The sequence below is a fragment of the Myripristis murdjan genome, chromosome 19 (genome assembly GCF_902150065.1).
Source record: "Myripristis murdjan chromosome 19, fMyrMur1.1, whole genome shotgun sequence".
In the NCBI taxonomy this organism is placed as follows: Eukaryota; Metazoa; Chordata; class Actinopteri; order Holocentriformes; family Holocentridae; genus Myripristis; species Myripristis murdjan.
Genome location: NC_043998.1, coordinates 4,190,508 through 4,334,686, shown reverse-complemented (window position 1 = coordinate 4,334,686; position 144,179 = coordinate 4,190,508). Strand labels below are relative to the sequence as shown.

Here is a 144,179-nt window from a genome sequence, read left to right as displayed (position 1 = left end):
AGTGGCCATAAACAAAGCTGGCTGATGCTCTTAGCGGTTTCATTTGATGTTCCTTTATGCAGGGCAACTTTTAGTCTGATTATGGACACGACTCGGCCGTCGTGACTGATTTACAAGAACACAAAATGATTTAACTTTATTGTAGCTCCCAAAATTGCACATTATTTTGACAAGAGAAAGAATATATCTTAAATTCAGTGGCAAATAATGACTGAAATTGTCATCTTGACAGCACAAAGATGAATAATTCTTACCAACAAAACACAAATTGCGATGTTCATTTTTTTTTTTTTTTCAAAATATAATAAAAAATAATTATTTCATTTATATTCTTAAAAGTTGCACTTATTCATCATGGTGGTCCCAGAAGGCATGTGTATCATCACAAGCAGCCCTCTTCTCTGTCCATACTAATCTAATCTAATTTAATCCATCCTACATGAGGAGCTGCGAGTAAGCCTATTTATTGATGCTCACAGCTGTCATTGTGTGTACAGTACATGTTCAGTGGTGTTCTGCATTATGCCGTTACACCACCTCAGGGCAAAATATATTGCAAACACTGTTTACACATGAATATTCCACAGCCAACATGTGCTGAGGACAGCGCGCATGAATACAATTTCTTTTTCTGTTAATCGCAATTTCATAGTCCGCATAATATGAGTTTCACACTTTCCTCAGATGTTTATTTTTGCATTAGTATCTTAAAAACCTTAGCCATAGCATTTAGCTAAATATCCATGCACATCTCATCAGTTTAAATGTCAGATAGCCTAATACTTTCACCTGCACAAAAACTCAAAAAAAGTCATTTTGTGGTTCTGATTCACACTGACAAACACCAAACTAAACTGAATGGTTGCACTTTTCAGCGAACAATGAATTAACTGTAATAGGTTTTAATGAACCTTGGAATTCTGCATATGAATAACCTTTTTATAAATATATCAACTTGGATATTAATAATAGGAACATGTGCTCATTTACTTTGAAATGGAGTGCATGATGCACTTCAGACTCAGAGGATAACACCCAGTATTAATGTGCAATATCCGGGCAATGCAATATCTTTGATTCATTGGTTGTGGCGTTTGCTGTAATATTTTATTCCCACACCATATCCTAAGATTTAGAATAAAACACCATTCTATAACAAATGAAAATCCCAACATGGAGTGAGGGAATAAATGCTTGAGCCAATGGAATCCATCTGTGTTGATATAATGAGCAAGCGGTGGATATGAATCATTTCTGCCATTGCAGGTATTACAGTTCTGTGCCGTAGGCAGCGTGCTATGATTGATAACTCAAATGATTACACTTTGCCAATGGGAAAAGGTGGGAGAGAGGGAGGGATGAGGAGAGGAAGTGAGCAGGGGAAGGGGAGATAATGACACTAATGGTAATTAGAGAATTGCTAATACCTGAATCTTAAAGGAGGCAGTTATGCCCTCAGTCGTAGACATTGAAAGAAGCACCCGCTAATTCTGTTATAATATTATCAAAGACTTTCGGACAATATATGACTTCAGTCAAAAGTTAGCCTAATGGTATAAGGACGCCATTGAGGCTAAGGGTGCAATCAGTCCTACAGTTCATTTTCTCGGGTCTGAATAAGAGCGGAATTTATATTTTTTGCTTAAGTTCGCACTTTCCTAAGTAGAAGTGGACCAGGGCTTGCAAACAAAAGTCACATGGGCTCAAAAGTATTCTCACATCTCATTTCACAAAGTTAGAGCCAGCTGGGAGTCAAAACCAATCTGATTCTAGTCCCTTTAACTTCAGCTACATGTGATGTCTTGTAATCATTTACCTTTTCCCTTAAAGCGCAAAAGGAAACATCAGAGTATGTGCAGTCCAGATTGAAGTTTGTTCTAGAATCAGACACCCCTTTTTATTGGGTTGGAAAGTGACAGAGTAAATGATAGGTGACTTCATTTTCCTGGTAAAAACAGAACAAGAACTGTGTTGATTTTGTGTTTGAAAGGGTTGATCCACTTTGACCGACTTCAGGTGTGCATTTCACTGTGGTATTTGCTGCCATCTGAGGTCAAGTAACGTTCTCACCTGCCAAAATAAACTCAGCTAAAGGCTTAAACACTCCAGATTTTGAGTAATTCGTCCTGAACATGCTCAGCGTGAACATGCCCTTGATCTCCATACCAGGTTACTGAGAGGAGTCTTGGTTCAGAAGTTTCAAGTCAACCTTCATTAGAAACAGACATTAGCCTCTCGTGTGCACAGCAGGTGTGTGTGTGTGTGTGTGTGTATGTGTGAATTTATGTGGGGCTTTAATCTATGTATTGCATCTCTAGAGGTGAGCACATATGGGCACATATGTACGCGACACTGTATGTCACACACAGCATGTGGCCATGAATTTATGGATGAAATCATTTTAACGATGACAGCCCTTTCATCACCTATATTTGGACCTGTGTGTGTGTGTGTGTGTGTGTGTGTGTGTGTGTGTTCTCTCTCTGGACTGAACAGATGTGACATAGTTCTTCCAAATGCAAGCAGACCCCACAGTGTGGACTTCATTGAAAGCTGGAGTTACTAAAATTAATCTTATCATAATACAGTAGAACTGATGGGAAATGAACACCAGCCACCAGCCAGTACTGCTCAGCTGCTGTGGTTTGGTATACAGTTACAATTATATATGCTATACAGTTTGTATAGAGTCAAAGCAGGATACTGCGTGGTCTTGGTGAAATTCAGTTTGGCTGGTGGTCGTAAACTGCATCCAACTTCTGTGATAGTCTGCATTTTACAGCTGATTCTGTTTATCAAATTCTGCGATTCAGGCTACAACGGAGAGTTACTGTACAGAGGGAAAAAATTACACAGCAGGGGGAGGTGGTATTATTCCATGAAAAAAAAAACTCAGAATTTTCAAGATTAAAGTGGTACATTTATAAGAAAACATTCACATATTTATACATATGCATATTTACATATTTACATATATATATATTTATACTTATCTCTCTTGTAATCACACTTATAAAGGAACCACATGACTTCACTTTGCAAGGTTGGATCAGCCACACACTGCAGGCGCTGCTGCTTGCTGTGCATCACGTCTGCAGTCAACCTCATCCGATTATGCCATCAGTGTGTTGTTTTATTCTGAAGTTACGTTAATGTCTCCGGATGCTTATGATAATTATGTGATTCTGGGCTAAGATCAAGAGTATTTCCTTGTTACTTGTAAGAGTAAGTCCAACAGTATAGGAAAAAAAATAATTTTCAGTTTTTTTCTTGTAAATTTGTGACTTTTTTTAAAAAAATAAATTTGTGAATTTTTTTCTCTTTAATCTCAGAATTTCTGACTTTTTTCTCACAAATTTGTAACTTTATAATGTCAGAATTTTTGAGTTTTTGTCACATTTTTTTCTCATAAATTTACCACTTTAATCTCAGAGAATATCCAAGTTTTTGTCTCAAAATTTTGAGTTTTTTTTCTCAGCTGCATTATTTTTTTTTCTCCCTATAGTGACCCTGGTACACCATCATATCCATCTGTGTTTTCTTCATTGTAGAAATCAAAGAGCCCTAAAGGCGTTTTGACCTCCCTTTCATGATTAAAGTTGCCCCTTTTCCTGTAATCAATTTATTTTCATCTCTAAACAAAGCAATGAGTTCTTTTTTTAATGGCAAGTAATTAACTTGTTACATTTTAAACTTTTTAAATTTGTTAAACCACTGAACAAAAGCAGCATCCCATTTTAAGAGAGTTGTTTTCTCTGAATTTTCCAGCATCAGGTTGGCAACCTGTCCCGACAGTTGGCCCTCATAGCAGCTTGCTAATTACCTGACTGGGGCTGCACCTCCCCAGAACAGACCTGACAGCATTCAGAGGCAGACCCCTGAGCTCCCAACAGCTGAATGAGGGATACAGAGCCGGTGAAAACTCCTCACACTCTGAAACTAAAAGCAACATGGTTTGTCTGTCATGTGTCTGTTGCCCCTTGTGGCTGTTGTCAACTTGTTCTCTAAAGGTTAAAGCTACTCACCCTCAATAAAGCAGGTTCATGGGAAAATATTTACTTTCTGCCTGGCTGGACGTGGACAGAGCAAGCTGAACAGAGCAGAATATTGCATCTGTGAGAGTGTGTGTGTGTGTGTGTGTGTGTGTGTGTGTGTGTGTGTGTGTGTGTGTGTTATTTTTGTGCATATATGTATGCCTTGTGAATATTTTTCATGTTAAATGTCTTGGTGTGAACATGTGTGTGTAAATATATGCATGTGTGTGTGTGAGAGTGTATACATTTGTACTAAGTCATGTGTGTACTATTGTTTGTTTTCAGTGGAGAGGAATTCAGGCCCTATTCATTACAGTGGAACAATGTGCAATCCATTGGTGGTCCTCCTGTAAGCCCCGTAACCTAAACCACACCCCCAGTTTGGTAGAGAACTGCGACTGGACGGCGATTACGTTCTGTTTTGCTCGATTGCTGCATTGTTTTGATTGAAATGCCATAAAGACTACACTGCTGCATTTGGAGAAATCCAGAAATGTTGCTTAACATTTATAGTTCTGTCCTGTTTTTAAAGTGGAACGCAATACAGTGGAGTGGATTGCATTTCAACATGGCTTGCATCCAATTCTGACAGGATTTGGTTCTTTACAGGGAAATCCCCACATGTTGTTTTCCACGATGGAGACGAAGTGACAAGTGAAACAATATAATGAAGACGCAGCTTTTCATTTTCGCACCTTTTTCGCTCGTCACGGACAAACAGTAATGACGTGCGTGCATTGCATTTTCCTTTGTTGTACTGTGCTTTATGTGTTTCAAGTAAGCATCACTCACGTGCATGATGTTTTTGTACAACTTTTTTTTTTTACTAAATATGCGTCTATGCATGTGTGTGCGCACTTTCATTGTGTGTGTGTGTGTGTGTGTGTGTGTGTGCATGAGAACCAGTGTGTGAATGACTCATTGCTGCCTGATGAGCAAGTCCGTCAGTCACACCCCGACAGTGACAGGCTGATAATCACCTCCCAATTAGTCAGTCTGGGGCCAGACAACTTAACTCACACACAAACACACACACACACACACACACATGCTATATTAAAGATCATTCCAACAGCTCACGTTTAAAGAAAAAAAAAAAAAAAAAAAAAAAAAAAGCTTATCTCAGCACTCCTGCAACTCACCTCTAGCACCTTTGGTCCTCGGCCCTTCATACATAAATCTACCTAAGGGTCAAACCAGCGCATGGAGCGGGGTGGAGAGTGTGGTGAAGACAGTTTAAGTCCTCAGCTATGTAATTTAGCACAAATGGGCTTGCCTGACACCCACCACCATCCTCCTACTCAGTAAGATAAACCAATAAAAATACTCGGATAATCCGCCCACCTGCTTTAGAGAGGAAGGGAGAGGGATAGAGGGAGTTTCCGAGAGCTAGAAGGAGGGATTTAAAGCAGGAATAAAATATAACCTGGAAAATTTCACCAGTCAAAAATAGATTCAATTTTCAGAAGGGTCTCTGGGGGAAAAAATAGCGAACTGACAGTCTCATCCACCGAGGGCGAGGGTGAGGATAACTGTCCTCTGTGAGAGAAGGGGCATGGAGGATGAGCTGAAGAGAAGAGGAGAGAAGAGAAGAGAAAACAGTACAAACAGAAAGGAATAAATGAACAGAGGCAGAGGAGGATAAGTGGTAAAAGACCAAAGAAAAAAAAAGAAGCTGACTACAGACAGGGCTGGAGAGGAACAAGTTTGTGTATGTGCCAGTGTGTGCCAGAGTTACTCCGACCGGTCCCCCTGTTTTGGCTGGCAGATGGGTCCTGTCGTGGCGCCGCCTGAAGGATGGCGTGCCATGCAGCCGCCTTCACAACACACACACCCCCCAGTAGCCGCGCACATACATACACACGCAAATACATAGCCATGCGCGCGCTCGCTTGCAATTTCACTTCCTCTCTTGCCGGCATGGCTGCGGCGCTGACAGATTGAGAGCAGACAGGCAGACAGGCAATCAGCTCAGACACCTGAGAGCACCCCGAGGACCCCGCTCTCGCCGGCAGGCTGGAGGCACTGCTGGCTATGCTGCAAAATGCTGATTAGGTGCTCAAAAGAAAAAAAAGAAAGCTCCATTAAAAGACCAATTAAAGAGCCATTACAGAATAATGAGAGGAGTGTTACCTGTTAGGTCTAAACCAACCTGTGCTAACAGACATACGGCAGACTCAACACCTGAGCAATATCACAGCAGGTCTATTGGACCGTCAGACATCATGTCGAGCTGCTGAGGTTGTACAGATGACGAAGCTCTGATGACACGACACAGGGCCAGGCTCAAGTCATCCAATGGCAGCTGACCCATAATGTCATGTTCATTTATAGTAGTCCCTTTTTGCAGTGGACGGAAAGTGAATGTGACAAGCCAATGAAGCGGAAATGCCCCAAAATAATTTTTAAAAAAGCAACTTTTTTTTTTTTTTTCCAACCGGCCATTTCGATATAAAACGGACCTCATTTGCATTGGAGCACAAAGGGAACGGCAAGGGATTGTTTCCTGCGGGGCGGTGATGAAGAGGCCTGCCACTGAATTCCCCTCTCTGTCGTTAAAAGCCACGACGAACTTTACAAGGGCAAGATGCGCAGCGGTTTATGGACTGGAGATTGAATTTGTGCTTTAATCACTAAACTGTGTGATTACAATCTATTTGTAACGGCTAATACTGACACCTGAAGACACCAGTGAGGAGGGGCTACTGCATCTGTCCTGCATCATTTTAAAACGTGTTTGTGTGTGTCTATTCATGCATGCATGTGAGCATGAGCAAGGGTCTGCGTGTGAGAGAGATGAGGAGTAACAGAGTGTGTGTGTGTGTGTGTGTGTGTGTGTGTGTGTGTGTGGGACAGACAGAGACAAGTGTCCTTGTGGTTGATATCTCAGCCTCCATCAGGACCAATCAATACAAAGCCTCCAAATTAGTGTCAAAAGAATGGATTACCACACTATACACACACACACACATGTGCACAAACACACACACACACACACACACAGGCAAACTTGCTTGCCATACATGCTTCCATGTGCACACGCGACACACAACGTGCAATTGACGGGATTTGGTGCGAGGGCAAGCAACACGTACAAACACTTTGTAGTCCGCTCTGCTGTTTGACACGGTAAAGCGAATGACAAAAAGAGACAGAGGAGGAAGACAAGGCTCATTAAGCATGAGGCAGAATGAATGGATGAAATTCTCGCCTCTGTCAAGGAAGGACTGATCACTTGATACGATTGGATAACAATCTAATACTCGATAGCCGGTTCTTGTGGGGAAAAAGATTTGAAGATTATTATTATTTGCCTTTACTGAGATGCAGAGTCTCTCTCTCTCTCTCTCTCTCTCTCTCTCTCTCTCTCTCTCTCTCTCTCTCTCTCTCTCTCTCTCTCGCTCTCTCTCTCTGTGTCTGTTTGAGAGGGGATGTATCCTTGTTACATGCTGGCAGATTGACTTTGGCTGGAAAATAGATATCATGTATCCTTAGGGTCACATTTGTCTTAATAGATATTGTGGAGGGACATAGAGCAAGAGAGCGAGACAGAGAGCGAGAGAAAGAGAGGGAGAGAGGAAGAGAGAGGAGGAGACATGGTCAATAAGTAAGAAATAGACAGAACAACAAGACCGAGAGAGAGTGAAGGACACAGACACAAAGAAACAGACGGAAAAACGGGGACACAGGAAGGACGACAGAGAAAGGGAAGGAATGAGAAAACAGTGGCCGGAGAGATAAAAAGAATTGATCTTCTTCTGCATATTGTCTGGCTTTTCTGGGCATCTGGGAGGGGGGGGACGACAGGGAGGAAAGGAGGTCCTGTGAGGACTCCAGGTGTTGGGAATTAATCAGTCTTCATGCAACTGGATTTCAGATTTTCTGTCAGATAGGAAGCAGGTGGTTAAGGTGGGTAACATGTCCTTTAGGCCTGTGGCCCTCAACACTGGGGCCCCTCAGGGTTGTGCACTGAAACAAGATGTTTGATACTATTTTCACAGCTACATCCAGTGGTTAGGTTGCATTTCATGCTAGCTTAGCATAAACACTTGAAGTGTATGGGAGTCGTTAGCCTGGCCCCATCAAAATGAAAAAAACAAACCTTAAAACTCTGAAGCTGTCCTATTTGTTCTAATCCAAATCCATAACATGTATCCAAGAATGTATAAATGTGTTAACTGTTTTTACTGTACGAGTTTTATCTACTTTATCTACTTATTGTAGGGGAGAGTGGGGTAATTTGTGCCAAGGGGCAAGTAGTGCCACCTCTGTTATCTAGAAAACCATAGAAGAAGTTGGTCATGTGACCACATATTTTTGAAGAGCCATCCATTTCACTCATCCTGCAAAGAAGGGAGACACATGGCTTGAGAGGTAAGCACATTTCAGTTAAAAAAAACATTGTTTTGCCCTCCAAAGTAAAATTTCTATGATCAAGGTTTTTTGATTGCTGTGTTTGAACAATTATAGAAAACTTTGAAAACAGGTTCACACAGGTTTTAGTACTTTAGTAAGCTACACCATGACTCTATACGGTTAGCATGATGTTAGCTCAAAACAGTTGGGGGATGCATTTTTTTTTTTCTTTTTTTCAGAATGGTGGCCTTGGGGTAATTTGTGCCAGTGGCACAACTTGTGATTATATACTATATATTACTTTATTGTATTTTATTGTTATTGTACATTATCTTCTTACCTTTGATCACTAAAACTATTCAGATTCAGATGAAGATGATTTGCAGGTGCTCATTTTGGAAGTTTTATTTTGTTCTGGGTATGTGTTCATGTGGCGCTAGGCCTTGTTATAGAAAAGTGGCCTGTGATCTTGTTAAAATAATAAATAAATGTTAAATAAATAATTTTATATTGAATTTGTTTTGCTTTTATATAGCATTATCATTTGTGAGATTAAAATGATCTGTTTTACTTCAGTTATCAATGGCACAATTTACCCCAGTGTATTCTCTCTAATGGCACAATTTACCCCACATCGGGGGCAAGTTGTGCCACAAAACCACTTTTTTTCGAAAGCTATATTTCTCAAACAGTTTATATAAGATCCAAAGTGATTGTTCCCAGGGATGCACAACATCCTAAACTATATGTCCATATTTTAGTTGGAGGCATTACTGTAATCCCCTCGCTTTAAAGGCACTTTAAGTAAAAATTGGCACTACTTACCCCACTCTCCCCTACTGTATGTGGTGTTGTCTGTATTTAAGAACTCCACTGAGTCAAATTCCTATCGGCTGTGCTGACATGGCAGTAAAGTACTGCACTGAACTGAATTAATTGAAAAATGGCCAAACAAAACACAGATGTAAATTTCAAACAACTGCAACAAAAATGAACCACAAATTGCCCGAGCTGTCTGTCTGCTCATTTGTCAGCAGGACTACTCAAAACTGGCTGAACAGATTTGCATGAAGTTTTGTGGAACTGGGCTGTAGTTTCCAAAGGCATTCACGCGTCATCACAAAACCTGGTGGGGATGCTGGTCATGGGTCAAGGTAATGTCATGAGATGACAGCCGCTCAAAGGGAACAGCTGGCTTTATGCATGCATTGTTTTTGTGGATTAGGCTTGCGTTGTGTTATGCTGTTTTCTTGTGTGTTTCCCATGAGGGTGCAGTGCTATAGTTTCTCTTTAGTAAACAGACACGCCAATATTGAAACTGCCGGGAGAGGACTGGCCCATACAGAGATGTGGAACAACCCCTCGCAGAAATGCAGGTAACTTAATTGAATCTACCTGGCAATTGTGCTCTCACTATTTAAGGGACATTGAGGAGGAAGAAGGTACACTGGACGGTGCATGGTGGATGGTGGCGACTCCTGATCAATACCAGAAAAAGAGAGAGAGGGGGAGCGAGAGAGGGAAACCTGAGGCTGTGCACTGCTGGAACTGCACTGCGCTGGAGGAAAAAGGAAAGCGATCTTGTTCTCTCTACCTCCGATGTGCTTATACTCATTATCAGGATGCATGGACTGGATTGTGTAGCCCCAGATGATGGCTGAAACCCTCCCTGACTGGAATTAGGAATCACATCTGGAACTGCCTGAGTGTGGACTTTTTCAAGGGACAGAGGTGTTTTTCTTGCCTGTTTTTAGGATAATGATTTGTGAGCTGGGAGAGATGGGAGTGTTGTGACTATTAGGACTTGTTTTGAAGGACTAAACTGAGGTGAAGGATCTATGCCGGAGAGCAAGAGTGGAGTGGTGCCCCCTCCAGGACTGCCTGTATTTGTTAAATCTTGGACTTGGGGCTTCTCTCAGTCTGGGTGGATTTTGGTTTGGTGGCCATAACCATCTGTGTTATAGGGAGGCTGTTTTGGGCACATATATAAAGTTAGCTGACTCTTACCCTTACCATCCCCCCTGGTTACAATCTGCACCCCCCTCCCTCATGGCGCTGCTAGAGACCAGCTCAAGACTTTTCATATTTTTATCCATTAATATACCCTCAGTTTGATCCAGACAGAAAGAGAACGTTTATTTCCGTCAGACAAGACAGAACAGTAAAGAAAGGGGTTTTGGTTTAACATATATGGCGTTGGATGTTCAAATGAGTAAAAACCGAATATTTTATAATAGTGAAATCTGAATTTAGATGCTGCCGTAGCCATTTCAGTTAACTTTTTTAGACTGAGCAGCAGCACGCAAAGCATCTTGGGATACGGGAGCCCGAGAAGGATAGTCACGGTGCATCCTCCGAATCGGCTACCAACGGCTGAAAAGGAGGACGCATCTGAAGTGCAAATTTGAAGGATCCTTTGACTTTGGATGAATTGGGACAAGCCTTCGCGCAGTGTTGTGACGTAACTGGCCTTCAAATGCCGACTTCGAAGAATTCAGACCCTGAATTGGGACACAGCTAGTATCGCTGAAAAATGGGTGTGGCTTAGCACAAACAGGACTTCTAGCTGTTGCCTTGGCAGAGGTCTGCACTCTACTGTTCATGTGTCACCTTGTGATTTCGTATCCATGTTATCCATTATATCTACTATATCCACGTCCAGCAGGCGCTGTTGTTAGCTAGCTTGATTAACAACAGTAAATGGACTGGACTTGGGGAGTCCAGTTAGTTATTCATCAGCCACTGGCCACTGAAGCTCACATGAGGTGACTTTACTTCATTACCAGTGACTCTAGTGCATCATCACTCATCATCGTTTAGCACATCCAACACACTGCCCTCGACACTATGGGAATGCACAGAATACATTATAGCTCAGCAACACACACACACACACACACACACACTGACACACACAAACCTTGTGGTCTGTGAGTACACACAGCAAGGTCACTCTGTGTGTCTGTGTGAGCAGCGGTGTTAAATGTTTGGACTGGAGGCCTCACTTGACTGCGCTCCAAACAGCTCATACACACCAAACCGCCATCATCTGTGTTCGCTGGCTTTGCTGTAATTTTTATTCATCGCCTCCCTCACTTGTTGTCAGAAGGGCAGCCGCCAGTCGCTGAGCACAAACTGGAGTATTGACCAACAGTGTATCACACAGCCTCTGTTTACTAGAGGATATTGAAACAAGACTCTGACAGAGGAGATAGAGAGGAGAGACACATAAATCAACTGAGAGTCAGACAGCCAACAGGAAAAGAAAGGGGAAGAGAAGAGAAGAGAAGAGAAGAGAAGAGAAGAGAAGAGAAGAGAAGAGAAGAGAAGAGAAGAGAAGAGAAGAGAGAAAGGAAGAGGGAACAAGAAGAGAAGACAAGAGGAGAGAAGAGGGCAAAAGAGAAGATTAGAAGAAGAGGACAGAAGAGGAGAGAAGAGGTGAAGAGAAGCGACGATGAAAAACTGCAGCATTTTGGTGAAAAAGAGTAAACACTGAAAGAAAGCACTGTATCTATATACAAATCTGCTGCTCCATATAATTCAGTGTAACAGCATGCCACTGCTTGGCCAACACACACACACACACACACACACACACACACACACACACACAGCATAAAGAAACAGTATAGTCGGCAAAATCAATTCAGAATCACTTCTTCACTGGAAAACCTGAAAATGTTACTGACTCATCAAAACACACCGACATATTTCCTGATTGTATCTTTTTATTCTTGGGCTCTGACCATAGTGCTTAGCTGTGATCTCTTGCTCTCTATAAATATTTTATTAGTGGCATATAAATACAAATATAAATAGAAACAATTATCAGTGGAAAACACATGTAGCGATGCATGGAGATTGTAATATGTTATGTGTTTGTATGTGTGTGTATTCTATCTGCCTTTTTCATCTTATCTCCACCTGCCAGTTGTACAAGCAGCAACATGAGAGTATAGAAGGGTGTGTGTGTGAGTGTGTGTGCGTGTGTGTGTAAGTGGTGAGGGGTGTAGTGTAGATGTAGAAGCTTGGGAAATGAAAGAATGAAGGGAAGGCTGGGGAGGGGAGAAATGAGGGAAAGGGCAAAAGAGAAAATGAGGATAAACACAGCCATATGGCGTGTAGATACACACACACACACACACACACACACACTTTTCATACACTTACATGGACACCCACGCAAGGAAAACACACACACACACACACACGCACACACAAACAAGCCTATCCCCTCCTTTTAGTTGACCATCAATCATCGCTGACATGTTATTAACCATGATAGTTCTGGTGGCTGTATCTATATCCAGAATGGCTCTGTGTTTATTTACACACACACTTACACACACACACACTCGCACATGCTTATGCACGCACACACACACACACACACACACACACACACACACACACACACACACACACACACACAACGACCCTTATACACATCTGTTTTTCAAGTGCCGTGCAGCTATCTGTCATGCTGTGAGGGAAAAATACATTTATAACTTCATATCACAGCCTAAATGGAAGCAAACATACTATTATTACTGCTGGCAAACTCCACCCGACTAATCCCACCGCCTGGACATGAGCAGCATCACCTACAGACACAACACTGTGGGGAAACCTATTTTTATCTAGCAGGTCGTCTCAGCCAAGAAGTCTGATTTGTCAAAGACAGAATGTGGATAATTCCCATAAAGCACAGCGAGACACAGACGTGGTGACTTACAAATCTCATATGTGGTGGACAGGAACAAAGTACATTTACTTGAGTACTTAAGTATATTTTTCAAATATCTGTATTTCACTTGATTTGTTTTTTTTTTTTTTGGAAAATTATGAATTTTACATTTCAAAGACAAATACTGTATTTTTGACTCTGCTACACTTCTATGAAGGTTGTCGTTACTCGATACTTTTATGCTTAACTTTAAAGTCGGCTGTTCACTTTTTCTTTTTTCTTTTCTAAAAATGTGATGCGCCACACGCTGTGATCCTTACAGGCGAAAAACCAATCACAGCGCCCGCTCTTAACTTGGTTTGATGTAAAAGCAGATGAATCATCAAGCTTAATTGCAAACAAGACATCCACTTTCAGAGTAAAAGACATCCGTTCCATTTTCACAGCACAAGTGAAAAGTTGGTCAGTGCATTCATTAGTTGCTTTCAGAGAGCTACCAGGCTCTGTATATGCACTGTGAAAACATAACATATTAAAAATAAAATATACTTTTGAAGACTTAAGTATCTTTGAAAGCATTTCCTCCAGTACTGTAACTCAAGTGAATATTTGCTTGAACAGCTGTCACTTGTAGTGGAGTAAACCAGTAGTATCACCACTGGGTAATTCTTGTATGAAAGCCATAAAACCTTACAATGATGAAAAAAAAAAAAAAAAAAACAACCCTAAAATAATTTAGTCTCATACTGATTCTTAAAATCTTGTTTTTCTTAGAACAAATTACAAAATCTGCCAGTGAGGTAATCCCAGCTGATTGACGCTTAATTCAAGAAAATTCTGGAAACAAGCTGATCAGCACTGGAAATAAGTGGGATTCTCATCTCATCCCACTGGCAAAAATTTTCCATTTGTTATAAGAAAAACAAGATTTTAACACTGAATATATTTTATTTTTTGTCAGTGAATGCCGTTCTTTTCAGAGCTGATGCCACTAGGTAGAGATACAGCTTCGTCATACTCATGATCACACTACAGAAATATTATTGTTGTGAAAATATCTACGAGGTGATTTTCAGTGTTTGCACGTCAGAGCGAGGCAAACTTATTACACAGAGCAAGACCTTTTCTGTCGCCTCTCTGCACTGATCTTTCATCTGTAATCCTGTCAAAAAACTCCGTGGCTGATGGGAAACTTTCAGACTCCACAAAGCAACAGGCAAATCTTGTCTCCGCCAGTCATCTCAGTGTGTCGATGTGTTTTGCTCCTCTCTGTCGGTCCTTCCCTTCAGATTTTTCATTCTTTGGTGTTGGAGTGTGTTAGAGTCCCCAGTCTTGTTCTGAGCTTGTTTTTATCTTTATTCTTTATTTTTTTTATTTTTTTATTATTATTATTTTTTTGGCTTTGGCTTTTTACCTCTTGGCTCAGTTTGGCTGTTATTAAGGCCAGCTGCCTTCAAAGCTGAGAAAACAAGCTTTCTTTTGCCCTTGGTTAATGCTAGGCATGGATTCATTACCTGCTGCTGCTATTTAACCTTTAAAGTCACTCACAATGGACTGAAAAATGAACAGAATATTTACCCATTTAACAATATCTGCCAATAAAAATACATTTCTTTGGCATATTTGTATCAAAATTCCAGTATTTTGCCATCTTCTTCAGTGTCTTCAGTTGTGATGTCATCACAAAAAATTCAGCCAATAAAAACATCTTTTTTTTTTTTTTTTTTTGGAAGAATCACACACCTCCTATCAAATGAAATCGCCTCTCTCTCCCTAACTGATCACCTATTGGTTTGCACTTTCGAATGATGCCAACAACCTGTTTCAACAGGAAGGAGGCAGAATGCTCTTGAAATGCATTTATTTATTTATTTATTTATTTATTGACTGAAAGATTTTATATTTTTGTTTGTTTGTTTTATTCAATAGTGGCAGCTGAGAGAGACAGGAAAGGTGGGGGAGAGAGGGGATGATGTGCAGCAAAAGGCCCGAACTTGAATTGAACCCAAGTTAGACCACTAAATTACAATTACAGTTGCAACTGGGATGCCTCAACATTATAATTAATATCCACATCTGCTGGAATGTTATTTCATCATTTATGTATCACTGGAAATCCTGGAATACCTGAGTTATGAGCACAGTTTAGGGTCAAACTGAGCAGGAGCTATGTCAACACCTGATCAGAGTAGAAATACACTCTCGCCACCATCAAGGTCAAACCTCATCCTGACCATTAAAATTCACTTTATAACCACCGGTGTGATAATGATGTTAATGACCACATGAGATGAGAGGCTCCTTAATCACCAGGCTGAGACACTTCCCTTCTACCAGGAGACAAGGAGCCTCTCCTGATTTGCAGGGTGACGGCGGTGTTGCAGGGGGTGTCCCTGCCGACCGAGGTGACGGAGGAGGAGAGGCGACGGAGTGACTGACGACTCGGTGAAAGTCCGTCTGTCAGAGAGAGTGATGACTGGGAGACACGCGCTGACAGATCAGACGAGACGAGAAGAAACAAGAGGAGGGGGAGGAGGAGGAGAGACAGAGGGAAGCCTGGCAGCTTTGTCTTTCAATCTTCGGAGAGATGGAAGATGGGGACAGCAGGGAGAAAAAAAAATCTCAAAAGCCCTCAAGAGGCAGTTGAGTTGCTTTGGAGGATTAGGGAGTGCATATACTTGTTGAGGATGTTTGTTCGAGTCTGCAGCGGGAGGAAAAGACAGAAAATGTGCTCCATTAAGCTCCATTAGCCTCGTATCCAAGCAGCGTCCTTTGATGATACCCAGGAACCTCTTCAGCCAGTGTGAAGCTCTCACCTTGAGCAGATCTAATGAACTGCCTAATCAGACAAGTGTGTAATCAACCAAGTATCTTAATTAGCCTTGGGAGGGATGCTGAAGAAGAGTGTGCACGGCCTCAATCACTCAAACCTCAACCAGTTTCATTTTGGCCTGAAGTGAAAGGTGATATTGATAATACACGCTTGAGGACATGTATCAGTTGTCAGTTATTTGATTCCCATTTGTTAGGATGTTGTTTTTCGATGTTATTATTATTTTTCATGAAATAAACTCATAGTGGTACGGCTCACTGAGTTACAGGTGTAAAAATTTAAATGATAAAGCGAAGAACTCTGAATAAAATAGATGTTGTTAATGACCCCTGGGCAAATGTAATGGCAAACGTCCTATAGGTCAAACCTGTGAATAATAATACCACCACCAATAAACTACTACTACTTCTGCTACTACTATGAAGAAGAAGACGAATTTTATTATTTAGCATGACTGGCCTGTCTGTCTATGTCCTTTACCTTGCCTATTTTTTTTTTTTTATTTTTTTTTTTTTAGATTTTTCCACAGAGTTAATTGCCCAATTTGGCCCAAAATAAACTTGAACCTTTGACCAGGGAAAAGGTAAACCCTCTTAAATAAATTTGCATGCACTTTGCCGGAGAGCAGTCAATCAGCTCAGTGGCAGAGCGAGTGCTTCTCCAGGGGTCATGCATGTCTGCTTTCCTGTCTCAGGTGTGCGTCCTCCAGGCAGAGGATATCCAGGACAGGGAGCAGCACATTAGCATAAACTCTCCTCCCTGTGTGTGTGTGTGTGTGTGTGTCTCCCTTTGTCTGCCTGCCCCTCTCACGCTTTCCTTGACATGTGTTTCCTCCACATTGAAACTAATTGGCCCGCTGCAGGACTGAGCTGTTGCATTGCTTTGTTTTCGCCTGCTATTACACCTCGATGATGTTTCCCTTCCCTGTTTGGGCTCAAGGCAGTTCAGCCGTAGGTTTGAGCAGCATTTGTATTCGGCCCCATTCTCATGAAAGATCCTTCAGTTTAAATGAAATGGAGGGAGACAGTTTATTGTGTGTTTAAGAGCCGCTGGCCTGAGCTCGAGGCTCCCGTTGAGTCATTGGCATCAGCGAGGCCTTGATACTTCCACAAAGTGTGAGATATGCCTCAGCTCAGGTGCGCACCGCCCGCCATGGGCTCTACTTCTTCTCCCTGACAGAGTGTGTTTGTGTGTGTGTGTGTGCATGTTTGTTTGTTTGCACATATATATGCATGCCACACACGCAACCAGTTACTGTATGCACATGTCTGCATGCATATTAATGTGTTTTTTTTTTTTTTTTTTCACAGTGTTTTCGCTGAAGTTGTACACTGGGGTCCAGAGGGAGAGGAAGTTGTCCAAAGCATTGCCTGTCAGAAGAGCTGTAGTCATTTTGAGAGGGAAGTGCTGGCCCTGCTTACTAACACTGTCATCACTATTCAACAGGACGACGGCAACACAGAGACCCACAGGCTGGGAGAAGCAGCAAGCTGACACAACTACTGCGACGGGCACAGAATGGAGGACAATGAGATGAGACAGAAAAAAAGCGCAAATTGACACAAAACAGGAGAGGTTGAAAAAGACAATTCAAGGACCATTTTGATTTTCCCTGTCAGCCTTCCTGTCCGTGTGTGTGTGTCTATCTGCTGGTATTTCTATCTTCTCTGACTTTTTCCCCTTTATTGCTTCATGTGTGATTCTCACTGTATATCCACCCTCTTCCTCCATCTCCCTGGAACTGTCTGCCTACCTTCAAAGCTCCCTCTTTTTGCCCCACCTCCCCCACCCCTGCCCCCCTGCAAACACACACATCTCTTCCTTCCTGTCATGTGTTGTCATTGATTAAAATAATGTCTCAGAAGTCTCAGTCATAATCAGCCCTTAAAAGTGCTCATTAAATCTGCAGCAAAGCTCGCAGAACTCCCTGCACACCTTGACAGGTTGCCCATCATAGAGTGTATATGTAGGGCACCAATGCACACATATGTATACGTATTCACATACACACAGGCAGACTGACAACATGTACTGTGGAGATGGGAAGGTTGCTCTTTGCATACTTTTTTTTTTTCAACTTTTGCAACATTTCCTCAGAAACTGGAGAGTATAAAAGTCTCAGCGAAGCAAAATTACAACACGGAATTTGAAATACCGTAATGTCACTTTTCTTGTGCACAATAACCCAAAAAGCAATTTCATTGCAGCTGCCCATGATTTAGTTATCCCCTTTTTTGTATTCATGAAAGAGCATGCGTTTTTTCTCATTGTTTCCGCCAATAACCAGTGCTGTCCCCACAATCTGAAGATTTACAGCTGAAAACTACGGGAAGTGGAGTCTGAAGTACACAAAGATTTTTGATTGGTCTTCTCTCTGTCTGCGCGTCACTGTCCCCTCCCCTAATTGGCTTCCTGGTGTTTCCTCCCACGGAGATAATCTCCAATCAACCATCTGCCATGTCATCGTGGAGCGCCACCACCCTGCCCTTCCCTCCGCTCCGCCACCATGTTCTCGCTTTCCCCTGCTGGTAATGTCAAGATGCAATATTCCCTCGAAACAGCCATCAAACAAAACGCCATGCGTGCAAACAAAGCCCCGATTAATGGTGCACAGTCTCTTCTGACACCATCTATACTCCACATCAAAGAGGGTGTGTGAGCAAACTGTGGGGCTATGTGTGTGTGTGTGTGTGCGCGTGTGTATGTGTGTGTGTGTGTATGGAAAGGCCCTCCTGTGATGGACGTAATAGGGCAGGACAGATGGCCCAAGCAAAGGTGGCCCACTATCCACCTGCCCCACAGACATGCACACACACACTCACACACACATTCACTCTCTCTCTCACACATGCCTGAAGCACAGCCTCAGTGTTTAGTCTCGGTTGTTGTTGCCTGTTCCAGTACTAGCCTTATTCTGTCGCTCAGAGCAGCAGGAGAGAGCTACATCTGTGCCATGTTTGCTTGTGATGTTGGTACAGAAATAGAAGTGAAGAAGTCAGTGTTTGAACCGACCATTCAGCTCGCTGACATCACTGGGTAAAAATAACCTGTCTGGGACATGGCTGCCTCTTTGGTGTTTGGTGTTGAGTTTAACATCTGCTTGTCATAACCTGGTACAGCGTCGCAGTGTGACGGGACAACCACAGGTGTGTGAGCATTCGGCTAAGACCTGAAGAATCATCATCTGCCAGCCCCGTTATCATCATCATTATCATGTCGCTCTCTTTGTTTTTTGAACATCTTGAGTTTCCTCCACCTCTGGTCCCTCTCCCTCTTCATCATTGCGCAAGTCATGCACTGTTGGCCTCTGAGCTGGTGCACTTTGTGGATAAAGGAAAAATCCAAACTGAAACATCTCAGTCCTGTTAGCACTACTGGCAATGCATCTTGCATTTCGTGCATCATGTTGTCAGGTGGTGTATTTTGTTATTCCTGCTGACCACGGCTGACATGATGTCATTTTGATGTATTAACAGAAGCAGGAAAAAACAGGATCTTAAACTGAAAGTGAGGTTTTGGTGTCAGTCCCTCTTTCTAAGCTTCTCTCTTAAGTCGCTATTTTGCACCAACATTCATTACACAGGGAGAGGCAGCAATACCAAATGCTCCTCTTATGTTAGTGCCAGTGGTCCCGAATGCAACGCACAACCAGAATGGGTGGGGAACTTTTATTGACTGGAAAAACTCTGCTATTGCTATCTGAATGCAGGCTCATGCCCATTCTCAGATGACTGTTGAAAAGCAGTCTGGACCCCTGTTCATTTTAGGGCTTAATCTGGTCAAGTTGACACACACAATGTCTTAATGAGACTGACAACTGGCAGTAATGAGTCCTACTCCAAAAAGTGGCAACGCAAGTTGACTCTAGTTACTATGCAAATGAGCCCGGCTGTGTGTGTATAGATGGTAATGAGACTTCACAAATGATGATGCCAAGTGCTTTAAGTGCAAACACAGGAGTGAGTCCTATTACTCGTTCATACACGCAAGCAAGTGATCTCAGGCTTCTAATTATGTGTTTGTGTATGGACACAGAACATGAGCCACTCCAGTTGATAACATGGGTTGTCGAGCCCCAAGATGCTGCGAAAGGGGCTGAAAGAGCAGTTCACCAAAAAAAAAAAAAGAGAGATTTTCCCACTAGTGCAATCTATCTCCCCAGATAGTCTCTGTGTAATTTTGTGGCTTTTCCCCTCTCCCTCCTTTCACCCCAATACTCTGGGGCTGGATGATTATTATTTTGTGGAGCTTTGTAAAATGTGAAAAACTATACATGTTAAAAATGCCGGATACTTGACATAATCCACAGCTGTCAGGGTGGAGAAAAGTTTAGCTGGGAACTCTTTTCTACTAATGAACACCAGCAACCTGTGTCTATTTACTTCGAATTTGCACTCCTTGAGGGTGGATAGATACAGTTCGGCAGTGTTCTAATTATTTTGGGTGAACTGTTCCTTGAAGAATATCTGAGGATGGATTTTACCTCTGCGTGCCTTGCTCAAAGGCATATCAAGAGTGATTGCTGAGTGAGGGGACTGTCATTCACTCAGCTTTGGGACGTGAATTCGTAACCGTCTGTCTCACAAGCTTTTACTTCCCCTCCCTCTGGACTTCCACTGCCTCCGCTATCGATGTGAATGGCACACACTGCTCGAAAACTCAGAAAACTCACTCGCATTTAGCAGATGCATTGATTGATAGAGCTAATCCTTTGTCTCCGCTGACGCGAGTTGACAAAGAGCTGTCACAGGGGTGCATATGGGAGAGCTCAGGCTGCTGCAAAGACAGCGGGGCGTTAGAGAGGCAGCCAGTCAGGGGGCCATCATCGCATCTCTCTGACAATCAAACCTGTTATATTTAGAGACAAGAAGCAAAACCCCTGAGGAAGGATCCATCAGCGTGATTACTTTAACTGTCCAGAGCACTGACACCTTCCTGATATGTTCTGTTTGTGTGTGTGTGTGTGTGTGTGTGTGTGTGTGTTGTGGAAAGTCAACAAGCTGGGTCTGTTTTGTTTTTTTTTTTGTTTTGTTTTTTGTGTTTCTTTGTGCAACCCTGAAGAAGCTACAGGCTGAGACTAACTATAAAGCCACATTAGAAAAATGACGAAAACAGCAATTAGAATCACTGCACCACATCCTCCAAATGCAATTACATGGCGTTGTTTCTGCAGAAGGCAACAAGTTTTAAATTTAAATGAGTTTCAGTGACTCCTAAGTAATAAAAAAACAGTCTTCAGCCATGTGTCATCTGGGTTTGGGAACATGTAATACAGAGATCATCATGCATTATTGATAAGTCTAATATTAAAAGTAATATACGCACAATAGCTGTGTCTCATATTACCCTGCAGAAGGGGAGCAATTGATTTTACACACCACATGCATCTAAGAATCATGGTTGTTGCATGGAGTGATGCATGCTACGCCTGTGCATGTGTGTGTATGACTGTGTGTTTGTGTGTGTGTGTGTGTGTGTGTGTGTGTGTGTGTGTGTGTGTGCGTGTGTGAGTGTGTGTGTCAGTTATCTCACAAAATGCTGCAGCATCCAAGTGTGTTAATCACTTCTACATAAAAAGAACAGAGTCTATTTTGTGGATAAGCTTGTTTCTTTTAATGTTGACTGTAAATACCTCTTTGTGGTTTCAAAAGTCTTATCAAGAACATGTCGACTGTCTTTTTTTTTTGTTGTTGTTGTTTGTTTGTTGGCAATGCTGCTGCTCATAACACATATTAAAAAAAGCGCTGAGGAGACTTGATACCTCAGGAAGGGAGAAAGTAGGGCTGGCAGCTGATAAAATCCTCTCTGACCCAAGCTATTAGCTCCGTTTTACCAAGTTCGAGCTCCTCACCTCTGGGTGCTGGTTAGGAGTCCTGACTCACAGGAATAACCTGACCGGACCAGATGCTTTTTCATCCCTGCAGGTCATCGCTCCCCAAGACAAATCGCTATCTTTTCGAGCCAAAAGGTCCGGTCTGATTTCACCAGGCAGTTCTGCAGTGATTATCAGCCATGGCGACAATGTGTTGGCGGCTGTCGGTGTGTCTATAAAGCTGTATTGTTATGTTCTTTGGGTATACATGCTTTGAACAACAAATTTTCCACAAGGGGACAATCAAATTCGAAAGTAAATGCATGTGCCCCTCTATCTACCTGTAAATAATTCCAAAGCCTCATCTCTATCACATCAAATATTTAAGTGGCTCCCAGAGTAATAAAGTTGGGATTGATTAGAAGACGTGCCCCTGCGTTTGGACGCCTGGAGCGGGATGGAACCAATAAGAGGGGTAATTAGAGTAAGAGAGATGGGGAAAAGATTGAGAGGGAGGAGGAGAGATGCATTTCTGTCTATCTTTTGTTGGCGTTCACACGGAGTGTCATTATAGTCAAAGGGCAATGGCTCAATTCGACTTTATACACTATCACAATTACACAACCACACTGTTGTAACGGCACTGTAAAGGAGACCTATTAAATCTGGGTAAATATTTGAGAAATATCACTGACATGTGCAGTCAGGCAGCGCTTCCTCATGATTTAATAAGTCTGTGAACACACACGTGCATGGTCACAAATTGGTTCACAAATTTCATTTCATACGAAGCCCTGTTTACTTGTTTTAGATGGCACATGCACGCCATCTGGTGTTTTCCTCTGGTAATTGAATTGATTTAGAGAGGCAGCCCTCCACTGCTGCACTGGAAAGCCTCAAACACAGTGAGAGAGAGCAAAGTAATGTTTCATAGACAGAGAAGAGGGGGTATTTTTTATATATATATATATACTTTATTTTAATTTTGCACCCATTTAGCATTTATAAATGATATGTAAACAGTTAACAAATGCTTCATAATGATAAGCACATGTAAGGATAGGACAGGACAGGAGAGGAGAACAGCCACCAGAACTGACTACAGGTGAAGGAAGAAGGTTCATTTAAACAAAAAGAGACAGATGTGCTTATGTGCTTATTTCATGTGTGTTTTTTCTAAATGGCCCTCACTTAAATTGACTCTTTGCAATTTTGATTATTGCAGTTTTATTAATGACATCATTAAATATGCTAACCACTGTGTTAGAAAGCACTTGTTAACTGTTTATACACTATTCATAAATGCTTCACTGCAGGAGATTAAAGTGTTACTGCATTTTTTTGGTTCATTTGGCTGTTGGTATCTATCTATCTATCTATCTATCTATCTATCTATCTATGTGTGTGTGTTCACCCTATTTGTGGGACTTTCTCTCTACCTTGCCATCCCATTAACAGAAAGAGAGCGATGAAGAAAGGTGTGATTGTGTTTGAGCCTGAGTCCATCCATTCCTCCTCAGATTATACCTACTGAAACATCCCTCACAAGTATCTGGATCTCCCTAGGCGCCAGCTCTTGCTCACAGACTCTCTCCAAGAACATCTGCCAGCTGATTACAGCCTAGATCTCCATATCCCTCAGCTTCTCCACCAGCTTAGCAAACACATTGTCTGAGACCAGAGAAGGCCTGGGTTTAAATGGCTCCCTGCACACACGAATGCACTCCATATAGCAGCAGCATCCAAACAGATGTACAATCTAATGCTACATCTGACTTCAGCGCTATAGCACTCAGACATCCACTTCAGCAACGAAACACAGTAACAAGCCAGATATTGGCCTGAGCTGACAGCAGCAGGAAGTTATTTAAACCCTGCAGACACAAACTCATGTGTCACAGCATGAGGGTTTCTGTGCCTGTGCTGCCCAGAAAGCTTGGTTTATGAAAAAAAAAAAAAAAAATAGAATTGGTGGGAGGTTGTTTCATGCTGAGACGGACTGAACTATAGCTCATGAAAAGGAAGCAGCCAGACTGTAATTTGCCCAAATGCCTTTCCTTTCTAAATCCAATCTGTTCATTGTGAGTTCTCTTTGTTCCGAGTGCTGACATACTGTACTGCACTGTGTCCACTCCCTGCAGGCTGTACAAAATCAAAGCAGTAATTTGGTCTGATGCAAGGCATGGATGACCCTGTGTAAACAACAGTGAGAGACTAACACGCAAACATGCATGCATGCACACGCACAGGGAGCTAGACAAAATAAATGAAACACCACATAAATTAAGGACTAAGTGAATCACAATTACAAAAGCAACACCACAGGCATATTAAGGAGACTGCAAATTAGCATGTCAGATCAGACAGTTATCACTTTTAACTGTTGTTTTTTCAAAGTAACATGAGGCAACTAGCAGAGATACCAAGAGGCAAAAGTGGTTGGTGCCTGAGCTGTAAGTGCACCAGTCGAAAAAGTACGGTGCAATTTAATGTGACAACCAGCAAGGGGAACAGACTTGAAAATCAGGACAGGACAGGACAAACACAGCCAATTCTTCACTTGCAAAGAAGAACAGCAACTGCAAGTCAAAGCTCATGACACACATAGAGAGCATAGTTACTAAAACCCACAAAACAACCACTTCAAAAATTACCAGAGCAAAGAGTCAACATCATTATGACACACTCTGTCACTAAAACTATGTTTTGTAAACTTCACAACGCTGGTATTTATGGTAAGGCTGCCATTTGATAAATCACCTGTAAGTACAAGTACAAAGACAAGTGTATCCAGCTGTTAAATGAACTAAATCTAAAGACTAATCATGCAGGAAACCATGTGGTAGGAGTCATTACCATTAACTTTTCCTTCTTGAAGAAAGCCTAAATACCAGAACACACAGCTGACTGATTCTGGAGCCAACAGCATGGTCATACTCTTTAAAACATACTCGATATTCACACATTGTGAGGCATTTTCCTTACTTTATTCACCCCCCTGTATAAAAAACGTTTTACATTGACAAAGTCCACTTTTTATGTCCAAGGTGTCCAAATGCAAAAATGTATGTTGTCATCAACTCTGCCATAATCAAAAACAAAAACAATACAGTACTGACTTACACTGAAAAAAAAAAAAAAAAGATTGATATTACTGCCTTGAGTAGAAATTAATGATTTCTGTATACAGTGAACCAGCACTTGTGCATGAGTAGCTGAGCATCACATATTGCCACTAATAATTTTATTGTACCATTCCTTCCTTTTTGTCCTTTTTTCAGGCTTTCTGGTTTTCAGAATCAAAATTCTCATTCATTTTTAGTCGGATATTAGTGACCACATCTCTGATTCAACAAATCCAAGAGCTATGATGTGACCTGTCAATGAAAACCCATCAATAGCTGCTCATAATTTCACTTGGATGTATAAACTGCATTCTTATAATTGGCATGATCCAGTCTGACATTTGATTTGACAGGAGAGCTGTATCAGCATGCTTGGATCAGGCAGATTAATATATTGTTGAATGTGTCCTCCTCACCCATGGTTCTCAGGTTGGGCCCTGAAACCATGTCTTGGTCTCTGCAGGGAGTCTCAGAGTTTGCAAACTCCAAACAACCTCATCCAAAGAGAGTTGTGTCATCTCTGGGTTGTAGTCGAGGTAGGCCACCATGTTTGCAGCCTTTGAGCTGTTAAAGGAGAGTATGGAACACCCGAGTCTTCAGACTTCGTTTCCGAGGAACATTTCTTGCAGAGTACTTGATGAGTTTGTATAGATTGGAGCAGCCGCCGAGGCCGGACAGCGGGAACCAACCAGCAGCCCGTTTGTTGGCATGACAGTTCCAGAAAGAGGACGAGCAGCGCTGGAAGACCTCAATGCTGACGGCGTACTGGCCTGGCGCCCACTGGGACACACGGACCAGGGTCACCGAGGAGCTGAAGCCACACGTCTGAGGAGAGACGCCGTGGAAGACCATCTCCTCTGGTCGTACAGACACACCCCTCTCCCAGATCATCCCCGCCTCCTCCGCCTCGCCCATGTCGCTGAGGTTACACAGCGCCAGCAGGCACACCTCCTCCAGGGCCTCGTTGTTGGGAAAACGCAGCAGGACGGCAATGAGGCGAGGCACCGCGCCTTGTCGTAGGAGCTGCTCCTGCTGCTTTACTGAGAGAAACAGCAAGGCAGAGAAATTAATCCTAACAGGTTGCATATTTCAGAACATATCTGTCAAATTAATTCTGATAGCTTGGTATAATTACTGAGACCATGGTCAAGATGACTGGGGATCTTTATGTTATGTCAGTGGCTTTGCTAATTAAGACCACATCTCCAATAAAAGTCATTGATTCCTGTCACAAAAAAGATGTTGCTACTTCTGCCTACTTGCCCTCCTTGGTGTTGCATTTTTTCTTTACTGCACAGGACAGATGGACTGATTTTTTTAAACAATGCCCTTTCACTTGCTCCACCTTTTTCATTTGCGAGAAACTCTGAAAAGTTTCTCAAAAGCATTCACCTAGAACAACCCTTTGCTTTTGTGTGTGGTAAAGCAATCTTTCTTTGTGCCATAAAGCATTCCTGGATGCACATGATGTGAAATTCAGTAGAGGCCGGTGGAGGCTCACAAAACTCTCAGTAACTGCCTTTTAATTATACTAAAAAATGAATGTGATGATAAATTGCTACAGAGAGGCCCTTCACAAGACTTGAGCTGCAACATGACATGGGCCGGGAGAGCAGGAAGTCCATTTGCACCCCTTCTCAGAGGATAGTTGTGTTGGTGCGCTTCACTTACAGCTGTTATAGGACATGCGAGAGATGGCCCGTGCTGCGTGAAAGAGCAACTCTTGGTCTGCGCCGGTCAGCACAAACAGCAGGGCAGACACCAAGCCGGCTTCAGCAAACCCTTTACGGACCACAGCTATCGAGACACAAAAAGTCAGTGAGCAGAGAAGCACAGCAATGAAGAATCAACGTGTCAGCAGGGGTTTAAATTGGAGGAGAGCCAACAGGAAATTAACTCTTGAAGCAGCGCAGAGAGCCAAAAGCCCGGGGCAACCGAACTGGGCAGATATCATTGATCTCATACACTCTGATAACAACTGTTAGCAGGTTTCCAATATCTCCAGCAGGTAAAGCTTGAGTCCAGTTATGATCTGAAGCCTTTTTTCCCATCTTTTCAGCTCATACTGATTGACCAAAATCTTATCAATTACTTCACCTACATCAATTATTTCTAGGTGTGCAGCTATACAGTCCTGCAGGGCTCATGGAGAACTTCGGTATTTCATTTTATGTAGCAGAGTACTCAGTCTGTAATGAGGTATGTGCTGTTACACATTCAATTTTCAGTTTATCTATAGCCTGACAGATTTTGCCATTTATTTTAAATAAGTGAGACTAAGAGTAAGAGTAAACACAAAAGTGGTACAGTGGTGACCTAAAAACTGTAAGAGAAAATCATGACTTTGGAAATGTTTCATGTATATATTTTTTATCATCAGTGTCTCATGACAGAATGAGCAATCAGGGTGTTGAAAAAGATTTGCTTTAAGTGCTTTTAGGGGCTGATTTTGCAGTGCCTGTAATCAGAATCGATCATTGTGGTGGAGAAAGATGGGAAATGGGAATGTACTCATACATTTTCTGAATTACACATTGAATGAATTTGTTTATTTGTTTATGGTTCAACTTACACTCCTTGGCGAGCTCAGACACTAGTTTTGCGGTCACCAGGGTGAGAGCCCCTTTGCTCCTCAGACACAGGGCCAGAATTGGCAGAATCCCACTGATGGCCACCTGCTCAGCAGCGCCTTTCTCTGGACACAGATGGGATTACACATATGAACACTCCACATACACTCTGGCACTTGTAACCATTATGCACACAAAAGCACAGTGGATAAAAATGTTATTTGAGCATATCATATCATAAATAAACTACTTATAATGAGTAATATGCAAATACTGGGATGGATACACATTTTTCCAGTGATGAGCAGTAAACACCTTTGTGAGTGTCTTACCAAGTCAAAACCGGGAAAAAAATATATAAACCTAAAGAAAATATTTTGCAATATACCGCAGTTTGTAGCAGCGCAGTTTCATTTGTTCAGCCCTGTAATATTTGTGTACTCCAACACATTTTTGAATATTTTAAGCTTTGCTCTCTACCTGATCTCTCTGACCCCCTACCACCACCCCTCTACCTCCGCTGCCTCTCTCTCCCTCTGTTACTCTTACAAGCAGACACAAATACGGCTTAGTGTCTAACAAGGACTTAGAATTGTCACACACCTGATCCCTTACCTACTTCTCAACCCCCGGCATCCCATCCATCACTTGTTATTTTGCTGCTGCTTTTACTCATGTCAGGATTATGAGAGAGAGGAAGACGCTGTTATCATATCGCTGCCACTAGGGGTTAGAGGGATGCTGTCTGAATAAACTGCAAATACATAAATTGCGTCTTGCAGCAGATATTTCAATGGAAATTAGATTAAATAGAGTATTTTGAATGCCAGTCACACTGTAATGAATACAAAACATAAAAATGAAATGTCACTGTGCTGTATTTTTTATACTGCACAACTGGTAGGGCGTAAAAATCAAAGACTGAAGAATATCTTAGCCTCAAGCCACACAGCATGAGTGTGTATTTGTGTACCCCTGCACATATAAACTCACTCTTCTCCTTTATGGTGGTCAGCACTGTATTCAGATGTGGCCTGAGTTCATCTTCAATCAGTTCAATGCCAAGGACTCTGATGGCCCCTAATGCGTTGCTCACATTGTCTGTGGAGAGATGAATGATCAATTAATCATTAAAAAAGGCACAGATAAACAGCAGCCAGGTAAAAAAAAAAAAAGGTGCTGTACGGACGATTTGAAGTCATGACGATCACCACAGTCTGGTGGGGCACAAGCACAGATGCTCATAAAATATGTATGTGATGAAAGCATATTTAAGGAGAGAAAATGCTGGAGGTGTAAGCAGGAGAACTGGGACACTCTAGTGGAAATCTGTGGAACTAATGTGTCTAAAACAACTGACTTCCACAAGGCATTGTAGGAGGTTTTAGGACAGTAGAAATTCTGATTGCTTTTGCACAAAGATACTTCTCCTTCCAGTCCTGCTTGCAACAGGACAGGGGGGTGTGGGTGGGGGTGTGTGGGTGAGGTTGTTAGTCTATGTAATGGACTGGGAATAACTCCCATCCAGCAGGCTGCCCTGGTTAGGTGTCTGCACCATTCACTGTCATGTGCATAACATATATATGACTCAGTGATTATGCTAATAAGGCCATGTATAGCCATTATATAACATGGAATAGAAGCTGAGAACATATTTAAATCTTATTAACACAGGCAGCCCAGGGAACAGTTGCAACAGGAGGGAGGGCTGCATGCACTGTTAACTGTAACATAATGTGAGCCACCAATCAGCTTCATCCATGCCACTGGGGGGGAAGGCCTAGTTTTTTTTTTTTTTTTTTGCTATGTTTCTTTCATTGCCTTCCATACAACTGCATATTTCAGAGCAGTTTGTCACATGTTTTTATACTTACTTGCTTACAAGTTAAAATCATAAATAACAAAAAAATAAAATAATAAAACATGAAATATACTCATACACACAAATACATAAAAACAGAACACAGATTCAACAAAACAAAAGGGGAAAGTGGGCAGAAGTGGGAGAGTTGGGATTGGGATGGGCATGGTGTGACTGTTTATTGTACATTTTAAGCTAAACTGAAACAATTCATTATTTTATAGAGTCTATCTGATTTAAATCTTATTCCATTTTTTATGGCATCTCTCATTATAAAAGTTATTTTTTCTATGTTCAAAATTTTGTTCTATTCTTGATGAATGATGAATGTTGGTGAATGTTATTTTTGGCTGTTTCCATGTCTTTCTCACCTGCATCATGGCCGTCACATGCAATAAGTTAAAGAAATACAAATCAGCCCAAGATGTTTTCTAATTTAAGAAGTTCTTTCAAATAAAAGGTATACTATGCCTTGCCCAAGGGCACTTCAACAGCACATGGCACTTCCCTGCTCAGTTTCACAGCTGGTCCACATAAACAAGTAAACTACTAACAGCAATAAATGTTTGTAGTTTGATGGTAGTTTGGTCTTTGCACTCACTTCCCTCAGCAAACACCAGACAACCACCTGACAGCACATTAAGAGGAGGCATGGGGAGCTGCTGGGTGCAGAGGTGTGAGAAGTGGGCTTGTGCCTGGAGGGTTGCTGGTTTGAATCTGTGGACCAGCTGGGAAAATGTGGGTGGATAAAGTAACACTCGTCACCTCCTTCAACACATCTCGTCCACCTGTAGCTGCACTGAGCTGCTCCCAGGTGTGAAGGTGTGTAACCGCATGAATGGGAAACAGGATGATGCTAAAAGAGCATGCTCGCTCAGTCAACCCTCCATGGATGAATAAAGGTATAACAAGCATAGTCATTTTTTTTGTATATAATCTATAAAACCAGTCAATCTACACCACCGTTTTAACACAGTACCAGTCAGGATACTGTTCCACTCACCATTTGGTGCAGACTTCTGCAGCCGGCTGGATCTGCGTTTGTCCATGTGTGAACGTGTGTATGTGTATGTGAGTGGCATACTGGGGTGTCCCATCCTGCTCCGTCCTGTCTGTGGACTGTGTCTGGCAAAACCACCTCAAGTTGACATCTTCATGCAGCACAGGCACCACTTCTCACTGATGTTTTAGCCACCGTTGTTCTCCTTCTGCTTTTTCTCTTGCCAGATTTCTGTCCTGCGCTGCCAGTCTTCGCAACCATGAGCCGAGCTGGCTGGAGGCAGCCTGCTGCTCCCTGTCCCTTCCTGTTTGCCCTACATTGCATCTCACCTTTTCTCCACAGGAACGCGCCGCCACACGCCCAACTAATCTTAAAACAACTGTCTTTTTTTTGTGAAAAACAGAATTGCTCTCCCACTATCTCTATTTTTGGTACACGTCAGTCTAGTCTGTTTTCCTTGTACTCCAGCTGGCTCTGTCCCCTCGCTGGGTTAATACAGAGCAAATCCTTTGTAAAGCTGTTCTCTCCCCCCCTCCCTCTCTTTCTCTATCTCTCTGTGTGTTAACAGGTAGGGAATTAGCACTTGGCTGACTCTACTGAGTGTTTTCCTGCAGCCCTAAAATCCCCCACAGTGCCTTTCAGCTTGTAGAATATCCCTGCCAAAACAACAGGGACAGGTGGGTGTCTACTTTTGACATGTGTGCTGACTTTTCAATTACTCTGCTGTAAAATCAAGGTTACACTAAAAACACATTAACACTTTAGAAACTGAAGACCGTAGGAAGGCCACTAAACAAATTATAGGCTTTCAACAAATTTAACATTTCAAAATGGACTGCAATTACTTGGATAGTGTGCAGGTTGTAACCATGTAATATAAGATTTCCTATTATTTATTTAAGATTATCTGCCACATTGTATATGAAATGGCAGTGAGACTACAGCTAGCATAACATATGGAGTCGTGTATCAGGATTGGATGTCATTTTTTCAGACTTTGTTTCTGGAAATTATCAGATTAAAATTTCCAGCCTTCCAAGATCTGGAGGAACCCGGTGCTTAAAAACCCTGCAGTGACTGGGAGAGATCTGTCAAAGTCACTTAGCCATTCAAAACCAATAAATAAAGGAATCAACGTGGTTATGAAAATTAAATCTTTATATTCAGTCCAACTCTCCAGGTTTCAGTAAAAACAATTATTTTCAATACTGCAACACAGAACTGGCTGTTTAACTGTAAATCTAAACAATAAATACAACAAACAGAGAGAGATAAAGGACATCGTACCATCGTCTGAAAATAAAATCCATATCTCAATGTCCATGAACATGTTTCCTCAGTGTTAACCATGAATACATATACATAGATATATATAAAAACAGGTAGGGACTCATCTGTTCACTGAAAACTGCGTAGGGTGAAAAAATAATAATAATATATTAATTGACCGGCTTTATTTAGACATCAGAGTAAGTATGAAACAGTTTCTAGCAAATAAGCAGTGGTGAGGTCCAAGATGTGACATCGTACACTGATGCTGATGCTGAGCTCACCACAGCTGTGATCTCCTTCACAGGTCGGTTCTGGATCTGGATAACCCAGCTCACTTGCAGAGTCTGCGTCACATCCCTGAGTTTCCCTTTCAGTGGAGCTATATAAGGGCCGCTTCTAAAGGACTCTAGATTTACCGGGCTAATCCTGAGCATGATCTAATATCACACAGTTTCTACAGCGCTCCGTCAGACCGGCCCGGTTGCGTTGAGGCCACTGGAGATGGTCTCGTATCCGACAGAAACCAGGGTGAGGACGTTGCTCTCCACCTCATCTGGCTTGCACTGCTCTGCCTGCGTTTCCATGGTAGCAGCTGCTCCCATTTCCGGTCGCAGCTTCTTCCTGCCTCTGCCCTGCCCCTTGGCCTTGGACAGGACCTTGCCGTGGCCTTTGACCCCTCCAGGCACCTTGTGAGGCTTCTCCTTGTCAGTGGAGTGGGGCTTGCGGTGGCGCCTGCGGATGCGCCTCATTGGTGGGCCGGACTCGGGTGGGTCCGATGCTGCGGCGCCAGACAGGATGCGAATCTGACGGTCAATCACCATGGTGATCATGTCCAGCGCAACATCCAACATTCCTAGACCGAGGCCGTGAGTGACGTTGTCGAACGCACCGCTGTTGACTGGGTCTTTGAAACATTTCCTCATATCCTCAAGGTGGTTCCTAAATCAAAAATCAAATACAGATTGAGAGATCATCAGTGTGAGTACTCTGTTCATCCTAAATTCTTTCTCTTGACCTTTAAGTTAAAGGAACAGTTCACCCAAAATACAAAAAAGGTATTTTCCAAATGCAATCTATCCATCAAGATAGTTTCTGGGTGATTTATATCTATCGGCCCCCATCAAATTATTATATATCGGATAGATATAAACTGGTGTTCTTCAGCAGGAAATAGTTCCCAATGAAAATCTTCACTCTTGAGGGTTGTGGAGTAAGCCGGGTATCTGTGTCATTGTTTCTCGAAAGACCTGTTGCTGCTGTCTTTCACATGGAAATTTTGACTGTGTGACCTCCACAAAACAACACCTATCCAGCCCAGTTGAAATGAAGTGAAGCAGACCGGGAAGCTTGCCAAATCAAAGGAAAACTACTTGGAGGGATAGACTGCATAAGTAGGTAAGTGGGAAGACATTCACATATATTTTTCTGCATTTTGAATTCACTTTTCCTTTAACATGATCAATTTGCTGTAATTACCATAGACCTATAACAGAACAGGCTTGAAGGCCATGTAGCAGGATACTAAAAGACAACACCCACCCCAGCCACAGCCTGTTCACCCTGCTGCCGTCAGGCAAAAGATACAGAAGTATTTGCTGCCGTACCACCAGACTACAGAGCAGCTTCTTCCCTCAGGCTGTGAGACTACTAAATGCACCATCTACACTCCTCCATGTTTAATAATTTTATTTTCTATACAATCAATTAATCAATCAAGAGGGAACCACATTTTAATTTCATTACACAACCTGTTGTATAATGACCAATAAACTTCCTTGTATCCTTGTATACATACTTTGTTTCAATAATCTTGGACCAGTGTTGCACTGTGTTTGTTTCGGGGATGAGCTGTTTAGCCATGTTGCCGTAGTCCACGTAGTCGTGGGCAAAGTCCTTCATGTCCGCACACAAAGCTTTGGTGTCTCCTAGAGAAAGACACACCAGATCATTTATGTAACACTGCTGTGTCATTTCCATTTTGTTAACATTGTTTTCTAGGCGGTCAGTCATGCATGCACACACACATCTCTCACCTTCAGTGAGTTTGGAGAAGGAGGAGGACACAGACGTGGTTGTGCTGGGTGTGAGGCCAAGTACATTGAGCGACTCCAGCAGCGTTTTCTTGCTGGCCGGGCCCCTGCTGACCCGAGTGTAGGCTGCCAGTGAGCGCAGGGACATCTTCTCAGGGGCCTGTAGTCGACGTTTGATTTCCTCATATGAGATGAGATATTTCCCTAAAATTACATCAGAACAGCGTGAATGCTCCAACTCATCAAGTTGCATTTAAGTTCAAAGGTCTTATCTTCAAATGACTGGCCACTTACGAGCCTTGGATCCTTTCATGTTGGGATCCAGGAGTGATGACACCTCTGCAAACGGCATCTGTGTCACGGATTCTGAATTTGGGTTTGGCGGCGGGTCCTGATTCTGCAAGGCGTCTTCGGCCAGGGCTGGAGCAGGGGCCTGCATCTGGGCCTGGATATGAGGCTGTAGGCTGGGCATTACCACCTCGCTCTGCCCGAGTGGAGCCTGGCCCGGTCCTTGAGAGAGGACCATGGTGTTTTCAGGTAAACCCTGTAGCCCCACGCCGCCCTGCCCGACGCTGTTGGCCTGTTCAGACGTTACTTGAAAGATGCCCATCACTGGCTTCACCACCCTGAACAGCATGTTGCCCTGGGCGTCTAGGCCCACCACACTAGTGGATGGGTCCATCACTAAGTTCACCCTAAACTTTGACTTATCAAGGTGACAGAGGAGAAGGATCCAATACAAAGATATAGCCGCTTCTACTATAAAGTTACAGCATACTCGAAATGCTCTTATATTGTTATGATTAGTATTGACATAATAAAAGGAGAGGGTACACTATCTCTGTGAGTTAAAACCTAAAGTGCTGAGGTTGTTGCGATCCCGCAAAATCTAAAAGGAAAAAAAAAAAACATGGTGCAAGTTAGAACCAATGATATAAACTGCATTCACTGTGTTCATCTTTATCCTCAGTTCACATCCACGTGATTTGTATTTTTTCCCATTCAAAAAGGCCTGTGTGTAGACCAAACAAAAACAAGACACTGACTGGGTGCCTGAACAGTATTTAACCCAAATGCTGCAAAGTTATTGTTAGTGGAAAACTCAATTTAACCAGTGAATTGGAAGTTAGGACGTACAAATATATCCTATTTCACCTCCCATCCATTCAAAACCTCCTGAAATAATAATAATTAAAAAAAAAAACTATTGAGAATTCATGCAAAACAATTTTATTCTATTTACACTACATAATATGCTCAGCAACAAACATGTGAAACCTGTTACATTTTGTTTGCAGCAGCTTTATGAAGGATAACTGCAGAAATTATCTAGACAAGGGATGTTTTGGTCAGTATAACAGCCAATCACGCATATATGTTATAATTTCATTCATGTGGAGGTAAATAAACAACAGCAGGTTTTTTTGCGTCACTGCTGCTAATCTCCCGTCTGTGCAAGTGGAGTAACGTCGCAAACTAATAACTTTGGAAAGTAAGAGTCAACAGCAGCTTCATTTTGTTCATATTCCTGCTGAGAAAAATATGGAATTGAAATGGCATCACTCTAAAGTAGCGGGAAAAACCCAATACCGTCTTGCAACGCAAATAACATCAACAGTGCACATTTATTGAGACTGACAATCGTCATGGCTGCCAGGCCGATGCGGGGGGTTGACCGACAGCAGGCCCGCAACGGTACACCAAAATGCACGGAGGACGGTGCTGGTTCTGGACGGGACACGCTGAATTTCAGCGCTACCCTCCTGTGCAACTGGTGACGGCTGTCCCACTCACCGATTTGCCGTCTGATTTCTCCTAAAAGGACACTGATCCTAGAACGGTCCGTGTCGACGCCAGCGACATTTTCCCCCTCTCTGTGGCGTTGCTTCGGCGGGTTGCAAATCAGCTGTACGTGCACTACCGCCGGAGCCGCGTAATCCCGACGTTCATTGGCCGCCTCGCAAATCAATCACTCCCCAGGCGGCCGCTTATTGGATGAAGACGCTGTCGGTCGAGATCAGGAGGCGGGATTTCCGTTTGGACCGTCAATTGTCACACAAAAAAGAAGTGTAACTCCTATAGCTTTTATTCAGTCTGAAAAATAATCATCTGTCGCATTAAAAAAATTATTGGTCTCATTGATTTATTGCAAATAAACTCAACATTCAAGAAGTAAACTAAGTAGACTGAATAGAGGTTAATTTAAACACAACATAAAGCAGCCACATACATGCTATCAACTGGACCACATGATGGGAGCTACGGTTTCAACAATATGAATATTTTTTTTTTTTTGCTGCTAATAAAACTGAGTAATAAAAAACAGTGAGAAATAGTGAGGAATGAACCTGCTAACACGCTCATTCCATGTTTTTCAGTGTAAAGTTGTTTATATTCCTACATATAAAATAATTTTCCGAAGGTCAGCTCATTCTCAGATTGATTAATAAGAGCTCAGTCAAGGGACGCTTCCCTGCTACTTTGTTAACTATATTTATTCCCCACGACAAACACAAACTGAGCTGCTTGGTGAGAGCCCAGTCCTGCAGACATGGCTGAAGTGCTCCATCTAGTGGACACATCCCGGTATAGCATAGATAAACAGTGAAGCTTATATAAATCCCTTGTATAAAAATCAGAATTTCATATAATATAATATTTTATAATGGACCTCGTAAACATTTGGAGCTGAGTGAAGGTGCTTGATATATTTATGTCTGATATGTATTCAACACCTCTCCAACTTACTTATCTCCAGCAGTTCTTTGTGGTGGTGAAAATGTACTGGTAACTTTCTACATACTGTGGCCACTGTGGTTAAAAAGTTACCTGGTTAGTCAGACTAACCAGCTTATAAATTATACATACAAGAGCCTGTTGGAGGGAGGAAGGGGAAAAGTATTCTTCTTAATTCTTTAGCCGGTGTTACGCCCCTCTGCACAACCATTGGCTCTGCAGAGCAAGAGTCTTGGGTGGTGGCTGGGCTAAATTGGCTTAATTGTGCACACCTGAGGAGGAGTGGATAAAAGGCAGGGAAACTGCCTCCTGAATGAAGCTGCAGACTCACCACAAAATGTTTTGTGTTTTGCATTTTGTACTGCTCCCCTAGATTTTAACTTAAAATATTTATTGAAATAAAATTATGTCTGATCTGACGTCTGTCTTAGGCTTATCCTCTATGGAAGATAAGCCTAATATTGAAGAGTTTGATAGGGCAACTCTGCAAATGTCTAATCTTACAGTTTCTTTTGGAAGGATGTCAGAGAGATGCTGTATAATGCTTTCTTAGAAGGTATTCATGCAAGAAATCTTTCCTCCAAATATGAGGCAGAGTCTTATTACTGTAATCCCAAAATCAACAAGGATAAACTTTCACTGGACAACAATTTTATTATGTAAGAACCACAAACTACTGGCACATGTTTATGCAAATGGTTGAAGGGAGGGTTTAATGCAAATTGTCGACCAATGTCAATAAGTCCGTATGAGAGGTGGAAGTGCTTGATGTGCATGATCATTGTAATTTTATTGATGCTGATATTATTTTTTATATTTTTATAAGGCCTGTGATGCCATTGAGCACTCTTTTTTTGTTGGAAACATTACACTTTTTGGGGGTTTTGGAGAAGATTTCTGTAATATAATTGAGATGTTCATACTGACAAATATAGCTGTATGTCCCTGAGTTTCTCCGAAATTATTCATTTTAACCACTCAGTTACTGCAATGCTTATTATTTGTAACCACCCTGAAATACAGTAAATGGATAACAGTAAATATACAGTTGTCTGAAAGATAAATATATTCTTTGTACTGTCTTATGTTCAGGTCTTTGTCAATAGTTTCCAACGTCTCTCCGAGTTTTTTCTTCAGTTTTCCTCTTTCTCCAGGACATCATGGATCACGGCAGTGTTTCAGTCCAGCTGCTGAATCAGCATCAACGAACTAACAGTATTATCAGCATTAAACTGATGAACGGTTATTGTAGTGTGTGAACGCCAGCACAGAATAACATCACTGTAACTTTTGAGTCTGTTTGGTGAATTACCGCTCTACTACCGCCAGTGACTAAGACATGTTGGTGTGCACATTTTTATTGTTTATTTCTCAAAATAGCAAGTAACTTTATGGATTCAGATTTTAGCTTTGATTGGCTGCCATCAGTGCAGCCTGGGCTTCCATAATACTGTGAAGAGGGTCAGCATTTCTGTATTATAAATCCCTTTATTGATTGTGTGACAATTTAATATTTCGAGATATTGGATTTTTGATTTTCATGAACTGTAAGCCATAGTCATCAAAACTGAAACAAAAAATGTGTCACTTTATGTGTAATGAATCTAAAATATATGAACATTTCGCTTTTTGAATTAAAGTATGGAAAAATGAACTTTTCCATGATACTCTAATTTTTTGAGATGCACCTGTAAATAATAGACTCTGCAGAAGAAAAAACAAGCGTCCACTTATTTCATCAGAATTTATTTGGGTCCAAATAAAAAAATGTACAAAATAAAGCATAGAAAGTAGTAATTATGAAAACAATGTCAACGATAACAATTTGGTAACCCATAAAAGAAAAGGCAACAGTTAAATAATTCATTAAAAATACAGCCAACTAATTCGGGAAAGCGTCCTGTAGTGCTATATGTTCAGTGCTAGAGATCAGTACATCTAACACAAAAGCATGACTTGTAACAGTCATGTCTGGGTGAGAAAAAGGCATAGACCTGGGGCATATGAGAATATCAACATCGAGTACAGAAGTGCACAACAATCCAGGTGATCAAGCTTCAACACTGCCATTGTGTAATTTTCTTGAGACCAAACCTCACAATAACAAACACTGACTGATGCAGAAGCACTTTGACAGACGTCTAACATCCTTGTTGCAATCTTCTGATGCCTTGTCCAGTAAGGCCAGTCCTCCTCCAAAAACCTAAAGTTCTAGTTAGAGCCCTGACATTACTGACCTATGAGAGTTAAAACACCTAGAAATCCACCCACTAGCTTGTTGTAATGTTTTTTTTTCTCCTTCATATCAAGCAGTGACTTCTATCAAACCAAATATAGTCCTAATGCACAAACATTAGTACAGCGTTGCATTCATAATGAGCTCGGCACCATCTGACTTGACGGTGACACGAGCGGTCCAGCAGGAGCAAGCTAAAGCCGAAACATTTAACAGAACAGAGCATGGCCACTGTCAGAGACGCCTTTGGCATCTGTGGGCTGCACATGTCAGAGCGTCTCAGTGCCACGGTGGGTGCCACTCAGTGTTCAGAAGAAAGCACAAAGGAGACCTGCGTGGAGTTTTAGCTAAGGTTTAGTTAGTCTCTACCGGACTGCCTCACAATCTTGCTTTATGTGTGAAACTGAGGGGTTAAAGTGTCTTTTTTTGTGGAACTGGGGAAAGGTTTGGGCACTCTAAGCTCTCCAGTTAGGAGAGCCCACTGAGCTCAGCTGGTAATTGTATTAGTGCTGGTGTTGGATGGGCAAAATAGGGTTGCTCCTCAGTGCCTGCGTGTGCGCTGAGGCCCGGAGTTTGTGTTGGAGACGAGGAGGAGGGGGTGGGGCTGCCGCAGCTGGGGTCCTCGTTTCAGGTTATTCAGGTTGGCTGTGGAGGACTCAGTGGTCGAGCCTGGTGTGGGATAGGACAGGTTAAATAGAACAGAAATCTCAAAGCAAAGTTCACCTGTATCAGGTGATACAGGTGAACTCTGGTTAGGTAGGTAATTCTGGTTAGTATGAGGGTTTACCTATTTGCTGGATGGTGTGGGGTGCCCTGACTTTGGTGGGAGGAAGGATCCCTCTGTGCTGGAGGCGGAGCAGGGGGGCCTGGGGCTGGCCGTTGATGTGGAGGTGAGGATCTGATGTGCTGTCCAGTGGGCGGAACCTCTGGGCCGTGGTCGCCTTGGTCTGAGGCAGCTGTGAGGAGCAGAGTGGTAAGTATGGGTTCACTCGGTTAGAAGACCAACAAGAATTAAATTAAAATGCTTTGATCCGGTGGTTTACAAGTTAACGACATGTTGGATTCAAATGATGATTTTCTGTTAAACCTTCACTTGAGCAGAACACTTTTAATACATTACCAATTGAAGGCTTGTAAGCTGCAGCAGAATATGGCCTATTTCTGTAGTCTTGCCCATAGTACAGTATAATAACTATTAACATAACAGCAATACAGTACAGCAAATGGAGAGTACTCACTGCCTGACCAGTGACCTCAAAGGAACGGGATCGCCTCTTCCGGCGGCGTGCCTCGAAGTCGAGCTCGCGAGGGGTTTGGTTCTTGGTGGTGAGCTGGCGGTTGCGCGGCCGTGTCCAGGTGCCGTGCAGGCCGGGCCCCTCCCCAGTGCTGCTGGACAGGTTGTCGTCAGAGGTGGCGTGCCTGAGCTCGGGGCTGGGCTGCCTGCCGCGCCGTATCGCCACACTTCTGGGGGGCGCTTCGCTCAGAGAGAGGCTACTCTTCTGCTTCTTGGGCTCCAGGGGAGAGGGGGGAGGGTGCAGCCGCAAGGCGTCCACCTCCAGGGCTTTGGAGCGTCGACGGGCCGCCTTCACTGCTATGTTTTGGACCCCCTTTAGGATCTGCTGCCTCTCTGTGGGGGCAAAAGGACAGATTTGTTTTGTCCACTGATTCATTCTGTTTTTTTTTTTGTTTTTTTTTTTTTATTAACTTAATTATCCATATTCAGGGTCCTGAAGGGCTGGAGCCTAGCTGATCATGGACAGCTCTAACCCTGGGACCAGTAGGACATCTTACCCTTGCGTGAGATTGGGACATCAGCACCCGCTTCGCTGCTCTCGGGAGACGAGTCCAGGTGGCTGCTGACACTGTGGCTGAGATGGCTGTAGCTCAGACAGCTCTCTGGAATCAGTGGCTGCAGCTGGAGACGACACAATCACACATTCACTGAAATACTTTGCAGTGCTGCTTTCATTTGAATTTACAGCTGTAATTTCCCTCTATTGTGTGTCCGTTTATTTTTTGGTAGGGCATTTGTGCTCTAGCATATGCAGCTCCTTCTACTGTCATCTTGTCTCTAAATCACACTTCTGACACATTTGCAAGAAAACAGAAGTAGAACAAGGTTATATTTCATGCTGTGGCACAAAATCACTCTCACACTTGAGGAAGTCATTGTCCCCATTTGCAATTTTTGATGTGGAGAACTAGGGGAAAATCCTGAATGCTGGAAATGAGAGTGTTCAGGCCAGCTATAATGCTGGAGGTGCGTGGGCGGAAATGAAAATGTTACACCAGAGTGAAGTATCACACCAACTTTAATTCAGCTGGAGACCCAATTCGCTGTGGGTACAAAGCAACACCTCTGTGCATGGTGCTATTTAAAGCATGTGACGCTCTAGCATGCGGCTACTGAACTGAAGGCAACAAAGGAAGATCCACAGTGCCTGTTACGAGTTCTTACCTCTCGATTACCCTGCCCGTTGATGTGGATGGGCGGCGGGGTCATGACAACCGAGTTTTTCATCTGCCTGGCATGGGGGCTGCTCTTAAAAACTCTGTTGTTGTCCCTGTCCCCGAGGAAGAGAAAGCACAACAAAGAGAACAAAGTTATCCTTCAGACATGTTTTTCAGTGATGCTCCTTTTTCTTTGTATACTTTTAGTCATGTTCTTAATTAGTTACGTCATGTGAACTGTTAGGAGGGTGTAATGTTGTTTTTCTTACCCCTCAGGCTCAGGCAGAATTGGGGGCAGGGTGTGTCTGCGCACTTTAGCCTGGCCTGGTCTGTTGTCGGAGCCCATGTTGCGCACACTCTCCTGGTCTGAGTCCACATCCTGCAAAGGGTCCCGACCCCGGCTGGGCAGAGTGATCTTGGGTAGTGAGCCCTCCTGGAGACACCAATTGCAAAGAGCAAGACTAGCTTAAATATTAGATTTGTCCAGGTGATGGGTGTGAACAAAAAGCATGAATGAATCAATCTCAAATCCTAATAATAAATATTTTAATTTTAGTTTCGTATTGTATGATTACTGTGTGTATCGGGGTATACTGTACGTCTTTGTATCAGTATTTATGCAGGATGCCTTATTAAGAAGTTAGCACAATTTTTTGTATATATTATACACAATGGCATGGCTATAAATAAGAGTTTTCATGCAGGGGTTACCTTGATGGTGCGTCTGATGGTCACCTTATCCAGGGCCATGGCTCTGTCCAGGTTCCTCTCATCCAGCTCCCTCATGTAGATATCATACAGCTCCTGGAGGTGGGGTGGCACTAGCAGACTGTGGTCTGAAACACACACACAAACACACACACACACAGTTCAGCTAACCGGAATATAATTGTACCTAAAGAAAAAATAAAAATGTTGAAACTATCTTTTTACAATAATTGAGCTTAATAATGAATATAATGAAGACCAAAACAATCTAAATGCTGCACACACCATCTATGAACTGCTTCTGCTGCTGAATGATTTCATCACACAGGTGCCTATGCTGCTCAAAGCGCTGCACCACAAAGTTCTTCTGCCGGATGACGTTGTCCTTGAGCAGGGCGTGGGACTGCATCTCGGCGTTCTCGATCTCCAGCTCATGGACCTTGCAGAGCAGGCCCAGGACCTCGCGCTGCTCATCTGAGCTCACCCGGCGCGGCAGCAGCTCCTCCAGGCGCCGAGCCCGCTCCCGCAGCTCCAAAAACCTGTGCTCCAGCAACGCCTGGAGGGTAGAAGGGGTGGCGAACAGGGACTCGTAAGGTTTTGAAGTTTGAGGCTTGCAGATGTGTTTGGAGGTTTTTGCATGGTTCCCTGTAGAGCTACCTATAAAATCCTACCTTCTGCTTGCAAATCTTTTTCTGTTCGGCCGCGAGTGTGGCCAGATTTTCTCGGGCCAAGATCACTTCCTGGGTCTCCATACTGTCCGGGGGAGACTCTGGTGAGTCCGAGTCCTTCTCGCTCTCATCCTTATTCATACTTTCCTTCCTCCTTTCTGCACGCCACTTCCTCCTGCGCCGACTCCGCTCCTGCTCCCAGCTACAAGAACACACAAAAAACAAGTTAAAAAACATGTTAATAGTCATCTTGCATAGCTATGTGTATTTATTATTCCTATTTAAGCTTATTTTATTTGTTAATTGCTTTTTTGATGTATAGGTATTCAAGGAAATATCTTTCATTACTACATTCCCTGGTTCTTACCTTAACTTGACTTGATTATGCTTTACCTATCACACATAATTATAATTCTTATCTACCACAGGTGCACTTCAAAGCATACATTGTAATATGCTGTGATATAGCATAGAAACTGAGGATTGGTTCTCATGGATCAGTATGAATCTGAGTGACTTGAATAACACAACCATCAGATTCCAACCTTACTCAATCCTTTTCAAATAGCATTTTTTTCTCTAACTGATAACAAAGCACAGCAGCTACAATTCTCCAGATTTCCAGGTCTTTCAAATATAATTTCTATGTGAAAATTGTCCTTTGACGCTTCACAAGCTTGTTAAGTGGGGTTTGTGGGTGTGGAAACCAACACACTAGAAATTGCGAGCTGTCAGAGGAAGAATTAAGGATATAGAGCTTAAACACTGACTCTGTAATGGTTAACAGGTGTTTGGAGGTATCAATCTGGATCTCCATGTTGCTGTTTTCCAGGTCCATCAGAGTCTTCCTGATCTCCATCTGCTGGCGGAAAGCATCGAGGAGCTGCTCCCTCAGCTGGTCCATCTCAGCCCGGCTCTGTTGGCTGGAGTGGGCCTGGACCTCCGCTATCAGAGGGGAAAGAAGAGAGGAGAGGAGAAGAAAGGAGAGGAAAAAGAAAGATCATTAGTAAGGTCGACTGTGTGAAATGTGTGATCTTAATGAAATTGAGAATGAATCTCATTTTTTGCTATATTGCTCCTGTTATGATGATTTAAGAACACCATGGTTCCATCGTATTCTATTAAAAAACCCTGAAGTATTCTGGTATTCGGACTACATTAAACTAGAGTGGCTGTTCACCTATGATCCTTTTGGCTGTGCTACCTATGTGTCAAGGGCTTGGAGGAGAAGACAGGATGCTTTGTTTAATCGATAATCTTCTGTTTATCCTAAGTATATTGTCTTGATGGTCTTGATTGTTTGACCTCCTTTTAGTTATTCTTTTCCTTTTTTTTTTTGTTGTGTGTTCATCACCTGACCGGGAAAATTTGAATAACACCAGTTATGGTGTCCTGTAAGCCCATGTGGGCTGGGCTATGTTTATTAGCATGACACCAAAATAAAAATAAATTCATTCATTCATTTATTCAGTAATACAGAAGATGTGGCATACATCCGTACATACCATTTATCCACTCAAAATGACAGGGACACACAAAAGTTAGAAAACAGCTTCACCTAGTTTTTGGAGGTAGAAGGCTGATTTTATATCTCTAATGCTCCATTTCACTCTGATAAGCAGGCTTGAGCACATGTGAGAATCATTGCCTGACATACTGGGCCAAACTGGGGGATTATGGCGAGGGAAGACTTTATCTCAGGGAGAACTAGGGCATTGCTGAAACAGGGCACTGTTCTTTGACCGACAAATTGGGCCAAAATGAGGGATTATAAGGACGAGTGTGCAGGAGGAGGCAGCACAATGCTTTACCCTGGACGTGGCGGATGTCAGCCTTGTCTGAGTTGGCCTGGCGTCCTGCCTGATCTGCAATCTTCTTCTTGAGCCGCTGGATCTCACAGCGCAGGTCTGAGATGATGTTGGTGTACTGAGCAATGTGGTACGACACATTGATCAAGTTCTTCTTAACCTGGAGCACACGGCGATGAGAGAGACACAGAAAGCAAGAAGTTTGCAAACTTTATTAGGCTTTGGACCCTTCGAATATGACCCTGAAAGTATGACTGGCTAGTTACTGTGTTATTGCTGATGCAACAGTAAGCAACACTGTAAATGTGTTGGAAACATGATTAAACTGGGGTTCCAAAACAGAAACAGAAGAGAGGCACTGACTAGATGTCTGTATCTGAAATGACCTCTTAATGATCATTACTGAATACACTATGAGCTGAAAGACATTTCAAGAATATCAAATACTCACCTGTTTGATGTTGTTTTTTAGCCTTGTTTCAGGTCAAACAACAAAGACAGGTGAGGTGTTAAATGATGCAATATAACGTGTTGTGGGCTCACCCGTGTGCGGATGCTTTTGGCACGGTCTGCGTACGTCAGTGTGTTGCGAGATTCCTCAAAAGCCAGGGAGGCGGGGCTAATGTGAGCTATCATGACCGTACGGCTGTTCCCGCCCAGCGAGTCCTGTCAGTCAGAGACGTCAAAAGAAGACTGATCAGTAAATAAAACTGCTACATATATTGTGCAGTGGGGGAAGTTAATTAAGTGTCATACCTTCAGCAGGCGGGTCAGCTTGCTGTCTCGGTAGTTGACATACTTATTGCCATTTTTGTCGCTAAGGGCGTTGATACAATTGCCCAAAGCCAGGAGGGACCGATTGATGTGAGCCCCCTCTTTGAGCCTCTGACCCCTGTTCTGAGTCTGAGAGAGAGAGAGAGAGGGAGAGTGGCAAGCAAAGAAAGAAAAAAGTAAATAAGATAGTAAGAAATCTTGCACTTGTATTTCTCCCTACTTGTTGCTGGTTATATCTTTCAGAGCAGATGGCAAGCCTCCAACCTAAAGAGGCGCTTCCACTCTTGACCAGCAGATGGCAGTATGCCACTTTCATCGTGTACAGAATTCATCAGTCAACGGCCCCTTTCAATAAGAGAAAAACACCTTTCACCAACTGCATGCATTCCTCCTCTTAAAAGACAGCGGAAATGTCCCCTGCGGCCTCAAGTGATAAACCCCTCTCTGTTCTGTTCTTTTCAAAATGGAGGCCATATGCGGTATACATCAATAGAAGCGTATGGCTGGTTAACCTTTCAAAGAGTCTCCATGGAAAGTAAGCGCTCTCTCCCACTGACCGTCTGAATGTTGTTTTCATGGTGCGCTGCACAAGACAGTGTTAACATGGATGATAATTATAAGCCGTTCATCATGACAGCTGCACAAAGACAAAGTAAACTGTCAGCATCCTCACTTGGCTGTTTAAAAGAAGAGGACAAACAACAAAAAAGCAAACAGGCTTTTACAGCATATTCCCTGGCTGAGAGATACTGCTGTCACACTGTTTGATGATAGAGCCTCTCTCGTGTCCACACAAGTGGCTTTGCACAGCACTGGCTTGACTCCAGAGATAGTATTCTTGATGGTTGACTGACATCATGTGTTGAAAAATGAAACTGGGCCAGTAATCACATCCATTTGGGAATCATACGACTGAAAAATTACACAGAAGAGGTTGAACGCTTGGGGTGGCAGCCTCCTTCAAAAGCTTTCACCGAAAACAACAGTGTGGATGATTATGTTTTGGCAAGTAAGCCTTTTCATTTAAAAAAAAAAAACAGCAGTTTCATGTCTATATGTTCGTTATTGCTTTCCAGATGATGTAAGGCTTATTATTGGAAAGTAAGATGACAAAAAGTTGGCAAGTTTTTCTTAAAATGTCAACAAATTGCATATTGGACACCTTTTTGGCCATAATGTCAGACAGAAAGATGGGTTTATTAAAGCCTCCTGATGTTTATAGGATCTTCAGTGCTCTTATGGCCTGTTGTAAAACATGACTGCCAAGCATCCCTAGTGAGCAGACTACAGTGGAGAGGCAACACTGAGTGTAGAAAGGAGAGGAGAGGAGGAAACAACTCTCCACCCATGCATCCATATAAATAAATGACCAACAAAAAAAAATGCAGAACAAAACTCACATCCTACAAACACATTTCAATCCACCTACCAACTGATTACACACACACACACACACACACACACACGCACCTGTGCTGCTCGTTCAGAGCCAGCGAGGTCGATCATGAAGAGGCGTGCAAAGCGGACCTCCTGCAGGACGTCTCGGCAGCGGCTCTGCTGCTTGACGGCCACCTGCAGCACAGCATGGGAGCGAGAGGACGTCTGATTGGCTGCCGTGGGCTCCTGGGTGCGCTGCTTGTTGCCCTTCATCAGCAATTCCATGATCTGACAACGCACAGGAAGAATATTGTGCTGTTACCATGCACGATGAGTTTGTTTAGGAGAGTGAGGGCTGATGTTATCCTAAATTGGTCTTGGTCTCTAAGATGTGAAAAATGGACTTTTGGATAAAAACAACAGACTTTTCAGTAAAAATAAAGGTCTGATGGCTGGTTGACTTCGCTTGGATAGCGTGTGTGTGTCTCACCTCTCGGGCATTGATGGTAGACACCTCAGTGATGCCGGCAACCTGAATCACTCCCTTAGAGTCCTCTCTCAGGTCTAGGAAACCCGAGGAGGGATTCAGCAGGTCACGGATCATCTCATTGTAGATCTAAGGAGACAAAGATAGGAATGGAAAAATCATTAGTTCTAGGCAGCATCCCATTCTAGCTGTGGTGAGGAAGTACCAAGACACAATCTAAATAAAAGTCGGAATACAACACGCCTTATTCACCTGCCCTTTAAGTTCTCAAAGGTAAACACATCCAGACCTGGTCTGAAAACATCAAGGGCTATTTTTTTCAGTGACGTCTCACTCAGGAACCGCGGCTCGCTGGGCAACATGCTGTCGTCAGCCAATGTCAGCGCTGCTCTTTCAGAAAATCAAAACTGAGCTGACTTTTCAGGAAGGACTGACAGCGACGTTGAGGTGAAAGCCCTCATTTCCACATAAAAGTCCAGCACAGGATGTGACATTTCGGAAAGTGGCCTCAATATGAGCGACAGGGAACCGAGCACTGGCAGGCTGGAGCTCTGTGGAGGATTCTTATTTGTGAAGCAGACCCAGGCCACAGCCTCTAAAACAAGGACGGTTTTATTTACACTGACAGTAGGGCATTTATTGAGTTATTTTTTCCACCCCTACTCTTTCATTGCAGGTGAAGGCTGAAAAAGGCGTCTCCTCCCACTAAAGTGCCTGAGTGTGAGACGAGCATTGGTTAAAACCAGAATAAACATAAAAGCGCAGACGTGAAAGGATGTAACGAGTGCATGCAAATGGTAAAAGCTCCACTGACTGTGTATGTGCGTTTGCTTATTCGTACGATGTATATTTGTCTTGGCTGTATGTGTGTTTCAGAGAATGCACACGTGAGATTTAAAAGAGAAAAGGAGCAGATGGGCGCGTCGTTCAGTGAAGCTGTAAAACAGCATTTAACCTCTTTGTGGTGGGACGGCAGGGGCAGCAGATTGCTCCCTGGAAACGGCAAACACACACACGTCACACACCCAGCCTTGTGCCTGGATTCAAATTGAAGAGTTCCGCTCAAGTAAGAGAACATGCAGGCTCTTTGCTTGGCATATTAATTTTAAAATTTCCACATCCGCCCACAGAGTGGTACCATCAAGCAAAAGCCTGAATAACACTGTCAGTCATCCAGCATAATCACAGTGTTTGGCATTGAAAATACAGAATGTTATTTCACTGTCTAATTGAAACCCTCCACTCAACAAGCAAACTCATTCTGTTGTGCACAGAAGTATTTAAATTGTGCCACTTTGCTTGCTGAAGGTTTCGTGTGTTGAAGGCTGAATGTTCTTTTCATGTTTTATTCTTGAATGAAGTCCTATCCATCATCTTTCTCTCTCGCTCTGTCTTCCTCTCTGTTATTTCCTGTTCAATACACAAATCTCTCACAGACTTTCGATGAATCATGTGGGCAGAACATGCAGTGCCAGCAGAGTGCAAGGTATTGAGGGCAAATAAAAGAAACTTAACTCTTAAAACCAATTTTGAATAGTTGGCTTGAAAATATTTCTGAATGGATAACTCAGTTTGGAAATGTTCGTGACTATTTAGCATTGTAGCGAGTACTGAGTAAACAATATAATTAATAATCTCATTGCAAGCCTGATGTAACCTCACTTTGACTCTTTTTTCACAGACTAATTGACTCATTTTCACTAAGGTCTTTGTCACTAAACACAGCTTGGAGAGTAGCTGTGTGTCAGTAATGAAGATTGGCACCCAGTCTGCACATGCACTTACACAGAGAATGCATCATCAGCCTCCTTTTTTTTTTATCAGTTGTTCATTATCCAGTGATGAGGCTGTTAAGATAATCACTCTGGCAACATGACCAGATCACTCCTCACCAGCAACTATTATGAGTTTGTGTACAGCAAAAACAACCCCCATTCATCACTTACTGTGGTGCTTTAAAATGGCTGCAGATCTTGTCCAACACAGAGAAGGCATTCAGGCAATAGATAATATGTGACTACAATAATGCTTTTTCTTATCTTTCTCTGAAGCAAGCGGTCATATTTTAGAATTGCGATATCATGTTTCCTACCTTTTACCCAGACATTGGTTTCCATTTATTCCACTGTGATGTGAAAATGAACTCTGAGAGACTTCAATGAACTTCAGACTGACTTCTGGCAGTGTAACAACGTCTCTCTGCCAGTAAATAGTTCCTGGGGAAACGTTTGCTTTCCACATCCAATTACCACTTCTGTGGTTTATGAATGACGACAACTTTGTTAGCTGCAGAGCAGAACATTATAAGGAGGCTGTTTCAACCAAAAATTCTAATTTGAAAATCAAGGGATTTTGATTTTATGTTGTGAAATCATAAGTACCCCCAAACGAGTTGCAAAATGACCCCGTTGAGATGTACATTGTAGGTAAATTGTTGTAAATGGGCCAAACATTCAAAATCCCTGGTATGGTCATTTAGATAAACAATTTTAGAGATGTAATGTGGCAAAATCATAATTGTTGGTGATCTTTGGTGAGCTGCGGCTATTAGTACAATGAATGTACAAGGGAGCCAAGATTATGTCGATTTGCTACAGGCTGTATATCACCACTATTAAGATGTTCCATCAGGTAAGCAACAAAAGTGTCTATGCCCCATAAGGCTCAGGATGTATTCAGTCCCACTCCGTGATACTATCTCATGGTATGTTGTTTCATTGAGCTGCTGGACTGCAATGCATTACATGGTGTGTTGTTGCATGAATGCACTTTGTTAATAGAAAGTCTTTTTTCTTTGTATGTATGCATAATCCACTGTCTGCTTAAATTAGCTGCAGATATATCACACCAGGAAGTTCGCTGTAGATTTACTGCATATAGTGAGTAATGATTCATATTTCAAACCTGGTTTCAAGACCAAGTATGTCCACTAATTTTTGCCAGGTGAGTCCAAAAGCCCGAAAAGAGTGTTCTCACCTCGAGATAGGACATGGAGACACTGTACAGCATGTCATCGCTGGTCTCCTCAATGGCACGGAACAGGTCGTTCAGCGTCCGGACGTAGATGCCCGGTTCCTTGTCTGTCCCCAACATGGTGTATGTCTTCCCACAACCTGAAAACAGAACACATGGCCTGATGGTGGCGCTAGGGGAAAGGTCATGGGCTCACCAAAATCCATGGGGCTCTTCCTCATTGGGGTCATGAATGTGAAGAGCAAATTTGAAAAAGTTGAGTTATGGAGTTCACAGCTAGGATCTGAGGCAGCAGACGCAGCAACAGTAAATAAGAACCCATGATATTCCCAACACCATCATTTTTGGGATATAATAATAGAATACACTGTTTTATGATGGTACAGACTGCTGCAACGGTCCATACCTCAATTTTAGCTCTCAAGGAATACTTTGAGCATAAGTAAGTCTTCAATGTGTCATCCGTATAGAGTATGAAATACATTTTATTCCAGTAGATAACAGAATAGAATAAATGAAATTAAGCAAAAGCTGAAATAAGATAAAGTTACTTATAATTTAAACAAAGTCAAGTACACTTATCAAGACTGGTAAAGGTAGTGACAAATTATGCAATGGGTTATACTAACTTGCCATAGCCAAGTGTTAGATTATGCCTCTATGACTCATTCATTCACTCATGACCCATAAGCTAATTATTATGCGTGATAATTAATCCCATCCAAGAATCCAAATACAGAATGAGCTGTTTGACATGTGGTATGGTTTCCTACAGCAGTTTCCGAGAGCAGTTTTCAGCGCCACCTTAAGTCAGGACAGAGGGCTTAACCTTGGCCTTCCCCGAAATCTTACCTCAGGATGTACTGTCTTAACTCTTCTCAGCCTGGAGCCCCATGTGCACGCACGCACACACACACACACGCACACACAAGCCAAAATCCCAGTGTTTAATTCCCCATGAGAGGAGATAAGGAGCAGCGAATCTCTCGGACAGGCAATCACAGAGAGGAAATGGGTAGTGAGAGAGAACGCCAGATGGATAACTTAGAGAGAAAGAAAAATGGTTTTAGATTTGGGGCGCTCTAAACACTGCATGACTATTCTCTGATAATCTGCCACTACCCACTGAAACAGTGGGAGGCAGAGCATGACTCATCTTTCCAATCAGACTCATGCTGAGCATAAAAACAATACAGATGAAATATTCAAAAACAAGAAAAAAATCAGACTTGGCCATTGGCTTATTTTTTGTGAAAAAAAAAAAAAGAAAAAAAAAATCTCCTGAGGGTTTTCTGACTAACTGAGGGTGAAGCAGACCATAGCTAAGGGCCACAGAGATAATATTCTTGGGTAACGGTTTAACTGAAGTCCATTTAGACAGCATGCTTTGAGCCTCCCTATGGGAATAAACTCGATACTGGAGGCAACTGTGGAATTAAAGGAAAATAAGAGCTTCACATGTGACCACGCAGACACACAAATACACACACCTGTGGGTCCGTAGGCAAACACAGTGGCATTGTAGCCCGATATGAGGCCTTCAATCAGCTCTTTGGTTGTAGCTCGGTACACCTCCTCCTACACGGGGAGAGGAAAATACACTTTGAGAGTCCAGATGGTGCATCAAACAAGGAGAAATGTAGAGACAAATAAGAACACAGATGCCATCCCACATTTTATACGTCTTATTTATCTTTATTTGTCTTTTATTTATCATTTTAATGTGTTCAATCAATGCATTTTGTTTCATGGTGACTAACCTGATTGGCAGTGTAGTCGAATGCCACGTCAAACATGTAGGTCTTTTCCCTGGAGCGATTGGCACGCAGGATGTCATCTGGGTCCTCCATGGGGTCCATTAGAACCACCATCTAGTGAGAGAGAGAGAGAGAGAGAGAGAGAGAGAGAGAGAGAGAGAGAGAGAGATGGGACAGAATGAGAGTGAAAGAAAGAGAGGCACAAAAGCAAAAAAAACACTTCAGTGATGAACTTTTTTTTTAACCACCCAGTCAATACTGATCTTTGTGACAAAACTGGATTGCATGGACATGTCACTGGAAGCTGTCCCCTCTTATCTTCAAGAGGTTTGTGACAAGAGCAGACCCTGTGCAGCAGAAGAACACACTCAATAAATAAAAGCCATGCATGTATGCATGTACGCAAATGGAAATCCACTCAAACCATCTGCCATTCTCTGAATCCTGCCTACACAACATGGCCCAGCAACCAGCCTACATGTCAAGGTTATTCATAGCTCGGGGAGGGCTTGGCTCACTGAGGTGTATTGAGTCAAGGTTTGGGGATGGAGCTGGACAAATGTGATTGCTAAGAATGTGTGTGTGTGTGTGTGTTTCTGTGTCTGTGCATGTGAGTATTTGTATACCCCTACTCCTGTCCCCTCACGCATGAAAGTAGCGTGCAATGGCTACAGATTTGTCTTATTGTCCCAGACGTGTCACTTCACAAAGCCTAACAACGCTACCCCTCCATCACTAACATCACTAAATCACAGCTTTCCAAAGGTCCATTCAAAGCCCAGCTCGACAACAAAATGGCGCAATGCCAGAACAGGATAATAACTGTAATATTGTTGAAAAATAATTGAGTCAGAGTGAATGCGATGGGCTACACAAGGTTTTTTGGCAGCTGAGGGAAAATGATTTCACCTCACACAAAGTGGGAGAGTTGAACCTCCCGCTATGCCATTGGCAGAAAAGTTAGTGAAGGAGTCTTAGCAGTAGTAATCAGTTGCTTGAGTGCACTCCAAGGTCCATGGGCCACTGGGGCTCAGGGGATAACTGGTCGTTTGGGTTACAGTGTTCAGCTCCGTTCACCACTGGAGCTGGAGTGTTCTCCGAGGGCTGAAACACAGCAGCACCCGGCTTGTTTGATGACCCCCTCAACCACTGAGCCGCTCACTTTGAAGCCTCTCAATTGAAATTCAAGAGGAGGGATCTGACTTTTAATAAACTAACAAGTATAGATTGAGGTGGGATGGGGTTGGGGGCCGGGCTGCAATCAGCCGACAGAGGACAAGAAAGGGGGATGAAGTGCACAAGAGAGGAGGAAGAGGAGTTGGAGAGAGCCAAGGGAGGGAAGGCTGAAGCTACACTCTTCCATCTTGTCCTTCTTGTTTATATATTCTTGTTTTATGAATGGGAATCATAGATTCTGACACTGGGATATGGCATTTTAAACATAAACCTGATTGTTACCCCTGAACTTCATGTTCAGTACCTTGGACACTGCTGAGTCAAATATGATGAGCCACCAATAGGCTAGCCAAGCTTGAAGTATTTAAATAGCAATGTCTGTAACGGATGACCTGCTTTTGATGCATTTTTGCTGCAGATTTCCCTCCACTTCATTCTCTTCAATGCCAAAGATGATGCACTTGGAGAAGAGGAGGCGTCATTGTGCTTGAAAGAGCAGTCGAGCACAACAGGAGAAGACTGGACAAAACTACAACTGTTGACGCTACACAAGCAACTCTCTCATCCTTCCTCCTCCTCATCTTAACTTCCTCCCTCACCTCTAAGTTTTCCTTGCACACAGTCAGCAATGACGCTCAAGTTCTGATCACATTTCACAGGAAAGATATCTCGAACAAGCAAGCACTTCTCTTGGTATCCAAGGTCAGAGAAACTTAAGTCATTCAGTGTCCCAGCTGGACTGATGCCCAGGAGAACCAACGTGACTAAGTGATCTGAGGTCCTGAGTCACTGTTCAGTCTGTCAGAAAACGCAAAAGACACAGATGAACAGATGGACAGAACGACAGACAGACACAAGTACCAAAAACGTGTCCTTAATGTACCTCAAGACGTCTGTCATGTTGTGGGAGGCGAGGGCAGGGGCACCGTGCTTGTCTGCATGGTGTATGTTTGTGGGTGTGCTTACTCCAGTGCTCCTTGGGAAATGTGAGAAGCGTGCAAGCGTGCTCTCACATGATTGCATGTACAGTAGATATCTCTTAGTGCATGCATGTGTACATGTGTGCACGGTTTTGTCTGTGTGCACACGTGGGAAACCAATTAAAGGCCAGAGGTGTTGATAACACGTCTCATACCATCTGTCACCTGTGTTCCTTAAGTTACAGCGCCCACCACACCCTGGTCCTAAACACCCACACAACAGCTGCTGCTTGGGCAGATTCCGTGCAACTAATTTTCTTAAGTCTTTGTATAGAGGTGGAGTAAGATGATGGCACACTCAGAGGCAACATAAGACTGAACGTCTGGGTGCACACCTGGGCAGACATAAAGTAAATGGATGCCGGTAATGTAATATCAGTAGTAGGCCTATAGGCTACCCCCCTGGGTTTTAGAGAGTTTTGGCAACGGAGGTGTTTTTCGCAGAAGGCTCTCCTCCAAGTTCAGTTAGGGAGCTTCTGAGAGACAAGAGAGTCTGAGTTGAAGTCGGGGTCAGTATCAGTCAGCTGGTTAGCCTTGAGGTGGAGGAGCTCTATTTGGAAACATGGAAACATAGCAGACTCCCACATATTCTCTCTCTCTGCCTCTCTCTCTTCCCTCAGTGTCTCTCTTGAAACATGTACACATAAACACACAGCAACTGAACAAGCAGCAAGACTTATCAGCTGTGACCAGCAAGTCAGGGCACGCTGGTGGGCAGAGGCATGACTGACCACAGGAGTAGAGGCCTGTGCACTCCCACGCTGTGTTTGTGTGTTTATGCGTTTATGCGTTTATGTGAATGTGTGTGTATATGTTGTGTGTTTATGCATGTGTGGTCCACCGTTTCTGCACTAAAAACATTAATCCATGGGAAATTCTCTTGACCATCGAACTAAAGATAGTACAAGATAACAAAAAGCCTTTCAGACCAACATGTCTTAGTATTTACAAGCTCTAATCAATTGTCCAATAATCATAACAAATGTTCTAAACAGCATTTGATCACTTTTTCAAAGTCCATCTGGAGTTTTTTTTAAACACATCTGCTACCAGAGGCAATAGATGACACAGGGATCAAGAACATACACCACTATTTACTTGCTATGGTTGTATAAAACCTGTTTTGCTTATGCATGGATAAACAAACTACTGCCATGCAGCCAAATAGAAATCAGCTCTAGGAAACCTGATCAATGCATCCCTTATATTCATTTCCAATGAATTCAGCAACAACAGCGTCAAAAGTGAGGATCAATCAAACTTAACAATTTCTCTGGTTTGTGAGGGAGAGAGCAGCTGCACAGCAACCACTCTACAAACACAACTGGCACAATACAGCAAACACATGGAACCTGATAAGATAAATCCAAATGTCAGACTGGTTCTAACGTTGCATCTAATGAATACGGCTGACACAGCAACAGGCAAGCTCTGCAACTACGAAACTGGTAATGAACTACTGGAAGATAAGCTGTGACTCTAATATAAAGACTCAGAGGGCATAAGAGTGTGATTGTTTCCTTGCCTGCCTGTGTTTATTTATCTCTCTAACCTTCCACTGCCTCCTATTTTCCCTTCTAATGTTGAAAACACAGCCATCATGCAGGAAAGCTATTGTAGAACTGAACCGAAGCTCCTTAGCATCAGTTTGGGGAATTGGCTTTACCTCCACTTTGATCAAAGATAGCTTGACAGTTGAATATCAGAGCTATCGCTGACAACTTCATAAGAACAGTTCCCTCATAAATTCCATATTTGTCAGTGTGTTCGTTCTCATCCACTGTATCTGCCTGTTTGTGTGGCATTTTAAGTATTTTATCGTGCTATTTAGTATTTAGTTTGCCCATTTAATTATCTATCTCTTTGGCCTTCTGAACACCATTTCTATTTGTCTATCCTGCTGCCTGACCAGTGGACACTGTTATCAGCCCTTCCAAGAGGGAGCAAATAACTTGACTGACTTACACTCAGTGACTGAGCCAGCTCCTTTACTGTGACTTGTCATTGAGCAGGCAAGAAGAGAATATTTGGCAAACTAGTGGCTCACCCATTGTCAAATTCAATAACAGATTATAGGGTGATGTCAGATTTTCCACAGGGGAATAGATTGGCTTCTGCTGCTCTGTCTAGTGGTACCAAGCACCTCTCTTTCGTTGACTAATTCATGGCTCCGAATGAAAGAGACATCAACTTTGACACAAAGCAGGCCACTGGCCTGATGGATCCAAGCGCTGCATGAGGGGAAATGGAAAACAATTTCCTGGTCGACAGCCTCGGTAAACAGGGTGTCATTTTTAGCAGTTCTAATCATGCTGTCGTCCATCACAATGCATGTCATATGCTAGAGCCACTTCTCATTTGGATGCAAGGCTCAACTCAATTCAACTCGACCCCGAGGGCTGACAAAACAAATGGCCAGAGCGTGAATTTACACACTGTGGCTATGAAAAAAAGAGGCTATTAAAATATTAATAACCTCACAAGGATCAGCCAAAGTCAAAACAACAGCTTGCTTATGCAGCGACATGAAACCAATTAGCTGGATGGTGTTATCTAAACGCTATAAAAAGCAGCAGGGTGCGATGGAGCACCATTGCCCAGCCCCTGTCTTGGCTGATAGGTTTTCTAATCAACAGGACCTGCTTCTCCACTCATTAAAGCAGCAGGCTTGACTTGGTTGGCCATCTTGCTGATTACAGCACAGCTAGCTCCCACCATAGATCCATAATTCAAAGCCTGGATGTGGTGTGGTTTCACTTGCCTGCCTGCTTTGGCTGCTGCTATCCCAGCTCCCTGACTCGCTGCACTACCATGTGCCAAAAGACAAATGCAGCCAACGTTGGCAACAAAAGTCAGCAGTCATGTCAACATCAACCCCCTTTATAGGCACTGGTTTCATTACACCTAAATGATGGGGTGGATCAATGATGGATCACTGATAGAATGACAAAAGAGCACTTGGAAATCTCAATCATATGAAAAGCCTCAAGAGAATTGACCAGATAGACTGTAATTTTAAGCAGGGTTCAATTGGAGATTGTTTGATATAAATTGTTAAAGCCTGGGTAACTTTACATTTCAATGGAAATGTGATGGACAGCAGAAATGTACTTAAGAAGACAGGGCATGAGAAACTGCCTGTGATACAGGAGTATCACAGGCAGTTTCATCAACAAGAAATTTCTCTCTCTGTCTCTCTCTCTCTGCCTCTCTCTCTGGCCTCACTAGGTTTCAATTCCTTTGTCTTCTTAAATGTTTTTTTTTTTTTTTTTGGCCATTTTGGAAGCTCTACACCCTTCTCCACACCCCATGGCAATTTAAATTGTCACCAACACTCGGTGTTAAAGTTGATCACAGGCAGTTGAACTTGAAAGATGATCATAGTTACTGGTGGACCTCCAAGACACAAAAGCAAAGCACAACCTCTCTTATTTATTAGAGAGAGACTAGGAGAGAGGGGTGAGAAATGGATGATAAAAATAGTCACACAGGCAAGATAAACAGATAGCCTACAGTATCCATAAAGAGATGCACAGACTGAGACATAAAAAGAGGGAGGAGGGCAGAAGTATCAGACATCTAAAGGGGAACAATACAACAGATAGTTAAGGACAGCTTGGGTTTTTGTTTTTACCTAGACTGCTCTGGTTTGGTGAGATGGAGAGGGAAATTTCTAATAAAAAAGGCACAGAGGGGTCTGAGTGAGAGCGATAGGGAAAAAAACGTCAAATTATCTCTTTGCATTAATGTCATGTTTTATTGCTCAGGTTTGTCTTGAGTTTATTGTGTAGTTTTGTAAGGTCATAAGGTTAAGTGCTTGTCTTTGCAAGCTTATAGGCCTGACCTTGCATGTATCAGAGAGATAAAGGGAGTCGCGTTGGTGTGTGCGTATTTGTGTGCACATGTGTGCACAATTATGCCCAGAGTGCCTGTCCATCTATGCATCTTGTTTTTCCCCAGAGATCCCTTCCTCTTCTAATCCTCATCCCCCAGCAACACTGTGGTTACCACGGAAGCAGGGATGTGGGCACACCCCTCCCGTTTCTCAGACACCTGTTGCCATTATACTAAAGCGGAGGAAATAGAAGCTGCACTGCAAAAAATAAAATATATCTTAACAAGTCATGTGTCTGGTACTCAATATTAAAATCTGACTGTTCTTCAAACAAGTCAACCTGAAGAAACGGGGTGAGATGATGGTGTTTATGCTGGATGCAAATCAACTTGCTTTCTTGAGTCAAGACACATTAGCTTGACAGTACAGGAGTGATCTGACTTATTTCAAGACAATGCCATTTGTTTAAAAAAATTCTCTAAAGTTGAATTTTGTTGAAAAATTATGCTAAATCACACATTATGATGGAACGTTTTGCAGGGTGTGTGCTAACGCTGCTGTTGTGAACATTTACTACCTGCTGCTTTGGTGCTTTTCCATTTTCATCTCTTATGCATGTCATCGGAAAGTTTCCCATTCATCTCCTCTGTAATAAAGATATATTCTACTGTGGAACGTGTTCACAACCAAGTGTATAAATGTGCTCCTCAGTCTGTAAAACAAGTTGCTTGGAAATGTTTCTTTTTTTTTTTTTGGAGATAGGTTTTCAACTGCCTGGGGGGGCCATCTGGGTCCCTGGCTGGGGTCCCTTCAAAAGAAAGGGGACAGAGGCAGTAACTCACACCAGGGAGGGCCGCCAAGCAGCTGTCCTGCCATGTATTTGGCTACAAGATGGGCTGATCACACACACACACACACACACACACACGCCCACACAGGGGTCCATGGACAAAGACATACACAAGCTGGCATAGCTGTATAAGCCTGCCACCTATGTATACATACACATGGATGTGCCAACCTTATAGCTTAACATTTGCCTACGTGGAAGCACACACACACACACAACCACACACACAAAGAAACATACAGCATCAAAACAGTCCACATTAACATTAACACATTAACTGTGAATTTTTCTGAAACAAATGACTATCCGGAAATAATGTGGCTCACCCACCTCGTATCAACAAAACAAGGCAAGAAAATTAATCTGAAATGAATTTAATTATGTAAACCAGATGGCAGATTTTTTTCACTACTATTTCAAAAGGTAGATATTTAAAAGTCAGTCCTAGACGGAATGACTTGTGAAGGCGGACATTTTTTGCAGCTGGTAAAGCACTTGATATGAGCTATCAATATCTGCACAGCACACGGAGGAAGCTGAGTAGCACTCTCACTTTGATCGGGATGCTCTCATGTTGATGAGGATGTTCCTCTCTGGTGTAATGACTTGCCTCACAGCATCCATCATGAAATCAAAGATGTGTATGTGCGTGCGTGTGTGTGTGTGTGTTTGTGGAGGACTGTGGCTCTCTCTGCATGCATGTCACCATATCCACTTTCCTTCTCTGCCAATTACACTATGACATAACAGCAACAGAGTCACTGCACGACGGCGTCTGTGCGCCATGTTAACAATGAGGCAAAGAACAAAGGATCAAGCAGGGGGGAAAAAAAGACGCAATCAGGTCTCGGCTATGACCTTTAGCAGGCCACCTTTCAAGTTGCTCTTTCAGAAAGGCAATCAAAGCTTTGGAAAATCCAATCGGTACAAAGTAGCTAGTTATCTGATAGAGAGCCTCAGAGCCGTTCTCCCTGCACCCCAACAATACTGTATCCCATTTCAGGGGCTCTCCATGATCGGAGGAGCGTGGCGGATCAAAGTGTACCTGATACAGGGTGCTTAGTTGCATGCTGAAGCTCAAGGTCTGTTCATCCTCTGAGTTTACATAAGATGTCTGGCTGTGGTGGCTGGTCTCAGTCTCTGTCTGTGGCAAACGGCTGTAAGGTCAATGAAGCCTGACGAGGGCCGTTGTAGTTCAGACTCAGACACACATACATACAGAGACGCACACACACACACCTGCAACAGGATTCCTGGCCACTTACGTAACGAGAGGTCTTGAGAGATCAAGAGGTGGCTGAGCCCAGGAGCTCAGTGCCGTGTCTGTTTGTTTCTTCCTTCACTACAAAACATGTTTATCCTCACAAGTCGTTTAGTCCCATATTCAGTCTTAAAAACTTGCTTTTCTTAAAACAAGTGAACAAATATGCCAGTGACATGATATGTTTCCACTTGTTTCCAATGCAGTTTCAAGTGTTTAAGGATTTTTTTTTTTTCTGTGAACCAGAATAAATGAATTGAAATAAGGCAGATCAGCTCATTATGATGAAGAAAATTACAGTTGATTAAAGAAAATTCTGGAAAGCAGCTTCTTTATTTCTTGCTTTCCTTGCTCCTCATTACCAATCCTTCTGTGGCCATGCTCATTTCGAGGGCATAGATGGTGCACAGATGTATTATTGGGAAGCACAAGCACAGATGGTTATAATGGACAAGAGGAACAATACAGCAATTTGTCATCCATGAGAGCAATTTGTTAAACAACTGAATCACAATTAAGTGATTCAAAGGTTGCCTACAATGTCGCCATTAACATAAAAGACATCTTAGATCATGACAGCTGCTGACACAGATAATTAGAAGGAAGACTGCATTATCCATGGCCTGTCCCCGTGGTGCCTTCAAAAACAACAAACATCCTCGATTACGCTGAATCTCGGGGAAGTTAAGTAGCTGCGTATTAGAAACTGGGGCAGCGGACTGCTTAAGGCAGATGGCTGCTGGCTACTAAAGGTCAGAGGTAGCCTTGAGGTCAGTGGCTGGAGGTCAGCCATGAAACACAAACTGGGACAATCACCAATTACCCAGACAACAACACACATTAGAGTGGACCAGGGAAAGAGCCAAAACAAATACACGCACGCGCACACACACACACACACACACACACACACACACACACAGACACACACAGATGGACACACAGACTACACACAAAATCAAAGTACGGCTCTGTAGTCTTTGTGGGTCAAAGACTTGCCACAGGCTGTCCATTTGAATGCCAGGGGGACAACTTAAAAGTAGAGAGGAACACAGCTGCTCCTTTGGCATAATGGAAGGAGGTCAAAGTGTCAAAGCAAGAAACCTATGGATTACAATCAAATCAAGTGAGCAAACTGGTGAGAGAGGCCTGCCAATTCCCCACATTTGCCCACTTTTTCAAAATATGGCAAAATAACACGGAAAAGAAAAAAAAAGGTAAATCAGGGTAAATATCATGCCAATCATTTTTTATCCTGCAGAAGTGATAGGACCGATGATGAAAATGCTCAGAGTGCTCAAGAATAAGGGGGCATGCAAATTCAAATACTGGCAGAAAAGGGACAATGAGTGCCTTTTGGGTTATTTTGGAACATGTAACATATCAGCAATGGTGATATGTGAAATGCTCTCTGTTTTGTTTTAGTTGTAATACAAATTTAAAGGAAAATTTCAACCTGATTTTGATTAACAGCCTGTTGACCGTTGTCCAAAAGTAGTTTACAATACTGCTAATAGTATAAAGTAGTATAATGGTACTAAAATGGTTGTATAAATATACCATTGATTAAACTAGGTTGAATTTAAGTGCTGTCTCCACTAACAACAATGACAAAAATAAATAAATAAATAAAAAATATCATAGTTGTGACAATAATATCTAAGGCAACGTAGCAGAGAGGGACTATTTTCTGGCAGACTCCTATGCTGCGGTCACACTTGAGTACAAGAATGCTACACAAAAAATATATACATTTTTTGACAAATAATTTAGGCAGTATGTTAATGTTTTTAGTATGGTGTGTTACATTAAATGAACATGAAAGGCAGTGGATGGCTTCCATAGGAGAAGATGGATGTCTGGCATCTAGAACTACAGAAGACATAATGGAGACTACAGAAATTAAAGTGTTAAGTGAAAAGATGAGCAAAAACCTAAAACAATCCTGGCATTGTCCTTTAACTCATACAATAAAGAAACTGCACCCACTATGGTGATCTTTTCTAAATTCTAACTAATATATGTCATCTTCTGTTCCAATATTTTCAACTGTTCTGTCCATCATAAAAAGTACAAATCTTTTAGATGCAGACTTTTATCACCCATGCCCAAGGGACAGACACTGTTCATTTAACAATAACTGAAAATGGACAAATACCTTTCCCAGCACAAGGACCTTTAAAACTGTGTGTTTTATCCTAGTATGTCCTGCATTGTGTGTCTTCATTTTGTCCCACTTTGTTTCCCCAAGTTGCCACAGCCCTCAACACTCACTGTGATGATGATATGTAATCATTATTGTCACGATGACCCATAATTACATGGCTTTCATCTGTCAGGTTTAACAGATGAGAGGCACAAAAAACATGGCTGGAAAATTCAGAGTGGCCTATGCTCAGTAATGACCGCTGGAGTGGCTGCTGAGAAGGAGGCAGGACCCCAGCTGTGCAGGGATCCATTTAGAGCAGTGTCAAGTCAACTCCACATCCATGTCCACACATAATGACAACAGTAATGGCAGAATATTGCTCAACAGCATGCTATTTTCAGGCAATGTCCATTATCATCCACTTTGCTTCCATCAAAGGTGACAAAAAGTGGGACACACACAAAAAAAACAACTATTAATGTTTTTTTCCCCAAGTATTTCGGTGTCTTGTATAGAGTCAGCAATGAATGACCTTTCCATAAGATTTTGAAAATGCACTGTATTCTGTGTTGGAGTCAAAAAATCAGGTCTCTTACGTAAAAGCAAAAAGTAAAAAGCAAAAAGCAAAAAGCAAAAAGCCAAAAAAAAAAAAAAAAAAAAAAATCAGGTCTCTTACGTAAAAGCAAAAAGCAAAAAAAAAAAAAAAGTAAGTAGAAGCAAACAAAGTTTTCTTCCTTTACAAGGGAGAGAACTTTAATCACATATGGCCAAGAACATAAAATATTATATTGTCTCTAATCTACATCTTTATTATCCATATTCTGCTGAGTATTTCCCAAATGGTAAAAACAAAGGTGGAACCCTTATGATTCCAAGCTCACAATATGTTAACTTCCCACCTAGCTATGAAATAGTGGAACTCCTTATTTTGTTTTCAGTTAGATTTTAGGTAAATCACACAAGTGATTCACATTTCCTTGATTTAAGAATTTTAAAATTGATTATTTCAGTGTGAAAGGGCTTATTTTGGACTTGAAACTAGCAATGCTGCTTTTTGAAATATAACATTTTCGTATAGGCTAGGTTACCAGGCAAACAACATGTTGTGACTGGTAAGAAAGCTACAGGGACTTGCTCCCTCTAGTTCCTCGACTCCCAGGACATATGGGAGGTGTTTTCTCCTGCGTCTGCATTCTGCAACTCGCCTGCAACTGCCAGCTGTGCCACCCTGCATCACTTCTCTCTGTCTTTACCAGCCCCCCTCTTCTCTTCTTTTCTCTAACCTTATCCTTGTCTTCTCTATCCTCCATTTCTTTTCATTATCTAGCATCATATCACAATATCAGCATTGCTATATTGCCCAGCCCAATTTGAGAAATCCCACCTGCGACCCTCTATTAACCAGTAGCTATGTGCTGATGGACCAATCCCTGGCTGTCTTTTGAGCCTGCGGTCCAATGAGAGCCGAGCGACTGTGGCCCTGCAGCTGGCCCGTTCCCCCTGCTTGTGTAAGAGGTATTAAGTAGCCATAGAATCAGGGACATTCTGCTCCTGATTCTATTACACAGGGTGGCGAGGTGAACAGGAGAGAGTAGACACACGTGCATATATGTGCACATTCAATGTTCACAGCATGCACACAAACGTACACGCATAAGCTTAACAACTTTGGACCTCATAATAGTAAAGTTCCAAACATGCATACACAAAACTAGGATTCATTCAATTTGAGTTTTTTGTTAAGGTTGTGACAATGAATAATGACTGATAGCCAACAGCTGATATTATATGCCAATATGCGATATTTCAATTTTAAAATTACCATGGAAAAACCTGATTAAATCTCACTTTAATCAAATGTTTGAATAAACAAATTGAATACAGAGAATACTGCAAATGCAAAATGAAAAGATAACGGAGATACTGTTTAACAATATTAGAAATTCTTTAGAGTAAAACAGCTGGAGAATAGCCTCTGTCATAAAAGAGAGGGATGACATGGACAAGGCAATATCCAATATTCAATTAAGGGTCCAATATGTTGATAAACCAATAAATTGGTGTGACCCTCCACGAAACCTGCATATTGATGTATATTTTTTCACAAGTTTTTCTTTCCTCTAAGATCAATAAAGTTCTATATTCATGAAATGTTGCAGTGGGACATAATTAGTTGAAGAGGCTACATTAAACGTCCTCTGGGCAGTTCCTTCCTTGCCATCAACCCCTTAGGACTGGAGGATGACTCAGAGGATGTGTAAGACACCAACACTGGTGTCAAGTCATACATACGGTGTTGAGTATTACGTAACACTTGGTTGTATAATGCCCCTGAGTTGTGCAATTGACTCATTGAGATGCACGATTGTCTTCTGGCCACGCCCATCCTTGAGAGGCTAGCAGTGGGCAATAAGTGAGGTGTTTACTGGAGTACTGAAAGGTTTTGAGAAGGGCCTGCAGCAGGGCCACTCCAGTGGCTATTTGTCTTCAACAGCCGCTTATGGTTTGTTGGCACACCCTGCCCTCTCATCAGATTAGGAGTGGAAGAGCAGGGAGGGGATTGAGAGGGATAAGACAAGGTGGCGTGAGCTGAACACAGACACACACACACACGTCCACATGCACAGGGGCCCTTGCTTTAAACCAGTAAGGGTGTTTTCCTGTGTGTATGTATTTGTTTAAGTCTGTGGAGATGTGGGGGCAGGGTGAAAGAGATAACGAGAAGGAGACCAAGAAGGAGGAGTGGGGTCAGAGAGAAGGCGAGGTTGGGTGCGAGTTTATCCACTTAAAGTGGGCCTGGCTGCATGTCCACCTACACTTTCTGGGGTCAGACAGTCTATTAGTGTCAACATGTTACCCTGGCTAAGCAAATAATAGGACTCTCTCATGCCTCCATGTGACCCGAAACGACTTTCAACTAGTTGTTGCTCATTTGTGCCTCTCTCCAGTGTGCTACTGTTGCCAGGTAGGCTCCGGTCTCGTTCCTGGCTCTGTCGCTGTGTGTGGAGGTTAAATCTTCAGCTGCTAAAAAGGACATGGCTGTTTGTAGTTCCTTTGCCCTCTCTTGTCCAACCCTGAAGCTATTCAAACACTCTGCCTCATAAAAAAAGACTCTGTCTTTCTGCATTGAACAAAGTCTTCCTTATTATGAGGATGGACTGTTGTCAAGAAAACATCTCCAGCAAAAAGTGGGTATACAGGCAGAGAGTGGATGAAAGGCAAGTGGGGTAAATTTTATTCTGCTAATGCAAATTGCCCTGCATATGAACATCTCTGATTCAATTTAATTACCACCCACACCCTGCTTCCCTTTCTCTCTCTCCCTCTTTCCCTCTCAGTTTTCGCCTTCTAATTGAGTATTTTATCCAGGGTGAGCTGTTTTGCTGAATCAGGCTAGCTATTGTACAACCTCTAAGGTGCAGGCAAATTGAGTCTCCTTTCATTGAGATGTCTGTGTGGAGAGCAGCAGAAACTGTACACTGAGCACTGGAGGTGAGGTGCTTTGTGGTCCACAAAGGCAGAAAATTTGCCAATTCATGGGCTACTGTTATCAAGTAGACTCTTGCTTGGACAAGGATGAATACAGCTCATTGTTTTAGAGGCCTCGATCTTTACACAGGAACCGAGAGGCAAAATGGAATGTTTTTGTTTGCCTGTTGGCTGACTTTCTCTCTCTCTCTCTGTCTCTCTCTCTCTGTCTTTCTCTCCCTCTCTGAGATCAGAATGAGCCACCTGTCCCTGAAGAGCATTTTGCAGGTAAACACATGGACAAATGCACGGTGGGAAAGTCTCTGCTCCCTTCTCATAGGTATAGTGAAGCACTTTCAAGGCCCTACATTATCTGCAGACAAACAGAACTCCCGGTCTGAAAAGCTGACCATGAAAAGAAACCATCATTACTTTGTGTGATATACTGCTGTGACACTTACAATCCACCCCAGGCTGCACTGAAAAGCCTCCTGCCACCAATCAAGTCAAACAAATGTCCCACTAAAGAACATCTTTACGGCATTCATTATAGCCAATGGGAGATCTGCACCCATAAAAAAAACATCCCATAGTTGTTTGAACCTGCTTCCCCTGCTGTCTTCCACGGCTCATACTCCCCTACGGAAGACTATACTACTGAGGAAGAGAAAAAAATAAAACAAACAATGGCCCTGACCTTGTCTAGGTGTCTCCATGGAGACGAGGCCTCACTATAAAGCATTTCCCACTGTGTGCTGCTGACAGGGCTGCCCTGCCGACGAGATGTTTAACGAGTCCTAAAGCAAGAGAGATGCATCCAGAACAGCACAAACACATTCGCGTTTGCACACAGCAAGATATACAGTGCATGCCTATGTAAAAGTAAACTCTTCCAGTCACACAAACTCAGAAACTACGCTTTATCACTTAGTCACAGGCAAGGTACTATATTAAAGACTCATGCAAAGACATAAAGACAAAGCATGGTTATTTGTGGAGTTTTCCTAATCGTATAGATTTTGTACACTGCTTAGATGGGCTTTAAGCAGCACAAGGTGGGTCAAAAAAGAAGCCTTGATACAGACTATCCAAACATGTATGTGTGCTGTATGCTGCTGTATGGCTCTGATGTAGTAAAGTAAGTATTTTCTAAGGGTTTTAACTACAATCTGCAACTTTTCGCCTTTAGGCAAAAGTGTGTTGTTAGACTAAACCCCCCCATACACGTCCTACATTTGGATGAGCTACACTGAAATTGCATCTACCCATCTTTTTTTTTTTTTTTTTTTTAACTGTCAGCAATCTCCAATTTTAAAAAAAGGGGAAAAAACTGCTTTCTGATGTTGTTGTTGCTGCTATGACTTCCCTGTGTTTCACAGCCACACCCCGGCTCACAGTACCAGTACAACTCCCAAAACAAATGGTATATACCCCAAAACACCTCATAATTTACAAGCCAAATTCAGGCACACACAGGTTTTAGGCATATACACATAATATAGCTTCAATATATATAAAACATACAATATAACGCTGTTGTTTTTTATGCCAAAAAGTTGCTTGCGATAGCTCTGTATACCACCTACAGACTGGCATACCTAGTTTAATCCTTGACACATTTGCTTGTTGTTTTAGTCTGCTGGATATTAGTGGAGGATTAGAAAAAGCCACAGCTACTTTGGATCCCAGTCTTGATTACCATTCATAAATACTCCACTGACATCACACCATGTGGCGTACAAGTCCACAACAGTCTGATGTAAGTTGAGTGAAATCGGTAGTGAGATCAAAACGTCTCAGCTGTCTAGGTCGCGGGGTCGAGCAACCATTTTTATCCCCCAGGGCTAAACATAACCTAACTGTTATCCACTTATGGACGGACAACATCACCTGCCTGACTCCTTTTACTCCATGGTGGGATTGGACATACAGACCAGGGCTGTAGTCAATCTGCTCTCAAGCACAATGAGCTCATACTATAAATACAAACAGTAAATTGTGACAGATCATTCATTCCCAATATGAGGGTGGATGTGGCATTCATTCAAAGTTGTGAATGTGAATATTGGAGAAAATTCATCTCTGAAATGGAGTATCAAGGGTAAACTGGGCCCAGTCCTGGTGTGAAGAATATGACTCCCAGAAATGGAGAGCGTGGGAATGAATGGCACAATAAATAGAGTGTATAAACTAAACAAGTGGACATGTTACCCGGCCGCCATAAACCGAAATAGCATCATTAATCATTTAATTTTGATGATTCTGGTTTTGTTTCTGCATACTGAATGATGATTCTCCTCTTATTTTATTATATTTTCTTTGTGCTTGTATTGCTCTGTTGTATCTCATTCAGTTCTGAAGACACCGTTTCCAAACAATGTCTGGTCTCCCTGGGTGTTGCTTTGTCCTGTAACAAGGTAAGGTGTGCAGTTTTCATGCTCCATAGAGTCCCAGGCAGCACTGGTTGGGCTGGTCTGTTAATTACCTCATCATTAATGCCCACACAACACACACTCAGGCCCATGAAGCTGGTCAGAGCACTTCTGCCCTGATGGAGGTTCAGAAAGGATTGCAATTTGCTTCATTTTGAATTTGACTCTAAATGAGGCTGTGAGTTAAAATTCTTTTGTAAGCATATCTTAGCACTTAAATAGAAAAGTGTTCTAAATCAATAGAGAAAGGCACCACTCCAAAAATGAATGATAACTCAGGTCTTCATTCTTTAATATAATAAGTTTAAACACTGTGGTAGCCGACACTTGCTGGTACATTTTGACTATCAGCCTTCATCATGGCAGGAAATAGAAATGTGTATCATGTATGAATTTTAAGTAAAGTACACCTCCCCAGGTAGGTGATATTCAATATTTTATGATTAGGGTCAAATAAATAGTGTGATCCATACCCTTCTAATACCTCATTCATAAAACCAGCTCACCACAATCTCACTTACTCGCTACTCTCAAGGACATGACAAGTCAATTGAGGGTAACGCACAACAGGCTGTCCATAACAGGCAAAAGCTCCAGCCCTAAGGCTATGTGACTGACGACAAGAGACAGAGAGATAGGGAGAAAGACAGAGAAAAAGGGAGAAAGATGGAGAGAGAGAGCAGGTGGCAGCAAGCTTAACCTCAGCTAAAACCCCCATGAGTGAGCTCATCCCCCTAGGCTTAGCCAGCCTTGTGTCATCTGCTTCCTGCCAGGAAGCCCAGGACCTGGGCTCCCCCACTCAGACGCCCAAGTCAGCTACCAGCACCCTGCTAATCTGCTTCAGCGCTACAGTACCTGCAGCAACGTGCTGCCATATGGTGACTGCCTGCCTGTTGCACAAATTCAGGAGGGGCACTTGTACATCAACACACACAATCCTGTGTATCTGAACAGGTGTGTTATTTTATATATCTGTGTGTATCTCTGTCTTCATTGTTTTGTGTGTGGTTTATGTCTGGGGCAAGGGTGACTGATACAGATAAACAGGTTTGGTAGCAGATCCGGTGGTGTGTGTATTAACCTTCACATGCATCGTAATCTCTCAGTATCCAAATGTTGTTATGGTCTACCACTGTATCCTCTCCATTCATGTCAGGGCAGCGCAGGTAAGCCTGCCTCAAGGCCCAGATTGTCACAATCCCACGACCTCCAGAACAGGTGTGTATTGTAATCTCTATAATCCTTTGCTGTGAGCACAACTAAAAAGACCTGAGATAACCCCACAGTGACCGCACAGGGTATTTGTTTGGAATTAGACATATTTACTATGGTGAAATCAACAGTGCTAAATGTTTTCTGTTTCAAATAAAGTCAGTGGCTTAATAACCCACTACAAGAAATAATCATTTGAAATGTATCCTAATTAAATAATCTCTTCATACATAAATATTACCACAACAGACTTAACAACAGAATTTAACCTGAACAAGCCGAGGTATTTTCGAGCCGGAGACCATAGAGAAGCCTTGTTGTGGTGGCTGTGTCAGCAGCATCCCTACTTGCCTTCTGTGTGCTCTAATCCACCGGGTCTGAGCCTATTTTAATGATGTCATGGCAGACAGAAGCACTGCTGTTGTACTTAAATGTAATTGATTTGCTACTGAGAAGGCAGATAAACAGCAAGTCGGGTCTCAGCACCATGGATTATCTGTGTTTTCCAGAAGTGTCCTCGAGGAAAAGCCTTCACCAGCATGAGCAGCCGGCATGAATAATCCACACACAAATAGTTTGCCTAGCTTCAGTATTTGTCAATGTATGCTATATGGCGGATCAGCTACTTTGTCTTAGCTAATTAATAAGAGTCGCCCACCCATACTACTTCTACTACTATGTCCACTAATGCCTCAATCAGCTTATCCCTAGTGGGAAGACAGCTCAGCAAGTTCCCAGTTACAATGCTCATCATCATTTGCACCACCTTCATCATCATCACACAACAGCAGTGGTGTTGCTAAGTGGTCTCCTTGAGGGACACATTGGCTATACAAACCTATAGTTGGCTGCCAGTAAATAGAGTCCTGGGGGAGCTCCTACGGATGTATGGCTCATAAATACATACATATAGCTCTCTTAAAGCAGGTCACATGTTAACAACACGACATACTGTGTGAGACCAGTTGTGATATGTTTCATTGATGGATTTAATCTATGCAGACGAGAAACTGTCTCAACATTTAGGCTATGTTTCTGGTGTGAGCTTTGACATGTATTGCCCATGTATTGTATTTTACATGACTAGAGCCCATGATAACCCATGCGAGAGCCCATGATGTGATCTAAAACCTGCCTCCACGTCATTCTCAAAAGCTTTTTAAGACTGAGACATTGAGTAATTCAGAGCAGGAATTTGATTGTGCCATTAACTGATAGATTAAATAATATCTGTGTACTACAATAAGGACAGATGGCGTGTCTAGAACAAACCTGATACGGCAACAGTATAGTGGAATCACTCACTACTATGGTTCTTTAGTCTATCAATAAAAAAGATATTCTCTAATTCTGGTGGACTCTAAATTACTCAGACTTTTTGACTTTGATTCTTCCTACATCCAAAGAAGTAGCACCACTATGTGCAGGGTACTTTCAGGTGTTGGCCCAGAAACACTGTCTTCACAAGGTTTCCATCTCAAAGCAACAAAACGTAGCTTCTAAGATGCTCTCTGAACTGCTGAAACAACCAAATAGTATAAATCCCCTCCAGAGATCCGATGAACTCCAACAAATCCTACAGCATGATGTAACATGGCTGTAACTCTTTGTTCTTATTAAAGTCTAATAGCCACTCTGAGATACTGGAGCTAGCCTCTACGGTCTAACATGAGTAGAGTTTATGTTTGCATACGTTCCCTGTGTTCGCTACTCAGACGTTTTCAGCTGCTGCCTTATGAAGGAGCCTGAAGCCTCCCATCAGTCATTATTAGAAAGGTCACTCTCTGAGCTACAATACTCTGAGTCATCCACAACATGGCATCAGAGCACACTTTCAAATGAAATGGAATCATCAGCCTGCCTGCCTACCTGCTTCTTGTGACATGTGAGCAATACAAACACACTGCGATGCTTTTTTTAAAAACCTGTCAGTTATACTGAGGCCCCTGCAGATACATTACCCATGAAGGCCGGAAGAGACGTCTGAAACAGAGACAACAGCCTACCCTAACCCATCACTCACACACATGCATGCATACTGTATGTGCACTGACGCAAACAGGACAGTGACATATCCACACACACACATACACACAACACAGTGAGCCAGAGTAGCCATCTCACCTGGTCGTCTACTCTGTGGGCCACAATCGTAGCCGCCTCCTCCTGCTCAGCATCGCTGAGGGGTCGGATCCTCAAGGCAACCTGGAGGACACAGAGAGTGATCTCAGCTCCTTTTCAATCCAATATTTCCTGAAATGACTGACTTGAAAATGGTTTGAAAAAGAGGAACATTATCAACGGCATGTAACTACAGTACTAATTCATTCCTTCCCAACAAAGATTTTTGGACTCTGTGGATATTAATGCAAATATGTCTGAAGTTATGATTCAGCCTGAGTCTCTAGATTTCTTGAGTGGGGATATTAATGGGCTTGTTCTGATTTGAAGTATGTTGCTGAGAAGAGAGGAAATGGTTTGACAGTTACACTATCTGGATGATTCCTCAAGATTTGATTAACTGTTTAGCTCTGGATGCAAGACATTTTCCATTGAACCTGACGTTTTATGGCAGTCTTTCATCAATAAATGAAAGTCATTTTTACTGCCGAAGGACTGAAACAAACTGGATTGAAGGCATTTTCTTATGATAAGCACCACTATCTTACATGAAGACATGTACATCTAATGTGATTATTTTTCAAGGCTACATTAGAATCCTCCTATTGATGTGGTTTAGGTGTTGAGGGTGGAATAACAAAAAACATTAGCAACAGGTAAGAGAGTGAAACATTGTATAACATTTTCATTTCTCTACCTGCATAATTTCTTCCAATGAAAACAGTTATATAGAGAAAGATTCAACTGGGTCCTTTCACTATATAATGTAACCTTGAGCCTGCACGTGACAGTCATATCCCCAAAACAGAAACGGTGAAAACATATACTCAACATAATAACAAACGCATTGCCAAGTTTGGGTTCTGTGTTGTTTGCTCTAAAAACCTAAAAGTAACCCTTTCATTGCCCACAAAGCACCAGTGGGATTAATAAAGCATATTCAGTCAGCACTCTGTGAACAGTGTATTACACACTGGACAAGAGAAGCCAGGGAACTGAAACAGCCGTTTCAATTATTCAGATATGGGCCAGAGGACACTGTAGGTACCAGTGTAGAGCTGAGGAATAGATGTGCTGATGGAGAAATAGGTCTTTATTATTAATAACAAAAACCCAAACCAAACCAAACCAAACAAACAAAAAACAAACAAACAATCAAAAAAAAAAAAAAAAAAAAAAACAGAGTGCCGCTGATAACAGCTTGTTTGGATGAAAAGTTCACTTGCTTAAATAAAAAAACTGCATAAGATCAGAAATGCTTTCCAAACATACAGTTATGTTTGAGATTGAAAAGCAGCAAGAATATAGGATATAGTTTCAACTCACAGTTAGTTGGTGGTCCTTTGATTCCCCCGTGTCCTTCATGGTCACTTTCAGGTGAGAGGGTAAGATAGTGAGCGTCAACAGTAAACGGGACAGCAGGCAACCATCCTGCGCACTGACGGTACCTGCATGTCACCTTCTCTAAACCACCTGCAGCTCAATGAGCCGGGCGTCCAGTGTCCAACTTGCTAGTGGACTCTGTCTAGTTAGCTAACGCAATCTCTCACCAGGGTTACTACAGTCCTATCAAGCCCAACAGCCTCCCGCTGTTCTCTGCACTTCACGACTTCTGCTTCACTGTCGCCTGAGTCACGGGCTGGTCTCTCCTCTCTCTCCCCCTGCGTCCCTCCGGAGTGCGTCAACGATCTGTCTCTCCTGTGTCTTTCCCTTCAGCAGAATGGACTACAAACAGCATTAAACTGGAGGCAGGACAGAGTCAGGTATATTTCTAAAGCTGCGAAGCTGCAAGCATTTCCCTGTCTCTCTCGCTCCTCTCGTCGCCGCTCGCTCCTGTGTTTATATGGGTGTACTGTGTGTGTGTGTGTGTGTGTGTGTGTGTGTGAGCGCGCGCGCGCGCGTGTGGATGCGTGCATGAGTGTGTTTGTTTGTATGTGCGTGTGTTGTCACTGGAGATCAGCGAAACAACCTGTGTCAAAAGAACAAGAGTGTTTAATAATTTCCGGCCGGAACTTTCAAAATAGTAATAATAAAAATAAATAGTAATAATAAAATGAGATAAACATGGCATATTCCTAATTTTGAAAATATGACGAACATTATCCTAATGATGAAGTGGCTGAAAAATATACAAAGTCTGAATCACGACTTGTCAGTAGGTCTATTATCGCTGAAAAGATCATCTGTAGCCCATCTAAACCCAGCAGTTTTAAAACGCCATGACTTTTATTTTGAAGGGGAAATCTTCCATTTTCCTTTCTTTTTCTAGATGACTGTAGCAGACTTGGCACTGCCTGACTTGGTCCATATCCGCAGGCATCAGAGCTCCCCTAGCCTGCAGCATGTTGTCTCTGCGGCGCTCTGCTGACATCTGCTGGAATAAAAATTAATCAACGACTGAAAAAATTACACCTTACAGGCTACCCGACTGTGCTGTACTGATTGCGTAGGTACTATCTTTGAAACTATCACCTATTTTTACAAACCTCTAAACACTAACAACAGAACCTTACACCAAACCAGCAAAACATCATAAATCTCTAGCAAAAGCAAACTTTCTTTCTGCTCAAAACTCCTCACTCTTTTCATTTTTTTTTGGCGTCAGTACATGACTCACACACACACACCATCATTCGATTAAGCACACAAAGCACCTACTACACACTGATAGAAGTGAAAAACAATTGCAACTTTTGCTTTTCCTCTAAGCAGGGCAGCAGTTTGCAATAAAGTTTTGTCATACATGTTGCACACACACACACACACACACACACACACACACACACACACACACAGGTATCCTATTCAGCTGACTGTGGACTCTAATTGCTTATTATATTAAGACATGTTTGCTGGTGCAATATACTGCCTTTATGTAACCTCTCATTCATCAAGTTTTAAGTTATAATATGATATTGTGACGGACAACCTCAAAATCTGTGGAGGATATGATTCACTAGTCTGAGACATTGTAATGGACTTAGGCCTGTGTATTTCTAACATATTTATTTTGCAGCAATTCTACAGTAAGGACAAAAGAAACAGTGGCAGTAAACATCAAGAGCATTTCTAACATCTGAACAGATTGTTAAGACATTGGTTCATTTGGTTTCCTGCTGCTGGAATATACATGAACATCTATTAATACACTAATGTACATATACTAATAATCTATACAGCTTAAAACATAGCCTAATTTATCACAAGCTTAATATTAGTCAGATTTTTCAATATTTGATAACTTGCACACTTAAATATCTGAAGGGTAATTGTGTGCTGAGCCTCTTCTTCTCCTCCTCTCTTATTTTATTTTGACATCAAATCCAAATCATGAAAAAATTCATCCTCTGTCCGTCTTCCTCCATGTGTCGTCATTTTTGCTCTGCTGGGAGTAGCCTAGCTCTTTAAGGTCCCTCTGCTTTTAACATTCCTTGGATGCGCTTCTCTCGTCTGGTCTCACGCTCAAACATCTGACCACAACAAGAACAGTCACTCTTACCCTCTAAATCACTGTGGTCATTCAATCAGGAAAGAAACTACACTCTAAAATACAACATGAATATTAATCAAACATAAGTCAAAGGTGGTAAAGGCGTTAAGACTGAATCCACAGAGCCGACTTCCAGACTTGAGTTTTACAGTAATACGAATAAATGTCAGTGTCGCTTATGGTTTGTTACTCACTAAGGGGCATAATCTTACTTACAATAACAGATGTAGCACTGAATGTGAAAAATAAAGTGGATAACAAAATTTTAGGTTTTAGGGTCTTACAGAAGCAACCAGGCTCTTCTCGTTCCTCTGCAGGGTACAGAGACCTTGTGAGATCTCCAACAGTGTGACCAAACCACTGTGGGAGCCACATGCCAGGAAGCGCCCATTATCCTGCACCCGTAAGCTGTACAGAGCGTCACTGCACACCTGAGAGCAACAACAATAATGGTTTAATTTTATTTCAAGTGTTAAAGTTATGGCACATGACATTGACTTAATGAAATTTTTTTGTGCAGTAGGAGCAAAGGGAGCAGACTTGGCGGCGGAGCATTGGCTCATTCTGCTTGGAAAGGATGTCCCACACATCTAGCATTCCATCCATCTTGACGGTGAAGAACACAGACGGTCTAACTGGACTCCAGCAGGCGTCCATCAGGTATGTCATTTCAGGTCTATAAAAAGTGCAAATTATTTGATGTTTTGAAATCCACTTAAACCTTGGTAAAATGACAGTTAAGATCTACATATGTGATGGAAAAAAGGGGAGGATTAAATTTATCTTGTCTTGCAGGTACTTATGCAGTTCTGCTCAGTGTTTTGCATGGTTAGGACAGCTTCTCATAAATGCTGCTCACTTCATCAGTATGATTGAAGACTCCTTAATGTCTTCAGACCAAATGCGTGTTGTCCAGTCTCCCACAGTGAGAAAGTTTTTGGGGAAGAAGGGGTTTCTTTGTATGGCGTACACTGGGCCGTAATGGCCACTGAATGTACACTCAATACTCTCTGCTGGAGTCTTGGCCTTTGAATTGCAGTAGAGCACCAGACCTTTTTCTGTCCCTACCAGGAACTTAGTGGGCTAAAGAAACAGAAAAAAACAAATAACATATTCTGTACAGTTTCTTGGCACATAAATAGAAACAGAGGGGAGGCACAGGACCAGAAATGAGGGGAAGGTAGATACCATATAAGGACTTCATATTGCTGATAGTGTTCTAACTTATAGTCTGTCTTGTCTGACTGCATCTGTTAGCAATTCTCCCGTTTTCTGACAATAAACAGGACATCTTTGTCCTGTCATCTGTCACATATTTTGTTGTTTTTGAGAAACAAATGCATGACCACTAAAATCAACTTGTCTTAAACCACTACAATGCTGCTTCTATTCCCCCTGCTTTCTGGTTAGACATCCAATCTATTCCTGTGTGGCAGTGATGTATAGCCCCTTCTGAATATGTGAAAAGGGCGTGGGCTGAAAAATTGCCTCTAAGGTGTAGAGATTCTTAATTTAAGTACAAATTTCACAATACTTGAACCTTTGGTTCCTTTTTTAATAAAATACTGCTCAAAAAAGCCAGACATAACTACACATGAGAACATAAATTATTCTTATATGCAGCAGAGCAAACCATGATAAATTTAAACTTAATTCCTCAGTTCACCTTACTTTTCTTCTAGGTGACCATGGTGATAATGCCATGAAAAAAATCATAATCAAGTTTGACTTCAAAAACTGACATCTATGTTTATGCTACCAATCTACTCATCTGAATGAATACCAACACAAAGAAGACGCAGTTAGTTTCCATTGAAAAACTATGATGCTTTGGAGTGGCTCACCATAGTAGCTTCAAATTCTAGTGAAACGGCTCCTATGGCTTTATCCAGGTTGCCCTCTTTGCTGAGGTCCAGCACCATCCTCTCTGTGGGCTTAGCCATGTTACGGATGTCCCACCACAGCACCTTATGGACACAGAGAGCATTGAGCCACTTAAACACAGTTTCTTTAATTATTGTTACATAATCTTCATGCTACTGGGAAACGGCTGGGAGAGGTCAGGGAAAGTGCAGTCTGACAAAAGGTATCAGACTTCATTGCCCATGAGTGGCTGAGGGTTTTTTGCCACCCTGGCCCTATTGTGTCCAGCCTGGCTTAAGAGAGGGATAAGGTGACAGGGGCTTTGTGAAGCCATAGAGGTTTGGCTAACCTGACCATCAGTGGACGCAGAGAAGATATCAGTTCCTATGTTTGACTGCAACCAGATGACTTTGTAGACGGGATCCTGATGGCTATGCTCTAACTTGGACATTTCCACTGGCTGGGTGCCTTTCCGAGTATCCCAGTAGGCTATTCAGAGATCCACACAGACACAAATCATAACCATCATAACATCATGCAATCATATACATACATGCACGCACGCACAAGTAAGTCTGCCCCAACATCATTCTAGTCACATGACATTTACAAAGGGAAAATGCTCTTGTAAACAACTTTTCTTGTGCCAATAGTAGTACCAAAGAAGTCTGAGATTGACTGCATTAGCCCAGGTGGCTAATGCAGTCAATCTATTGCAATTTACAGCAAGTTGTGTCACTGACTCCAATATGGTGTCATAGTGGATTTTAGACTTAAAAACCCCACCAATCCGTCCATTGTAGCTGCCCCCGGCCAGGATATGTGAGTCTTTGGGGTTGTACTCCAGACAGATGAGAGGAGATACAGGCTTCAGAATCATGTCTGGCTTGCTGGAGCTCTCTGGGAACACATGGTATATGTGCCATTAGTCTTAACATAGTGACTTCATACTCATAACAGATGAGAATGGAACCAGAGCATATAGCTAAGATGTAGCTGCTAAAACTTTCAGTGGATGCGTTTTCAGAGGTGGTAGTCTCAGGTGCAGCTCCCTGATTTTTGACACCTCATGACAGCAAATTCAGAAACAGTGTCACATTATAGCACCCAACATTTCAAAGTCCTAGTGGCAGCAGAAGCAAAATAGCACCCAACATATAATCTTACTACACTCAATCCATGGCTCTGACACCTACCAAAGTCCCATATGTAGGAGTCAAAGCTCATTTCCTCAGTGGCTCTCTGAAACTCCAGGCAAGAATAGGCCACTGCCATCTTAGGGCTGCCAGTGGGATGCCAGGAAAGACTTGTGGCAGTGCGTTTGACTTCATTAGGGTCTCTAAAAATGGACATAGTCAAATCAGAATGAATTCAAAGATGGTGACAGGATCCAGATTTAAGTCACTGTGTTAAAATCATATTATATAAAGGTACTGTAATGATGTGGCGGTATATTGCTGCATTTTCAGTTGATAATAAACTGAATATGCAAGTACAGGTATCACTGTGAAGTGGATTTTCAATCACTTTGAGCGGATTTTGGTTTTACTGCTGAAAAATACTTGTGCAGACATACAATTCACCTCTAATAGTATTACAAGAAAAACAATATATAGTTAATCAGTGTAGGCCTATATGCTCGAGATATGTAGCTGATGTACTTGCTTCTGTTTTGTATTTGCCTTTTTTCTTTTTTAAAAAGGCAATAGTTTTGATCTACTGTCCTGCACTGAAAAACCTTATGGGAGAAAATGTTGGGTGAAGGTACCTGAAAAAAGTGATAGCCCTTGCTGATGGCTGGTCTGGAGTCTCCTCCACCATCTCATCATCCTCATAGTATAGATGATATATGTCACCGGCATTGTTTTGTTGGACATTGTGCACCGTGCTCTGCGTGAGGGAGGAACATAACTCAATGAGTAGGAGAAGGGAGCAGTAATTACTTACTCCTACTCCTCTTTCACACATGCCGCATGCCATTAAGCTCTATCACACCGACACAGCTGAAGAAGTGGCTTTGGGGCTTGCAAAGCTCACTAATTGGATTTAGGCTAGATAGGCTATTTTTACATAAAGTATGCAGAAATATGGACATACTTCACTATATGTGAGGACTGTAAGTGGAGAAGCCGTGCTGCCATAAATTGAAAAAATGGTGGAATAAATATACTTACTTGATTGATGAATACTATGATTCCATCAAATGGGGACACTGCCCTGTTCAAGGCACTATATATTTCAGAGAATTGTGGAACCAAACTCCAGCCTGGGTAGTTTATATGGTGACCAGCGAACAGGACTTTTAAACACTTACGCTGATCAGGGACCTCATAGAGTTGACGCAGTGCTCATCTTTTAGCGCTTTCTTCTTGTGGCGATCAGTCTCATCAATGTTTAGAGGATCAATATTTTTGGGCCAGCCACCCTCCACATGGTTAATACTACTGGTTAGTGACTCAACACACACTGTATTTACCTAGAAAAGGTGACAGCACAGTAACACAAGTTGTGCCATGGCTGAAGACTATATAGTGTCTTTTGATAAACAACCTTGAAACAAAATGAAATCAGGTAAATGTCACCACTGTTATCAGTTTCTTTTTTCATCTTATGCAGATAAGGTCTGGTGTAAATGAAGACATACTGGAGTGCATTTGTGTAAACTGCTTTACTTATTAACTTGTCTGGGAAGTTCAATGAAACCTAGCGTACTGTGTAATACACAATGACTGTGTGTTTGTAATACATGACTGTGACATGTAAAACTTGACAGCAGGCCATGTAACAGGATTTTATCCCTGCTTACCTCATGCACAGACATATCTTGAGAACACTGTATGGCGAAATCACGAATGTCTCTCTCTATAAAGTTAGCAGCCAGAGTTGGATCTGGAGAGATGTCAACAATCAATTCCACAGGCTGATCAGAAAATTGACAAGGTCGGCCAAACTCACTGCGTATCTTGGTGTAGACGTAGGTTATCTCCATTTTGTGATCTATCAGATATCAAGAGAGATGAGGAAAACACACAAGATGACTGATATTTCCATAGCCATGGTGTAACAGTCCATGAAGGATTTGTGGTTTTGCAAAAAGGTTGCTCATCCAGTACAGTTAACCATGATAGGCCTTCAGCTACACCAGGCTAGTAAAGAGCTTACATAAAAAGACAGTAAAAACTGCATTTAAAAAAAGAAACAATGCAATTGTTCAACTAGATCTTTTGTTTTCATTTGGTAATACATTAAACAACAATAGTCCAGTGTTGGGACACACATAGGACACACATTTTTGTGGCGATCCAATTTTTTTTCAGTAACATAATACACTGAATCGGTAAAATCAATCAGTAAAACGGTGTCAATTAAAGATTGTATTTAAAATGAGAGAATTTTAATATCAAGCATTTAAAATGAAACGGGGCTACAAGAGTGTTGAGTTTAAGCAGGCCATACAGTGCAAATCATTCCAGGCTTTGGGAGCAGACTATTGAAAGGCAGTTTTTTCTCGTTCACATTTGACTCTTAGGGACCTGGAGCACAACAAAGTCATGCAGTCGTGTATTTAAAGTACAACACAGTGTACTACAGCAGCAGTGTATGTGCCTTATGGTATCGGTATCCAATGATCCAAGGAGTACCATAAGGCTTAGAGTAGTCATGGCTGCATTCATGTAAATGACACCACCATAATCAAGAACTGAGAGGAAAAGTACATCTCTTTCTAATGAACAGAATAAAACAAACAGACTTTCTATAGCGATTATCAATGTGAACTCTGAAAGTTCATTTTTCATCCATCCAGATGCCCAAATATGTACACTGAGTTACCTTTTCAACAGAAATATTGAATGAAGTGGTGCACAGTTAATGGCAACCTTAATTATATTCCATCTTGTGCCTTGAAAATCTAATAAAAAGCTGTATGAGATGCAGGCTGTGCACTTAACGTAGGGCCTCTTATTTATTTATTTATTATTTATACCCACTTACCTTTTACATATTCTTCATAAATTAATAACTGTGAACTTAAATGGTTCCGTTTCATACAATATTAAATCCATTCCCAAATTAATGTGTTTATAGTGGATACTTTTTAAATTTTTGCCTTATTCTTGTCTCTGACTGAAGTAACGTTAGCTAGCTTACTACTACTACTTGCGTTAACGAACATGATTAGTATCATAATATTTTTTCTTGGCAATTACAATACAAGTTTATATGGAGAGCAAATTAACTACAATACAACACTTCCTACCTATTTGTTCTTTCGGTCAGGGTGACAACTAAATGTACTTAGAGTTGTAATTTGCTAATTTACCGTTACTAGCATAGAAAAACAAGCAAAACTACAATTACACCGCCAACGGACTTCACCGTATCTTAGCAACACAGTGGGGTCCTCGAGCTTTCACTACCGGACCGCGCGCCCACCAAAGAGAGAGACCTGAGCCTGAGCGTGACACACACACATACCCACAAGACAAATCTACTCAAAACTATTTTATTCAACTCACAATTAGACCCCTGTTGGGAGTCACACACAAAAGTAAGCACCACGCTCAATGGCTGTACAGTGTAACATGCAATTAAACAAACAAACAACAATGAACAAAATCATTAAAAAAAGTAATTTCATGTATTAAACCCATATGAAAACAATACTGTTCAATAGAAATATGCACTATTTTGGTGGTTTGATTTGTAAAAAGTGAAAAAAAGAAAAAAAAAATCATTAGTCATCTGAATAATTTCAATATGTTATAGTTAGAGCAGCACAACTTTCTAAGTGTTGACCCAACATAGATTTCTATGGCATTAGTTGAATTAGATGATATGCACACATTTCTCAGCTAACATGAATCAAATGGCCCCTAGAGAATGAGAAAAAATGCTTTGAGAGCTGTGTGGCAGCACCAGGCCAGGCTAGCACATTTGGGACAACCAAAAATACATTTAGGGGGGAAAAAGTCACAACAACATGAGACAACAGTCTCTAATTGTACAACTTATTTACAGAAGCCATGGTCTCAAGGTAGTCCTGCAAGTGAGTTTTGAAACAGCATTAATATTCAGTGTGTGTGTGTGTGTGTGTGTGTGTGTGTGTGTGTGTGTGTGTGTGTTTGGGTGTGTGTGTGTAAATGATTATTGAGATTAGGCCTGGACAAGACCTCCTGTTATTCACTGTCAGTGTTGGGTTTGTGCTTTACAAAAATCAAGCACAGAGCATAGCGCAGAGACATTGTGGCATGATTATATCAGCTAATCAGTTTTGTTAATAAAGAGGAGACTTTTATGTTCAGTATTTCATACATTGTTTTTCTCTTTGGGGTCTAAAGGTATGTAAAAACGTATCCAGTGTTCTTTTGAAGAGGTGTAGAGAGAGAGAGTATATCTTTAGCAAGAGAGAGAAAATTAAAAATTGGTTGTTATGTTATGGGGAATACTGGCTTTGAGGAAAAGGGAGTAGTTATAGGCACATAAACATGCTTCCATGTTTCTTTACAAGCTTCACATCAGTGGATACAAATTAATATGGATAGCACTGTGAGAAGTTCATTCTCATCAAAGTTGTTTACTCTACTCATCCATTTCATCTGCATGTTTTATTTGAATGACTCAAGCAGGCATAGAAAATCAAATCACTATCATCACACCTCGTTTTTCCCAACCACAACTCCACAAATAGATACTGTTTCTTACACTTTTCAACAAATGTTTTAAAACTTGTGTCAGGTAGTAAACCAACACAATGAAGAAACAGCAAGGAAGTTAATTTTAAGCCTAATTTATCCCACAAAAAGGCTTGGGGTGTAAAAGTGTGATTAAACAGTTATGGGCCCACAACAGGTGGAACAATACAGATACGGTTCCATTTGTCCTGAGACTGCACAGGCTGGAGTCCTGGACTGCTGAGATGGTACACACTGTTCTCTGGGATGTCTGGAGTAGACAAACTGATGGGGCATTCCCCCCATCACATCATTGGTTTACACCAGAAGGTCAGCGCTGCGGGTACACACTCTTGCCGGCTGAGTGTGTATGGTCGTGTGTGTGGTCACATGGCACTGTTTCCCTCCCGGACAGGTGAGAAGAGAAGAGTGGAGGGAGCGAGTCTACGCCTGGAAGTCGTTGCCAAAGTGTCTATTCTGTTCCTCAGTCATGGACAGATAGGTGGCCCGCATACTGGGGGAGTACTGTGGAGGAAAGGCAATCAGAGGAAGATACATAATATATTACATGGTGGTTTTGGAAGTCAACAGGACTTAAAGGACCATATTTTGACTCCTCGCCAACTGTTGTGATTGTGTCAGTTCATCACAAATACCAATTGCATACATGTGTACAGAATATACTTTGGATGCTTAGAAGTCCAAGTTAACTTCCCCCAATTGACTTACAGCTGTTGGTACAAACTAGCGACGAACTTCCACCAATCACTTACCTCCACTAAACAAGAGGGCCGTTGTGCAGATTTTGAATGTGCCATGAAAAAAATAGTTTAGGTGCACAAATTTTAATGGACATAATTTCAGCATACTCTCATGATGGAATTACCTGTGTGTTGCAACTTTCAAGCTTCATGGAGCAGTTCTTCACATTTTTTGGACAAGAATGGGAACTGACATAGTAGTGCTAGCCTAGACTTTTAAACTATAAAGCATATTCTGAGCACACTGTGCAGCAATATTTGTGATGGACAGATACAATCTTAACTACTGACGGGAGGTCGACTAGTATGATCCATTAACAGGTCATGATGAGGCTTAAATCATACCCACTAAACTGGCCCAGTGCATAAAGAACAAGTACAGGTACATTGTGCCCACCCAAATCACCCTTTACCCATCAAAGGTACAATTAGGGACGGGTAGATTGTTTGATGCCAACGTCAAACATTATGACATTAACAGTGAGGGTAACATGATCCCAATCTGTCCTTACATACCAAACCACCAGGAAAAAAATTGAATTCTATAGCACTACATGATGCCTGGCGCTTTGCACCTCAGTGCAAGCTATAGAATTGGATGAGAGGGGAGGTGGACTGCATGCACAGGAGAAGATCTGTGTGGGGAAGTCCAGGGACCCAGCTACCACCCTCTCAACGCCAGGGGCTAGACAAACTCTCACTTGGTCAAACAGACTTTCTGGAATGAGGAGTTGTGAGTTCAAAGCCATGCCGAAGAGAAAGATGGCAGAGAGGAACCAAACAGAGTCAACTGAAGGATAGATAAAAGAGAGATGCAACAGAGGAAAAGTGAGGGAGTTAGTCCCCAAGCGGGGAGGAAAGGAGGAGCGAAGAGAAGACTTACTCGGTTTCTATACTGCTGAGAGTATACCTCCAAAAGTTGATTTAAAAAAAGAGGTAAAATATAGAAATGAAAGATACAAACAAACATACAAATGACAAACGGACAAAGAAAAAATATATAAAAGAAGCTGTTAGCTGAAAAGTATGGCGTTGCAAAGTTGAAGTAAGGAGGGAGAATTTAAACATTATTTGCATGATCATGATATTGATTAGAGAGAAATCATAGTTACCAAAAGCTGGAACTAAAGTCTAAAGGCTAATGGAAGAACTATGATGGCTATACAATTTTACACTAATCTTGATATTTTAATATTTCATCAACAAGCTGTATTGAAATTGTTAAGATAATCACATTATGACGAGTAAGAGAATAAACTGTTCTTCATCAGTCTTGAATTTACACCAGTACATTATGTAACACATAATTTAGCAGGAATAAAATATATCTTTGGCATGTTATTTCCTTTCAACAAGGCAGACCTGCTAAATATAAATTCCCTCTAAAGTATCCCTTCATAAGAAAGTTACAAAGCACTATTCTGAGGGAGATTAGACACCTGCAAAATGCATGTAACTACAGTCACTTGTATTTCATTAAAAACACATATACAGCATAAAAAAAAAAAAAAAATCAATTTCTGTCTCCTTGATATGACAGGAGCAAAGTGGCCTGATGGGAGTTCATTTTATTCAATCGAGAAAAGAGGCTTAAGTGTCAAAGTGACTGAGTTTATGGACTTGTGTCATTTCCTCCTGGGAACATGGCCTGAGGGAGACTAAACGATGTTCAGTTCATGTTTAAATATTAATTACATTACTTCTGCCTCGCCTCTCTTTGCTTTGGTAAGTCCTCTCTTTGCTTTGGTAAGCATCCTATAAGTTATGGAGGACAGAAAAAGGCACCAACAGTGCAACTTGTATCTTAAGAAAAACACCATCACCCCTGGAAAAAAAGAAATGCATTAAATGAATGAAAGGTTACTGAGTATGACATAAGAATTGGCCAATGTGAGCCAAATCAGTGATGTTAGAGTCATAATTTAAGCAAGAAACAGCAAACAGACGAGATTAAGGAGTCTCCCTGTTGATGGATGAGGAGCTATCTGTGTATCAGCTGGTTTTCAGGACATATTGTATAGAGAAACATAAAACATAAACCTTACTGAGTGGGAAAAACCTAGGACTGAATTAAATATTGAAGAGCTTTTCCTGTGTTTTTTTTCCCAAGGCTAAAGCTGAGTAGTTAAATCAGAGGGAAATGACATCATAGAAAGAACTTGGCCTCTGGGACCCAACGCACCGAGGGAGGTGGAGAGCCTCGTCCTATCAGAGGCACGTTCTCGTACCGCGGATTTCCCCCGAACAGAGCTGTCTGGTTCCTGAGAGACACAAGGACAGGAAAGACAGAGAAAGCAGTGAGGCAGAGAGAAACAGAGACAAGGAAAAAGAAGGAAAAAAAAAAAAAAACAGGATGGAGGAAGAGTCAACATCAACACCCAGAATTTAGACATATTTTATTTTATGGCCCAGTCAGATGAGCCAATTCCCAACCTTCCTATTCCCGTCTGCAAGTTTATGAATTGTGATTATTACATTCACAGTCATCCTCAGTGCAGCATACACAAATAAGGCAGTTGGTGCTAACACATACTGATGGAGCCAGGCTTGAGTGCGATATGTTCTTAGGCATTTAAGCTACAAAATAACAGCAAAAAGGAACATTTATCTAAATCAGTGGTTCCTAAACTTTTAGGGTTAACAGATCATGGATCCCAATTTGAGAATATTTTGTCCTCATAGGGAATTCCTTCTGAGGAGATTTTTGTTGTTAGTTTGGGATATAATCAAAGTATGGTCAAACTAAAATTGTTATAAATTACAATAAAAATGCCATCCTTACACATTTTATGTTCAAACTTTAAAAAGAAAAGCTAAAAAGTATTGGTTTCAACTTTTTCTGAGGACCCCGTATTACCCTCTCGAGGACCCCTGGTTGTCCCAGGACCCCAGTTTGAAAACCACTTGTCTAAACAATGCCTCACACTGTTAAAAAGAACTTATAAAGCTCATATCTTACTAAACCTTATGAAGCCAGATTTCTGAATATTTTTTTCCAACACTGAAGCTACCATTCCTTTTCCTTACAGACTTATTCCGCTAAATATGAATTAGTGCATTAGTGCATGCCTTCTGCACACACAGACTCAGCGCTTCTCACAGAAACCACAGCTTTGCACCTCACCGCCAATTAAGCTCTTCATTGCCGCTTTATCACATTTAGCCCACACGTTGTCATACTCACATGTACTCAGACATGGGGGCGTTGGAGACAGCCTGGGCGGGCGGGTGCAGGCTGCTCTGGCTGCCCATGCTGCTGCTGTAGCTGCAGAAGCTGTGCATGTTGGCGTGGTTGGGGTTCTGCGAGCCTGTCCTCCTGGCTCGCGGGTTGAACGGGTCCTCTTCGTCGATGTCGTCATAATCCCGTTCCCTGCAGAACGATGGAGTGAAATGTCAGCAGAGAGGCCACAGTTGTTGGTGTATGTGTGTGTGTGTGTGTGTGTGTGTGGGCTTAGCAGCTGGCAAGCACTTTGTGTTTACCGCTTGACTCTTAACCTGATTTGAACCTCTACCCTTCCACTACCACCACATGACAACAAAATATAAAAGTAAATATCACATTCTTATCCAGCTCCCCCGCTGAAATAGAAACATCTTTACTATAGCTGTAGAAAATTATACAATATTATATCGCAATATTATACTATAAAGATTTTTATTCTTATTCTTACCTCATGACAGCATTTTAGTGCAATGTTTTAAGTAAGCACATGTAATGCAGTTCTGTTTTAATAACTTGGAATGGGAATTTTGAATTGTTTTGAGTCAGTTTATCACAAATTTTAGCATATAGGATGCTGTATATTTTATTTGTCCCCCTGGATGTTATGCAGTGGGTTGTAATTTAAGCTCTATTCATAAATTTCCATCAATACTGATGTTTTTACAGTACATTACTGCAATGTGTTCGGATACAAATTTCAACATGGCTTATGTATCCTGATACGTATTGTATGATGGTGTCCTTAACAAGACCCAGGCCTAATCTGTGCATGTGATGTCTCAAATTTCAATTCACACCAAGGGGCTGTACTGCACGGTCTCTGAAATGTGGCTTGTATATAGGCATATGGTAAACACAGATAAAGTGGTATGTATTGTCAGCCAATTGGCTCATGTGTGATGCAGCACAGAGAGGGGTGGAGGATTGGGAAATGAGGACATTCAGGCATGCAGGCGGGCAGGCGGGCAGGCAGAGGGCGAACTGACCTGCAGGCAATTTGTCTCCATGCCCTGGGAATGGCACACAGCATGACACAGAAGGCACAGGCTGCCAGGATGGAGAAGAGGCATAGGTAGAGCAGACCCTCTACTCCGTCATAACACACCCCCACCAGCGCATCCAGGTAGTCCTAAAGAGGTCAAACGCATACACACACATATACATACACACACACACACACACACACACACACACACACACACACACAGACAGATGTACAGTCGGACACAGACATAAACACAATTTGCATGTATACAAACAGGGTATTTGCTGTCTTATTGAAATTCACACAGTAAGGCAACCAGACAAAATGAAGCACAGACAAAGAAGCATTTAGTGCACTGGGGTGTGCTGTTCTCTCAAGGAAGACATAAGCCACTGCTACCCAGAAATGTGGAGGTTTCGCCTTGGAGTATTTTACATGGGTTGTTGCAGCTAAGGCTTTTGCATTTGTCTGAAACTGTAAAGTGTTAGACAACTGTCCTTTCTGCTCAATGAAAAAGACCATATTTTTCTTTCTTTCTTTCTTTCTTTCTTTCTTTCTTTCTTTCTTTCTTTCTTTCTTTCCTTTTTAACAGTGTCCTAGATTACTGCCCTTATCTAGAGCACTCAGTGCACTGTTGACATCTTCTGGGGAGAGTTTCAATTAACAGATATTTGTCTTTGTATTTTTCTTATGGCAAAAAAGTCGTTTGGATTCATTTCTTTTGTGTGCAGTCAAAATTGCACATCCACTTCAAAAGGAAAAACAAAATTAAGGTAGTCAGATAAATGACTGTTTCTTCAAATATGTTTTAGCAAAAGTGCATTAAACTACTCCAACACAAATATGTTAAAATGGAAGGCTTGGTATTTTTCAAAGTTTACCAGATTAGGATTTTTTTCTTTATGGAATATTTATTCACGTCTTGGTTGTCCTTGGTGATTGTTAAAAAAGAAACATCATTGTAGAAGAATTTTTTAATTTATCAAAAGTATTTTAAAAAACTCAACTCTCAAGGAACTGGACATATTTTTCATTGATGGCATGCAGAGACAGTCTGAGCGGGACATTCAGCGTGACTCATTTAGACCACATGAGCCACACCGCACCAGCCAGACAGCAGAGTGACCTCTGCATCACCAACACTCTTATTAGATAGAAAATGCAGCGTTGCAAAGCTGCTTTTGTATAATTTTAAATTCTTTTTAAGCTGTGTCTTGTTCTGCTCTGTTCCCAGGCCCAGTTTCAGAAAAATGCTACAATCCTGCACGGCCAGTTTCTCTCCTGTTGGCCTGAGCTGCTGTGTTGCCAATTAGGATGCAGTGAACCAACCTTGTTGAGCCCCCTGCAGTCCAGCAGGGCAGTCAGCTGGTGCAGGCTGGCCTCAGAGGAGTTCAGCAAATGCTGGATGCCCATGAGGTCTCTCTGTGGAGAGGTCAACATCTCAGAGTGAAATACTTCTTGTAAGAAAATCCTGCATGCTTTACTTCGTTATACTACAGCACAAGAATCAATGTAAGAAGCTTGGCACTTGGACTAGGCTTGAGCTTTTGCACTCCTATGAGAAGTACTTCACGGATGACATGGCCATGTAGTCAACATAGATACTTCAAAGCGTCTGTGTGTGTTGCGTTGTGTTTATGTACAGTATATATGTGTGATACCTCAGCAGTGGGGAAGAGGGGAACAGCGAACTGCAACAGACCCTGGACCTGGATCTGCATGGTGGTCAGGGACCTCTGGAAGATGGTCAAAGCCTGCCCAAAAGGAAGTGAGTTTGAAAACACATGCAGAAAATAACACGGGAGCAGAAGCAGAGTAGACACTGGACCAAATGAAAGAATATCTGGAGTCTTCACACACCATTTTAGAAAAGATATTTAACATATCATCAAATAACACAATTTCAAACACTTGACATGTGCAGACTTCAAATCCCTCCAGACACTGGAAACACAAAGAAGAATGCAACCACTCACTCATTACAGCATCTTATTTAACTGGCATTGGCTCTGATAATACTGAGGTGGTCAATGCACCCTGTGATTAAACATATTGTACTGATAAAATATCCAGCCGCCGCTGAAACACAGTTTAATCTCGTGATGGACATGTAGGGTCATTGTCTCACCAACAGGGGGCAAAACAAGCCACCACATTTGGGCACAATACAATTGAATGACTGTAATCTACCTCAAACATAGCACCTTCAGTCTTGTGCCCTTTTTTTTTAATTAGTGCCCAAGCCCCATTCGTCTCCCCACATCATTTGCCAAATCTCCAAAATCAAACAGTATCTTCACAGTCATCCACTGTAACAAGAAAAGAGTGGGAAACTTCTGGCTTATAGCACACTGTTAAATTGAAACAGGACATGGCCAATTACCTCCACCCATAAATGTAATTACTTTCCTTTGATCTGAGATTTTTCAGGGCTTGTATTGGACACGACTGTCTTTGGCCCAAAGGTTTCTCTACTGCACAATGTAATAGTCTGATCGGAAATATGGCTTACAGTTTAGCTTGCGTGAGCTATTTCAGCCTGTGGAAATGTAAAAGAAGATAGTGAGGGAGGGTGGAAGTGAACAAAAGAAAGAAAACGGAAGAAATAAAATAATGATGACAATAATGAAAGAAGCTATGGCGAAATGGACGGAGCCTACATCGGGTCGGTAGCCAGAGTAATGGAGTACAAGGGCATAGAGGGCACAGCTGCAGGGTAGTGCTATGGTTTAGGCTGAGAATAGATGATAATGTGAGAGAGAGGCAGTGAGAGAGAGAGGTGGAGACAGAGGGAGGGAGGGAGGGAGGGACAGAGAGAGAAATGGAGTTTGTGTTCATGCATGTTTCTGTATCCGCCTGTTTGCTTGTGAACTTTGCACCCTTTGGGTATTTGTGTGCCAGAGACAGACTTTGGCTATCAGGCTGGGTGACGCTGCCTGCCCTCTGTTGCTGCACTCTTGTGATCCTGAGGGTGTGTCTACAAGCATGAGATAATAAGATCTGAGCTCCACTGGGCCAGGGCAGGAGAAATTGACTTTTCCACTGACTGATGTCTTGACCCAAAATCTCCTCTCTGGCTCTCTGAAGAGTAACCTTACAGAACCTCAGAGGAGAGAGAGAGAGGGAGAGAGAAAGAGAGAAAGAAAGAGAGAGAGAGAAAGAGAGAGAGGTGTAGCAAGCCGAACAGAACCTTATCCAAATTGCTTTCATCTTATCTGCAATTAGTGTCTTGTCTTGGTGGCACAGCTATCAATAGCCATGTTCATAAGTGGCTTTCACTTTGGCTTAAATGAGCTTGAGGAACTAATGCAGAGAGAGAGAGAGAGAGAGAGAGAGAGAGACTGACTGACAGGCAGATAAATAGAGAGGGGATGCTTTGCAATTCTCAAACTTTCGGCACTGGGGTAAAGTTAGGATGAAAAAAGGGAGAGAAAGAGCTAGACAGAGAGAAACGGATCATGACAGATAGGGCTTGAGAAAGAGGGAAGGAGGTCAAATCAGCAAAGATTCACCAAGAGTTCAGCTACATGTCATAAAAGCTGACACCGACACCGTGTTCAGTACCTGCTGGAAGGGGTTGGAGCGAGTCTGGTTGTTGCAATACAGGTAGTAATGGACTATATCTGTGGAGAATACACACAAAAGCACAGACACACACACACGGCAAGCCAATTACATCCTTTCTGGAACAGCGACGCCATCATTTTCGCTTAACCAGAATACAATTAGTGCCTTTGCTACAGTTTAATGCTCTCGTAATTACAACTCCATTAACACAGCATTAAAAGCATCATGCACATTAAAGCTCACCAGCACTGATGATATCCCTCGTTTGGCTCATGAGGTACTTGTCAGGGGCCACACAGAAATCACTGGTGCCCTAAAACCCAACAGAAGAAATGAGTGAGAACAGAGGGCAGCAATGTGACCAGGACCACAAATAAGCTGGATAAGAGCAGAGAACAAGCGCTTTCCCATTAGCAATAAATGGACAGAGCGTGTCTAAGAACGTGAATGCTGAGGCAAAGAAATAAATTGAAAAATCACATCTGCAAGAGAGAGAACTGAGAGAATCAGAGTGTGTAAAATACAAAGTATTCCATCTGACATTAATATTTCATTAAAGTTTTAGCAGGCATCTTTGACAAAGCTGAATAACAGTAATGATAATAGTCTGCAGCACTCTTCTCTAAGACAGAGACAAAAAGGAAAAATAAAAAAGACAAGCTGTGTGTTCTTATAATCTATATTTCTGTGTCGAGACAAAAAGGGTGTTCAAGTGTGTCACTCATGGCCGTAGCCACTCTACTACTCGGTACTACAAAGAAATCTGCTTTGGTGAAGTAATGAAAGTGAGGAGCAACAGTCTAGTCAAAACCAAGCTGTATGAATGCTAAATGTCTCCTGGGTTCAGGACAAACACCCTGCATGTAACCTTCTCTCGGGGCCAAAATAATGAGCCAAGCACACAGATGCTAGCCTAATTCCCCAGCAAAAGTCGAGGCAACTCTGTAGAAAGACTGGAGTGCCCCAGTCTTCCTTCATCTCTGGAGCGAGTTTGTTCGCAGTGCAAATCAGAATTCCTTTGCTTAAATCCTGCAGGAGACTCGTCGCTCTCTGGGAGCGCAGACTCCTTACTACCCTCTGTCTATAATTAAGAGCTCTGTGAAGGGGTGCATTCATTATGCATTCATTTATTATGTACTCAGGCACTAAGCTAACTGGAGCCTACGCGTGCGTGCACACACACACACACACACACACACACACACACACACACACACACACACACACACACACACACACACACACACACACACACACACACACACACAATCACCTATGCACTCAGGCAAGCACAGACACCGCTGACAAGTTGCCAAACATAAAGATGGAGAAACACACACAGACACACACACACACACACACACACACACACACACCGATACAGATCCTCACAAAGATGTTCAGTGTACACACATAGCTGATAAAAAGAGACACCAACATGCACACACACAGGCATTTCTGCACGCAGATAACCCACACAGAGGCACAGGTTTGCAGTGTTTCCCTTGAGGTGGTGGGAGTCTGGCGTCATTAGAGCAGAGCAACAACAGTTCTGCCCATTTAAACGGGACAAAGCTGCAGTCGGTGGCAAATAGACTTGAGCGATTTTAACCTTCAGACCAGGGCATTCAAATCTGGACAGTGTGGATGCAGGGAGAACTCAGCGAGAGACTGATGTTGGAAAAAGCTTGAGATTCATTCTGAAGAAGTTTTCTTAGACAGTATATTTATGCACCATGTTGGCTCGGTCACTTCTCAGTGAAAAAGAACCCCGGTTCAGTTCCCAGCCTGCCCTTGACTCCGTCTGTGTGGAGTTTGGGTTCATGTGGGTTTCTTCCAAACATCCTGCAAGTCGGATGGACTTGAGGGATGAATTTGAGAGTGTATCTGTCTTGGTTAGCCTCATAATGCATTGACAAGCTGTCCAGGATCTGCCCGGTGTGGAGAAAACGAACGACACATTTTTATTTTATGTATTGTTAATGCCGGAGTGAGTTCTCACCGATACTGAAGGAAAAATACCAGGGAGGACACACACTGACACACATGCTCACACTCAAAAAATGATGTACAATGCTGTCTAATCCAGTGTTACACATCATTGTACTAATCCAGCAGCAGCCAGTGCCGCGTATTCACATAATTGCTTCATGGACAGCTGTTTGTATCCATGCATAAGCAATTACTAGGCCATTTTAAGCTGCGGCGATGTTTGCTCTGAGGCAGAAAAAGGGTCCACTGGAGGTCAGACGTACCGCAGAGTCATAGTCATCCTCAGCCAAATATCACGTAATGGCTAGGTTGCATAACTGGCTGAAGTAAATGCCATGATATTTGTGCAACATTTTGTAACACACACTGAGGGTATTAAATCTAAGAATATAGTCACTCATTGATTTTGCCAGTTACTGTAATTCCACATGAAGTCAGGATGCAGAGGTGAAGAGGCAGGACAAAGAAGAGTTTTATTTTATTTATTTATTTTTTTTTTTTGTACGCCTTGAGACCACTATGGATTGGACAAAATGGGCTATAAATCAATATTAGTAAGGTTCCTACAATATTTGGTACACTGTGTAGAAGGGGAATATTACTTGCTTCCTTAATCTTACAATGTGTACACAGCAAAAAAAAAAAAATCTCATTGTAACAAGTCATTTAATCCCATACACAGTGTTAAAATCTTCTTTTTTCAAACAAGGTAAAAAAAAAAAAAAAAAAAAAAAAAAAAAAAAAAGCAAAAACGTGCCAGTTGAATGAAATAATCCCACTTGAACTGGGATTTGCAGTTTCATTTGTTTTTTATTTTATTGTATTTTTTTTTTAAATTTCAGGAACAAGTATAAACATATTGAAACAAGGCAGAGTATCAAGATATGACTAATAATAACAAGACAAATGACTGGAAAATTCTTGAAAAAAGTTGATTAGCATTAGAAAAACGTGGGATTATCTCATCACTCTGGCAGATTTTTTTCACTGTTTTAAGAGAGAAAAAAAAACAAGATTTTTAACACTGAATATGAACCTAAATTATTTGTTAAAATGGATAATGTGCATGATGGTCATTTCATGCCATTTCTCGTGGCTTGCAAAAGTATGAAAGGAATCAGATCAGGAGTCACTAACTCTTCAGACGCAGCAGATAAAGAATATTGCGAGTACAAACTTGTAATGGAGACAGTAAACCAGCACATTTCACAAGAAAATGGAGCCACTGATTACTGTTGTTACTGATCATTAACCCACGCTGTTCCCTACCCCGTGTTCACTTTCACCCTCCTCTCCAGCTTCCAAGTCATTTGTTTGTTGTCGGAGGGGATCCATCAGCGCCAACACACATGCCTGAGGAAGGTGACTCAAACACTACAGGGCTCATCCATCCTGAATCAACTGTTTCCGACTCATCTCTCTATTTTTATGCATCTCTCCGATCTCCCGCTCTGGCACTTTCAAACATTCATGGGGCTTTCTTGCCGTGGAATCACAACAGAGCCAAAGGTTGGAATTATTCACAAGTCAGCAGCATAACAGAATTTCAAAGCCTCCGTTGGATTGTTATCAGAATTATTGACTTTGAATGGAGTTGTTGGGGTGGCATAATGATGTCAACAAGGTATGGATTTTGGCTTCTAACCAGAGGTGGGCGTGTTGGTCTATATTTAGCAGCTCCTTGGCTGATGTGTTGTGATCAAAAGCTCACGAGGCATCAGACAGAGTAAAAGCAGAAGAGTTGGAGGAGCGCGGCACGAGGCAAAGCGCTAAAACCCTTTGCAGTGACACCCCTCTGCTCTACGGGCGCTTTCTAGCTCGCTCGCACTTCAGAGAGAATTCTTTATGCCAAAACAAGGTCATGTGTTTTTCAAGACTGGCGATGAATGCAAACACCGAGATAAACAATACTGGGTCAGAATCTATGCGTGGAAATATGATAATTTTTCAGATGTAAAGTGACCCCGATGCTAGTACAGCTTGTATGTGTGTATCTTATATATTCAGAGAAAAGAAAGATGCAAACTTCTCCCTGAGGATTTATGCGGGAAAAGCTTTAGATAATGTGATTGCTCAGGCGACGGCAGGCAGCCCCTTTTTTTCAGTCACACACTGCAGGCACTCGTGTAGATATATGCACAAATACACATACACACACACACATCAACAGTAAAGTGTGTAAACCGCTCTTCCCCCCATTCCAGATTATTCAGTGACAGTTTGAAAGTGGGATACATGTAGTTAAAGCACTCACAGTCTCCACAGCTATTAATCATTGTTGCCAGGCATGATACAAATTGATTTGCAGACTAGTGTGTAACGGGTCACTCGGCTAGTCGTGGTAGAAGAGGTGAAGCAGCTCACCACAGCAGTGGCCAGGTCAGCTCCCAGGGAGGCCCAGCTCAGGATCAAGGTCAGCACCCCAAACACCATCATCCTGCAGAGACACGGAGCGACACCAAGGTCAGAGTGAAACGTGGTGTAACAATTTCTTAATTTGTTGAGTGAAGATGCAGATTAACGGATGCCATAGCAACCAGCTTGTCCTCAAGAGGTCTAGCCTATTATAAAAGTTCTCAGACTGTAGCTGGAAGTCACACAATAATTTGTATTAATTAGGGGGATATCAGTCCTTTATTAAATCACGCCATTAGTAGACTGGGAAAGGATGCAAGCTTGGTCATGAAAATGGGCTTTTTAGAGTGCATATCTCCACCAGTGCTTTGCTAATGGTTAACAGTGCAAAAAAAATCTCCATCCTCACAAGTCATTTTGTCCCAGATTTAGAAAAAAAATCCCAGTGCCCAGTGCTACTCAACTTGTTTGCAGACTTTTCTCAAGTAAAGCGTCATTTTCATGGCACTAGTGGGCTGACCTGCCCTGTTAAGCTCAGTGCCCACTGGCAGAAAATTTCATGTATTTCAAGAAAAATAGGATTTCAAGACTAGATATGAGACTATATAATTTGTTAAGATGAAGATATTTTGCAGTGCATATACTCTATACCAGTTCCACATATTGGAATTCCACCAAAAGTTAATCATTTCTGCCATTCTGCCATTACCAACCTGTTTCACATCCAGTGATGAACATATTTTCATGGCTGTACATGAAATGGGACATTATGTACTATAAGTCTGTTCAAATTCATGAGCAAATTACCAGAACACATCTGTAAAAGACGTGGCCACTCAACACAATATTTGTTTGGTGGTTATCAGGGATGCCCGTCTGCCACTGGAAACAATTGCCAGGGTGGTATGTTTAAAACTGGAAATGAGCTGTCCAGTCCATAATGGATAGTTTGCTTCTTCTTATGTCTGCTCACATGGGAATCCATTCCGAAGAATTATGCCTTTTCGTGAGAAGCCACGACCCCTTTGGCATATTGGTATGGAAAATTAATCACTACTTTCTTTGGAGTCATGACCAACCTTTCCACAAAGTTTTGTGCAAATACATTCATAACTTTTTTATATGTCTTGCTAAAAGGCCAACAAATAGAGTGGGGAAGAACATAAGCCCTGTCCAATTCAACAGAACAAAATCTATATGCAGATTACCAGTGGACAATCTTAAAAAAACTATAAAAAAAAAAAAAAAAAAAAAAAAACATGAGAGAGAAGAATATTGTGGTGTTGAATATTCTTATCAGCATCCTACAGAGGAGAATACAGTGACGCAAATGGAGCTATTTTCATAACCTTTTCCACTAAATACCTCGAGCATGAGAGGTAGGGGAGGTGACCTCATTGCCTTGTCATCAGACTGAAAGGTCAGAGGTCATGTTTACTACTGTGGGAACTCCTCAGCACACTGTGCAGCACTGTGGCTCCATGAAGAAAAGCGGAGACGTCGGCTCCATTGTCCTGCATTTACCAACGGTGGCTTCCTGCACCCATGTCGACATGGCAATGTAGTCCCTCACACTCCCTTACTATTGATGATCTCATAATATCAGGAAATTACATCAGGGACATTTGATTATAGAGGGAAAGAAGTGAGAGGAGGTAAGTGTATATGTGTTTGTTCATGCAGGAGAGCGGTCACTTTGCCTGTCTGCACATATCCTAAGTCCATACATTAATACAAGAAGATCGATAGCCATTAAGAGATGAACACTGATCCAATCATAGATCAGCTCTTGTTAGGTGGAATAATCTCAAGACAATCCAATAAGCTCCTGCTGATTTGGCCCTGACCAGATATTCTCCCTTGCAGCCTGTCACCAGTGGTCAAGATAAAGAACACAGGGAAACTATTTCTCTGTGTATCCCAGGTCTGGTACCAGCCTGTTCATCCATGTCCAGCTCCCTGGCTAATCCAATTCATGATGGGTTGACATGATAATATATTTAGAAAAGAAAGGACTGCAGCATGTCACAGATGCAGTGTCCACATATAGTTCTGTATGCATCAACAGGAGAAGGAAAAAAAAAAAGGGACCAGAGGCTTGCATGTGATGCTTGTGTCCATATTGGTTGATGTTTCAGTCTGTAGACCTTTTCACTCAGAGCAAAAATAAGTGAGGAGTTCTTTTGCAAAAACAGTCACTGCAGTATTTAATAGTTTATACCATGTGTTTTCTAATCCAAAATCCAAAATGCTATCATAAACACCAATGCATGTGCAATCATCTACAAAAAATATGAATTTTGATTGATATTATCTAGAAAAAAACACGGTTGATAGAAATTAACTCTGCTGGCAAGGATTATGATTATTCTGATTTTTAATTACTCACACATGGCCATGACAGGCTGACTCTGGGACTGCGAGGGCTGATTACAAAATCCAATTATTACATACACATCACTATTCAAAAAATAATTGCTATAATTGAATACATAGGCCTTTGTCATCCATAAAAAGGAAATTCCAACAACAGGGTGAATCAAAAACACATCAGTTGCTAGTGCAGAATACATATATTATTGACAAACCCTTGACATTAATGGAAATAATGAAGAAAACAACAGAAACAACAGAAATGCTGTTTTCTAGGTTGATTTTGGCTAGGTAAATTATGGTACTGATTATGGCTCAGACAGTTTTTTTTTTTTTCATAGTTCATTCTGACACACACTTCTCTATAAATCAGCAGAAAATAAGGGGTGTCTTTGGAGACTTTGTGATCTCCACTAGATCTTAAAATAAATTTCTGATGGTTTGAACAAACGGCAGGGCTGAAGAGGTTTAATGTAATTTCTGCCTTAATAGAGCTGTTGCCCTAATGGCAGAGATTCATCCCATTTGGGAATGATATACACGGATTATGTACTATTAATAGGATTAATGTCAAGGCTTTGAAAGTAATATATGTATTTAATGTGGATGTCACAGGCCTATGTATTCAATTAGAGTCATTTTTTAACAGTGTTGTGTCCTTGTGCTATCTCTGTCAGCCTATGTGTGCACTCAGGTTCTTATTTCTGCTCTGAATATAATATAATCTGTATTGTGTAATGTATTGAGAAAAGGCTGCAGACTGAAACCCTGACCAGCAGCCTACAGATGCCGTCATCACACACAACTCCACTGTCTGCTTTTTCCTAATGACCTTCCAACATTGTTCATACAAACCAACAACTCTGTCCTTGTTCTCTCTCCCTTTACTTGTCTCTCTTTTTCCTTTTTTCATGTCTCTCCGCTTGCTACATTTTTCATTGTTTTTCAGGTCTTTTATTTTCCCTCTTTCTCCCTGCCTTGAAACAGAAACTTTTGTCTATCTGTGAGAGCTGACACTCAACAGCTTCGAGTAAAGAGACACAAAGACGGCAAGGTCGTACCGTGGCATAATCTTGATAAAAATGAACAGCGCAGACATTGCTGAGCTGTCTGATTGCCTGGTGCACTGTGTCTTATCACAGTAATGTACATCGTCTTTTCAGAGGATGACTACTTATCACTTTATTCCAATGTGTATGTGCACGCATCTGTGCATGCATGTGTGTATATACTGTATGTGCATACTAGGGGTGTGAATCTTTGGCTTAATATGATTTTTTTTTTTTTTGGAACAATTTGATTTGATTCAAGTTCTTAAACCTCGATTCAATTCAGCACTTTTAGTCAAAATTTTATACCCATTAAGAAATATGTTCAATAATGTAATACTATCATTATATCATATTAAAAAAAATCCGACAACAGAATTACATCATTGAAAAAAGTTGCAATTTCTGTTAATCACCATATTAGGTCTTTTTAATAAAAATCATGAATGAATCAATTCAAAGCATTTTGATTCAGGCCAAAGTCAGAGAGATTCAGTTTTAGCGGTGTGATGATTCACAAATGAATCCTAACACCCTTAGTGTGTTGAGCACCTGCGTTGAGGCTTAATGCAGCATAACCCCACTAGTGAAGAAAACAAGGTGTCTGTCTGTGGGAGTTTGTTGTGTTGTGAAGGCTGCGCGCCCACTGGGGCATGGAGCGCTACGTTTAACAACCGTGACGATGGGTGGTCCTGCAAATGGGAGTAATGTCCTCTAATCACCCCTCAGTGCCGGCAGGTCACGTCCCAACCAAGCGAGACATTATTCAGTTTTGTGCTCTGGTGGGTAAAGGGGATTCACTGAGCTACACAAAATAGCAGGAAATCGGCTGCAAATCTGGCGCAAAGCACATCAAGCGAATAAGTCACGGAGGCCATTAAGAAGGGTGGATGATGCTAAGAAATGCTCTCACCAAGGACAGGGGTCAAGTCACTTTGAATTAAATCAAATTAGGCAGGAGATTTTCTTCTAAACGGAGAAAACTCTTTTCCCATAAAACGCTGCTGCATCCCGTCTGTAAAGAAATGATGGAGATTGATGGCTCTATCGTCATTATGCAAAGCATGGTTGTGCATATTCATTTTCATTTTGAATTGAAAGTGACTTTACTCCAGCCCTGGCTCAAAGCTTTCTTCTTCCTCTCCTCAGAGTTCTTGACAATAATCCAGTGTCCTACATGATATTTTTGCCCAGCAGTATCTGTGCACACAAGGTCACTGAAGTGTCTATTGTCTGCTCTTAGCTGTAAACTGCTCTTAAACTGTTTGTGTTCTCTTTCCACTAGCAAGAATAAAACGCAAAAAAACATATTGACTGAGCAACATGCAGTGCACCAATACTGATTTCTGGCTGTGGACTTTTTCCTCTCTTCTTGACTGCACTGCTCTCACAATAACCCTTTATACTGAAAATGATGGCGTATGATTTCGGCTCCATCCAGATGCCCTGCAGAGAAATTAGCTCAGACCAGCAGCTCTGCAAATTAATCAGATGAAATGAAAGTCAGGGTTCAGACACTCCAATTCAAGGGCATTTCAATGATGTTCATGGTCTAAAAACTGGCATGTTTTGGAATTAGACATAGATGAGTCAAAATTAGACATCACAGAGGCCTCGTTTGTTACTCATGAACTGTTCATCACATCCATCCATCACAGGGTTTTCTTTAGAAAGGGAAGTGTTGATGTTAAGATGGAGCGAGTTAATGATGATTAAAAAAAAGTCAACTAATTTTTTAAAGCATTTTCAAAAACCTTGAAGACTTTATTTTTCTCAAATTTAAACTTTCCAGGTCTATGGGAAACCTGGAAAGCAAACCAGGGAACCAGTCAGTTCTGCATCTTGCTCTGTATGTCAGTCTCCCTCCAGCTCTCTCTCTCTCTCTCTCTCTCTCTCTCTCTCTCTCACACACACACACACACACACACATACACACATAGATAACTCCAAGTAAGCACCAAGAAGAGTTGGTAGCCCCCCAGAATGTAATCTGCTCCCAAAAGCCTCCCACAATTTTCACTCTAGTGGAAGGGAGCATCCCCTGGGAGGGCAAACATACTGACTCATCTAGATTGTGTGCAAGTGTGTGTGTGTGAGTGTGTAAGAGTGTGTAGAGGGGATGTGAGAATGAAGTGAGGAGGGTTTGTGGTTAGTAGGGCAAGTATAGCCCTGCTCGCACCCCCAGCTGACTGATTGAGAGAGACAGAGTGACGCTCGCCTGGCTGAACGGGGGTCCGGGTGGATTTCATTCCCTGTGAAAACGCCTTTGCAGCACAATTCACATTTTTAATGGAGATCAGTAGAATTAAACTATAGATATTATAAAGAGATGAGATGAAAAGGGACACGCTGAACGTGAGTGTTTACGTATCATCCTCTTTGATAACATCCCTCAGCGTGATGTGTATTACGGTGTGTGGGAGTGTTTTTGTTGCATAATTCTTTCGCACAAGTGCCCTCCTTTCACTGAAATTTCTTTTAGTGCCTCCATTCACCTCCTTTGAAAACGTCAAAAAAAATATCTGTTTCACAGCTAAATAATTCATAGCATGCCACATAAAGGCTCAGGGGTTACAGTGCATTTCATCTGTAATTCATGTCAGTTACGCAACCCGTTTAAAGCAGGTCAAGTGTTAAGTTGCACTAACAATCTCCAAGGAAGTTGTACTTTGGATAACATGAAATGGCCTTGCTCCCATCTCCCGTCCTCCACGGCTTTCCAATCCAAGCAAACTCAATCTAATGCCACGGCTAAAAGGGCAAGCGGTGAAATACAATGGGAGCTGGAAGGGCAATGTGGTTGTACGGGGGACAACATCCAGTGGTTAGCTGTCTATTTGCTTGTCACAGGCACTTTCCCATGGGAGCAGACTCAGATCCTGTCTATATTATGTGATTCAAACTCATCTCATCTCATCATATCACTCCAGTTCATTTCATGTCATGTTGTGCCATATCTGTCTCTTTCCCTCTCCCTCCTGCTCGGTAGTTTAAATGAATATTAAGCCACAGAGCAGCGTGGATGATTGTGCGCTCTAAAAATGTTCATCAGGATAACAACTCCTGGCTGAGATTGCATTACACAGCGACAGCAGTCTCACTTTAGGCAGCTTACTCCCCAGGCATCAGTGACAAATATGACCCTTAACCCAAGAGTAATTTTTTAGAAAAGACAAATTTAATCTCTTCCGCTGACTGAACGCTGGTTTTCAATAAGTGTTGGTTTGAGGGTGGCGTGGAGGTGGGGATTTATAAATTCTTCATGAAATCTATCAGCTAAAGATTACCAGTCAACCCTTTTAAATATGTAAAAAGTAATGTAGCTATTTGATTTTTTTAAACAAATGTTTTAAACCAGGGGATGATTAGGACAAAAATAAACATTCTCCAATGTAATATGAATAAAGATTGTAATGTTTTGATTTTAAAGCACAACCAAAGGATGTCAGTAAAAGAGTGAGAGGCAGACAAGCCCTTCCATTTTAACTCTAAAGCAGATAGGGGGCTTCACCCTGTCTGTCATCAGAGCAAGAATTAATCAGATCTTTATGGATGAGATTAGATAGAGCAGAGCAAGAATGCATATTAATCACAGCTGATTAATGAACCTCAGAAGAAATTGTTTGTACCAATCAGTCACCTGAAGCAGAAAACCCCCCAAAATTGGGCTGAATTAGCTGCTGCCTGCCGTCACCTAACCTGGTGAACACCACCAGACAGTTTGAGAGAATACTGCCAAATGAATGTTGCCTCTACCAAAAATCAATGCTTTAAAGAAAACTGTCAAGAACAGAGTTACACTATATGGACAAAAAGTATTTGGCCACACCTCTTAATCACTGAATTCAGGTGTTTCATTCAGTCCCATTGCCACAGGTGTATAAAATCAAGCACCTAGCCATGCAGTCTGCCTTAACAAACATTTGTGAAAGAATGGCTCACTGAATTCCAGCGTGCTGCTGTAATAGTAATGTGGTAGGATGCCACTGTTGCAACAAGTCAGCTTCATGGCATGAGTTTCCATGGCTCACCAAGCACAATGCCAAGTGTCGGATGGAGCGGTGTAAAGCATGCCGCCACTGGATGCTGGAGCGGTGGAAACGTCTTGTGTGGAGTGACGAATCACGCTTCTCTATCTGGCGGTCTGATGGACGAGTCTGGGTTTGGTGAATGCCAGGAGAACGTTCCCTGCCTGGCCGCATTGTGCCGACTGTAAAGTTTGGTGGAGGAGGGATAGCGCTATGGGCTTGTTTTTCTGGACTCGGCCTCGGCCCCTTAGCTCCACTGAAGGGAAATCTTAATGCTTCAGCTCACCGAGACATTTTGGACAATTCTGTGCTTCCAACTTTGTGGGAAAAGTTTGGGGGAAGGCCCTTTTCTGTTCCAGCATGACTGAGCCTGAGTGCATAAAGCAGCTCCATAAAGGCATGGCTGGCTGAGTTTGGTATGGAAGAACTTGATTGGCCCACACAGAGCCCTGACCTTAACCCCATCCAACACCTTTGGGACGAACTAGAACGGAGATTGCGAACCGGGCCCTCTCATCAAACATCAGTGTCTGACCTCACAAATGCTCTTCTGGATGAACGGGCAAAATTCCCACAGACACACTCTTGTAAAATCTGTGCCTCACCCTCACTCTGAGACAAAATATTGTAGAAAGCCTTCTCAGAAGAGTGGAAGCTGTTCTAGCTGCAACGGGGGACCAACTCCATATTAATGCCTATAGATTTAGAATGGGACATCAGAAAAGCTCCACTACATTTAACCCAGACTACAAGGAAGAAACTAGAAACAGCAATAATTAAAAAAGAAATTAGTTAAGGATTATGTTTTGTAAGTAGCAATTTTTAAATATTTTTGAAAGAAATAAAAGGAAATTTATTGATTTAGATGCAACATTTTTTTCTCTCTCTCTTCTCTCTCTCTCTCTCTCTCTCTCTCAACCCCTCTGGTCGAGGCAGATGGTCGCCCACCCAGAGCCGGGTTCAGCTCAAGATTTTGGCCCTGTAAAAAGGGTTTTTTCCTCACCACTGGCGCCCTGTGCTTGCTCCTGGGGGAGATTTTGGTCCATGGATTTGGCCAATATCTGCCGGGCTTCTGTAAAGCCCCTTGAGATAAGTTTTGTTATGATTTGACGCTATACAAATAAAACTGAATTGAATTGAATTGAATTCAATAACTGCAACATATTACTAATGCATTATTTTGTAGTTTAATTATGCAATGTATGCATACAAACCCTTACCAGCAAACCTTAGTTACAAAACGACCTTTCACCTCTAAGTTGGAAAAATAATAGAACCTGTAGTAAACATTAATGAAGTAGAGACGGAACGTTTCTATGGCAGCTCCCACTTAATGAAGACTCTGTTTATCTCATCCACCTCTCCTCTCATCTCCACCCCCCTCTTCCTTTCCCTCGCTGACGCTCCCTCCTGCTGCGCAAATTACACAAAGATCAACACATAAAAAAGGCAAATTGCCTCCTTTCTTGTAAACAAAATAAGAGCTCATCTCCCTGTGAATGGCTCTGTTTTACAGGGCGAGTTCTAAACGTACGTGGTGAGCAGCCAGCGAGACTGCTTGGCCAGGCCCAGACAGGCCAGCAGGCAGATGATCAGGTCCAGGATGAGGAGCAGCAGGTATGTCAGCCACCTGCAGAGACAGACAGACACACACACACACACATGCCAGTGAGCTACTGCTGTTGAATTTTCACGGTGGAAGATAAGCGAAGCAGCATTTTTTTTTTCATTACATTGTGTTTTGTTCAGCTTAATGAGGATTTTAAAGTAGCAGTTCAACCAAAATACAAAGAAACATTCCCTCTTTACCACCACTGTATTTTACCTATCCAGATAGTTTCAGTGTGATTTGGAGAGGTTTCCAGTCTGTCTCCCGGGACCACAATACAACAGGGCAGGATGGGCGTTGTTCTGTCAAGCTCAAACTGTCTGCAATTTACATGTGAAAAACTCAACAGCAGCAGCTCTTTCCGAATACAATGACACAGATACCTGACAAAATCCACTGCCCTCGGGGGTGAGGAGTTTTGTTGGGAACTATTTCCAGCTGAAGAACAGGAACTAAGCAAACTGTATCTATCCACCCCAAACGCGTACAAATTAAAGGCGGATTGACACAGTTTGCCGATGTTCTTCAGCAGGGAATTTGTTAACATGTCTGATATGATATCTGTGAGAGCCGTTACTGTTGTTGTGTGTAGGTTTTTGACAGTTTGAGCTCTGCATAACAACACCCATACAGATACACTGTATTGAGACAGAGTGGAAACCTCACCAAATCACACAGACACTATCTGAATGCATAGACTGCACTGGCGTTTAGTTGGAAAATACCTATATTTTTGTGTTTAAGTTAGTAAAGCCCTTTGAATTTTACAAACTGAAAAAAAAAACAAGCAAGAGGGAGAAACAGACCAGAGGGGGGAGAGAGAGACACACACAGGGCGACAGGTGAGAGATGTGATGTTTATTTTGTCTCAACTGACACATAAATCACTGTCGTCTTAGAGAGGTGGAGCTTATAGGCCTGTGCTATTAGTTTGCAAGCTGCTTGTGTGTGTGTGTGTGTGTGTGTGCCCTACTCAGTATGTCCATCTGCTATAGGTGCAGTGGTCACCGGACTAGGACAGGATGGCGTCCAGATGGTTAATAATAAATGAGCTCAAATCTGTATGTCTGAATATTTTATGCTGTGAAAGCTGGATGGAAGGGAGCAGTTATCGTACCTTTCCGCCCTGATCTATCCATCTATCAAAACTTCCAACTGGCTCGTTTCCCATCTTGCCGTCCCCACAGTCTGCACACACCTCTCTTACTTTATTCATGCTCCCTCCGTCTTTCCTTAAACTCAATCAGTCGTCTGACCTCCTTCATCTCCCGACTCTTTACCTCAATCATCACTCTAACACCACAGGCATCTGCTACTCTCTGTCAGCTTTTTCTTTCTTTCTTTCTGCCCTCTCAGTCTGTCTCCATCATTCTTTGGCATCCTTATTCACCCTCTCTCTCTCTCTCTCTCTGGTTCTTTTTCCTTTCTCCTTTTCTGACACATCTTTTTCTCTCCCCCTCCCCTCTCTCCCTCACCACAACCTCACTGCTATTTGTTCATCACTCCATTTCCCCCCTAAAGTACAGTAGAGAACAGCAGAGCACGCCTGGCAGCATACTAACATGTACATCGAGGCTCCCGGGTGACCTTTACCGCCATGTTAGTCTGTGTTGCATTCAGCGAATTAAGGTCAATGTGAGTAAAACATGGGAAAGCACAGCGGAGGTAGTACGGGCTGGAAACTGCATGTTTAACTAGAGCAGTGCATTTCCTTGAGATTTGCTTGAAATGGGTGGTGACAGTGTGTCGGGTTCACTTGGAAAGATAATAATAATGATATTATAATTCTTTATTGATTGTCTTTTTACTTGGCTGCCTTCACAGGGAGGTCAAAGGCCATGGTCAACTACATACTGGCCCACAAGAAATGATGACAAAAAACTTAAGACAAAAATTACTCATTACTCAACTCATTAATGTTCGATCATTTCCCTCTCTTGTGTCTTTGATATCCAGCCACAGGCCAGGGGCCGGGACTGTATGCCTGAGCATGCAGTGTGCAGTTTACTGACATCACGCCAAAATGATCTCTGGGTAGCGGCGTTCAAAGAGTTACCTCCTGCTGCCTTTTGTAGCCACCAGCGTGTGAAGTTGCCTCGTGCAGCTTTAATCTTTGAAAGTGTTTACAGTCTGTCCTATTCAGTATTCACTTTCTGTCATTCATTTTTATGAGGAAAAACAAAAACAAATCTAAGTCTTCAGACTATTAAGAACTCGAATTGACATGCGCATCCCGTAAAGTACCTGCAAGCTGAAAAATTGGAGCAGTGCTGTCTGGCTGTACCATATAAGTAGAGTCATAAATTGAAAGAAAGAAAGAAAGAAAGAAAGAAAGAAAGAAAGAAAGAAAGAAAGTGGGGATAGCATGAGTGTGCTTGCTTTCAGCAAACCCACTACTAAAATGTGGCAGAGATCCATAAATAATCTCCCTGGAAAAAGACATTTTATCTCAAGGAATTTCCTGGTTAACAGTAAAATAATAATAAAAAAAAATCATAACAATGATAAAATAGTGGCACGTAGCAAAGTGATTCTCTGGAGAAGATCCATGACGAGTAGGTAACCAACGCCCATACACTTTCATCAGTCAAATTAACCCCCCCCACCCTCTCTCTCTCTCTCACACACACACACACACACACACACACAAAGAGACACACACAAACTATTTGTCTCAGAGTCGGGGTGAGGCAGAGATAATGAGTCTATTAACAGCTTACACTGAGTCTGGCTGTCTAGTCGAGAGCTGCCTACTCTATTAGCGCAGAGCTATGTGGAGTATTGAATTATGGGCAGAGCAGGGGAGTCAGATTGCAGATCAATACAGACGTACCAGCTTCTCTGTTCCTGCAGGCAAAGTCTAAATCAATGGCACAATGCCCAAAGAAGACACAGGAATCTCTTTATGGCTCCTAAACCATGTTTCTGGCAGCTACCAACATGATAAGAGCACGAGTGCAATGTTAATGAGACAGGGCCCAGGGTCCTATTACAGTTACTCAGCATGGGTCTCCGTGTGAGAGAGCTGAAGAGGTGAGTAAGACTGCAGCGCTATGCCATTAGGGCCTATACGTTGCATATGTAGGGTTGATGCAATGATTGCTACTGACTGAATAAGACGCTGCACTTTCAAACTACACACAAATCCATATGGAGATTAGCGCTCATGCAAAGAGAGTTGCAGCACAAGTGGGTGATGCATACATACCGCCACATTGCTTTATGCCATACATTAATATCACATGATATATCCAGGTCATGACGTGCAGAATATATCTACCTACACATGAATAATGCATGCAACATCCTGTTCAAGAGCCAAACTCCTCAGTGATGGTGGCCATATAATAGACTAGATAGATGCACTATCTCATGCCCATTCAAAAAGCACATGCCCCATCAAATGTTTGATATAGACATAAAATAAATGCATGCATTTTGTTGCTCGTCTCTGATAATATTTAGCCATTATGATTCTAATTATGGATATACATCATTCTTCCACCCTCTGTAATGGTTAGAGTCGTCCCATAAATTACTTGGCAGCACCTTAGATGGCTGTGTATGGAAACACAGCCACCACTAGGCTAACAGTGACTGTTGTCCCCCATTAATGGGCACTGTACACATCCATGCATTTTATTACTGTGCATCGTAGACATGCATGGCTTTTAACCTGCCAACAACCGCACTAGGCCTGGACCTTTTACGTGAATACAATTACATCAGCTTTTCAAAGTCGTGAGAAAATCGACTTTCTGATTTTTGCTCCCTCTGTACTGGATGCGTTTTCATGCTGAGTTTTGTGACCTCTTTCACTGTTTAAAGGACAATTTCGGTATTTCTGATGTACAGGGGCTGCACTCACAGTGTTAGTCATGTTTCAGCTGTTAGCAGAAATGTTAGCAGCAAAATCATGAATGGACAAATCTGTTTTTTTTTTTTTGTTTTTTTTTTTTAGGTTAGGCTGTATCTCTGACATTTCTAACATGGTGTCTATGGGTAAATACAATAATTTTTCTGACTGAGTTACTACTGAGAAGCTTACTGATGAAAATCAGGCTCCAACTGAACAATAATGGGGCAATTCCATTCACACAGTAGTGCTGAAAAATAACCACAAAATGTCCTTTTTTTCAGTCTTTAGTCCATTAAGCTTACTGCTACAGGTTGTGTTTCCACTGCTTCCCTGTACCTCTCTCTCCTCGCTCTGTCCTCATCCATCTGGTGCGGTTCCAAACCAGCATAATGTAGCCTAAATAATGTCGGCCAACAAAATCGAAAGTTCTCATCAATTTCAAAATTGAGAGAGTAGGCAGCCATTGTCAATCAGCAGCGGGAAGCAGAAGAGACAGAACCTGTAGCAGCATCCTGAGGCTAAATGGTACATTTTTGGGTGTTTCTGAGTGCTACTTTGTGGATGGCTCAATTTCCCTGTGTAGTTCAACTGGAGCCCAATTTTTAGCCACAAGATTCTCAAAACTGACACAATCAGCAAAATTGTAGTAGTTACTGATACACACCATGGCAGAGAAGTCACAGATACAGCCTAACCTCAAAAAGACTTGAATTGTCCTTTAATGGATTTGCTGCTGACAACTTGCAGCTGAAACATTACCAGTGGTGTGTGTGTGTGTGTGTGTGTGTGTGCACTAAGCCCCCGGCAACCCTTCACAAGTCTGACACATGTATTTATCCTCTACCAGTCTCTGCTTACCTGTAATATTCTATGTATGCGGTTTGATCAGCGATGGAGGCCAGGTCTACTTTAGCCTCTTCCCAGTCAGGTAGGCCCAGAAGCTGTTTGATCACGTTGTCAGCCATCTGCTGCATGAACTGCAGGGTCTGCACGTAGTCGCCCCGTGTGGCAAAGATCTCATCCAGCCTCGCAAGGTGCTGGTGCAGCCCGCTCTTCATGCTGCCCATGGTGCCAGTCACCTAGAGGGCACAAGAGGAAAGGGGGAGGGGAAAATTAATGGTACAGCAGTGCTGGAGATGGGTGCAGAATACCAAGCATGAAAGTCAGGGTGTCAAAGAATAAAAAATTCCAACTTAGAATTAAATTGGATGACAGGCTTTGCCTAACAGGTTGAGAGTAATGAGTCTGAGGCTGGAAGGTCACCACTTAGAATCCTGACAGAGAAAATATGGGCAAGTAAAATGAACAAGAAACGTTTGGTAGTTCTTGAGAGCTAATAGGTGTGTATGTGCGCGCTTTTCTCTCTTTGTGCATCGTGATGGGATGACTGACGGCACCTGAGTGGATTTTGGCTCGGCCTTTTTGAGGTTGTCTTTCTCCCTGCCCACCTGATGACTATCAAGTCAAAGAATTTTATTAAAATACTTGTGGATGAAGTTGTCTCCTGAGAGAACCAACTTCTCTGGAACACAAGAACAGAGGACACATTTTTTTTTACAGTTTGAAATGGGCTGTGTGCCTTGACGATGTGCAGTCAATTAAGACCCGCAGCTGTTCACTTCCCCAGCTGTGGCTCTGTATCGTTGCCTACAGTGCTGTTTATTTGTGGCAACCTGTTTGAGAATATGATGCAACGTTCTTGCAATGAATCTTGGGACTTGTGCCTTTGTCCTCTGCAGCCACATCACCATGTGATGCGCCTAAGATATTTTGTGGCAGACAGCCACAATGCAGTCCCAAGTGGGAAGCACCGACAGCTCTCTGAAAGATCGGTCTACCTCGTTTGAAAGTAAATGTTCTTCTGTTGAACAGAATCTACCGTCAACTTCATGTCGTGACTTGCAAGCCAGGTTGTACAATGTGTGTGTGTGTGTGTGTGTGTGTGTGTGTGTGAGTGAGTGTATGTGTGTTGCTGTTAATTAGAATGTACTCTTGATGCCAGTATATGAGATCACTGCCAAAATGGCTTTGTGTTGGATGGGCCATTGTTTTCCTGTGGAGTGTTCCAAATATCAACAGTTTTTTTCTTTCTTTTTTTTTTTTGGTTTATTTTTTTATGGTGGCATTTTTGCGTTCAACCCCAGGACATTATGAACTTTCAACCCAGTTTACCACTGACCTTAAAAGTCCCTCAAAATGAGATCATAAACTCATGTGACCTTACACTGCTGTACAAAGACTCTGGGAGAAACTCTTCTCAAATACATTTGAGTTTCCAGAATTGTAGAATACAAAATCAACTGAAATTTAAATGAACTAAAGCGGTAAACATAAATACGTTTTGTTAACACATCCAGTTCACTGAAACGTCTATTTAACACATTTGTGTGTCCGGTACTGTACATGTAATGTCATAGAGACAATTTACTGCAACCTGATCATTTTATATTTTATATAGAGTGTAAAGCTGGTCATGTGTGGGTGCATTTGGTCAAGTTTTTTGGTTTAGCAAGTGGCCACAGGTGAAACTGGCCCAAACATCGAGCTTGGGGGTCCAGCGTGCCAATCAACTGCAGAGCTCAGAGCGACAGCAGCACTCTGGCCGGTGTGGGAGAGCTGGAGCGCTGAGTACAGGAGTCAGGAAAGAAAACCTGTGTGAGTAAACAGTTCAGCTTGGATAGCAGCCAAAACAAGTGTGTCCAGAGGTGAAAGCACTAAGTTTGCTGGTGCTGTGGGAGATTTTGTATTCCACCTCTGTTCCCTTGCTGTTTGTCAAACTTTTTCCAAAATCGATTCCCTGCTAATGAGAGACATTTCGGTGTTAACCTGTTTATGCGATATAATCATAGAGCAACTAATCACTCTTATCGCCCAAGGGAAAGTTATGCCCTGTAAGTCAAATTTTCCTGAATTGCTCGCTTGCTGTTTCCTTGACACATCACTTTCAACCCAGTTGGTCAAACACAGCAAAACCAAATATGTGTTGAACAAGCATCTACTGTACAAGTGCTACCCATTGCCTTGGGAGTAATTGCACCGTGCCTGCTTGGAGGGAGAAGTTGTTTACAGGGAAGTGGTATTCACAGAGACATCCTGCTATTTGATAATTAAAAAGGGTAATAAATGCCTGCATTCAGCCCTGGGTACTTGGCATTCGCAAGAGAGACGACTCATATTGTTGCTATGTTTGTCGGGGAAGGGTTCTGGTGGAACCAAGAGGAGGAGGAGGAGGAGAGGTTGGGTGGAAGTAATTAGTTGGTTTTGCATTCAATGTGTGGCCAACAGAAGACTGCCTATGGCAAATCTGAGAGGGGGGAGAAGACATAGAGAGCAGCATGGTAAGAAAAGCATTGTGAGATTAAGTGATAGACAAAGGCAGCGAGAAATATTCAGAAAAGCAGAGACAGAGAGTGTGACAGGAGATTGAAAAAGGATAAGAGGGAAATATAACAGAAGTTGATGACGGTGAAGAAAGTTTGAGGACAAAATTGATGAAGGCTTGTCTTCAGGATTTTGGAGTGCTGGAAAAAAAGAGCAAAACATGACTACAAAGATTGCAATTACTATTGACTTAATTACTGCTACACTGCTGAAAACATTTTAACTGTTGTAACAAGTCATTCATTATAGCACTTAAATCTTTATTTGTATCAAAACAAATGAAAATTAATTACCCAGTAGGTGAGATAACTCCACTTGCCCCCAATGCAAATAATTTTTTCTATCAAGTGTTATCTTCTTGATGCTAGCACAATATTTGTTTTCATGAGATAATGCAGATGTTTGGCTTAAAAAAAAATGAAACCGGATATAATAATGAATCTTTCCTTTGTTATGATGAGCATTTTCATGATGAAGGTGTAGCCATGGAGAAACGCAGGCAGAGCACTTCGGTGTCCCGCCTGTGGTGCAGCTTGGTTTGTTATCTGAACGCTCATCGATACGGCTTCATCTCAACCCCTCAAACGGGCCAGATGAAATCACAGATGAGAAATGAAGGCCTGTATCTGATCCTCCTCTGTGACAATCTTATCTCGAGAGCCTGGGGAGACAGCCAATCCAGTTAATCTCCCCATCATCTTAGTCTGATCCTCACTGTATAACTGATCTGCGCCGATCGGCAAGATATGATTCCCGTTGCCAGTCTTTTCTGTCTCCATCTCTGTCTGATGTTTTTAGGGCACGGAGAAGCATTCTCTGCAGCAGATCCGTCTAAACAAACAATCTGAAGCGGAATGTGTTTGGCATGCAGCAATTACACCGTAGGTTATTCATTTCCACTTGCCGCAGGATAAATAACACACAAGAAAAGAAAACAAACAAACAAAAAAACACAAGAAACTATGACAAATGAGAAAACTGTGACAAATAACAAGAGGCTTTGAAAAATAATGAGAATCTGCAGTCAGATCCTAGATTAATGATGTGGATCAAAATTAAGATCATTGTGCCATATGTAATGACTGCTCTCGTTTACATGAGCCTGTTGTTCGCGCTGGGGCTTGTATAGTTAGGAAGTCACAGATCCTTTTCCATGGCACGATGAGTGTATTTGTCAAGTTGAACCGAATTTGATATGTAGAGTGTGTCTTGTGCTCCTGCTCTGACTGATTGTCTCTGCTTGCAGATAAAGAGGCTTCCTTCAATTAAATTTGAATGTCGGAGCTGGGGCGTGAAATGGGAAACATGGGTCTAAAGTGCCTCAGCAGCCTGGTCACCCACAAGATAGAGACCATCTTTACTGTGGTGTAAAACCAAAATTAAAAAAAAAAAAAAAAAATCCAATAAAATCAGCGCATCTTTTTAAAAATATATTTTTTTCCTACCCCTTTCGCCATCAGATGTTTGATGACCACAGAGCTTTTAAGAGGATGTCATACACGAGTGGCTTAGAGGCATTTACGGGTTTTGGATGAAAGCTGCAAACATTAAGGAGGCATTAAATCACACGTTTTGGAAAACTGGTGGTCCAAATGGCAAGGAATGCTTACCAATTTAGGGAAGTGGGTTCGCAATAGTAAAAAAAAAAAAAAAAAAAAAAAAAAAAAAAAAAATGGTTAGCCATAAATACTGTGATGCATACCAAGCCCGAATCCACTGAGAGCGCCTGTGTGAACTCTCCCTCCCTCAAGAAGCCAGCCGCAGCTGCATTAGAGAGAGTTCACACAGGGGCGGAGAGGAGTGGAAAGTGGTTTGGTGTGATAGACGACCTCTGGCCCATCATAACCACTTTCACTTCAACTTTAAAAGCCTGCATGCCAAGCCATGTGAGACTGCGGAAGTTGGCGAAAGACAGTAAAGTGTCCATTAGTCGCATCTCAACTGGATCTCACCCGCCAGCACACCTTTTGAAACACTCATCGACATGTCAGAATGGATCGTTCATTTCTCTGTAGCTACTGTAGGGATGGTAAGGGGCTTCAACTGCTGGAGGAAGGTAGTTTATTTCCTAGAGAGCAGAGGAAAACACTGTGTCTTGGAACGAACAAGTTTTTTTTCTTTTGAAAATCGCCAGTTATCCAATTAAAGTACTGCTAATCGTGGGGTAGCAAAGACTTGATGATAACCTGGCCTGCTCTCTGCATCCTGTTTACAGAAAGTGCAGTGGAACCGAAGCAGACACAGGGTTAATGAGGAGAGGAATGCCGTTCCTCTTTGCTGCTGGACACAAGCCAGGGTCAAAGTGTGAGCAAGAATGCCTGCATGTATGCACACACACACATGCACATGAATATACTATCACACTCACACATGTAGAGCTGTGAGGCTTCATCCTACATATAGGGAGTTTCATTACATGCCACATCCAAATCAAAGTCTTTCAACCTCAAAATAAACTATTTCCATCATTTGGTCAATTAAAATATATTTCTTCCAGCCCTCTCATTTTACAGTAAGTTATGAGACAATAGCTGGGAAGTATATGTTTGTAATTATGTAGCTGGCCAGCTCCCAAGCAGTGTTTGAGCTCTGGCCAAATGCTCAGTGTCTGACCCACACAGCGACCCAGTGCACTATGTGGCTGCTGGCTGCCAAAGCCTCTCACGGCACCCATCACCAAACAATAGAGTTATTATTAGCGTGCCTAACACTTCAAATGGGATATCAATCCCATTACACCAGAGATAAAGCATTCCAGTTGGACAGATTCCCATTTACCACCATTGTTAACGGTTTCTTGCATCTCTTTGAAACTTCTCTTTCAGGTTCTTTTGGAGATGTGAGTGTATTTGTGTGTGTGTGTGTGTTTGTGTTCGTAAACACATCATAAGCATATGATCCAGACTGTAACTAATCATGGCCTGAACAGATGCTGAGAAAAAGCCTCCACTGATAATGAGCGTCTAACTTTCTTCCTTTCCTCCCATACAAAGCGAGTCTTTGGATGCTACCTCATTTCTAGACTCTCTGCACAGAGCTAAAAGGCATTTGTGTGGGCCAAAGGGCAAAGCGGCCATTGTTGTCAGTGAGGAGCTGTTCAATACCGATTTCAATACTGAATCTGCCAATCAGGCAAGCTAGCATTGGTTCTTGTTCTTCCCCATCAAAGGGCTTTGTCTCCTGGGCTCATGGTTGATTATGTGGGGGGAGACCGGGGACTGTGTGTGGCACACTGGGCTCTTTGTCCGGCTCAAGGACTAGACTCCTTAACAGTCTATAGCGCTACGAACTCACATGCACACACTCACACACTCACACACACACTCACACACACACACACACACAAATTCACACATGCATGCAAGCACACTCAAAATTAACTAGATACAACGTGAGTCCATTTACTGCCCTGAGTGAATGCCATCATGTCATATTTGTGGATGTGTGTGTGTGTGTGTGGTAGGAGTGTGTTTTCCACATGCACACCAGAGGTACACACCGCAAAGCTTTCAAACATGCTATATGTTCATGATTTCCCTCATCTCTCCTTAATGCAACCCTGAGAAATTAAAGTGGGCAAGTGGTAAGTGCTATACAGGATTCATGGGAAATCATCACTATATGTCAACTCTAGCAATAACATGGAGCGGTATTGACTGTACACATTAAATATTCTTAATATTTGGTTGTACAGAGGAAATGCAGTGAATCAAAAAAGGCTAACATTAATGTTTGTCACGTGAGAACTAATCTACAGCAGCCTTAATCGTCTCACATCAGTGGCCACAGATCTCCAATGTGATTTTGGTGTAAATCATTTATGCAGGGCATGATCTGAAGCCACATATAGCCAAGAATTGTGCCCCACCAAACCTTTAGCTATGAATAAATTTTTCCTCATCATTGGTGCAAACCTTGAAGAAGTCCCTACGTTATGCCGCAGTGAGAGAGCTGTGGACTCTCCCCTCTGAGCCACGTGGATTTTACTGGGGTTATGTTGAGTCACCGCTCTGAGTGGCTCAGATACCAACACATTAATCTCCATTAACACAGATGGAGACTTAATCCCTGCTCCTCGACAGCAAGCCGCCCAGGGTCCCTGCCCGCGCTGACACCATTGCAACATCATGGCCAGTCGTGCTCTGCCGAGAGGGGGAAGCAGACAGGAAGGGGAGGGGGGGAGGGAGAGGGGGCTTTTGCACATTGTGGTGTACTACAGGTCATCTGGAGCGACGTTTATTTTCGCAGGATGAAAGGGCCGATTATTTTCGTCAACTCAAATAACTGCATTACAGCTGGTGGAAACACATCCGCTTATACAGTTTAACATTAGAACAGAAAAAAAAACCAGTCACATCGTCTTTCTATAGATTATATTTGCAATACTACACACAATGTAACAAAATAAATCAATTAGTCATTTTTGGGGGGATAATAACTTCAGAAATATTAAACGCAATCAGTCAATTGTGTATCTACCGTTGATTTGAATTGCCAGGAACTTTACCTCACACACTGAGAGAGAGAAATGCTGAGGAGAAAACCAGTTCCAAGCACAGAAGCTGAGGTAAGAATTTCTAATGGGATCACTGTGACAGAGCAGAGTCAGAAACATGAATTTCAAAAATGCCTGATGCAGTGTTTTTTGGGCGGTTGTTTTTGGCAATTTTGTCATATTGTCAATGCAAGAGTAAAATAGATTTCAAATATCACAGAACACAATATTTATTCAAAATGTTACCTGCCGATGACATTTCACAACGTCTTTATTTTAGTCATTTATTTGGTGACGACATGAACTCTGATCTGTTATGCTGCTTATGAACTGTGATGCACAACTGAGCCAAGTAATCACTAGTAATTCTTGGTATTTATTCAAATCTTCCTGTCACACTAGCTAGGTGGCTTCCCCTGCATCAAGACAAGATACAGACACCGTGAGGGAAGTCACAGAAAAGTATCCTAAATTGATTTTAAGATATTCATAAACCCTCTGGCATTCATTATATAGATACAAAGGGAAAACTCCTGGCATCTGACGGCTATGTAAGCTCAAACAAGACATCAAAAGTAATTTTAGGCATTATTTGGCCAAGGTCTGCTGTGCCTGCTATACAGTATTTAATATGTACTGTGATGTACCATGGTAAGTGATTGCATGTAATCCCTCTGGGTATGTGGTAAATTGGAGAACTTTTTGTACAGGAGCATAATGAAATGCAATCCATTTGAGATCAAAGATAGTCTACATTGCAGACCTAGATTTTTTTTTTTTTTTGTCTCCATACTGCTTAAAAGATGAGGGGCTTCTAATACGGCGTGCCCCCTTTTTTTGCAGACAGAGTGGAAAAATAGGAGAAAGATGACAAAATCCCACTGTGTCAACCTCCCCTGAGTCTTGTCTGAAAGGAGGAAAAATGCCCTGTCATGAGTGTGAAATTTGCCACAGTGAGCTGCAGACTTGGGTGTCTGTTTTATCAGAGTCGCCAAGCCGGAAAATGAGCCAGATATAAACAGACAAGGATCACCCACATGCACTGAGTCAGTGGGCACAGGAAAAGCAAAGGATGAATCTTTATTTCTGCTGAGGCCTCAAGGGGTTGGAGAAGGGGGGCACAGTGTAAGAGAGAGAGAGAGAGAGAGAGAGAGAGAGAGAGTGTGTGCCCATGTGTGAGGGTGTGTGTGAGAGTGCTGAGTGTTGGGGAGCACAATTTTTAGCACTATAAAGTCATAAAAACAGCATAAAACAGTTAAAGGTGTTTTAAATTGGACCCTCTGGGCTTCCTTCCTCTCCGTCCACCTCAATCCTGAGTGCAGTGTGTGTGTGTGTGTGTGTGTGTGTGTGTGTGTGAGCTACCCTCTGACAATTCTGTCCACATGCTGGCCGGCACATCTGAAGCTTCCTCTGAGCTGTCTCCAGCTGGAAGCTTCCCATCTACTACTGCTTGTGTTTTGAGACAGTCCAATGTGCAGCGCTGCATCATATGACACACAACGGAAGCTGAAAATGAATGCTGGCAAGAGAGCAATGCCAGCTGATTCATAAAGAGGCAGCAGAATGTGTGGGTTTGAGGGTGTGTGCGCCTGAGAAAAAAGGGGCAACATATGTGGAGGTGGTGTCAGGAGGTGACACTGTTAATTACGTGTGTGTGTGTGTGTGTGCTGTGTGTTACCCACCAGGCTATCCACACCTTCCAGCGTGTGATTGGCATTGTAAAGGGAGTAGGTCAACTGGTACACCCCGTCGTTAGTCTCACTGTTGCCATAGAAACCCACACCCACCGCGGCGCTGTGAAGAGAAGAGGCAGGGAGGGGCAGGTTAGCGTTTCATACATTTAATGAGGAGAGCAGCTCGGCAGAACCCAGAAATTCAAAAGCATTATTGACACGTTAAAATTTAATGGCAACATCGCATGATGTCATCGTAAAGTAGAGACATACAACTTCCAGGAAGCAAACATATAGTGCCTGCAGAGTGGTTTATGGCTGTTTCATCCCCTCCTTTTCACAGAGCCATGAAGCACCACCATCCATGACTCCATCGGCACTGCCTTTTAAGATGGAAAAAATGACAAATGGAGTGCCTTGTGATGATCTCTGACAGGCATGAGTGCATCACTAGGCACGGACACTTGAGCCATGATGGCAGAGCAATGTCACTTCCTCTGTCCATTCAGAAATTGACCACCATGGGACATTTGGTCAGCTAAACAACATAAACAATGCATTTTTTCCTTCAGTTTGCTGGTAAATGACTACAGCTGTGCACGGGGCTCCACTCTGCTGTTGGAATATTGTCTGTCCAAACCTCAAATCTGGACAGACCAGTCTACCCAGAGGGCAAAATAAACATAAATACAGACCAGTGTGATTGTGAGTATGCATGTGAATATTCTGAATAAATTTGTGCACATGGTTTGATTGATTCCTGTAGTCATTATGGGCTTGAGTACCCCAAAGTGGTATTTTGGATGAATGAAGTTGTACAGCAACGGGAGAACGAACATTATAGCAGCAGAAGAATAAGAGCAACTCACATTACAGATGTGGAAAACATTATGTATCATATAATCTTGTATGATTACATATAATAGGCAATACATAATATGTAAGACACATATGAATGTGTAAGTCCTATATGGCATGGACAGCCAAGTAAGTTGAAGTACTGGAGGATATGGCTTGTGGAAATGGAGATACAAAATGATACACTTCAATATTCTTGAGTATCTGGAGTGTCAGTGACAAATAAAATGCTAGCATACACACACACACACACACACACACACACACACACACACACACACACACACTCTTCTGCAGTCTCTGTGAGCCTCTGCAAGCATTACTCTTCCCTTGAGTGCTGTTGCTCTGTGCTGCCATATGATGGGATCTGAAGTCGGCTAAAACACAACATCTCCAACCAAACAATTTGTACAATAACTGTATTTATGCTGCAGTGCAGTTTGGCACAAAATACTCTTAAGGGCAACGGGAAAGCATGGCCTGACTGAGGTAGAGTGACACACCAGAGCCGATGTTTGTCACTGAACTTCACAGATCACACAGGTTAAAAAAAAAAAAAAAGAAAAGAAAAGAAAAAACTCAAATTGACAAGATTACCAGCTGGATGGAGGAAAATATATTTATATTTAGCAGATATAAAGTTGTGTGATCAATTATTAGGCCAATAGATCAGTATTTCATGAGCTTACTAGTGACTTCAGTTCTACTGGGTTTTGGGTGCCTTTTCTCTTAGGCAGTGCTGTACATGAGGGCAACCTCTGATTTTCAAGTACAAATAAAGGCACAATGAATGAATGTGCACATGAAGCCAGGTGGTTGTTCTATCCTCACTACAACACAGTAGCATTTTCAGCCTAACGTTCACGCTGAAGTGCCCTAAAATGCTTTAAATCCCCTTAATTCCCACTAAAGTCACCTGATCTACACATGGATGTGTAGATCCAGGGTTTAAATGCACAGCAGCTACACAGTATTGATGTTTTATTGGGCCTGTAGAATAGTAAGAGGAAACGAGTAAGTAAGGCTATTTCCTCACTAAGCTGAGTAAATGATGATGTCAGCGTTTTCCCCGTCCACACTATAAAACCAGGCACCAAAATTGTGCACTTTTTAGAACATTTCCGAAAAGCCCTATTTTTTCAGGTGGAGAAAAATGGCCCAAAACAGAAAAAACAACAACAAATGTTTTCAGATTTACCTGGCTCAACGTGAACATGGCCTTACTTAATCGCATCTATCCTGCTGCTGCCCTACAGCCAGATAAAACATCATTACAGTGCAGCTGCTGTGAATTTAAACCCCTAATCTCTTAATCGCTGCACCCATCCGCGGTTCAGGCCAAGAAACCACCAAGTTGCGATGTCTCATCTTAAAACCAGTGCCAGATACGGGCCAGGGGCAGGTCGGGTCAGCACCGAGGGGAAGGTGAGGAGGAGATAATTAAAGCTTTGGGCAGTCTCCTTAACCTCTTGGCTCCAGTGGACTCCTCCTGATGTTCTGGATAAGTGGTACAACCAGAAGAAAGAGACTTAAAACATCAGTGGTGAATGATGCTCCCTGCAAGATTTGTTTGGAATCGCTGCAGCCTGGCAGCGCTTCGGTGTTTCTGCAACATTGTGGTGGTGTGTGCTGAGCCCGGGCTAGTCTGCACGTGGTGCAGAACAACAACAGGGGCTATTTTCCTAATTAGTACAACAGGGGGAGAGTCTCATTAAGTGGACCCCCTGCAGGTAAACCTCCCACACTGCAGTTTTTAAATGCATCCCTAAGGGAGAGATAGGGAGGAGGAGGAGATGCGTGGAAGACAGGGAGTAGAAAAAATGAAATTATCAATATGGAGACAGAAAGAGGAAGGGAGGGAGGGAGAGACGGGAAATGACAGATACAGACAGACCAAAAGAAACAGACTGACAGTGATCTAAGCAGACACGCACACAGGCAGACAGGTAGACAGATGGTTTACAACACATAACATGACTCAAAGGCAGAAGGGAAGATGAAGGGACAAACAGAGCAAAGGCAGACAAACAACACTAAAACACAAAAAGGGAAGATTTGGCTTGCCTCGAGTTTCCACAGTTAATCATAATCTACTGATGATGAGTACAAATCTCATCAGTTGGATGTTTTTTTTTTTTTTTTTTATTCACACCAACAAACACTCCCTGGGAAAGAAAATATATCAGAGGAGTTGCTCGCCTTTCATCTCAGTGTGTTTAAACAGATTCCCTAATGCCACAGAAACAGTGAGAGACCAGGAACCTAAATGTACTGGATAAAAGTAGCCGTGAGAAACATGGATCTCCTTTGAACCACCCAGAAATATTTTAAAAGCATATCCTAATTAATACAAGGAAACTAAAAGGACAGAGAAGCACAGAGACGTCGAACGAGGGAGGAAGTTGCTCTTCCTCCCTCTCTCTCTCTATCTATCTGTGCTCCTGTCCTTCCAGCTCCCATCGTGGCACTTCTTAAAATATCTACGGTCTAATTCAAAGGGAGAGAATAGCATAGATTTGGCTAGGCACATTCCAAGCAAAAGTCCAAACTGTCACATCGACAAATGACAATGTGGAAAACAAAATATGGGAATTCAGGAGAGGGACCAGTGTTTCAGCCCACAGCAGAAAACAGCCCTTCACTTGTCTGAGACACTGTATTGATATTTGTATTGATATTTTGCTCCAGAATAGCAACAGTAAGTATACTGAGATGACAAACATGAGACAGATTATTTTTGTATTCTATTATGCCCTCCTGAAAATTTTGCCAAGGCTACCCCCACAAAAAAAATCCCTTTCCTAGCTCGATTCTGAATTTTTCATGTGCAGGTCTCCGTCTGCGGTGCTACACGACTGCAAAATAACCACACAAAAAAAAAAAAAAAAAAAAAAAAAAATCACTTGAAACACGAGATATCATCAACATATTGATGCAGTTGACAGTTGCTAAACAAGATGCACCCAAAAAGCAAATGAGATATATAAAAGCACCGCTGGAAAGCTTTAATTGCCGATAGATACTCTGTGGAAAGCATTTCAGTGGAGCGGATCATCATACGTCTCTCTCTTTCTCACTTTTTCTCTCTGTATCACTCTTGCCACTTCCTAACACAGAGTGGATGGTAAACAAGTATAAATGAACAACGTCAATGTCTTGGAAAACCTAGTAACTTCTGAAAAAGAAGTCTTTTCATTAATTGAGAAAAACGTAAATGAAAAATAAGAAATACTGTGGCGAAAAAAAAAGTCGGGGTGAATCTTTTCCAGAATACCTGTAAAAGGTGTTAAGGATAATCAGCGAGTAGGTGTGTGTTAAACAGCTTTAAGGCACGACGTGGAGTCAAAGAACCACGTGTCGTGAAGCTGACAGTGGTTCGCCTCGATATGATATGTTTCCCTTGCTGAATGTAGTTCGCCTCCAGTTATGAAGCTTACTATTGTCATGACAAGGAATGATTCCAGTCTCTTTGACAACCGAGCCGGTGAGTCACAGTGTAAAACACAGCAAGGGTGAGGTGAGCGGAGGTTAAGGCTCCATCGCCGTAGCTCATTACCAAGTATTAAAACTGCATTGCATCCTTCAAAGTTTTTGTATTCTCCAAATAGATTGAAGAAATGTGAAAATCAGCCGCTGGTGTGTCTTCCGTCCCAGCGGTTCGTTTATAAAGGCGATAACTCAGCTGTGCTTGCCGCAGTTGATAATGAGTAACCTTCAGCAGCCATGCTTTTTAATGGCTACAAGTTGAATTCAGAGCGGCGATTAAACTTGAGCCAAACTACGCGTGCGATACACCTACTGGCCAATCAGAAAGCTGTATTCACCCAGACCGTGGTAGAAGTCAAATCTGTCCACATCCAATGATGCCGCAGCCTTAAATGGCAGGCAAAAATTGCAGTGGAGAGCGTGATTTAGCATTTGTGTTCAAGATGAAAAGACAGCAACATGGTGCACAAAATAAAGTCAGGCAAAAGCAGCAGAAAATCGGTCATTTACAGCTGAGCAAAATGAGACTGCTAATGCGGTGTATGAAGGGCAAGCCTGCAACCACAGCTGAGTGACATCTGCTCTGGCATCACCAAAGCTAATTTAAATGGACATCACAACATATCAGCTATCAAACACAATTAGAGCGGAGGATGGCAAGACTTAAGGCAAAACAAGGAGGGAAAATGACATACAGTCATGGGAAGAAGAGGAGAAGGAAGAGAACTGAACGAGGCAAGAGAGTGGCAGAGATATGAGGGGGGAAAGATAAAGGAAGCACTGGGAGAGGTGAGGATGGGAAGTGGGAAAAAGGGGCTGGATCAGTCAGATATGAAAGTAGACAGTTTCCTCAACAAAGTCAGGTGTCAAATCCGCTGGGTCATCCGTGTCCACCCTTCGGCGAACTCAGCAGATTGGCTCAAAGCTGGGAATCAAACGAAGGCGAGTTGATTTCCCTGAAGATTTTTTCAATCCCATGTCATTCATCTCCCGATATTAAGTCTTTCAACTTATCAAGTCTGGCCTCATAAGCCCTTTAAATCAACTCCGGACCAAACGGGCTGCTGTAATGGGATTAGTATTGAGCGCTACTACAGTTTCAAAAGCAAAGGGGGCACCATCTATTGGGATATTTACACATGACACATTTCTACAGCATCTGATTTCCACAAAGTCATCCTAGGTGCCAGCTGTGCAGGGTCCAAGACACAGGATTTGGGCTAAATAACATGCCAAAGGTTTCCAAATACAGCAGAAAAGGCACAGTCTACAAAAAACTAGCATCATATTGCAGTAACCTGGAAATGTCATTGTCAGGACAAATGGCTGTATTGCTGCATCTTATTCTATTTGGGGGTAGACGCTTAGAGGTCTTGCAGAGAGGTGAGGTGTGTGTGTAAAATTGCAGTGTGAGACACCGACTATCAGCGCAAAACGGAGCTGGGATGTCAACAAATGTGGCTATTTGAGCACATTCATCATACAGCTATCATTTCAGCGTGGAATAATACTGAATCATACGTGGCTCACCTTGGCACATACTGAACCACATACTGCAAAATGTTAATGGCAGCCACTTAAAATACCAAGGCAAGAATATCCATGTTTAGTAAATTAAGCATGTTCCATTTTATATTGTGTTGGCATTGAGCAAAACATACTGTACACGGCTTTTTTTTTCTTTTTTTAGCATTTTTAAGTGAACTTTTTTCTCAGTTCAATTTTGCAGCATACACTCTTACTATTAGAAGGGCTGACACTATTGAGTCGTTCTACATTTTAGGAAACCAAGTTTAAATTATTTAATATAATGTAACGATGACTGGTTAACTTGCTGGGAACATGAGCCATTAGCGAGCAGAGTGGAAACCATCGAGTAAAAGCGTCGAACATCACGCCGAGTCATGTACGATTACGTTGCAGCTGTTTGGTTTCAAGTCGAGCGCGACTGTGATTCACACGGAACGAGACACAGCGAGCGTTCATCATTGTGCCTTCAACAGCCGGCATTCAGCTTTGAAGTGAAGTTGTTAAATAATGACTCTGTTTTCTCCTCTTTTTTCTTCAAAGCCCCGCTCGATAAGGCATTTTCTTGAAAAGTATTTCGTATTTTTGGGCCTTTCCAGTTTATTAGATTATACGGAGTCGGCGGGTGCATGAAAACATCAGAGGAAAGGGGATGAGATGCATTGTTAAGTCACAGGCTGAGTTTGAACGCACAATGTAGATGTCCACAATACAAAATGCATGCCTTAGCTGAGCCGCAAGGATTTTTTTTCCCTTTAAACTGTGATCACGCCACTGCCTTTCCATCCAACAATGAACCTTGTCTAAATAAAGAGAGAGAAGTATGGTAATGCCTGAGCCTGGAGTCTGGGCTAATTCAATAATAACTACCGGCTGCTGAAGATGACTGTCACAGGATTGGGGGAAACAAGTACCCACTCCTATCGCTAACAGATTCAATTAGCCACTTTGTCAGAACAGCACATCTCATTGACTGCATCAGTAGGTACTATCGGATGATGTAAGTGCTCACTGTGTTGCATTGGTCCCAGAGGGTTGGTAATTGTATGGCATATACTGTAACCGAATCTTTGTTTCCTCGATCTAAAGGGATGTTTTGGAAAAAAAAAAAAAAAAAAAAAAAAAAGTCCAGACTGAGGTTCGAGGACAACTCTATCAGCGGATTTCACTCTTTTGGACATTATCTGTATGGTTTCAAGTTTGATATAAAGCAAAAATGAAGCAGGGGTATAATGCTATCAAAGAAATACTATCTTCTGCATCAGTCACATCAATGGGAGAAAGGGATTTCCAAGGGAAGAACAAAGACCGATCTTATCAAGAGGGAAACGAAAAAAAGACCACAAGGAGGACCGTCTGCGCTCTTTGCTATTTGTGTACTCAAACCACAACTCTGTGGAGAATTGAAACCACAACTGGGGTTAGGACATTTCGAGAGAGAAATGGACTAACAGGCACAACAACCAGAAAGAGAGAGAGACCCAGAACATTTAAAGAATACAAAAGGGAGAACAGAGGCAGGCTGACAAAGAGACACACAGAGTTAATAGACAAACAGGCAGTTGAACAGACATATGGGCAAACATGCTGAGAGTCTCTGCACTATAATCAACTAATGAGTTATGGGTCTCCGGCGGGAATGAATCAAGAGAGAGAGAATACAGACACAGACAGATTGAAAGTCTGTGCAGCGAAAACAGCATGTCAGTCAGAGCTGCCTTTTAGGAGTGCAGAACGATGGCGTGCCTGCCAGCCAGACAGAGTGAGCTCGCCCTGTAAACACCACAGCTCCCCCCCCCCATGCCGCCGCTCTCTCACCAGCTGATGAGGCCGGCGGTGACCGCGGACCAGGTGATGCAGCAGGAGTTCGGCCTCTTGCTCTCCTCCTCTTCGTCTTTGCGGCAGCAGCACAGGCAGCTCAGGTAGATGGCCAGGCAGAGCAGGTTGAGGCCGAGCCCTGCAGCCGCCACGCAGCCCAGGAATATCAGAGACTAAAGAGAGAGAGAGACGAGAAGACACAAGATCATATTTCATATGCATGCATAATACATGAGGTGGTGTTAAACCTCATAATACTCTCCACATTTTTTGTCAATGAAATATTATCCTGACCAAGAAATATTGATAAAAGAGTCCCATGAACTGCAAGGGTAAACAAATTAATTCAGCAACAAACCTGTACTACAGTCCAGCTTTTTCTTTCTTTCCTCTGTTTACAACTATGTCCTTTTCTGCTTTTCTGTTACGTTACAGCAAAATATGTTTTATTGGATCTTGCTGTAATCAGTTTTCCGTCTTTCTTTACTTTTTTTCTTTACTTTTTTTATTATTTTTTTTTTTATTTTACGGGATGGACAGGTGTTGCAAGATACTTGCATGGGATAGCTGTTTTCAATTTGTCTGTGTTCATTGCATCAGTCTCTATCAATGAAACCATAAATAAGTAAATAAAATTTTGCACATTTGAATGAACAGACCAAGTTTTTTGAAGACTGGTCAACTGAAGTGCATATTATAGTCAAACGTAATGTAAACATAATGTAAAATGCAGTTGTAAACAATGTGACTGTGCTTACATTGAAGTTTTTTTGTTTTTTTTTTTAACTTCGGCATTGATGTACGCGCTGTTGAATCCAACACACATATCCCTCTCTGACCAACCAATCACAGCACGGGACCACGCATAGACTTGACGCAAAGTTGAGATTCTTGAGCAGGCACGCAGCACCTACACGGAGACCCCTTTCAACCCCAAATAGCAACAATTTACATGTAGAGAAGCTATTTTATAAACATATAAAATGTTTATTACCCACTATTTGATAAGAACCAGTTCCCCGTGGTTTAACATACACTATGTTGAATGTGATTACCTTTATCCAAAGAAAGAAAAACAACCTTTTAGTATTAAAAACTTGTTGGTGCTTTCTATTATGTGGCCTGCAGATTCATAAATATTAATATGGAAACCCAACTCAGTATGGTTGATGAAGCCACGGTTTAATTCCGGAGCTATTTTATGTAGGCAGCATATGTATTCATTCAGTGCAGTGAGTGATTTTTTTTTTTTTTTTTTTTTTTTTTTTTAGCTGTCTCCCTTCTCCCACCTCCCTATGGAAACAAACTGAGTCATACTGCAAGTCTCATGGGAAGAGCGAATTTTCCACAGGAACAGTAGTTTCTGGCCGTTCAAAAACAGCACATTATTTTTGTATCATCTTCATGTAAATTTTACCAGGCTCCTACAGAAAGCTGCAAGTCTTTGACGTGGATCATTTAAAAGCACTCACTTTAAAGCCGCCATGAGTTCTCGTTTTCGAGATAATGCCGGTTGCCAGCGATATCTCAGACACAGTGTATGATAAGGTGCTAAATGGAGCACTGGACCGAACAATTTTTCAAAGGCACATTTTAGCGTCTTGACCACTTAACAGGTAAGTTGGCTTCCAAAACCACCGTGTGCTCCTTTAATTCATTAGTCTTCCATTCTAAACAATGTCAAAACCTGATATGGTGAAACGTATCACATGAAAATGCAACAAAATCTCTATCATAATGTTAGGATAGGCATTTTGTGATACCAAACTCATTGGATTTGAAGTACCTTGACTGTAACTTTGATTAGTGCGGTAATGTGACACAGAAAACAGAGAGCGCAGTGTGTCCAGGTGGCCCATAGGAGTGTCTTAACCAGCCCCAGAAGATGGCAAAACAAGGCCAGCTACATTGTGCGAGCATCTTTTTCTCCCTCCCATTTGTCCCTTGTCTCCAGCTGGAGAGCAGACACCTCCTCATCTCTCTCTCTCTCTCTCTCCCGCTTTATCTCGCTTCCCCTCCCCTCTCTCTCTGTCTCTCACTTATTACTTCTTTACCCCATCCCACCTCCTGTGAAAGGCAAAGTGTCGTGACAAAAATAGCAAACCAAGACAGACCTGACCATCTCAAAAAAAAATTCTGCATTCATGTGTGAGCAGATGGGTTTATTCAAGCTCTTTTTTTTTTCTCTCTTTCTCTTCCTTTTTAGTTTGCCTGAAATCTTTTTGGTGCACCGCCATCTGTTCCCATGCTGTGATGTCACCTGTCCCATAAGTATAGTACTGGGATTAAAATCCAAAAATGGAAGAATCTGGCAGATCATGTCAATGGTAAAAGAAAACAGGTAAGCTGGTGATTCAAAATCCTCAAAACATAATTTTACATCGTCTCGCTCTCCTGTCAGATTTGCAAAACAAAACCACCAAATGTTGTGAGAAAAAGAGAGGCCAGCACAAAACATGCATCACATACTACAGAGTTCAATATCGTATTGTTACATGAGGCATTCACCAGTACTTGGCTGGTGATCATACCTCCTCACTCCCTTTATGCACCGTGATTCTTTGCTTTCATTGTTTGCTCCCTTCCCCCCAAAACTCCCCATATCTGCAACATCCCTCCCGTCTTCACCCTCCCCTCTCCGGCTCCATCTGTTTGGGGTGCAGTGCCTCATCTTGTCCCATTTCACGGCTACATGCTTTTCGCGTAGAGGGCCACACATGGGCCTCATCTGGTGAAATCAATATACAGGAAAGGGAAAATAAATAAATAAATAAATAAAAATGAACACTGAAGAGGGTGTCAAGAAGGAGGGTCAATCGCAGGAATGACAGAAGACAGAGCGGTGAGCCCCCAGCCACTGACCAATCAACTTCAACGTATTCTCCAGTGTCCTGTAAAATGGGTCAAAGAAGGGCGAAAAAGAGTGGCCACTTAGGACTGGCTTTTTGCGACTGTGTGTGTGCGCATGCAGACAGATGGATGACTGTGTGCACCAAGGTGATGAATGAGAGAGAGAGAGAGAGCGAGAGAGAGGAAAGAGACACATGAACTCAACAATAAGCTGAGAATCACGTTTAGGCGGAGTTGTGGCGCACAACAGGAAATTGTCCATGTCAGACTTGTTCACACCTACAGGAAATACTCCCTATGGTTTAGGCGAGGGGTGGCTCCTGGGACTTTGGGGACACTGCACTGAATATTTTGGCAGTATCAGTTTTCGGTGTTGCACTTTGTAGATATGTCGCTTATGAGTTATTGATACGGGAAGTTTGCATCTGGGAACATATTTCCTGCTTTCCCAAAATGCGCCAGGGCGGAGCGCGCAAAAGGCAGGACCCACGCTCACTCGCTCGCCGTGCCTGCTCCTGTTCAGCCCCACGTTTTGCACTGTTAGTGCTCGGGAGGGTAAAGTGCAGAACAACTGATGCAGACATTTGTGTCCGGACATACAGCTCCTCCGAATTACGTCGGTATAACTTGGCGGTGTCAAGTGTGTCAAAGGGGCTAGAGACAGAGAGAGAGAGAGAGAGAGAGAGAGAGAGAGAGAGAGAGAGAGAGAGAGAGAGAGAGAGAGAGAGAGAGAGAGAGAGTTAGGGTGGGTGAGAGCTCACTGGAGCGAAGGGGGTCTACAGTGTAATTGAGGTGAACACATTAAATGAGATGGATATGAGAGAGTGTGTGCGTGTGAATGTATGGTGTGTGTATGTGCATGCATGTGTGTGTGTGTGCGTGTGTGTGTGTGTGTAGTGGGGGTGGGGCAGCCGGAAGAGGTGGGTGGGGGGAAGGGTGGGAGACACTATGAGCCTCATTTTGTTGTGTGGAGGAGAGGGGGATACCCCTCCTGTGCACACACACGCACGCACGCACGCACACACACACACACACACACACACACACACACACATACACACACGGAGGCCTGCCAACAGCTCTCATCGCTATGGTAACGTGCAGGTTAGTTGGTGCCCTTGCAGCAGGGAGGGAGGATGAGTGAAAAGGGGAATTATCACAGCCTATTTGAATTAAGCAGCATGTGACAGGCCTGCTTAAATTACCTCTGCCTATGTCTTGTGATTCCTCTGCAGCCAGGCTATACAGGAGGAGGCAGGGAACGCAGTGAAAGGGGGAAGAAAATGGTATGTAGTGATGTTGAGGGACTGAGGGACCTTGTTCAGGCTCCTTAACTCTTAGATGGACCCAAGAAGGAATAAACTAAACATATTGCTGCTGACAAGTGAAAACTACTGCACAAACTTGGCAAAAATTAACTCATTTTGTCTTAAATGGAAGTTTTACATTGTCCTTCTGTCCTAAGCTAGGTTTAATGACTTTTGTGCTTCTAAAACGCCTCCAATGGCCATTATACAAATTAAAAAAACAAACCGCGCTCAAGAGGACAGTCAAATTACCTATTTTTTTCAGCCCTTAAAAGGTCACTTTTTTAAAAAGACAAGGTTTTCACTTGACAGCAGCTGTGTTAGAGGAGCATTGATTCAGAGGCTGCTTTTAAAGCACTTATGGTCACAACAGCGCTCTCCACTTTCATTTAGCCTCTCACTCCCTCGCTCGCTCCTGTCCTCTCTTCTCAGGAGTCAGGTGCAAATATAATGACTTTTGAATTATGTAGCACCCATTCAGTGGAAGGACACACACAAATACACATGCACATAAAAAACCTATACACACACACAGACACACACGCACTCCTGCATTCTGAAGCCCAAGTATTCTAACCTTCCATTAAGTTTAAAAACACCATTTATCTTGGAGTCTATACACATTCACTCTATTGTGGAATCAAATTGGCAGCTCTGACCACTTAAAGGCCTACCTAAATTAAGTCTAAGTCGTTTCCCATAAAAGCAGGCTCAATATGTTAACACCCTCCTCCTTGCTTACTCATTCTAACTCCGAGGCCCACTCCACTGTCTCCTCTGTTTTGTCTCTCCTCTCTCGTCCCTAGACAGAGGGTGGGGTGAGCTGGAAGAGGCTGGAGGCAACGACAGAGGAGAGGAAGGAAGGAAGATCTAGCTGAGCGGAAAGGCAATCCCTGTGGAGGATGGGGAGGGGGGGGTTCAGAGAGAGAGAGAGGAGAGACAAAGAAGAAAAAAGAGAGAGAGTGACACTGGGAGACAGTGGCAGAGATACTAGGTAATGAAAACAGTGAAGCAGCAGGGTGCAGAAGGGAAGGAGTGAAGACGGGAGGAAAGAGAGAGAAAAGAGGGATGGAGGAGGGGGAAGATTGGCTGAATGAAAAATGTGCATGGTTGTGTGTGTATGTGTGTGTGCAAGCGCATGCGTATACACGTGCAGGATACGGGAGGACAAAGAGAGCTACCTCATCCACACAACTACCTCAGACAGACAAAACCTCCTCATTACTCAGTGCACGGTCCAATTTCTCTCCCATTTACCAGCCCACTGTAAATGGCTTAGCCCTGAGGCTGGAACAATGCATAACGCTGCGATTTCAAAACAGTGAGCAAATTTGAGAAGTCTGACGCGGAACAAAAAATGAACACATACATGCTTGACAAGACAAATCGCATAAGCCCAGCCCCGAAGGATGACTAATGGCCTAATTCAAGTGTTGACACACAATACAAGTGAGCTGAAGACACTAACTGATGTGATATCTTCAGCAGCATTTATGGCGGTAAATCATCGCCATAACAGCCCTACTGATCTATTGCTATATTGCTTTCTCAGACAGGCATGCACCAACACACACACACACACACATTTCTAGGTAGAATTTGTAATACTGTGTTACAAAAGCAATCTTTAATAAACTCCTCAAAAATCTGCATCTGAACAGAGAATAACACAAAACTGTGTAGGGATCATTAAGGAATGTATAACAAGCCCACACACAAAGATGCCCAGAGCAAGTCTCTCTCTCTCTCTCTCACACACACACACACACACACATACACACACACACCAGAATCCAAGGAGCTATGGGACAAAAGGAGCAGCATTATGAAGAGGTAACAGCCTGGAGAAGAAATGACCCAGAAAGCATCAGGGGAGTCATTTACAATCCCCGAGGTCCCTGAGCATCCCATCAGAGGTAAAATGAAAGCCAATGGGAAAATGAAAGCACAGATGTGACAGTGAGACAAACACTCAGCGATGCTGTAATGGCCTATAACATTTAACGATGCATTTTGGACAACTGGTCATAACAGTGTAGCAGCATGTTTTTAAATGACCGTCTGTTCTTCTATGGGGCAATATGATTTTAATGGCAAGTATGAAACAAGCACTGAAAAGTAAAGCAGTGAAAAGTTACTGGGAGGCCAAAAATCAATAGCAAATTCAGATTCTGTGCAATCCCACAGTGCAATTTTGAGATGATGTTTCATACTTCTTTCTGAATATAGGATGAGGATTGTGAGAGTTAAGTTTGAGAGCTAAGATGTGAAGGGTTCACTGTTAAAGTTTTACTCAGTTTTTACTCAAATCCATATGCAACAGAGAGACAGTCTCCAGGCAAGGATCTTCCAAATGCTGTAAACTGTGGAGAGGTCTGACAATGCCCAGGTTTAGAGGTGTTTCACCCTGAATAACCAACTTGAATTTATCTCTTTATGACCACTCCAACATCGAAAAAAGTGATTTTAAATAGGTCACTCTGCATTATTAAATAAACCGCATAGAACGTGAACTAGAACAGAAAAGATGGAGGGTACAATATCTACGTCAGGACAGATGCATACTCACAACAATCTAAGTAGTATGTGCTTCCTGGCTTACGCTGATGCACCAAGTCGTGCCTGTTCAAATCAAATTTTAAAACGCCAGTAGTGGCCATAATTAATATATAGAGCTGAAAAACACATCCATCTGTTCAAGTGCGTCTGTTAAGCAGACGTGAGTCTTGTAGCAAAAGAATTCCATAAGCTTGGAGTGCTACTAAATGCACGCTAAGCGATATGAACGGTCTTCCACAAGCGTGGCTGCTCCACAGCAGGTGGTGAACAGCTGCGCGTAGGTGGAGAGGGTCCCTAGGCACTGTGTGTGTGAATGTACGGTATGTGTGTGTATGTGTGTGTGTGTGTCTGTGTGTGTGCGTGTTGAATGGACAAGGACATCCTCTCAATGTGACATCAGTTAAAAGGTTGTCAGGTCAGTTCACAAGAGTAGAAAACATGGAAGGTTAAGTATATTTAAAAGTCACTGGCTGGTGGCCTTCAGGATCATATTCTTAGTATTGGTTATCAATAAAAGCACTGTTGACTTTACACATTACAAGAATCTTAACTTGTCTCTCTTTTCTTTAGGAGGAAACAAAAAAAGACATACAAATTTCTTGAGGAAGTCCAAGAAAAGGGGCCATGTGACAAATGTTCCCTTTGACATTGCCCTCATACAGTTTTCATACATTTAACACACAGCGTATTACATCATTCAGTATGTGTGCAAGTGGAGGCTGCCGAGTGCCTTGAGAAGTGCTCTGGGAGCTGCATAAGCATCACATGGCATCACAGTAAGGCAACGCCCCCTCGCAAAAGGCCAATGGAGCAGTCCAACTCAACGTCTTCCTCCATGTTTCTGTCTGTTCCACTGCAAGACTTAAGGGGGATGGCCCAGAGGCCAGGGGTCTTTCCGGAAGAGTGCACTCGGCTGGGCCCGCTCGCAGTCGCAGCTGGGACGCCATTAAGTCCCGGCAGAGCGGCCCATGGGTTATGGATGAGATGAGGAGAAAAAGGGGAAAGAAGGTTCAGCCTTGCTAAAGGCTTCCTCAAATCTGACATGCTCCTGTGCCCCGCTGCGTTCAACACTTCGCCATGACAAACAGGTCTCTGGAGCTTTGTGAGATGTGGCACGTGTGGTTGCGCATGGAGATAAAGCCCCTACTTATTACTTAAGAATATTTTTCAGCTGGGAAACAGGAAACAGAAAGCCTGTTTCCTGTTTGCTTTGAAGGTCCTGAGTGGATCGAAATGAAGATCCTCCATACTCAACCTCTTCCGAGAGCATTTTTGACAGGGCTTTGAGTCTCTTTTATTTGATATTATTATTTTTTTTTTTCATAATTTGCCTTGACTTGTCTTTTAACTGTCATTACTGTGGCCATGTTTACCCGAACATCTGTGGAGTGCAGCAAAGCGTATTATCTACCCATTTCCTTGACACCCTTCTTGAACCTAAAACCCAGTTTCTATGACTCCAGCCCCTAAGGGGAAAGAGGGGTCATGATTGCGGTGCTTCACCCACACAACAAAAGAAACCCATCCCCCATAGCACAATGCAGGCCCTCCACAGCATTGTTGTTCCCCTGGAGGGTCGATTGGGCTACAAGAGTCCACTTGTCATCCCAGTTAACACAACAGTGGTAGGTTGGTAACTGATGTTATGTCCACATTAAGGTGGAGACTATTTCTGAAAAGCACCACTTTTCAGAAATAGTCTCCAAGGTGTGTAAGTCTGAAAACGACACAGAAGCTGGTGAAGAGAGAAATTCACTGGATTTAAATACCTGTATTTACTCATTTGCAACTAACCAGTGGTATAAAGTAACCACAACCTTACTGCTTAAAGTAACTTTAGTTGGGAAAAATGCACTCACCTCTCGATAGTCTTGCCTTCAACAATCCAATAGTGAATTATATATGACCTTTTTGAAAACAGGAAACTCACAGAACAGTCAGATACTTCTTGAGACTGCCTGTCCAAAAACTGTTGGAAACTGATTTCCTACACGATTTGTTTAACATTTACTACGACAGGCTATATCTAGCTTTGTTTATTGCCACTGATACAAGAAGCTGCTGCTTTCACTGACCTTACATGGGAGTCGGACGTTACAAAATTTGTCGGACAAATTTCCATCCTGAGATACCATGAGGTTCATGGTGTAAACTCAGGAGAAATTCTTGTTGTCATGAAGAAACCACCCTGAAATGCCATGCTGTCAAACTTCCTAAATGATAATCTGACTTCCTGTGAGCACAGCATGTGAGCAGGGTTCTTGCCTGTTTTTGTTTATAATCAACAGAATGAAAAAGCTTTCTTTTACATAAGAATTCTGAATTTATTTGGCAGAAGTATTCAATTGTGAAACAAATATTCTCCAAAAGCATAACCAAGTTGTTGTTTTTTTTCCTAACCTAGGGATAAACTAATGAAGCCGAACTAGCAGAGGAAGAGAAGACTGTGCAAAAACACTAATGAAGTGTAGTGTGGATGGACAGGCAAAAGGGTGTTTTCAGATTTACCCAGCTTCGTGTGGACATAATACACCTCTTATTCACAACACACCCACACATACTGCACATCTGATATGGCCTGACAAATATTTTTGTAGCACTTCTGATCACTAACCGACATTGTGAAATGAATCACCAAAAAAAAAAAAAAAAGGGAAAAAAAGAAAAGAGCAGTGCCACATCAAACAATGGTAGATTTCCAGCACCGTGGATAGTCATTCAGAGCTGTCGTATCCTATTTCGATGTTGTTACATCAGCGTTAGAGATGAGCATACCGCCCTATGAGAATAGACCTTGGCCATACCATCTAGCCAATCAGGTGAAGCTAATTACTGGCTTCAAGCACTACAGAGACAGATTGGGGTTAATGACCTTCTGCAGGGCCAGAAGGGACACGGTGTGTGTGTATGTGTGTGTGCATGGACACAGATGAGACATAAGTGAGTGGCTGCACAGGAAAGGCATCATAGCTATAACCAAATGTGAGGTAGGCCGAGGTGACTCACCGTTCCAAGAATTAAGTTACGCAAACATTCATGCAAGAACAGGTATCGGCAGATTTCCAGTCCTCTGCATAGATAAGGTCCTGTTTGCTACCACACATCAGTTAATGACCTCAACTGCATAGCAGGACAAAAGAAAAAAAAAATATAGGCTGGTGTGAGGATACAAATGGATGTTTTAGATGACAAAAACAATAAGTATGATCCTGTGCAAAGGACTCTGATGACTGTAAAATAAGTATATGTCACCAGTGAAATACAATCATAATGACGTAAATCACATTACAAGACGTTATCTTTCCCCATCGCTGGAAAATTCCTGTTTGACCCTCATGACTGCAGAAATAAATACTCTTAGTCTCCTGCACACGTGAAGCTCGGAGACCACACCATGTTCATTTCAGATGGTAAACAAGGAGGCCCAACCACCTAGAAAAACAAGATCAGGAATGGAAATAGAGGGATATGGAGGGATGAAGAAATGCTGACAAACAAACATTAAAAAAAAACCCACAAAAGGATGAAATGCAGAGACAGAGAGGAGTTTGGGAAGAAAGACAACAGAGAGGAGAGAGGTCTGGAGGAGGAGACTGTTGGGATGCATTCGGGTGGAACATTGTTCCCATATAAGCAGAGCCACTGAAGCAGAAAGATCGGGTGTGTTAACAGTGCGTGTGTTTGCTTCCATAATTGAATGTCTGTGCCCCTTTCATTTGTCCCATGTCATTCCACACCACGGTGATAGCAGTATGAGTCCTCTTTGACTGATTTCAATAAAAACATGTCTGAGTTGGATGATAAAGTGATTGGTGGTGAACAGGGGGCATGGTTTTTATTTTTATTTCGTTATTTTTTTTTTTTGGCCAGGACAACTGGTATTGCTATTAGATAAGAGAGAGCCTATGTTCACGTACACCAGGGGTTATTCAAAAGTTTTTAGTCCTCTGTAATTACATGAGTGGGAAACACATCTACAGGACAGCCCCCACAAGTCTGTGTTAAATGAGGGGAGACAGTCAAACTGGACTTGTATTTGCATAAAAACACTGGATTTAGTGTCAAATGGGGCTGGGTATCTGCATCCTTTTCCCAGTTTGATTCACTGTCTGATTCACAAGGTCTTCATTCAACTGGACATCGATTTTGACTCAATTTGATCCCATACCGAGTCAATTAGAGATATTTCAGTTACAATACCAAGCCTGCAGCTCACATGTAGCTCTGCTTTCGTCATGGTTTTTAAATCCAGAATGCATCGAGACATCTGCCTTTAGGTTTGAAGGTGCTGGCAACAGAGAGGGCGCTCCTGACATTATGCGTGCATTTGTTCAAAAGTTGTAGTTTGGTCAACTGAGTTTCCGTAGAATAACATTTAACAAAAATCCTCTCATACCTACTGAATAAAGGTATAAGGGATAAAAGTGCAATCTCCTTAAAGAACTGATATAGGATTGCTCAAACTTTTCTAATGTCCAAATGGGTCAAAATAAGCCCATGGTTGTCTACCTGAACAGGATATGGCATCAAAACTCCCAAGCAGGAATAAATCCTGAAGTCACAGCTTCTGTCTTACCGCCTGATAAGTAGGCGAGACTGTTTTTTGAGGCATTGAGCATGGTGTAGTTGACAGATTTCTCCTCAACAACAGTGTTCAACAAATGCCAAGATGTTGCGCTGTTTTCTGGGCTTGACTGAGTCGGCACTGAGGAAACACTGCGAGTAAAAATCTCCCCTCACTGCTGTGTGACATGAGTGATGGCAAAACAAACCAGCCACAGAAACAATATGCCTGCAGACTGTTCACTATATGCACAGTTGTGATAGCAAGTAGGTCGTCACAGCTAATTGTTGGAAGTAATGTCGTGTTAATTAAAAAGGTGGGTAAACCGTGACCTCCAGATGGTGATCACCATGAGGCAAACAACCACAGGAGGGAACAAAAATCAATTATATTTCAGGAAATCATTAGTTTACTTTTAATTAAAAGACCCCATCCTGATACAGCATTCATCAGCTTGATTCATAACTATACCATGAATGTATGTCAAAGATTTGGGTCAGTCTAATGAAATAAATAAACTTGCACTGCTGTTTAAGAAGTAAGTGTAGTGTATTTTGAGACATTTCACCATGGTGCATCATCGTTTCTCAAACTCAGGCCCAAGGATTATTCTAAGCACTGCCTCGGCTACTTATTTGGGAGAGAAATAACCTATTTCTTCCATTTGTTTGAGTATAATTGGTCCCTGATGGTGGCAATTACTTTGCCTGCTGGTGCTCAGAGATAAAAAAGATTGAAATATATTACGCTAAAATAAGATGAGAACATAATGCATTCGACCTAAACTTAGCACAAACATCTAGCTTCATGTGATTTCTGTGACTGGTTAATTTTATCTTCAGTCGTTCCACAAAAATGTATGGGTAGTCTTTTATTACACTAGAACTCCCTGTCACAACATCTTAATCGCACCGCTTTAGTTTAAAGCGTTATACATCCATCCATCCGTCCATCCATCTTCCATTCAGGGGAGCTGGACCCTATCCCAGCATGCATTATATGGAAAACAGTGACACTGCGTATCCATTAAAGGCGAATAATCATTACTTCAAATGCAACGTTCTGTATCACAAAAACACAGAAGGTGTAGTGTGCAGTTTACTGGAGACTTAATTTACACTTTGGTAATGGCCTAAAATTTACCATAAAGCATCAAACTGCACCCCAAAACCAGAGCTGTGACCCTTGTTGCTTGGTTAATACCGGGGCGCCTCAGCTGGACGGCGTGCAAACCATATAAAACAAGCAGACAGCACTTGGCACAAACAGGTATGGGTCACAAAGCAGGAAAGGGACAAATCAGATGGAGCAGGGCCTTCTGACCTACACTGTGATGTGTAGTGTAAACACACACACACACACACACACACACACACAAGCATACATGCACGCAAACACATGAGCATGTAAATTCAAATACACCAAACTTCCTCTGCAAGTCTGAACAGAGGCACACACATACACACACACACACATACACGCAGAAATGTGAGGAAAACTAGGCCCCTGTCCTATTTTTGGGCGAGCTCTTCTACTTTTTTGTTTTTGCCCTCCTTCCATCCTTCCATCCTCGTGGCCTCGGGACAGAGAGACGAGGAGCCAAGAAACACGTTTCACACAGCAGCCAACACCGGCTGAGGAGGACCGCGTGAACGCTGAAGTGATTACCAGATTGCCTCAAGAGCATGTGCGTTCCCAAACCAATCTATCAATATAGGCGACTTACTATAACTCCAGTTCATCATTTTTCTCATGCAAGAAAAAAAAAAATCAGCAGCTCTCCAAGCTAATGCGGCACTACATGAGCTCTTGTAAGAGATGTGAGCGTAAAATAGACTGAGTGAGAGTCGCTTGTCTATTGTCAGATCGAATGAGTGACGAGTCGGTCAGGTGATCTATCTGACTGACATTCCATTACTGACAACAACAGCATCCAACAGAGGCTGGGAAACTGTGAGCCCACCGTGCCTGGGCTCCTGCCATCCCTGCTGCTACACACACACACACACACACACACACACACACACACACACACACACATTCACACACAAAAGGCATACAGATCACGACAAAGAGCAGCACAGCGAAAGATCATGACCCCTTGCATTCCACTGCATTCTATGGGCTGCTGCCAATGGGGCAATTCACAAACATTGTCCCTGCCTTAACCGGGCAATTACAATTCCTCTGACAAGCCAGGCCACGTCTGAGCTGCTCGGTGCCTTCCACAATAGTGGCCAGCTATGAAGATCAATGTCAGCAATTCCACTACAGCGCAGTGGACTCAATACAACACGCCTTAATTAAGGATTTAATTTGACTCCCCTAAAATTAAATCCTTTATCATTTAGCACTGGAAAAAAAATCTCAATTGGATAACATTGTATTGCAGTTAATCCCAGCAGAGTAAAAATGAAAAGGGACTGGAAATAAATTGAGCGCAGATAAAACTGTTAAGTAATACACTGCTGAATTTATAATAGCTTTATGTGATACGTTTTAATCAATACTGTAACATGACACTGTCTTACGAGATCCCATAATACTAGATGGGGCTTATCTTTAGGCCACAAGCTATTTAGCAAATTCCATTAGGCCTAAACTATCAGCATACTTTTAGCAAACATTACTGGCTTATAGCACTGATACTGCCAATAACAGACTGGTACACACCACAGCAATTACACTGACTGGAGTTAATTCAATAACCCTTGATAAATGGGGATAATTCATGCATGTTTTGGCAACTCAGCAAATATGGCCTACACATCCAAGGACAATATATGTGCTGTTTTCTTGTTCTGTCCTCCTGTGGGTGTCTCAGTTACAGACACATTATCACCGCTGCTAATGTGGTCAAAACAGAGGAGGTGATTAAAATTAAACCTGACAGACTACAAGTGATGAGCAATGTAACGGTCTAAATTGCGCTGTATTACCTTGAAATTACGTCATTAGCACTGTTAAACAAAAAAAAAATAAACCTACAAAGTGGGAGCATGAGAGGCTTGGCAAATATTTGAGAGGGAGAAAGAAGGACAGGAAGTGAGAAAGTGGGAAAGATGCATGAGGCAGCTAGAGGATGACAGAAAAAAGAGGGAGGGGGGGTGTGAGTAAGGAAGAGAGCGAGGGAGGAGGAGGAGGAAGAGGAGGAGGAGGAGGAGGAGGTGGGCTGTGGTAACGGGGGTTTCCCACCCTGGACTGCCTGTGGTCAACAGTCATCTCAGGGGGAAGTGCTGAGCTCCTACCCAGGCTCATCATCCTCCCCCTCCCACACCTAATGGCTCCGGCTCGGCTTCCACTATGTCACAGAAAATGGAAACTGGCAGCAAGAGAAAGAATCTGTGCCTTCATCTTCCCTCGTTCCAACACAGCGGACAGCATTTTAATATCAGGGGCCGCGAATTAAATATACATTTGGGCCAGGAACTCCATTCTGAAACAATTTTCTCTGCTAGATATCCTGAAGAGCAGAAGTGCACGCATGCGGGCGGGCTGTTAGTGCAGAGATAAGAGTGGAGTGAGTGTCAATATGCCTCTCACTTCTTGCAAATGAAACTGAATACTGAAATTAAACTCTTCCACATCCTGCTGGACCTCATGTTGGAGGCCATTGTGCTGGGACACTGCGACTTCCAATGGTGTGGGCTACTATGTTTAAAAAGAAATAAACAGAGAAATGCTAAAACATTCATGGAGGTTGATGTGTTCACATGCAGGAATATGACAGCTGATCCTATCCTGTGTGCAACTTCAAGGCTGGGCATGTTCCTGTTGTAGCCAGGTGGGTGTAGGTGGGTGCCTTCACTCACATGAGAGAAAGACAAGTATTGCAACTTACAACAAATAATCTTCACAGTCATCTGCAAGGTTTCTCTTTCTCTTTGTGTTTTTCTCTTTGACATCTTCCCTCTCCAACACAAAGACACACAGACAAAACAATCCTTATCTGTTTACCTGTTTTGGCCATTAATGCTATCCTGGCAAATCTAGGGATAAAGACTACTGAGCCTTTATAAGTGAGTATACCAGCCTAAGTGCAAATTGGAACAACAGCAGCATTTTTTAGGCAAACCCTCAAAAGTCATAAATGCCTAAAACAGCCTCAGTAATACAGGCTCATTTGTGTTTGACTCACTGATCTGTGGAATTGGATGTGGGTCCAATTAAATGAAAGTAAATGTAGAAGTTTTGTCAGCCACTTACAGCTGGCTGCCACTTAAATAGCAGGCATGTGATACGGAAAAGCATTATGGACTACTTTTGTCATCAATAATGCAAAATAGGCAGAAGCTGAGGGCGGTGAGCATGATGGGAGGCATAATATTATGTCTTCCATCATTCATGCGACAGTTGGAGATAAAAAAAAAAAAAAAAAAAAATCAGTGAGGAACTACAGTGTCATTATGAACTCACTATTGAGTAATGACGGTCAAGACCCTGCAGAAATACTATGGTACTCTTTGATGGGTGTGAAGCTATGTGGGATGGCATTTTATCTCCATTACAATAAGTGCTTGATTGCTTTGTGATAAAGCCCTCTGGTCATGCCCCGGTCCCCCTCTGCAGCTCCTCTACTGACCTGCTGGTAGTTCTCTTCTTCAGGTTGGAAGCTGTTGTCAGTGGGCTGAAACCTCAGGTTGATATGGGGGAAATTGTGAAGCCAGTAAGTCCACCAGGGCGCAATGTAATCCACCCGTGCCGAAGACATCCCTGCCCTAAAAAAAAAGTTAGGCTACAGCCTAAATTAGCCTCTTTTTACTAAGCGGACAGTTCAGTCCGCTCCCTGAGATTTTAATCCCGTCTCATATCAAACAAAGGCAAAGGAAAAAGCATGCTCGGTTAAGGAAAGGGCACACTCAGGCGCACATGAGACAAGATATACAAGAAGTCCTGCGGGGACAGGAGTGTTGTAGCAAAGTGAGTAATTCCGTCCGGATTTTCATTAAAAGAGTAATCACACTGCGCCCATGTCTCCGCCAGTAGAGCCACAGCTATCCGACCGCTGGTCCAAGCGCACGCCGCTGACACACGGAGTCGCCAACGGGAGCGCGCAAAAATAGTGGGCATGGGACATGAGTAAATACGGGAGCGCGCACAGACGCTCCTTTGAGTGATCCACAAACACCGATCTGCCAGCATAACTTAGCGCCGTGCGTGGGGTGCGTTGCGTTATTAAATACAATAATGTGTTCACAGTGTTTTCTTCAAAGTCTTTTATTGTAGTGTTTTTAAGACGCGCTGCGTGAAGTTACTGCACCGCCACCTAGTGTGACCGTGAGGCTATCACACAGTGCTCCCATACAACCAAGTGCCATTTAGAGGACCAGTCTGCAAAATTCATTGATATCAGATATTAAAACAATACACCTCCCTAACAGGGGAACTTACTTTTGCAAGGCTTTCTTATAACGATCTGTTTCTTATCTATCCTCAACCACTAATATTTTACTGTTTTTATTGCACGACTTTTTTTTTTTTTTTTTAATTTTCCTGTCTTTATTGTATGCTTTTTCAGGTCATGTATTCCACGTGATATGCTCTTATCTTGACGGTGTGCATAATTTTTACTTTTTGCGTGAGGTACTTTGTTTTGAAAAGTGCCATACAAATAAAGTTTATTATTAGGATTACTATGATGATTATTGTTATTTTCATAAGTGGATTCAATGATTGACAACTTTAGAAAACCCTGTTTGGTGGCAATGAAAACCTGCAGACCTTGTAGAATATGCAACAGCGACGGGTTTCTATCCCGGTGCTGTTTTCATTCTGTCTAATCAGGGACTAATTACCTCTTAACCAACTGGTGCCTGGTACACTGCGGGAAAAGCAAACTGCAGAGCGAGGAACACTACCTGTGTAACCCAACTAGTGACCCAATTTCTTAATTACTTCAGAAAAACGCTTGACATTAGGACTTGCCTGATCAATGATTTCAAACCAGTGACTCCCGTGAGCTATGAAGGTCAATAATCATGCGGTTTACCACCCACACACAGGGAGAGCAGAGGTCAGGTCCAGCTACTCTGCAGCTGGCACGGATTCAACATCCTGACCGAGGTCGATCCAGCAGGGCAAAGGCTCGCCACAACAGAGGCTTTTACCTGCCTCAAAGTTGAAATAGGTGACTTGTGACATTTTCTGTCAATTGATCCAATAGGCCGGGTCATGCCTCTGATACTGTGGTGGTCTTGGTTGTCTTAAGTTGCCATCACATCTGTTTACATTTCAGACTAAAATACTAGGAATTTAAGTATTTATGCAGACAAGCCCGCCGAAAACATGTTAATCCTTTCAATCAAAAAGTCTTGACAATCAAGCGGTGAACAGTTGGTTTTTCAAATCATCAATTTTAGGGTCTTACAGTATACTGGGCATGTTCAACCCAAAGTTTGCAATTTTTGCATGACTAGATGAAGTCTGACATCTTGTGGACAAACACATGAACTATCATGGGATTTTACACATTAAAATCTCGCTGGATCTTTCTGCAATGTGCCTGTGTTAACAGTCAGATTTACTTTCCTACTGGATACATGTCATGATAATTCAGGTCAAAAACAAGACAGGACAAATAATCAGTTTTCCAATTTTTATTTTCTGTACATAAAAAGGTCCTACTTCAGCTCCTTCACTGCCAGACCTGTGAAGAAAAGACAGTATGTTTAGTACTTAGCATACACATCACAACAAAGAGGCCATTGGTCTTACTGACAGCAAACACATGCAGCCCTTAAGAATGTCTGTTCGTCAAAACAAGGTAACACCACTGCTCTCTTGTATGATATTCGGGTGCACAATACTTGGTAATTGCTTCTGATGAACCAAAGTATTTTCTTTTTTTAAACACAATTCAATAACAGGTACATTACTACTCATCTGTAATATTCACACCATCCATTAAGACTAATACATAACCACCAGTAAGACACAACAATAACACTTAACTAAATCACAAATAAAAGTGGGATAAATAGCTCTCTGCATCCATGTCACATCTTCCAAGAAAACAAGTCACTGAATGTTCTTATTCTTTGTGTAAACAAATATAATCTTGACATAAAAGGTGATATTACTTTCTAAAGTCAAAAACTTTAATAAATCCCACTGCTTGCTAAGGCATTAAATTATTTCTACAATAACAGGCCATTGATAACTAATTTCTTTAGGACTTTATGGCTTGAAATGGATTTATGACAAATGAGTTTAGTTTAAAAACTGGAACTCCATCTACCTCTGGCACACTGATCATTAAACATGTGAAAAATGATCATTTTCATTTGCCTGTTATTGCAGCTTTGGGTCAGGTAGGTCACATCAGTTGTAGCTCTTTTAGTTTGGCATGTAAGTCACAAAATGTCAGTCCATTTGAAAACACAAGAGTTTGTTCTTCAAAGAGGACCTCATCTGTATGATGGGAGTTAGCTGGTAACTTTAGATCAGAATTTGTACTCTCATGTCTACATCTGACAACATACTCAAGCTTACACAGCCTCACAAACAGTGCCACAACAATAAACAAACAGCACATAAGAAGTCTAAGTCTGAACTCTAATTATCTCTCCCACACACTGGCATAAACAAAAGCTGTCATCTGTCTGGCAGACATCCAAGTGGAGTATAACATCATGCTGATTCTTATTAAAGCAGTGTATAGTCCTGTTCATTTTAGTGATCATCAGCTGTGGTAAACAGTTATGCACATGCTTGCTGTGTTTCCCACTTTGTGAGCCTTATGTCTGTTGACTGAATTTGTGGCTGTTGTGTTAAGTACACTGTTTTAACTTCTGTGA

The 144,179-nt window shown here is 42.2% G+C and overlaps 6 protein-coding genes across 7 annotated transcripts in view; all 6 read right to left on the bottom strand.

The window, feature by feature from the left end:
- Positions 1–24,687: 24,687 nt before the first annotated feature.
- On the bottom strand, positions 24,688–30,763 carry LOC115378081 (uncharacterized). The gene is made up of 5 exons (XM_030078213.1): positions 30,282–30,763; positions 28,411–28,518; positions 27,420–27,542; positions 26,519–26,644; positions 24,688–25,887 (listed from the first exon to the last, which is right to left on the bottom strand). Exons 1-5 carry the CDS (start codon positions 30,373–30,375, stop codon positions 25,415–25,417), a joined length of 924 nt encoding a protein of 307 aa, XP_029934073.1. The 5' UTR covers positions 30,376–30,763; the 3' UTR covers positions 24,688–25,414.
- A 652-nt stretch (positions 30,764–31,415) lies between these two features.
- LOC115378411 (uncharacterized) lies at positions 31,416–35,532 on the bottom strand. Its single transcript, XM_030078670.1, has 5 exons — positions 35,375–35,532; positions 33,875–34,469; positions 33,584–33,784; positions 33,346–33,475; positions 31,416–32,489 (listed from the first exon to the last, which is right to left on the bottom strand). The coding sequence occupies exons 2-5, from the start codon at positions 34,260–34,262 to the stop codon at positions 32,018–32,020; spliced, it is 1,191 nt and encodes a 396-aa protein (XP_029934530.1). The 5' UTR covers positions 34,263–34,469; positions 35,375–35,532; the 3' UTR covers positions 31,416–32,017.
- A 2,509-nt stretch (positions 35,533–38,041) lies between these two features.
- On the bottom strand, positions 38,042–72,404 carry kif19 (kinesin family member 19). The gene is made up of 20 exons (XM_030078489.1): positions 72,366–72,404; positions 71,043–71,123; positions 51,559–51,669; positions 51,289–51,376; positions 49,802–49,938; positions 46,829–46,954; positions 46,432–46,626; positions 44,944–45,090; positions 44,731–44,853; positions 44,191–44,347; positions 43,150–43,324; positions 42,383–42,581; positions 41,997–42,267; positions 41,715–41,839; positions 41,273–41,436; positions 41,011–41,116; positions 40,344–40,467; positions 39,791–40,179; positions 39,340–39,508; positions 38,042–39,221 (listed from the first exon to the last, which is right to left on the bottom strand). The coding sequence occupies exons 1-20, from the start codon at positions 72,402–72,404 to the stop codon at positions 39,094–39,096; spliced, it is 3,054 nt and encodes a 1,017-aa protein (XP_029934349.1). The 3' UTR covers positions 38,042–39,093.
- Positions 72,405–74,243: 1,839 nt separating this feature from the next.
- dnai2b (dynein, axonemal, intermediate chain 2b) lies at positions 74,244–80,713 on the bottom strand. The gene is made up of 12 exons (XM_030078147.1): positions 80,651–80,713; positions 79,199–79,389; positions 78,707–78,868; positions 78,161–78,282; positions 77,589–77,731; positions 77,179–77,292; positions 76,742–76,881; positions 76,374–76,496; positions 75,389–75,612; positions 75,070–75,205; positions 74,814–74,960; positions 74,244–74,509 (listed from the first exon to the last, which is right to left on the bottom strand). The coding sequence occupies exons 2-12, from the start codon at positions 79,379–79,381 to the stop codon at positions 74,444–74,446; spliced, it is 1,560 nt and encodes a 519-aa protein (XP_029934007.1). The 5' UTR covers positions 79,382–79,389; positions 80,651–80,713; the 3' UTR covers positions 74,244–74,443.
- A 167-nt stretch (positions 80,714–80,880) lies between these two features.
- ttyh2 (tweety family member 2) lies at positions 80,881–141,406 on the bottom strand. 2 transcript variants are annotated; one of them, XM_030078549.1, is made up of 15 exons: positions 140,966–141,406; positions 125,104–125,276; positions 117,424–117,535; positions 108,724–108,944; positions 103,932–104,027; positions 94,957–95,029; positions 90,844–90,913; positions 90,598–90,656; positions 88,695–88,787; positions 88,363–88,455; positions 87,035–87,177; positions 86,010–86,195; positions 85,008–85,086; positions 83,709–83,735; positions 80,881–82,589 (listed from the first exon to the last, which is right to left on the bottom strand). In XM_030078549.1, exons 1-15 carry the CDS (start codon positions 141,092–141,094, stop codon positions 82,509–82,511), a joined length of 1,635 nt encoding a protein of 544 aa, XP_029934409.1. In that variant the 5' UTR covers positions 141,095–141,406; the 3' UTR covers positions 80,881–82,508. The 2 variants fall into 2 exon arrangements, with proteins under 2 accessions (XP_029934409.1, XP_029934410.1); XM_030078550.1 differs by lacking the exon at positions 83,709–83,735.
- A 1,558-nt stretch (positions 141,407–142,964) lies between these two features.
- Positions 142,965–144,179, bottom strand: part of rpl38 (ribosomal protein L38) — a 3,132-nt gene continuing 1,917 nt past the window's right edge. The window contains exon 5 of the mRNA XM_030078680.1: positions 142,965–143,029. Coding sequence (XP_029934540.1) covers positions 143,004–143,029 — 26 coding nt within the window. The 3' untranslated portion in view covers positions 142,965–143,003. The remainder of the gene's footprint in view (positions 143,030–144,179) is intronic.

Excerpts from the sequence above, each read along its gene's own strand:
- dnai2b (XM_030078147.1), bottom strand. The coding sequence starts at position 79,381 with ATGGAGATAACCTACGTCTACACCAAGATACGCAGTGAGTTTGGCCGA. Across the intron at positions 78,283-78,706 it reads CTATGAGGTCCCTGATCAGC|AGCACGGTGCACAATGTCCA; the intron begins GTAAGTGTTTAA and ends TCCCTCACGCAG. Across the intron at positions 76,882-77,178 it reads CAGCTACAATGGACGGATTG|CCTACTGGGATACTCGGAAA; the intron begins GTGGGGTTTTTA and ends ATCTCTGAATAG.
- LOC115378081 (XM_030078213.1), bottom strand. The coding sequence starts at position 30,375 with ATGGGACACCCCAGTATGCCACTCACATACACATACACACGTTCACAC. Across the intron at positions 28,519-30,281 it reads GCAGAAGTCTGCACCAAATG|ACAATGTGAGCAACGCATTA; the intron begins GTGAGTGGAACA and ends ATCTCTCCACAG. Across the intron at positions 27,543-28,410 it reads GACCACCATAAAGGAGAAGA|AGAAAGGCGCTGCTGAGCAG; the intron begins GTGAGTTTATAT and ends ATCTGTGTCCAG.
- kif19 (XM_030078489.1), bottom strand. The coding sequence starts at position 72,404 with ATGAAGGACACGGGGGAATCAAAGGACCACCAACTAACT. Across the intron at positions 44,348-44,730 it reads CCAAAAGCATCCGCACACGG|GTTAAGAAGAACTTGATCAA; the intron begins GTGAGCCCACAA and ends CGTGTGCTCCAG. Across the intron at positions 41,117-41,272 it reads ATTCTGCCTGAGCCTGAGGG|GGACAACAACAGAGTTTTTA; the intron begins GTAAGAAAAACA and ends CCTCGGGGACAG.
- ttyh2 (XM_030078549.1), bottom strand. The coding sequence starts at position 141,094 with ATGTCTTCGGCACGGGTGGATTACATTGCGCCCTGGTGGACTTACTGG. Across the intron at positions 90,914-94,956 it reads CTGACCTGGCCACTGCTGTG|GGCACCAGTGATTTCTGTGT; the intron begins GTGAGCTGCTTC and ends GTTGGGTTTTAG. Across the intron at positions 86,196-87,034 it reads TGGAGACAAATTGCCTGCAG|GGAACGGGATTATGACGACA; the intron begins GTCAGTTCGCCC and ends ATCGTTCTGCAG.
- LOC115378411 (XM_030078670.1), bottom strand. The coding sequence starts at position 34,262 with ATGGACCCATCCACTAGTGTGGTGGGCCTAGACGCCCAGGGCAACATG. Across the intron at positions 33,476-33,583 it reads CTTCTCCAAACTCACTGAAG|GAGACACCAAAGCTTTGTGT; the intron begins GTGAGAGATGTG and ends GTCTTTCTCTAG. Across the intron at positions 32,490-33,345 it reads TCCAAGATTATTGAAACAAA|GAACCACCTTGAGGATATGA; the intron begins GTATGTATACAA and ends TTTTTGATTTAG.